At 42.0% G+C, this 144179-nt stretch overlaps 3 protein-coding genes across 22 annotated transcripts in view; 1 reads left to right on the plus strand and 2 right to left on the minus strand.

Annotated features, from left to right (window-relative positions):
• Window positions 1–10851: 10851 nt before the first annotated feature.
• On the minus strand, window positions 10852–13352 carry phlda2 (pleckstrin homology-like domain, family A, member 2). Its single transcript, XM_021564155.3, has 2 exons — window positions 12728–13352; window positions 10852–12163 (listed from the first exon to the last, which is right to left on the minus strand). Exon 1 carries the CDS (start codon window positions 13179–13181, stop codon window positions 12765–12767), a length of 417 nt encoding a protein of 138 aa, XP_021419830.1. The 5' UTR covers window positions 13182–13352; the 3' UTR covers window positions 10852–12163; window positions 12728–12764.
• Window positions 13353–55533: 42181 nt separating this feature from the next.
• On the minus strand, window positions 55534–119758 carry nap1l4a (nucleosome assembly protein 1-like 4a). 16 transcript variants are annotated; one of them, XM_090201370.1, is made up of 15 exons: window positions 119695–119758; window positions 115268–115314; window positions 105160–105232; window positions 101975–102119; window positions 96311–96397; window positions 93198–93329; window positions 92962–93033; window positions 92538–92677; window positions 89807–89952; window positions 68381–68400; window positions 67900–68019; window positions 67674–67709; window positions 67532–67576; window positions 59147–59185; window positions 55534–57330 (listed from the first exon to the last, which is right to left on the minus strand). In XM_090201370.1, exons 2-14 carry the CDS (start codon window positions 115293–115295, stop codon window positions 59180–59182), a joined length of 1050 nt encoding a protein of 349 aa, XP_090057496.1. In that variant the 5' UTR covers window positions 115296–115314; window positions 119695–119758; the 3' UTR covers window positions 55534–57330; window positions 59147–59179. The 16 variants fall into 16 exon arrangements, with proteins under 16 accessions (XP_090057496.1, XP_090057525.1, XP_090057485.1 ...); XM_090201399.1 differs by having other exon boundaries at window positions 55534–57360; window positions 119695–119734; XM_090201359.1 differs by having other exon boundaries at window positions 116377–119704.
• Window positions 119759–130006: 10248 nt separating this feature from the next.
• fcsk (fucose kinase) overlaps window positions 130007–144179 on the plus strand; it is a 53473-nt gene continuing 39300 nt past the window's right edge. For 2 of the 5 annotated variants that reach the window (XM_021564195.3, XM_090201425.1), the window contains exons 1-4: window positions 130016–130384; window positions 141016–141170; window positions 141457–141507; window positions 141686–141811. In XM_021564195.3, coding sequence (XP_021419870.3) covers window positions 130234–130384; window positions 141016–141170; window positions 141457–141507; window positions 141686–141811 — 483 coding nt within the window. In that variant the 5' untranslated portion in view covers window positions 130016–130233. Of the gene's footprint in view, window positions 130385–141015; window positions 141171–141456; window positions 141508–141685; window positions 141812–144179 lie in introns of all 5 variants that reach the window. The other 3 variants (XM_090201426.1, XM_090201438.1, XM_090201430.1) reach the window with 3 other exon arrangements.

Here is a 144179-nt window from a genome sequence, read left to right on the forward strand (position 1 = left end):
CTGTCCTCAGTTGCAACACTCACTACCGAGTTCAAAACTGCCTCTGGAAGCAATGTCAGCACAAGAACTGTTCATCAGGAGCTTAATGAAATGGGTTTCCATGGCTGAGCAGCCGCACACAAGCTTAAGATCACCATGCAAATTGCAGAGTGTCGACTGGAGTGGTGCAAAGCTCACCGCAATTGGACTCTGGAGCAGTGGAAATGAGTTATCTTGAATGACGAATCAAGCTTCAACATCTGGCAGTCTGACAGACGAATCAGGGAACACTACCTGCCAACTGTAAAGTCCACCAACTGTAAAGTTTGGTGGAGGAGGTATAATGGTCTGGTGCTGTTTTTAATGGTTCGGGCTAGGCCCCTTAGTTCCAGTGAAGGGAAAGCTTAATGCTACAGCATGCAAATCAAATCACATCAAACAGTATTTGTCACATGCACATACAACAGGTGTTGTAGACCTTACCGTGAAATGTTTAGTTACAAGCCCTTAACCAACAATGCAGTTCAAGAAATAGAGGTAAGAAAATATTTACTAAATAAACTGAAGTAAAAAAAATATTTAAAAAAAATCTGTAACACAATAAAATAACAATAACTAGGCTATGTACCAGTACCGAGTCAATGTGTACAGTCGAGGTCATTTGTACATGTAGGTAGGGGTAAAATCACAATACATAGATAATAAACAGCGAGTAGCAGGGGTGTTAATGCAAATAGTCTGGGTGGCCATTGGATTAATTGTTCCACAGTCTTATGGCTTGGGGTAGAAGCTGATAAGGAGCCTTTGGGTCCTAGACTTGGCGCTCTGGTACCGCTTACCGTGCGGTAGCAGAGAGAACATTCTATGACTTGGGTGACTGGAGTCTTTGACAATTTTTTGGGCCTTCCTCTGACACCGCCTAGTTTATAGGTCCTGGATGGCAGGAAGTTTATCCTCAGTGATGTACTGGGCCATACGCACTACCCTCTGCAGCACCTTACAGTTGGATGCCGAGCAGTTTCCCTACCAGGCGGTGATGCAACTGGTCAGGATTCTCCCAATGGTGCAGCTGTATAACTTTTTGAGGATCCGGGGACCCATGCCAAATCTTTTCAGTCTAGTGAGACGAAAAAGGTGTTGTCGTGCCCTCTTCACGACTGTCTTGGTGTGTTTGGACCATGATAGTTTGTTGGTGATGTGGACAGCAATGAACTTGAAGCTCTCGACCCACCTTTTCTTGTAGTCCATGTTCAGCTCTTTTGTCTTGCTCATACTGAGGCAGAGGTTGTTGTCCTGGCACCACACTGCCAGGTCTCTGACCTCCTGCCTACAGGCTGTCTCATCATTGTCGGTGATCATAGCCTACCACTGTTGTGTCATCAGCAAACTTAATGATGGTGTTGGAGTACTGTTTGGCTACGTAGCCGTGGTTGAACAGGGAGTACAGGAGGGGACTAAGCACACACCCCTGAGGGGCCCCAGCGTTGAGGATCAGCGTGGCAGATGAGTTGTTGTCTACCCTTACCACCTGTGGGCGGGACGTCAGGAAGACCAGGATCCAGTTGCAGGGGAGGTGTTTAGGCCCAGGGTCCTTAGCTTAGTGAAGAGCTTTGTGGCCACTGTGGTGTTGAACGCTGGGCTGTAGTCAATCAATAGCATTCTCACATAGGTGTTCCTTTTGTCCAGGGCAGTGTGGAGCGCAATTGAGATTGCATCATCTGTGGATCTGTTGGAGCGGTATGCAGATTGGAGTGGGTCAAGGGTTTCTGGGATAATGGTGTTGATGTAAGCCATGACCAGCCTTTCAAAGCACTTCATCGCTACCAACATGAGTGCTATGGGTCGGTAATAAATTAGGCAGGTTACCTTTGCTTTCTTGGGCACAGGCACTATGGTGGTCTGCTTGAAACATGTAGGTATTACAAACTCTGTCAGGGAGAGATTGAAAATGCTTTGAGTTAACGTCCTGGTAGTCTGGCCCCTGCGGCTTTGTGAATGTTGACATGTTTAAAGGTCTTGCTTACATCGGCTGAGGCATGCTTCAGTGTTGCTTGCCTCGAAGTGAGCATAAAACGCATTTAGTTTGTCTGGTCGGCTCGCGTCACTGGGAAGCTTGTGGCTGGGTTTCGCTTTGTAGTCTGTAATAGTTTGCAAGCCCTGCCACATCCGACGAGTGTCAGAGCCGGTGTAGTAGGATTTAATCTTAGTCCTGTTGCCGGATTTCTTATAAGCATCCGGATTAGTGTCCCGCTCCTTGAGTGCGGCAGCTCTAGGCTTTAGCTTGGTGCGGATGTTGCCTGTAATCCATTGCTTCTGGTTGGGATATGTAGGTACGGTCACTGTGGGGACGACGTTGCCGATGCACTTTTTTGATGAAGTGACTGAGGTGGTATACTCCTCAATGCCATTGGATGAATCCCGGAACATATTCCAGTCTGTGCTAGCAAAACAATCCTGTAGCTTAGCATCCGCGTCATCTGACCACTTACGTATTGAGCAAGTCACTGGTACTTCCTGCTTTAGTTTTTGCTTGTAAGCAGGAATCAGAAGGATATAATTATGGTCATATTTGCCAAATGGAGGCCGATGAAGAGCTTTGTATGCGTCTCTGTGTGTGGAGAAAAGGTTGTCATGCTGGTAGAAATTTGGTGAAACCGATTTAAGTTTGCCTGCATTAAAGTCCCCGGCCACTGGGAGCATCACTTGTTTGCTTATGGCCTTATACAGCTCGTTGAATGTTGTTTTAGTAGGATAGTCGGTTGGTAGGTTGGATAGTTGGTAGGATAGTCTTAAACGTAGATCATCCAGGTTTTTTTTCAAATGATTGCACGTTGGCCAATAGATGTTAGTGGAGGTTTACTCATTCGCCTACGATTTCTCACATGGCAGCCCGACCTCCGCCCCCTTTTTCTCTGTTTTTTCTTCATGCGGATGACAGGGATTTGCACCTGGTCTCGAGAAAGCAGAATATCCTTTGTGTCGGATTCGTTAAAGAAAAAATATTTGTGCAGTTCGAGGTGAGAAATCGCTGTTCTGATGTCCAGAAGCTCTTTTCGGTCATAAGAGACTGTAGCAGCAACATTATGTTCAAAATAAGTTACAAACAATGCGGCAAAACAAACAACTTAGCACATTACTACTATTACAACCAGATTTAACGACATTCTAAACTATTCTGTTCTTCCAACTTTGTGGAAAGTTAGGGGAAGGCCCTTTTCTGTTTCACCATGACAATGCCCCTGTGCACAAAGTGAGGTCCATACAGAAATGGTTTGTCAAGATCGGTGTTGAAGAACTTAACTGGCCTGCAAAGAGCCCTGACCTCCACCTCATCGAACACCTTTGGGATGAATTGGAATGCCTACTGTGAGCCAGGCCTAATCGCCCAACATCAGATTCCAACCTCACTAATGCTCTTGTGGCTGAATGGAGGCAAGTCCCCGCAGCAATATTCCAACATCTAGCGGAAAGCCTTCCCAGAAAAGTGCATTTTTAAAAACTAAATATAGCTCTCTCTCCGTCTCGTTCTCTCTCTTAAAAAAAAATGAATTTGTAAAAAAAATGCAACTCTTGTCTTTCTCTCTCTGAGTCTCTCACTTCTCTCCGAGTCAACTACTCACTGTTATAGCAGCAAAGGGGGGACCAACTCCATATCAATGCCCATGATTTTGGAATAAGATGCTTGACCAGCAGATGTCCACATACTTTTGGTCATGTAGCACTTTTCACAAGGTCTCAAAACACTTTTACAACGGGCTAACACAAAGATACAGTATATGAGGAAATCCCCCCCCATCCACTACCCCACCCAAATTTAAAGCAGCCATTCTCTCGTCCCCCTATTTCGCTCAGTTACGGTCAGGCAGGGTTGGTAGTTGGTCCATGATGCACACGATGATCATAACCCCAGTATCCCCCCCCGGCAGTGTGCCTACAGGGCAGAGGTGTGTGTGTGTGAGTTAGTGGAGGCTCCTCAGAGGAGGAAGGGGAGGACCATCCTCCTCATCAGTAGTGGTGCATTGTTTGTGCTTTAACCCATTTGTTCTTACGACACCGTGATATACAATAAGGCTGTGACATCAAAAAGACAACAGCCACACGGACAGTTATTATTTTGGACAGTTTACTAAACAACTATTGATTTAGAACCACAGAGTTACTGAAAAACAGCACTAAGACAACTGGATCACTGCCTCTGCTATTCCAGCATCATTTCAACTTAAACATTTACACATCATCATATTAACTATATATACGCTTAGTTAAATACACTGTAAACAAACGTAAAGATACCTAAAAACGATTTAGTCCAATTAATGTTGCTAAATGTGTGTGTGCGTGTTCAAGTTAAAAAAAAAAAAAATTGGGACTCACCCTACTTGTTGTTGAACGCCAAATACCATCCTCCTCTCTTTCATGCTTGGCAAAACGGTATATGGCTCTGTCATACACTTTTAGTTTTTGTTGTCATAGGCTACCTAGCTAAAACACTTGCTAGCTTAACTCCATCCCATGGGCATCAATGAACCAGCTAAGTTAGCTAGCCAGCTACTTAACTTGAGCATATTTGGCTACATATTGAACCTCAATCCTCTCAGGCCAGTGGCACAACATACTAATTTATGGTTAGATCAGAATCACTGTCACAATCATTGGCGTGTACAGAGAACTAAGTCCAAATCCCCATCTCCATCCATTGCTTAGGAAAGGGCCAATTTAGCAAGCTAGTAACTGCAGGACATCAACACAAGCAGACCAGAAACAGACAAGTTTATCTGAAAATGACATTTTGATTAGGAAGTGATTTGATTGGCTTGAAGCCAAATACAATAAAACTATACTAAATATATTCAGGTCACCAAATAATTGATTAAAACACACTGTTTTGCAATTAAGGTCTACATTAGCCTCAACAGCACTCTTTTGGGTAGCACCATGGTACAGCCGGAGGACAGCTAGTTTCAGTCCTCCTCTGGGTACATCAACTTCAATATGGCAGGTACCCTAGTGGGGCAGCAGGTAGCCTAGTGGTTAGAGCATTGGGCTGGTAACCAAAAGGTTACTAGATCGAATCCCAGAGCTGACAAGTTGAAAATCTGTTGTTCTGCCCTTGAACAATGCTGTTAACCCACTGTTCCCTGGTAGGGTGTCATTGTAAATAAGATTTTGTTCTTAACTGACTTGCCTAGTTATTTAAAGGTAAAAAAAATACAAAACCTAGGAGGCGTATGGTTCTCACCCCCTTTTATAGATTTACACAGTTATTATAATTATAACAACTTCTGGAGGACACCCTCCAACCTACTAGCTTGCTCTTGAAGCATGAACTGAATAGTTGTCCACCCAATCAAAGGATCAGAGAATTAATCTAGTACTGAAAGCATAAGCTACAGATAGCTAGCATTGAAGAGCATGAAACGAAGTGAGTAGTTGACTCAGAGAAAGACAATAGTTGCATTTTTTTACAAATTAATTTTTAAATTAAGGAGAAGCGGGAGAGAGAGAGAGAATGAGACAGAGAGAGAGCTATATTTCATTTTTTTTTAATTACTTTCACTTAGCTAGCGAACGCAGCTAGTTAAGCCTACTCAAACAGAGAGAGGGGTGCTATGTTAGCTAGCTGGCTATGGCTATCCAACACTGTAACTCTTCCACGTCATGGTAAGCTTTTGGTTTTATTCATTTGCCACCGGGGCCTGCCGGTGTAACTGCTAAACTGCTTGAGGACTGTACACTGTACTGCAGGATTGTAGCAGGTTTACTAACATGTTAGTTCTAGTAGCTATGTTGACTATGGCGTTACTAACATTGTTAGCTAATATTGTGACAACACTGTAGGTGGGTGTAGCGGTTAGCGGTTATGATCAGAGGTGGGACCAAGTCACAAGGTACGAGTCTCAAGTCAAGTCCCAAGTAGAACAGGTCAAGACTCGAGTCAAGTCCAAGTCATGCATTCTAAGAGCAAGTCAAGTCGAGTCAAGTCACAAGTTTCCAAGTCAAGTAAAAAACGAATCTATACATGCAACTACAAATCTTTGTCTATTTATTGAGGCTACCAGATGTCCATTTTCATTATTTTGTCTACAACACATTTTGATTAGCCTTTTTAATTATAAAATAGGGACCTTGTAGCAGCTGTAAGGGCATGAAACCAGCAGAAGGCCAGGCAGGTTGATGTGCTCAGAGTGGAGATTTATTTCATATTGATGATCGAATGGTGAAAGCACCATTTCATACAAAATATACAAATAGATTTACAAAATCCATATGGGCAATTGCCCCAAAGAAATAACCTCTGTATCAAGCTTAGCCTGTACTGATTAAGGTCATGACATTACAGCCTCCTCTATAGAAACCAAATGAAATCTGTTTAACAGGAGCTCAAACAGCTAGGCCTACTAGATAATATAAACACTTGGCCCCCAGGACCATAGAATTACCCAATTGGCAATAACAACCAATGGTCCTAAAATGCAAATGGTAATTTCCACATCCATTGTTACATTGGTTCATTCGTCTTAATCAGACTTAATGACTATTAATGATATTTCAACACTATTCATACATAGAACAATCCTTTTCTCTTATTCAGTGTTCTGACTCCAAAGCGTGGAGCGCTGGCCATGTAGCCCATTTCTATGCAGGTTGGGACACGTGCGCGCTCCTTTTACACACACACAAAAATGATAGAGACATAGGAGACACAGACATTACCCGGGAATTATGAACAAAGGAAACCATACATTGAATGAAATAAACAGAACTTATACCTCATGAGTCTCATCGTGTTGCAATAAACAGTACGGGAAGGAATGATGAAACGCTAGCAAATATTGTAGTATAGGGCCTAGGCATTTAAACGTGTGAAAACAACAGCAAACATTTCAAGGAGAGAAAAAAAAGCACCCTCCACAGGAGAGCGCAAGTAAAGAACTGCGCCTGTGATGCGTCTTCGCCACAGTAATAATTAATTTTAACAACAAATTCCAAATCCTAGCTTGATAAGTAAATGATCAATTTCAAGCAATTGTTACAAACCAAAAGAGCAGTAGGCCTAAGCTAGTAATTGTTGCCCCATTGCTGATTAGCTTGCAAGTAAACTGTTAATATTCTTGATCACCAAACTATATTTTGAGCTGCATATTTATTATGGCAATTTACAATTTTATGTTTGTGCTGCACCTGATCCTATAGCTGTACAGCAAATCAGCAATCTGTTCTCTAGCTCGCTCGACATGTGTTGATTGACAGTTTGCTGGTCCAATCAGAGTGCCGAGTGTGCGTTTCACTGTTGCATGTTTTTTTCTATCAAGTCTCAAATCATTAAATTTGTGACTTGAGTCAGACTTGAGTCCAAGTCATGTGACTCAAGTCCACAACTGGCTATGATAAGAAGGTTTGACTTGGAAAGTTGTTTTTTGCCTGGTCACAGATGTGTGTGCACTGAAGTCCACAAGCGAAGGGGAAATCATGAGAGGAGGAGAGTGCGTAGAAGCGAGAAGTAATTATACGAGCAAAATGTTCATGCTGTTTGTATGTGGCTTATTTCAGTTTTATTTTATCGGTGGGTCATACTGAGATCAAGGTCTCTTTAACAGATGAGCCCTAAATTACAGAAATTACAGAAAATACACACATCAATATAAATACAAAATGCAAACAGAAAGAAAAACACGGTCATAAGAAACAAACACAGTCATCAGTAATAAGGTTTTCAATCAGCTTTCTGAATCCCCCTAGAGGCACCAAAACATCAAATTTGAGAACATTTTGAAGGTTTTTCCACAAATATGGTGCAAGAAAACTAAAAGCTGATTTATCTAACTCCGTAGAGACCGAAGGAATTTCCAGAGTTCACCATCCCTGGGACTGGGTGTGGTAACTAGTACTGTATCTGTAAAGTTTAGTAAAAATGTTAGGTACAGTGGGATTGTATGTAAAAAAAAAACCTACCTCAAAGAAGGCCAACCAACTTTCTGGTAGAGAATGCAGTGATGAGAACTAAAATGGTTTCCCATAATAAAGCGTAGTGTGATATGATAAACTGCATTCTAACGGCTTATATGGCAGCAGCTGCGTTCATATAGATGATGTCGCATAGTCCAGGGCCGATAGGAAAGTCGACTACGAAAGTGAACTGTGTTTGCGTGTGACCAGGGGTGCCACCGATTCTGTTGAAAAACATTTCTTAAACGGAAGCAAACAGAACAAAACGGGGATAAACATACCTGAATTTGTCCTGTAAAAAAATTGGTTTGCAACTGTTGGACTAATGATTACACCCTAAATCAGCTAGATGCAGGCAGTGTGCAAGTGTGCAAGGCAGTATTGAATGTGTCACTGTCTGTCACCTTGATTACTCAAAATGTTTTCTCGACCTGTGCACCGACGTTGTAAACTTTAATTCATAGGCTAGGCTATAGCAACATCATGATGGTTATAAGGAAAATTTGAGCATCATGTAGTAGCCTAAACCTATCGATATTACATTGAACTGGCTAAATGGAATATGAATGACAGTCATCCAATATGCTGTAATAGAAATAAGGCCACACTCATAAAAATAAAATCTTCCTCCCTCATCTTAAACATCACCGACTGCCACTGGTGTGAGTGTGAGTGAGATTAAAGTGGTGCCAATTTGTTGAGAGTGGTATATTTAGGCAGGAAGCGGCTGGTTCCTGGTAGTACTCCTTAGATCATTGTGTCCTTTGATGTGGTCATTGTAGTGTGATCTGGCTTCAAAGCCCCTGGAGAACTGACTCCACTACCAGCCATACTGGGCTGTGGGAGGCAGCGTTGCCTGGGGCTCGGCTTACACTCACCTCTGACCCCCCTCCCATAGACCTATGTGCTGTGGATGTACAGGGCCCGGCACTGTAGAAACAGAAGGGGTAGAATAGGCCTATATACAGTGTATTCGGAAAGTATTCAGACCCTTGACTTTTTCCACATTTTGTTACATTACAGCCTTATTTAAAATGGATTTAATACTAATGTAAATGTGATGTTCCAGTTTTTTTATTTTTTATAAATTAAAACTTTCTAAAACGTGTTTTTGCTTTAACGTTATGGAGTATTGTGTGTAGATTTATGAGGTAAAAAAAAACAATTCAATCTATTTTATAATAAGGCTGTAATGTAACAAAATGTGGAAAAAGTCAAGAGGTCTGAATACTTTCCGAAGGCAATGTAATACACTGAACTTCAGGGTAACACGTTACCACTTCATCCAGGTATAATTCTTTATAAGTTGTTATCAGCATGTATGAGCCTTTGTAATGTAAAATAACAAGGCTCCTGATGTTATGTTTCTCTATGCATACCTTTTTCAACTGTCTCAAATTGGCTGTTATTTAGTCCTGATCATGAACAAAAAGCAGGTGTGGTTCCTGAAATAGGTGTGGTTCCTAATTACACAATTAACATCTCAACACAATTAACATTTGGCTACCATGCTTATGCCCCCATGGGAAGACAATGCGCCTATTCACAAGGCATGAGTGGTCACTGAATGGTTTGATGAGCATGAAAACGATGTAAGCCAAATGCCGTGGCCGTTTCAGTCACCAGATCTCAACCCAATTGAACACTTATGGGAGATTCTGGAGCGACGTCTGAGACAGTGTTTTCCACCACCATCAACAAAACACCAAATTTATGGAATTTCTCATAGAATAATGGTGTCGCATCCCTCCAAGAGAGTTCCAGACACTTGTAGAATCTATGCCATTGTGCGTTGAAGCTGTTCTGGCTCGTGGTGGCCCAACGCCCTATTAAGACACTTTATGTTGGTGTTTCCTTTATTTTGACACAGGCACACCACAAACATTTACACAAGTGTTTCAATTTACACATATAGGGTGTCATGGGAGTTTGGATAAAGATGGAATAACTCCCCTGTTTATGACTTCTTGTGAGTCATTGTGAGTCATTCTATAGCAGGGTGTCTAACTCAACATAATAACCTTGGGCAGGTCACTTTGTGTATAGATAACAGGGCAGTAAAGTGGGCCTTGTAACACAGCCCTGTGTTTGCCCTGTCCTGTGCCCATAGCTTAATGATCTGTGTGTGTGTGTGTGTGTGTGTGTGTGTGTGTGTGTGTGTGTGTGTGTGTGTGTGTGTGTGTGTGTGTGTGTGTGTGTGTGTGTGTGTGAGTGTGTGTGTGTGTGTGTGTGTGTGTGTGTGTGTGTGTGTGTGTGTGTGTGTGTGCGTGCGTAGGCATGTGTTAGGTATGGCTAGAGCAACACGAGCATCTTTGGGGAAGTTCTCTTATTACCTGTACAACATTGTCCACACGTTCAACCATTAAAACTGTAATTATTAATATTCTATATCAATATTTTCTTTGGTTTATTCATAGAAATGGAATCTCATTCTAGTTCTGAGGTTAATCCCCGGGTACGTTTGATTTCCACGCATGTCGTTAGGTGATTCCACCCCCGCAGATTCCTTCAGGCTCTGGGTACAACACACCCTGGCTGTAAAGGTATGTGTTCAAAGGGCCCGTTGATACAGGTGTAGTGAAACCACAACCCTTATCAGTCATAAAGTATGTATAATAAAGCATGACAACCGGAGATGACAAACAGGGTGCAACCTGTGATAAAAGAAGAGAGGGACTTTCCTATCATACACTGCTCATAAGTGTGGTATCTCAGGAAGCCATTGTGCTGTGGGTTATGATTTGGCATAATTTAACAGCATGCTGTTAAGGTATATTTCATTGGTGGATACATAACATAAGATATATTTTATAGATCTTTTCATTTATAGTGCTCTCATCTCAATTTGTACCTCCATACAAATTGAAATCTTACAAAGGACTTCACGGATAAAGGCTCTGATTAATAAAGATAATTAAAAGAGGATTAATATGAAGATCTGTATTTTTGTCAATGTAACATCACTCAAAATTTTATCCATAACATTAACTGACCAATATATGAGAGAAAAACATAGGCTATTGCAGTGGTTCCCAACCTTTTTTAACCTTGGCACACCTTCATGGGATAGAAAATTGCTCCCGAGTGGCCTAAGACACTGCATCTCAGTGCAAAAGGCGTCATTGCAGCACCTGGTTTGGAATCCAGGCTGCATCACATCCGGCCGTGATTGGGAGTCCCATAGGGTGGCACACAATTGGCCCAGTGCCGTCTGGGTTTGGCTGGGGTAGGCCGTCATTGTAAATAAGAATTTTCCCTTAACTGACATGCCTAGTTAAATAAAATAAAATTCAGCTGTGCACCTAAAATGTCCCTATCTCATCTTTTCCAAATTGAAAAATCATACATTTTCTGTGATAAGTGGTTTTATAGATGAATTAGGATTATTTGATAGTTAATCAAATGTTATTGGTCGCATACACATGTTTAACAGATGTTTTTGCGGGTGTAGAAAAATGCTTGTGAAAAGTCTGATTAGGCTTAGCCAGAGCCATGTATTTTTTATGGCTCTGGGCTTAGCCATACCACTCCCTCTCTGCCATAGAAAGATAGCAAGATAGTTCATTTGTGTTTACCCCTTTTCACAGACAAAGTCAAATCAAACAAATGACTTTGCTTGTGATGTGCGCTCCTCAAATGATACAAATGTACCAACAGCCTGAGCACACTGGACTTGAAACAATGATACGGATGTATCCATGTACTATTTAATGTATTATCTGAGCAGTACAAGCGCTCCCAAGTCAAAATGCCATGTGCATTCAACAGGTTACGTTGATAAGTGAGTGTAAAAATAAAAAAAATCAAGATCAGGAAAAGTTTGCGACACACCTGAGAGTTCCTGCTGAACACCGGTTGGGAACCACTGGGCTATAGGACCACATTTTCTTCAAAAATGTATGAATATTTATTCAAATAAATACACACTGAAATAGTAAATAATTTAAACAACATAAGCATGTGTCTAAGAAAAACATTTTCTTGACACAAATAAATTAACACATTTTTGCAATGTCATTCAGGAGGCATCCCTCCTCAGAAAAGCGCACGTTGAAATACTTGAAAGTTCAAGGATTCAGTCTTGAGTTTTGAGCATTTTAAATTCTCTTTTAGAAGCTTATCAGGACAGAGGTCCCTAAGGGAATGCGCTGATCTGTCCCGAACAATCCTTCATCCACGGACCGGGTGACGTCTTTCTTTGGTCCAAGTTCCTGTTCTTCATGGTCCATAACTGACTCTGAAGGAGACGAAAGCAGATAGGATTAAAAACAATGTTTTACCGCCTGGATTTTGTTAGTCACTCTCAGTCAGATATCATTAACATAGCATAAGTTGTGGCAAAATGTGTAAAATTGCAGGAAATTCACTTTAAAACTGCATAGAATGTATCCCACTACGTGGCAGAATGTGTAGACTTGTAGGAAATGTTCTGTAGAACTGCAAAAACAATTCTCTGCCCCATCAACATTTGTAGAATTGAAGGAAATTAACTGAACAACTAAAAATGTTCTCTTTGATGTCAAGAGGGGGGACTAAAATGTTTAGCCAGTGCTAAGGCCGGGCCCTGATTGTAGGCATCTGTAAAAGTAGGCAAGTCTAACGTGGTTAGGCCTGTGTATATAAGGGAAAGATCACATGTGTTTTTTTCTTTCATGAGAGTACTTTAATAATATATCTCCACTCAGGTGTATTTCAATAATTATATAAAATAGGCTATGCTGAATAATTTTTAAACATTTATCCCCTCACCATTGTTTAAAACCGCTCTATTGTGCGTAATGGTCCATGCTCTGTGTCTTACCATATTCGGAGTGTGGTAGCTAATCTCCCAAAGCCATTCAGGGAGCTCTGGCCATGCGGCTCTCGTGCAGTCCCGGGGACCCGCTCTCGTCGTCCTGTCGCGTTTTAAAGTCCTGAATAGCCTTTCTGTTCTGGAAGTCAATCAGTGCCATGGTGATCACTGCATTCCAGCAGTTATCTTCACCGGAGCACCGGAAATCTATCTCCTTATTGTCCGTGGTAACAATAGTGAAGTAGACAAACTTGCCGGTGCGCTCAACACAGTCCACTTTCTTGATAGACTGGAGTTTGAGCTCCTTGCTCTTGGTACGCTTCTGCGTGTCGGCGTAGATGTTGAGGCTATCCGTGGTCAGGACACATGTCTTCCTTTTCCAGAACTGAAGGAGGTTGTCACTCCTCTTCTCCAGCTCTCCCTCTTTCAGGACCTCGGAAATCTGCTCTGCTGACATTTTCATGGTTTTAGTATCAGTGATACAATTCTGGTTGTGTTTATAATTGTTTGAGAGAAGCAGACGCTGGCAGAGGTGGTAGATTCCTCAGTTGTTTCTTCCGAAGTCCTCGGAGAAGGAGCTTCTCAGCGGAGGCTTGATAATCCAGAGTTGCGTTATGAATGAACAGAGAGTGACGGAGTTAGTTATATATAGCAGAGCGTATGGGCCCTTCCCACTTGACGTCAGTCGGTTTAGGAATGCATCAACAGTTGCCTGAGTAAATCATGGTGGGCGTGGGGGTCGGAAGTCCTGGCTCTGGGTTTAGCTAACTTGGAACTAATTACATCTCCAACATGTTAATTAGTAACCACGCATCCTACTTGAGGGCTGAATCCAAACATTGACCCCACACAGTAATGACTTTGACTCATGCTTTGAGGAAAACTGTCTTATTACCAGATACCAATAGGACTAGGCAATTCAGTCCATAGCAAAATCAGTTCTGATCATAAACATTCCTTGTGGGATAAATGTAATTAGAAATGCAGTATTATAGCCTATCTGTATTTATGAGGTAATGGTCAGTTATTAAACATATATTAATCATTTATTTGATATGTTTCCATTTTAATTCCTCCCTTGCTGACGCTGCAACATGTGTGTCTGGGTGATGGGAAAATGGCAGACAACGGATTTCCATTCTAAACAAACTGAAAGTATATTGTATTATTTTCTATCAGTATTCTACCAGTTACAGTTGAAGTAGGAAGTTTACATACACCTTAGCCAAATACATTTAAACTCAGTTTTTCACAATTCCTGACATTTTATCCTAGTAAAAATTCCCTGTTTTAGGTCAGTTAGGATCACCACTTTATTTTAAGAATGTGAAACGTCAGAATAACAGTAGAGAAAATTACTTATTTCAGCTTTTATTTCTTTCATCACATTCCCAGTGGGTCAGAAGTTTACATACACTCAATTAGTATTTGGTAGCATTGCCTTAAAAATGTTTAACTTGGGTCAAACGTCGTTTTGGGTAGCCTTCCACAAGCTTCCCACAATAAACTGGGTGCATTTTGGCCCATTCCTCCTGACAGAGCTGGAGTAACTGAGTCAGGTTTGTAGGCCTCCTTGGTCGCAGACGCTTTTTCAGTTCTGCCCACACATTTTCTATAGGATTGGAGGTCAGGGCTTTGTGATGGCCACTCCAATACCTTGACTTTGTTGTCCTTAAGCCATTTTGCCACAATTTTGGAAGTATGCTTGGGGTCATTGTCCATTTGGAAGACCCATTTGCTACCAAGCTTTAAATTCCTGATTGATGTCTTGAGATGTTGCTTCAATATATTCACGTAATTTTCCTGCCTCATGATGCCATCTATTTTGTGAAGTGAACAAGTCCCCCCTGCAGCAAAGCATCCCCACAACATGATGCTGCCACCCCCATGCTTCACGGTTGGGATTGTGTTCTACGGCTCGTAAGCCTCCCATTTTTCCTCCAAACATAACGATGGTCATTATGGCCAAACAGTTCTATTTTTGTTTCATCAGAACAGAGGACATTTCTCCAAAAAGTACGATCTTTGTCCCCATGTGCAGTTGCAAACCGTAGTCTGGCTTTTTTTATGGTGGTTTTGGAGCAGTGGCTTCTTCCTTGCTGAGCGGCCTTTCAGGTTTGTACCGGTTTCCTCCAGCATCTTCACAAGGTCCTTTGCTGTTGTTCTGGGATTGATTTGCACTTTTTGCACCGAAGTACGTTCCTCTTTAGGAGACAGAAGGCGTCTCCTTCCTGAGCGGTATGATGGCTGCGTGGTCCGATGGTGTTTAAACTTGCATATTATTGTTTGTACAGATGAACATGGTACCTTCAGGCGTTTGGAAATTGCTCCCAAGGATGAACCAGATTTGTGGCGGTCTATAATTTTTATCTGAGGTCTTGGCTGATTTATTTTGATTTTCCCATGATGTCAATCAAACAGGCACTGAGTTTGAAGGTAGGCCTTGAAATACATCCACAGGTACACCTCCAATTGACTCAAATGGTGTCAATAGGCCTATCAGAAGCTTCTAAAGCCATGACATAATTTTCTGGAATTTTCCAAGCTGTTTAAAGGCACAGTCAACTTAGTGTATGTAAACTTCTGACCCACTGGAATTGTGATACAGTGAATTATAAGTTAAATAATCTGTCTGTAAACAATTGATGGAAAAATGACTTGTGTCATGCACAAAGTAGATGTCCTAACCGACTTGCCATAACTATAGTTTGTTAACAAGAAATTTGTGGAGTGGTTGAAAAACGAGTTTTAGTGACTCCAACCTAAGTGTATGTAAACCTCCGACTTCAACTGTATCTATTCTATGAGTATTCTACCGCAATTCTATTCTATTCTCTGTTTCTCAAAATAAACAAACAAAACACTGATTGGACCAGCTTGTCAGACATGAGTCCTGCTATTTCAGTGGATGTCACATTTGACCAAAACACCCCCAAACATCCTCAGGGCAATATTCAACTGTACAGGAGGACATTTCATCAGGCCATACGTCAGCAGCTCCCCAAGCAGAATGGGTTTCAAGGGTCAGCTAAAGTACCAGCAGAGACAGCAGATACTCAAAGTGTATCTCTGGTAGACACAGTTGTGTGCTGTAAGGGGAGAGTTGATGGCCCCTCTCTATCTGTGCTATGGTTATGCTAAGATATGGTTGTGATCTAAGATAGGAGTGGTTGGTTCTGAATAGGGTTGTAAAATTCTGGTAACTTTCCCAAAGTTACCCAGGTTTCTGGAATCAGGAGGGATAAGTAGGAAATCTGTGAGTCCTACAACCAGGATTTCTGGAAACCCAGGCAATTTGGGGAAAGATAAGATGTGTTTCATAGACCTTATCTTTGTTTGTAGCAGGCTTCAGCCCAATTTATGGTCGAAAACAACAACAAGTGTCTTCCGGGTGGGTCGCAGACAAAAGCAGAAAAAAGACGCGCATTGGCCACATGGATGTTTCTGCGCCATTCCCAATTATTTAAATGCTGCATAAAAGTATCTTCAACCTACCAGTATGACACTTGTCTGTTGGGTTTTAGATGGATGAAGGCTTAGATTGCGGCAAATGTCCCAAGTGTCTGAAGCCTCTGAAGTGTGTGTGTGTGTGTGAGTGTGTATGGAGGGGCAGAGGAGGAAGGATGGAGGAGGCAGAGATGGGAGGATGAAGTGAGGATGTCAGCAGCTAATAACTCTCCAGGTTAGCCCTGAGGCCAATGTTACCCAAATGCTAACCCCAGTGAACGAAATGTCCAAAATCTTTGTGTGTGTGTTTGTATTTGTCTACTCAAGTGAGTATGGTGATCTTCAACCAAATGTAATTTAATTGATGGATGTGTTCCCAGCACCCACTTCAAAGAGGTTTCTGAAGAGGTTTCTCTATCAGTCTCTTTTCAAACTCCTCATGGAAACAGAGGCACTACTTCACCACACATAGAAAACTGCACCCCTACCTTCTAACACATAAAACACACACCAATCTTCTCAAAAGCACAACTCTCCCTCTTTGAAACACAGAGAAAACTGTCCCACATACAACCTGGCGCGAACCCAGGGACTCTGATGGCACAGCTGGCGCTGCAGTACAGCGCCCTTAACCACTGCGCCACCCGGGAGGCCTCTATTCCATTTATTTTTATCCTAAAAAAACTCCCTATTCCTTGCCGATGACAAGCATACATATAACATGATGCAGCCACCACCGTGCTTGAAAATATAAAGAGTGGTACTCAATGATGTGTTGTTTCGTATTTGCCCCAAACATAACACTTTGTATTCAGGACATAAAGTTATTTTCTTTGCCAAATGTTTTGCCGTTTTAATTTATTGCCATATTACAAACAGTATGCATATTTTGGAATATTTTTATTCTGTACAGGCTTCCCTCTTTTCATTCTATTGAGTAGGTTAGTATTGTGGAGTAACTACAATGTTGTTGATCCGTCCTCAGTTTTCTCATATCACAGTCATTAAACTCTGTAACTGTTTTAAAGTCACAATTGGCATCATCGTGAAATCCCTGAGGGGTGTTCTTCCTCTCCAGCAACTGAGTTAAGAAGGAAGCCTGTATATTATGGTGACTGGGTGTATTGATACACCATCCAAAGTGTAAGTAATAACTTCAACATGCTCAAAGGGGTATTCAATGACTGCTTTTTTATTTTTACTCATCTACCAATATGTGCCCTTAGTTTGCGAAGCAGTGGAAAAGCTCACTGGTCTTTGTGGTTGAATATGTGTTTTAAATTCACTGTTCAACTGTGTATGTTTGGGCTGCAGAGATGAGGTAGTCATTCAAAAATCATGTTAAAGCACCTAGAGTCAATATCCATGCCCTCAGGAAAACCCAAATTGGAAAATCCAATTAGCATAATTTAAGTTTAAGCTAGAGATATCTTTTTTTGTTGTTGCATTGGCTGCATCTCAACCACATCCGCCAATGTTGCACTTCTGCATCTGCGATGAAAGGTGACACAGAGTGGTGTTTGTCAGACCGTAAGACATGCCGAAAAATGGTCTTCTCACAAAATCGTCTGTAGTGTCCGAACGGTTGGGAAAGATGAGACTCCCACAAACACGATGTTGTTCTCCATTTTGCTCTACAACCCCCACATCCGTCTTGAGACTCGTCTCTAGTCAGTATAGCCGATCTGCCGACTTCTGTCTGTAGCATCCGAACAGTTTGGGCTACACACTATGACCCCTCTGTGAGAACGTGAGACTCTCACGAACACGTACAGTACTAGTCAAAAGATTGAATACACCTGCTCATTCAAGGGTTTTTCTTTATTTATACTATTTTCTAAATTGTAGAATAATAGTGAAGACATCAAAGCTATGAAATAACACATATGAAATCATGTAGTACTCAAAAAAGTGTTAAACATATCAAAATATATTTTATATTTGAGATTCTTCAAAGTTGCCACTCTTTTCCTTGATGACATTGTTGCACACTCTTGGCATTCTCTCAACCAGCTTCATTAGGAATGCTTTTCCAATAGTCTTGAAGGAGTTCCTATCACGACTTCCGCCGAAGTCGGTCCCTGTCCTTGTTCGGGCGGCCTTCGGCGGTCGACGTCATCGGTCTTCTAGCCATCGCTGATCCACCTTTCCTTTTCCATTTGTTTTGTCTTGTTTTCCCACACACCTGGTATTCATTCCCTCATTACATGTCATATATTTAACCCTCTGTTCCCCCTATGTCTGTGTGTGTAATTGTTTTTTGTTGAGGTTGACACGCTTCCGGCTGGTTTGCGCCGGGTTTATTTGATTACCCGTGCTTTGTGGCAGCCTACTTGTGTTTTTGTACTTTGTGCTGCCTCATTGGTTCGTTGGGCATTGTTTTTGTGACGCAGTTGCGTTCTGTGTAATGATTGCCTTAATAAAGTGCTTTGTCCACTCATCTCCGCTCTCTTGACAGTTCCCACATATGATGAGCACTTGTTGGCTGCTTTTCTTTCACTCTGTGGTCCAACTCATCCCCAACCATCTCAATTGGGTTGAGGTCGGGTGATTGTGAAGGCCAGGTCATCTGATACAAATCTACATCACTCTCCTTCTTGGTCAAATAGCTCTTACACAGCCTGGAGGTATGTTTTGGATCATTGTTCTGTTGAAAAACAGGACAAGTTTCGGCACCAGTTCCGGCACCAACCCACACACCACTACCTGCCTCTGTCCCATCTGAGCCGGTCCACGGAATACCCCTGTCCCTCCCGAAGCGCTTTGACGGCGCGCCAGGGAAATTTAAGGGATTCCTTCTGCAATGCGACCTGTACCTAGGCCGAGGCTGTCTCCGGGAAAGACAGGTTTGCCACTGTCATCTTGACACTGACCGGACAGACCCTGGACTGGGGTGCCGCGGTCTTGGAAACGGGCGGACCCAAGGTCGAGTCCTATTCCGACTACGCCAGGGATCTAGGACCGCCTCGAAGTTCGCCCTGGAGTTCCGGACCATCGCGGCCTGCACCGGATGGAATGAGTCGACTCTGGTCACCGTGTTCTGCAGCTGACTGCAGGGGAGGTACAGATGGAGTTAGCCTGCCATGATGACAACCTGTGACTCATCCAGCTAATCAGCATGACGATTTGTTTGGACAACCTCTTGCGGTCCCGACGGAGACCTGCGTGGAATCCGGAGCCCATTGCTATACCTGCTCCATGGCCAGAGCCGATGGAGGTGGGATCTACATGTTTGCCTGGGGCATTTGCCCTATTGTGGAGAATGGGGTCATTGCTCCCTGACCTGAAGAGGGAATTCTCCTGCCTCAACCCAGGTAGGATGCAAGATCTCCCCTCCTTTTCTGTCGACTCAACCAGGGAGTTTTCCCATTAAATTCCCTGAATAACCTAGCCCCTCACTCCGGTTAGCTCCGATTGATTCCGAAGCTGCCAGGAATCTTTTGGCCACTGCACTGGCCACTGCATTACGCATTCCTTTGGTCACCCATTCCGGTTCGAGCCCTGTTCCTCTGGGACAGGGCTCGTATATCACATCACTGTTCCCGTTTCTCTGCTGACCTATAATACTAATTTAGAACAGATCACCTTTTTGATTATAGACACCCCCACGCACCCGTTGTTTTAGGTCTGCCCTGGTTGAGTTGACATTTCCTGATGCGAGAGGAGACTGCTGGGTTGGTCACCGGAGTGTAAGGGGAGGTATGTTGCGGTGTGAACACCACTACAGTGGAGAGTCCAGACCACGAGGAGTTACCGGAGGAATACCAAGATCTGCACCATGTTTTATCTAAGACCCAGGCTACACGCATGCGTCCTCATCGCCCCTGGGACTGTGCATTGACCTGCTGTCTGACGCAGCACTCCCAAGGGGACAGACTATCCCCTCTCCTATGCGGAGACCGAGGCCATGGAGACCTACGTACAGGAGAGCCTACAACAGGGTTGTATCTGCCCCTCTACGTCACCAGCCTCCTCAAGCTTCTTGTTTGTTGAAAAGAAAGATGGGGGGACTGTGCCCCTGCATTGATTATCGAATTCTGAATAAAGCCACCATTAAGTTTAACTATCCTTTACCCCTCATCCCAACCATTATCAAACAAATGCACGGGGTGCAGTACCTCACAAAACTGGACTTGAGGAGAGCTTGCAATCTGGTGCGCATTCGTGCAGGTGACAAATGGAAAATGGCCTTTTCCACGACCACGGGCCATTACAAGTATCTCATAATGCCTTTTGGCCTGTCTAATGCTCCTTCAGTCTTCCAGGCCTTTATTAACAAAGTGTTTCGGGACATGCTGGGACGGGGCGTAGGGGTTTATATAGACGACATTTTGGTCTATTCTGCTGACCTCACCCAGCATGTCTCGTTAGTCAGGTCTGTGCTGGGAAGACTGTTGGAGCATGAGCTATATTTTAAATAAGAGAAGTGTTTTTTTTCCCAGCCGTCTGTGTCCTTTTTGGGCTACCTCCTATCCACGGAGGGAGTGGAGATGGAGGAGCAACGCAATCAGCGCAGTCAGGTCATGGCCCATCTTCAACTCTGTGAAAGCAATCCAGCGATTCCTGGGGTTCCCCAACTATTTCCGGAGGTTCAACCGGGCCTTCAGCACGGTGGTCGCACCTCTTACCTACGCTTCGTTGGATGGCGGAGACAGAGAGGGCAGAGAGGGTGCTCAAGACACTGAAGGCATGCTTCACCACTGCTCCCGTGCTGGCACATCCCGACCCCTCACTTCCTTTCATTGTCGAGGTGGATGCCCCCAAAGTAGGACTCAGGGCAGTGATGACCCAGTGCACCGGAACCCCTCCAAAGCTGCGGCCCTGCGCCTTCTACTCCAAGCAGCTGAGCCCCGCCCAGAGGAACTATGACGTAGGAGACCGGGAACTCTTGGCGGTCAAGAAGGCTCTGAAGGCGTGGAGGCACTGACTGGAGGCGTCCAAACACCCGTTCCTGGTGTGGATGGATCACCGAGACCTGGAGTACATCAGGGCAGGCAAGAGGCTAAAGCCGAGACAGGCCAGTTGAGCTCTATTCTTCGCCAGGTTCCAATTCACGCTTTCTTATAGGCCAGGCTCGAAGAACGTGTCTTGCCTCAATGATAAAAAAAAATGTTTTTACCTTTATTTAAATAGGCAAGTCAGTTAAGAACAAATTCTTATTTTCAATGCCTAGGAACAGTGGGTTAACTGCCTGTTCAGGGGCAGAACGACAGATTTGTACCTTGTCAGCTTGGGGATTTGAACTTGCAACCTTCCGGTTACTAGTCCAACGCTCTAACCATAAGGCTATCCTGCCGCCCCAAATGATGATGCAAAGGAGAGGGAGGGAGAGGAGACCCCATCATCTCTCCGCCCCGTATCTTCACGACAGTGGTGTGGGACGTGGACGCCGACATACAGCAGGCACTGCGCACAGAACCTTCACCTGCACTGTGCCCTCCCAGGGGAACACCACCGTTCTTGTAGTTGTGGATCGGTTTTCCAAAGCTTGTCGCCTCCTTCCTCTGCCTTTATGCACGTCTTCTGGCACTACGGGATCCCAGAGGACATTGTGTCAGACTGTGGCCCTCAGTTCACCTCACACATATGGAAAGCATTCATGGAACGCCTGAGGGTCACGGTCAGTCTCACCTCCAGGTAGCGTCCTCAAGCTATTTGGCAGGTGGAGAGGGTCAATCAGGAAGTGGACAGGTTCCTGAGGTGTGACTGTCAGGACCGGCCAGGGGAGTGGTCAGATTTCTACCTTGGGCTGAGTACGTTCAGAATTCCCTCCGCCACCCCTCCACTAACCTCACTCCTTTCCAGTGCATGTTGGGGTATCAGCCGGGCCTCGCACCTTGGCATCCGAGCCAAACCGAGGTCACTGCGGTGGACGAGTGGTTTCGGGGGGCTGAGGAGACCTGAAATGCTGTGCACACTCATCTCCAGTGGGCCGTGCATCGGCACAAGGAACAGGCCAACTGCCACCGCAGTGAGACGCCTGTCTTCTCTCCATGCGACCAGGTCTGGCTCTCCACCCGGAACCTGCCCCTCCGCCTACCCTGCCGGAAGCTGAGCCCGCTGCCCGCAGTTTGTGGGGCCGTTTAAAGTCCTGAGGAGGGTTAATAGGGTAATGTACCGTTTGCAACTCCCTGCTGATTACTGCATTAACCTGACTTTTCATGTGTTTCTCCTCAGGCTGGTCCCCTCGCTGATGCTGGACCCAGTGATGCTCCGCCTCCTCCTCTGGACATCAAAGGAGGTTCAGCGTACTCAATCTGTGAAGTCCTGGATTTGAGGCGTCGACTGGGAGGGGTACGGCCCAGAGGAGCGGTGCTGGGTTCCTGCGGTGGACATCCTGGACTCTTCCCTGACCAGGGATTTTCACCGTCTGCACCCTGACCGACCCGCACTGCGTCTCTGTGGTCGTCCCTGAGGCCGGTGTCATCCCGCTGTCAGGGGGGTACTGTTACGGATCCCCCCAGTACTGCTGCTCATTCCGGTCACAAGCTCTGGAGGTCTACGTTACCGTCCTTCTAGGCGTCACTGAACTGGATTCATTACCACCAACCCCGTACTGTCTTGTCTCATTACGCATACCTGGATCCCATTCCCCCTGAGTAGTATGTGTATATACAATGGGGCAAAAAGGTATTTAGTCGGCCAGCAATTGTGCAAGTTCTCCCACTTAAAAAGATGAGAGAGGCCTGTAATTTTCATCATCGGTACACTTCAACTATGACAGACGAAATGAAAAAAAACATCCAGAAAATCACATTGTAGGATTTTGATGAATTTATTTGCAAATTATGCTGGAAAATAAGTATTTGGTCAATAACAAAAGTTATTCTCAATACTTTGTTATTTACCATTTGTTGGCAATGACAGAGGTCAAACGTTTTCTGTAAGGCTTCACAAGGTTTTCACACACTGTTGCTGGTATTTTGGCCCATTCCTCCATGCAGATCTCCTCTAAAGCAGTGATGTTTTGGGGCTGTTGCTGGGCAACACAGACTTTCAACTCCCTCCAAAGATTTTCTATGGGGTTGAGATCTGGAGACTGGCTAGGCCACTCCAGGACCTTGAAATGCTTCTTACGCAGCCACTCCTTTGTTGCCCGGGCGGTGTGTTTGGGATCATTGTCATGCTGAAAGACCCAGCCACGTTTCATCTTCAATGCCCTTGCTGATGAAAGGAGGTTTTCACTCAAACTCTCACGATACATGGCCCCATTCATTCTTTCCTTTACACGGATCAGTCGTCCTGGTCCCTTTGCAGAAAAACAGCCCCAAAGCATGATGTTTCCACCCCCATACTTCACAGTAGGTATGGTGTTCTTTGGATGCAACTCAGCATTCTTTGTCTTCCAAACACGACGAGTTGAGTTTTTACCAAAAAGTTCTATTTTGGTTTCATCTGACCATATGATATTCTCCCAATCTTCTTCTGGATCATCCAAATGCTCTCTAGCAAACTTCAGATGGGACTGGACATGTACTGGCTTATGCAGGGGGACACGTCTGGCACTGCAGGATTTGAGTCCCTGGCGGCGTAGTGTGTTACTTATGGTAGGCTTTGTTACTTTGGTCCCAGCTCTCTGCAGATCATCCACTAGGTCCCCCCGTGTGGTTCTGGGACTTCTGCTCACCATTCTTGTGATCATTTTGACCCCACGGGGTGAGATCTTGCGTGGGGCCCCAGATCGAGGGAGATTATCAGTGGTCTTGTATGTCTTCCATTTCCTAATAATTGCTCCCACAGTTGATTTCTTCAAACCAAGCTGCTTACCTATTGCAGATTCAGTCTTCCCAGCCTGGTTCAGGTCTACAATTTTGTTTCTGGTGTCCTTTGACAGCTCTTTGGTCTTGGCCATAGTGGAGTTTGGAGTGTGACTGTTTGAGGTTGTGGACAGGTGTCTTTTATACTGATAACAAGTTCAAACAGGTGCCATTAATACAGGTAACGAGTGGAGGACAGAGGAGCCTCTTAAAGAAGAAGTTACAGGTCTATGAGAGCCAGAAATCTTGCTTGTTTGTAGGTGACCAAATACTTATTTTCCACCATAATTTGCTTATAAATTCATTAAAAATCCTACAATGTGATTTTCTGGATTTTTTTTTCTCATTTTGTCTGTCATAGTAGAAGTGTACCTATGATGAAAATGACAGGCCTCTCTCATTTTTTTAAGTGGGAGAACTTGCACAATTGGTGGCTGACTAAATATTTGTTTGCCCCACTGTATTTGCCCTCTGTTCTCCATTGTCCTTGTCAGTTATTGTCAGTTATTTTTTACCATGTTCGTTGGTCTTGTGAGCACCTGTGCTGTTGTATCGGCTTCCATGCAACGTTTTATTGTGCACTTTTTTTTATGGGTTTTGTCTCGTGTATTATTTAGAGGTTTTACACCTTGCTCTTTTGTTTGGGTGGATAAAATAAACCCCCCTATTACGTATTCCTGCGCTTGTCTTCTATCATTATACAGCGTGACAATATAGCTTAGAAAGAACTCCCCCTTATTGCAGCAGTTCCCAAACTAGAGGTCCTGATATGAAAATGGTGACGCACAAGAATAATATCATCTTTGTATGTCAAAATCATTGTAATGTGGTTAACCTTTAAAAACATTTTTTTAAATCAACCAGAGAAAAAAATGATACCAGAGAGAGCCTTTAGATCATGGAAAAAGGCCGCACTTGATCGTTGCACTTGAATCATTCCTATGGTGAATGACTAGGCTTGCTACACTATGAAACCACACACTATTGCAGAGACTTTGACATTACCGGCCACAATTGATACTGTGAAAACAATGTGTGGGGAGACAGAGGCTAAGAAACTCACATCAATACCTTTGTCAGATAACACTGTTAAACAAATCATTTATGCTATTGCTAGCAATCAAGAGGATACTTTGACTGAACAACTCAAACTCCCAAGCTTATCCTCTCCAAATGGACATTCGCTGTGAGAGGCCTGATTTTTGTTCGCTATACATGTTGGGGGATACTATTCACGATTCCCAAGCATCTCATGGAATCTGTTTTTTTGTCAATATAGTCACACAGCACACTGAACATCCCCTGTGCCATTGCATGCTTGGGAATCGTGAATAGTATCCCCCAACCATGGTGGGCTTTTGCACAGATGGGGCTCCATCTATGGAGGGACTCTAGTAGTGTCTCCCTCTGCCATATGGACGCATTGTATGATACACCGAAAGCAACTGGCGCAAAAAGAGCAGAACTCTGAGATATACTGCAGCAAGTAACTTTGATTGTAAACTACATCAAACCACATCCACTGCGCGTACGCCAGTTCACAAAACTATGTGGAGATTTGGGATCAGAGCATGACAATGTTTAATTTCACATCGAGGCTTGGTGGTTATCGAGAGGGAGTGTTGGAAATATTTTTCACATTAAGAATGGATGTAAAAAGAAATTGACTTGGTTGACTTTCTGTGTAGTGAAAATAAAATGTGTCTCCTTTCCTATGTAAAAAACAACTGAATGAACTGAAACTGAATGAACTGAACGCAAGCATGCAGGCAAAACATTCTACAGATGAGTGACCGAATCAGTGGATTCAGAGGAAAGAATTCTTATTGGAGAGAGTCTTTCAAAAGCGAACCATGCGCCCTTCCCACGGCTGTGCAAGTTTCTTACAGAAAACAGCATCCGTAAGTGTCCCACACGAGTGCTTGGAAGAGCACTTTGGGACCTAGTTCCCAATCTGTTGGACTGTGATCCCGGCTCAGTTGACATGCCAGGAAGTGAAATTTAACAGCTGATCGAGCTGTCATGTGACCGAATGCATTCACGGGTCACTACTGGAGGAGTTTTGGTTCCTGACTCAAAGGGAATACCTTGCCGTCTCCATCTGAGCATTAATGCCGTGTTCAAAACAATTGGGAATTCGGAACGTGGAACCGGGAAATCTCTGACTTCTGACATCAGTGCATTCAAGACAAATGGGAACTAGGAAAACATTCAGTTAAGACTGGGAAAAATGGTTTTGAACTCGGAATTACAATTGGGAACTCAGTTGTCTTTCTAGAGACTTTCCAACCTGAAGATCACTTTTCAGAGTTCCATGTTGTCTTGAAAGCACCATCAGTGCTCTTGACCGCATTATAGTTTTTTTTTTACCATTGCTAGGACCCATTTCTCAATACTTAGGTCACTTTTTCAAAACTCTTCACACAGTTCTCCTAACTAACTTTCAGCTTGGCACAGCAGTTCATTTCACGTTCAAAATGCCCTAAAACTACCAATACACTTCATACATGTCTCAAACTCGTTCTTCCATAACACTAGCAAAGGTTGTCACCCAACAAGCACACGTTGTCACTCATAAAACAATGACCTAAACAACACTAACAACAGTTAGCATTACACAATATCTTCTTTACAAAACAAGAATGACGCCTATCTACTGTTTAGAATTCACTGCAGTATATGTTACAGGAATGAGTTGAGTGATTCCAAAATACAATCATTTGTATAAACACCATCTACTGATACAGATAGCAATACTAGTCAACCCTGTCTTATGCATTGGGCCACAGGTTCTCATCCACGTCACATCTTATGTCATCTTGGGCAATACACCTAGGAAAGAATCATTTGGCATGCCTGGTCCATCCCTGGCAATCTTCTGCAGATATATCCAGGCATCCAGCATTCATTGAGTCCAGGAGGGACATTTGATCATGTGGATGGTGGTCATAAACCTTCCACCTCCATGTGGAAAATAATTCCTCTATGGGGTTGAGGAATGGAGAGTAAGGAAGGAGGAAAAGTGACATCATACTGGGATGGGCTGCAAACCACTCTGTGACTGTACGGGAGTGGTGAAATGCCACATTGTCCCATACAATTACAAACGTTGGCCGATTTCGCCTCACTGTACCCCTTTCCTCACCTGGCACAACCCTTCCATAGAGGTCACCCAGGAATGAAATGAGAAGCTCGGTGTTGTATGGCCCAATTAACAGTTTGTGTAAGAGCAATCCATCAGAGGATATTGCTGCACACATTGTGATATTGGCACCCCTCTGGCCCAGGACATCCACTGAGGCTCTTTTTCCAATCACATTCCTTCCTCGCTGCTCTGTTTTGGCCAAGTTGAAACCAGCTTCATCCACAAAGATGAATATGTGGGCCCACGTGTTTGCCTGGCTTCAATCTCCATGACTCTCTAAAATAAATCCACAATGCAACATAAGAGTTGCAAACTATTACAGTAGTTTACATTATACCTAAAAACATGCCATTGTGTGCCTCTGCCCTGTTTGGTTTTGTTCCAAACCAGTTCTGTATTATATAGTCATCTTACCTGGACTTAATGGTTTCTGAGTTGCTTGACTTGTTCAGAGTTCCTCTCAAAGGGGACAGTGTACAACTGCTTCATCCTGACTTGATGTTGTTTCAGGACTCTGGAAATATTTGTTATGCTTACATTGTCTGCCAACACTCATCCCGAATCTCTGTGAGTTTTATGCCATCGTTTCTGATGACCATATCAACAATTGCAGTTTCCTGCACAGCAATGAAAATCCTACCCCTCCCGTCTGTAGGAGGTGACCGTTGGGTCCTAAGCAGAAATACAAAAACAATCACACAGGTGTGGGTTTGGAGGCTTTGCTCAATTTACTTCTGTAATGTGCAGTTCAGTCAGATGCTCTTGCAGAATGCACATCTTCATTTCTCACAATAGATGCCACAATAGATGCCACTGTTGAGTGTGGCAGATTTGGCTGCACTCTCAGACCAGCCTCTCTCATTGATAGATCATGATTTATTACATGATCAATTATAGTAGCCCTAGTCTCATCTGAGACTACAGCTCTTGATCTTCCTCTCAGTCTTCTTCCACCACACATACGTAGTCCTCTCCCTCTCCCTCTCCCAGCCACTCTTCTTCCTCTGTCAGCCACTTCTCTATCTCTGGCTGGGTCCATGTTTACATTACAGTACAGAATTATTCCTAAGACGTCCCCTTTTGTATAGATGGTAATGAAATTGAAAGACTAACACCTGTGTAGGTGTTCAGCTACAATGGGAATCAGCTGTGGTTGGTCTAATTGTCTTGACAGTATTTCATTTTTTTGATGTGGAATATATTTCAATACGGTATTACTGTAGAAATGTAGCAAATTTATGTCTTATTCAATTTTGTGTTATTTTAGGTTTTGAACTTAGGTTTAACAGTTTTGAAAAGAGTTTGTAAACATCTGCAAATTGGCCTGTAGGTACATAGAGTTTTGGTGGTGGTCGTGTCTGAGTGAGAAAAGAGTTCATGAAAATTGAAAGATGTAGTCATTGAATGCATTTTGTGCCAAAGCAATGAAAAATTATCCATAGTTTAGCCCACATAGACTGCTGTTATGCTCACTGTGTGAAGAGTTTTGAAAAAGTGACCTAAGTATTGAGAAATGGGTCCTAGCGATTGTAAAAAACTGTAAAACAAAATATCGATCCAGTTTGACAGCAGAGATGAGGTGTGTGCACTGTCGACCACGCCCCCTGACTTTGAGAAGCTTGATGCGTGGATCCAGCACACCCATCTTATTAGTGGTGGTGAGATAAGATACATTAAACATAAGCTGTTGATTACATCATTTTGTTCACATGGAAGGGGGCGCAAGAATTTTCAGATATTTAAATGGAGTCGTGGGCCAAAAAAGTTTGGGAACCCCTGACTTATTGACTCAAGATATAACAGCTTTTCATTGTAAAAAATGTGTCAAATTTCTACAAATACAATTCCACTTTGACATGATGGGGTATTGTGTGTAGGCCAGTGACACAAAAACCCTTTCATGTACACCACATCTATTAACACCAAGACTGATTCAACCCACCTGCCTCGTGGCGCCAGGCTCTGCTGCGGAGTAAAGAGGTGTGCCATTGCCTTCCTTACCACCCAGCCTTTTTCCCTCCCTTTGTTTTAGCGTCCTGTCTCCCTGTTGCCTTTCAGTGTGCGAGGCCAGCCCTAGCCTTTTGGAGACCATAAGTCACATTTTGGTGACACATTTTTAGCTTTGTCATTTGTTTATTGATGATGGAGAAATACGTTTTAGGGTTAATTTCCTGCAATTTTACACATTTTTGCCATAGGGTGGAGAGAAATATTGCAGTTTTAGAGTAAGTTGACTGTAATTCTACACATTTTGCCATAACTTATGCCACGTTAATATGATATCTGCATGAGAGTGACTAACCAAATCAATGGGGGCCCCGTGGAGTTCAGGGCCCCTGGGCACGTGCCCTTCATGCCTGGTCAATAATATACCATGACAAGTTAGATAGCTGGCAAGACAAATTTACCAATCTAAAAAATGTTAGCTGTCGTGGACTGTAAGTGAATGACATAACCAGAGAAAATCTGCTAATACACAACCAAATGTTGAAATTGCACCTTGTGTATTTTACTATTATAACCCTGTGTGTGTGTGTGTGTGTGTGTGTGTGTGTGTGTGTGTGTGTGTGTGTGTGTGTGTGTGTGTGTGTGTGTGTGTGTGTGTGTGTGTGTGTGTGTGTGTGTAGGGAAGAGACATGACTGGGCAGTGAGTCAGCAGTGTGGATTAGTGCTTTCCTGGGAGGAGGGTGTTTACAGAGGGAGGGCCAGGTGTGTGTGTGTGTGTGTGTGTGTGTGTGTGTCAGTGTGTGTGTGTGTGTGTGTTAGTGTGTGTGTGTGTGTGTGTGTGTGTGTGTGTGTGTGTGTGTGTGTGTGTGTGTGTGTGTGTGTGTGTGTGTGTGTGTGTGTGTGTGTTCTTTGGCATATAGAACAATATCAAAAGGTTGATTTACTCATTCCCAGTGTTTGACCTTTCTGTTTTTTCCAAATCGAAGAAATGCTAATGTTGTTGCTACGTATGCTAACCAAGGCCCATGAACGCTGGATCAACTGAAGATTACACCATTTCCAGCAACAATGATAGGATGGAAGTTTGCTTAAAAAATGTATCTTTGTTATTAAAACCTCCCCCCTGTTGTTAACATCTTACAACAAAATAGCTGCCTAGCGTCACCCATGTAAGAGTTACAATACTACCTAGGTGGTGGATGAGCTGATCTAGTCCCACACACACGTCTAATTACTATAGCTGTGTAAATCCGATTTGTCATTGTTATTCCACATCCCCAGCCTTGTGGATCAGAACAGCTCATCCTCTAGGAAGCTCAAGATCTGTGGGTGTGTTTTGACAACCTTGGCTCCACCACAACCACCATTCTCATCCACTCCAAGTAGACAAAATACATTTTAAAAACTCTGAGAGAGAGAGAGAACGCACACTATCATGTGTCATCGACTGCTGTGTTTCAGAGAGCTCTGTTCAGTGTTTCCCACATCAGAGTTACAGGGCAACAGCTAGCCACATGAAATACAATTGAAAGCATTCCCTCCTTTCAAATATTATTCTAATCTAAACATTACTTTTCAAATCATTTCATATTAAATGACATCAAGCTAAAATGCCTTTGAAAGAGTAATTACCACTGAGGTTATCAATGTGGTCGCCATGGACACGGTCAAAAATGTCAAGTTCCTCGGGCGTACACATCTGAGCTGAAGTGGTCAAACCACATGGACACCGTGGTGAAGAAGACATGGCAGCAACCTCAGGAGGTTGAAGAAATGTGCCTTGTCCCTGAGGGCCATCACAGTGTTCTACAGGAGCCCATCGAGAGCATACTGTTGGGCTGCATCACGGCCAGGTACTGCAACTCTACCACCACTGACCGCAAGGCTCTACAGAGGGTGGTATGCTCAGCCAAGCACACCATTGGGTAGCCAATGCCTGCCCTCCAGAACACCTACAACACTAGGTGTCGCAGGAAGGCCAAGAAGATCAACAAAGACCTCAGCCACCCGAGCCATGGCCTGTTCTTCCCACTTCCATCACTCAGACGCAGGCAGTACAGGAGTATCTTAAACTGTACGACTGGCCAACAGCTTCTACCCCCAGACCATCAGGCTGCTGAATAACCACTAGGCAGCTACACTCTTTGAAAAAAGTGTTCCAAAAGGGTTCTTCAGCTGTCCCCATAGGAGAACCCTTTTATTGTTCTAGGTAGAACCCTTTTTGGTTCCATGTAGAACGCTCTGTGAAAAGGGTTCTACAGGGAACCAAAAAGGGTTCTCCAAAGGGTTCTCCTATGGGGACAGCCGAATAAACCCTTTAGGTTCTAGATAGCACCTTTTTTTCTCAGTGTACCCCGTTACACACACACACACACACACACACACACACACACACACACACACACACACACACACACACACACACACACACACACACACACACACACACACACACACACACACACACACACACACACACACACACACACACACACACAATCATGTAAGAAGTTGGTGGAAAGGAAAAACAGAAAGGTACATGTCAGAACATGAACCCCTTCAGTGTCTAGTCTGTCTACCGCCCTCTGTCTACCTCTATACTGGCACGCGATTCTCTGTTAATGACAGGTCAGGGAAAGAAAGGTTATTTCTCTGACTCAGTTCACTCTACCCAGGGGCCAAATAAAATAACCTCTTGTTTTTTTATTGTGGTGTGACAACCTTTAAAGACATGTTGTTATTTTCTGTTAAGGTAGGAGTAGGAGTGATTTACAGCACATTTGGGAGTATTAAGACCCCTTCCCCTTTTCCACATTTTGGTACGTTAAAGCCTTATCATAAATTGGATTAAATAAAACATTTTCTTCATTAATCTACACACAATACCCCATAATGACAAAGCGAAAACAGGTTTTGAAAGTATTCACGTAAGTATTCAGACTTTTATATGAGCCTCGAAATTAATCTCAGGTGCATCCTGTTTCCATTGATCATCCTTGATGTTTATACAACTTGATTGGAGTCCACCTGTGGTAAATTCAATTGATTGGACATGATTTGGAAAGGTACACACCTGTCTATATAAGATCCCACAGTTGACAGTGCATGTCAGAGCAAAAACCAAGCCATGAGGTCAAAGGAATTGTTCGTAGAGCTCCGAGACAGGATTGTGTTGAAGGTCCCCAAGAACACAGTGGCCTCCACCATTCTTAAATGGAACAATTTTGGAACCACCAAGACTCTTCCTAGAGCTGGCCAAACTGAGCAATCGGGGGAGAAGGGCCTTGGTCAGGGAGGTGACTAAGAACCCAATGGCTCTGACAGAGCACCAGAGTTCATCTGTGGAGATGGGAGAACCTTCTAAAAGGACAGCCATCTCTGCAGCACTCCACCAAACAGGCCTTTATGGTAGATTGGCCAGGCGAAAGCTACTCCTCAGCAAAAGGCACAAGACAGCACGCTTGGAGTTTGCCTAAATGCACCTAAAGGACTGTCAGACCATGAGAAATAAGATTCTCTGGTCTGATGAAACCAAGATTTAACTCTTTGGCCTGAATGCCAAGTTTCACGTCTGGAGGAAACTTTCCCCATCCCTACAGTGAAGCATGGTGGTGGGAGCATCATGCTCTGAGGATGTTTTTTAGCGGCAGGGATTGGGAGACTAGTCAGGATTGCGGGAAAGATGAATAGAGTAAAGTACAGAGAGATTCTTGATGAAAACCTGCTCCAGAGCGTTCAGAACGTCAGACTGGGGCAAAGGTTTACCCTCCAACAGGACAACGACCCTAAGCACACAGACAATGCAGGAGTGGCTTCGGGACAAGTCTCTGAATGTCCTTGAGTGGTCCAGCCAGAGCCCGGACGCTCACCATCCAACCTGACAGAGCTGGAGAGGTTCTGCAGAGAAGAATGCGATTAACGCCCCAAGTACAGGTGTGCCAAGCTTGTAGCGTCATAACCAAGAAGACTCAAAGCTGTAATCTCTGCCAAAGGTGCTTCAACAAAGTACTGAGTAAAGGGTCTAATTACTTATGTAAATGTCATATTTATGTTTTTTAATTTTAATAAATACATTTTAGCTTTGTCATAACGGGGTACTGTGTGTAGATTGATGAGAAGAAAAACAAAGAATGTAATCCATTTTAGAACAAGGCTAACATAACAAAATGTGGAAAAAGTCAAGGGGTCTGAATACTTTCCAAATGCGTTGTACATATCAAGGTAACATCTTTTTGCAGGTGCTTATTTATTAATTAGATAGATGTGTTTGTGTGTATGGTTGTGATGTATGTTTGTGTGTGTTAGTTGGAGAGGCATTAGGGGTCTATCTATAGACAACCTAAACAATAAGGGAGAGTATGGATGGGCTGGTGACAATGGGTTGTTGACATGTACAGCAGCCTGGGAGCCACACAGTATGTAACAGCTGCACAGTGTGACACGTTTATGACTGGGGCATGTCACACACACACACACACACACACACACACACACACACACACACACACACACACACACACACACACACACACACACACACACACACACACACACACACACACACACACACACACACACACACACACACACACACACACACACACACCTTCAGTGACATGCCCTTGTGTTGAGATGTGAAAGCTATTTGAGGCATTGTTCAGATAAGCTGTGTGTGTGTGTGTGTGTGTGTGTGTGGGTGTGTGTGTGTGTGTGTGTGTGTGTGTGTGTGTGTGTGTGTGTGTGTGTGTGTGTGTGTGTGGCCCCTCTGGCATTTACAAACGTGGGAAAAATCACAAATGGCAGGGTAGAGTAAGGGATAGAGAGATGCTCCACTGTTTTGAGCAACCATTGGGAAGAACAATGTAAAATTACATATATAGATATATACAAAAGTATGTGAACACCCCTTCGGATTCGGCTATTTCAGCCACACCCGTTGCTGATAGATCTATAAAATCAAGTACACAGCCATGCAATCTCCATAGACACATATTGGCAGTAGAATGGCCTTACTGAACAGCTCAGTGACTTTCAACGTGGCACCGTCATAGGATGTCACCTTTCCAACAAGTCAGTTCGTAAAATTTCTACCCTGCTAGAGCTGCTGTTAATGTGAAGTGGAAACGTCTAGGAGCAACAACGGCTCAACCGCGAAGTGATAGGCCACACAAGCTCACAGAACGGGACCACCAAGTGCTGAAGACTTTTCTTGATTTTAACACTCACTACCGAGTTCCAAACTTTCTCTGGAAGCAACATCAACTGTTCGTCGGGAGCATTATGAAATGGGTTTCCATGGCCGAGCAGCAGCACACTAGCCTAAGATCACCATGTGCAATGTTAAGAATCGGCTGGAGTTATGTAAAGCTTGGTGGAGGAAGAATAATGGTCTGGGGCTGTTTTCATGGTTCAGGCTAGGCCCCTTAGTTCCAGTGAAGGGAAATCTTAAAGCTACAGCATATGACATTCTAGATGATTCCCTGCAGCAATGTTTCAACATCTAGTGGAAAGTCTTCCCAGAAGAGAGGAGGCTGTTATAGCAGCAAAAATGGGGCCAACTCCATTATAATGTCCATGATTTTGGAATGAGATGTTCGATGAGCAGGTGTCCGCATACTTTTTGGTCGTGCAGTGTAGCTAAGATGTTGAGTTGACAGTTGCTGGATCCAGATGCGAGTCCTGGTCGACACAAACCCATAAGTTTGATGCAGTATGTTTTGGAAAGATATTTCAGAATAATGACATTCAATTTCATATACCTTTACTGATTCAGTGACCATGTTAGACAATCTTGATAGAGATAATCACATCATTGTTTTGGCCACCTACATTAAAATGAAAGTCAATGTCAAAATTGGCCAGGCAATAAAATCAGGTGACATATTCCGCATTTGTGTCGTTCCACGAATGGCCTTTTATGTCCTTGTGACATTATGTGTTCAAATGTTGATAAAACACTACATTTAACAGTTGGATCACAGTTAGATAAAAGGGTCTGCAACTTACCATGAGGTACTCTATATCAGGTGAGCAAAAGCTAGAGATTTCTTTCACACAGGAAGCACTGCGCCAGCTGTTGTTTAGGAAGAGGCACACGTTCTAATTTAACTAAACCATGTTAAACATTCCAAAAGTAGTGTGTTTTCATTTAAATCCATTTTAACCAACTTAACCCCAAAGTTTTCATCATCACCCAAAAGCCCTATTTATTTTGTTGCTTTGACAAAGTCATTTTCTGAAGATTATTATTTAATTATTGTTATCAATGATTAATTTACATTTGGCTCTCAGGTTTAAAGCTGGAATCCTTAAAGCGTGAAACTTCCATGTCTGTTTGGGATATTACCACAACAAACATTGCAAACATCGAACAATGTTTTTTTTCCCTCAGATATCATTCCACACGTGATAGAACAGAATAATATATACTGCAGTTTATTTCACTACGCTGCTGGATGCCCTTCACCTTGGTTTAATGAACAATGAACAAACAACAACAAAGGCACCGGGGTCGAACAATGGCACCTTTTCTCCTAATGTGAATTTGATCTTTAAGGTTAAGTGAACTTAACCCTCATTTTAATATGGTAAAGGTAAGAAACAACAGAGGGACCTGGGACTTCGTCAGTGGGCAAGGGGTCCTCCGAATCAGGGTTCTTAATGTCCACAAGGTTGGGGGACAGCTCCTCACTGACACTGTGTCAGAATCTGATTCCTTACTGTCTTACAAAAATCTCCTGAATTCCCACATTTGTGAGTTGACTCTTTTTCTAAGACATTGGTAATGCCCACTAACTACATACATTAACAACAACACTCAATGGTTCCAAGTGTCAGGGGTGATGTGATTGGCTGGCCGGTGTGGTGACACTGATGATTTGCTCCACAGATGGTTTGTTTACATAGCAGATTAGGATCATTAACGTGGCAGGTTAGGGGAACAAACTAAGCAGGTTAGGTGAATTAAAATAGGTTGAATAGGTTAAGAGAACGAGGTTAAGGTTAGGAAAAGGGTTAGGATTAGGCTTAGCTACAATGATACCATTTCAACTGTTGTCCCCAACGCGACCTCTAGTAGCTAGATCTGTTGTAGATATAGCTACACCATCTAGCCAAAACAGCAGAAACGTAAACAAACCATTTGTGGAGACAAAATAATCAGGGTGTCCCAGTAAGCAAAATGACGATGAAAATATGTATTTTCCAGATGTTGAAGTTAGGTTCAATTTAGGCTCTGAATTAAAGGTGAAAAGAGGTATTTCCGGTATGTTTAAAATACATATTTTCCAGAATGTTAAAAAGCGATATTTTCCAGAAGTTTTAATAATTTTCCAGATGTTTTAATAATATGTATTTTCTGGATGTTGAAATCAGGCTAATTTCCGGTTCTGAATGAACGTTGAAAAGACATCATTTATAGACGCCTATGTTTGGGCAACATCAAGGATGGTCCAGACTAGACAAAATCGGAACCAAACATTGATGTCTATGATTGGTTCAGATTTGGTCCGGAATGGACCAAAAATCTATGTCCGTGGATGTTGAAATCAAGGCCAGTCTAGACCACACCAAATCTGAACCAAACATAGACGTCTATGATTGGTTCAGATTTGATCTGGACCGGACCAAAAACCAACGCACGTGGATGTGGAAATAAAGGCCAGTCTGAACTAAAAAAAAGACGTTCAAAAGGCCTCGCGTTTACTAAGGTGTAGCCTATAGTGTTGCCTGAGATATCATTTTATAAATGCCCATATAAATCAAATTAAATCAAATGTTATTTGTCACATACACATGGTTAGCAGATGTTAATGCGAGTGTAGCAAAATGCTTGTGCTTCTAGTTCCGATAATGCAGTAATAACCAACGAGTAATCTAACCTAATCTAACAATTCCACAACTACTACCTTATACACACAAGTTTAAGGGGATGAAGAATATGTGCATAAAGATGTATGAATGAGTGGTGGTACAGAACGGCATAGACAAGATGCAGTAGATGATATCGAGTACAGTATATACATATGAGATGAGTAATGTAGGGTATGTAAACAAAGTGGCATAGTTTAAAGTGGCTAGTGATACATGTATTACATAAAGATGCAGTAGATGATATAGAGTACAGTATATACAGTGCCTTGCGAAAGTATTCGGCCCCCTTGAACTTTGCGACCTTTTGCCACATTTCAGGCTTCAAACATAAAGATATAAAACTGTATTTTTTTGTGAAGAATCAACAACAAGTGGGACACAATCATGAAGTGGAACGACATTTATTGGATATTTCAAACTTTTTTAACAAATCAAAAACTGAAAAATTGGCAGTGCAAAATTATTCAGCCCCCTTAATTAAGTTAATACTTCGTAGCGCCACCTTTTGCTGCGATTACAGCTGTAAGTCGCTTGGGGTATGTCTCTATCAGTTTTTGCACATCGAGAGACTGAAATTTTTTCCCATTCCTCCTTGCAAAACAGCTCGAGCTCAGTGAGGCTGGATGGAGAGCATTTGTGAACAGCAGTTTTCAGTTCTTTCCACAGATTCTCGATTGGATTCAGGTCTGGACTTTGACTTGGCCATTCTAACACCTGGATATGTTTATTTTTGAACCATTCCATTGTAGATTTTGCTTTATGTTTTGGATCATTGTCTTGTTGGAAGACAAATCTCCGTCCCAGTCTCAGGTCTTTTGCAGACTCCATCAGGTTTTCTTCCAGAATGGTCCTGTATTTGGCTCCATCCATCTTCCCATCAATTTTAACCATCTTCCCTGTCCCTGCTGAAGAAAAGCAGGCCCAAACCATGATGCTGCCACCACCATGTTTGACAGTGGGGATGGTGTGTTCAGCTGTGTTGCTTTTACGCCAAACATAACGTTTTGCATTGTTGCCAAAAAGTTCAATTTTGGTTTCATCTGACCAGAGCACCTTCTTCCACATGTTTGGTGTGTCTCCCAGGTGGCTTGTGGCAAACTTTAAACGACACTTTTTATGGATATCTTTAAGAAATGGCTTTCTTCTTGCCACTCTTCCATAAAGGCCAGATTTGTGCAATATACGACTGATTGTTGTCCTATGGACAGAGTCTCCCACCTCAGCTGTAGATCTCTGCAGTTCATCCAGAGTGATCATGGGCCTCTTGGCTGCATCTCTGATCAGTCTTCTCCTTGTATGAGCTGAAAGTTTAGAGGGACGGCCAGGTCTTGGTAGATTTGCAGTGGTCTGATACTCCTTCCATTTCAATATTATCGCTTGCACAGTGCTCCTTGGGACGTTTAAAGCTTGGGAAATCTTTTTGTATCCAAATCCGGCTTTAAACTTCTTCACAACAGTATCTCGGACCTGCCTGGTGTGTTCCTTGTTCTTCATGATGCTCTCTGCGCTTTTAACGGACCTCTGAGACTATCACAGTGCAGGTGCATTTATACGGAGACTTGATTACACACAGGTGGATTGTATTTATCATCATTAGTCATTTAGGTCAACATTGGATCATTCAGAGATCCTCACTGAACTTCTGGAGAGAGTTTGCTGCACTGAAAGTAAAGGGGCTGAATAATTTTGCACGCCCAATTTTTCAGTTTTTGATTTGTTAAAAAAGTTTGAAATATCCAATAAATGTCGTTCCACTTCATGATTGTGTCCCACTTGTTGTTGATTCTTCACAAAAAAATAGTTTTATATCTTTATGTTTGAAGCCTGAAACGTGGCAAAAGGTCGCAAAGTTCAAGGGGGCCGAATACTTTCGCTAGGCACTGTACATATATGAGATGAGTAATGTAGGGTATGTTAACATTATATTATATTAAGTGGCATTGTTTAAAGTGGCTAGTGATACTAATGGTCTTGAGATAGAAGCTTTTTTTCAGTCTCTCAGTCCCTGCTTTGATGCACCTGTACTGACCTCGCCTTCTGGATTATAGCGGGGTGAACAGGCAGTGGCTCGGGTGGTTGTTGTCCTTGATGATCTTTATGGCCTTCCTGTGACATCGGGTGGTGTAGGTGTCCTGGAGGGCAAATCAAATCAAATCAAATTTTATTTGTCACAACTCAAGGTTGTTTACCCCCGGTGATGCGTTGTGCAGACCACACTACCCTCTGGAGAGCAGTTGCCGTACCAGGCGGTGATACAGCCCGACAGGATGCTCTCGATTGTGCATCTGTAGAAGTTTGTGAGTGCTTTAGGTGACAAGCCAAATTTCTTCAGCCTCCTGAGGTTGAAGAGGCGCTGCTGCGCCTTCTTCACGACGCTGTCTGTGTGGGTGGACCAATTCAGTTTGTCAGTGATGTGTACACCGAGGAACTTAAAACTTACTACCCTCTCCACTACTGTCCCGTTGATGTGGATAGGGGGGTGCTCCCTTTGCTGTTTCCTGAAGTCCACAATCATCTCTTTTGTTTTGTTGACATTGTGTGTGAAGTTATTTTCCTGACACCACACTCCGAGGGCCCTCACCTCCTCCCTGTAGGCTGTCTCGTCGTTGTTGGTAATCAAGCCTACCACTGTAGTGTCATCCGCAAACTTGATGATTGAGTTGGAGGCGTGCATGGCCACGCAGTCGTGGGTGAACAGGAAGTACAGGAGAGGGCTCAGAACGCACCCTTGTGGGGCCCCAGTGTTGAGGATCAGCGGGGTGGAGATGTTGTTACCTACCCTCACCACCTGGGGGCGGCCCATCAAGAAGTCCAGTACCCAGGGTCTCGAGCTTGATGACGAGTTTGGAGGGTACTAGGGTGTTAAATGCTGAGCTGTGTGGTAAGCCTACCTTTTGTAAAACACCAAAAAACGATGTACAGGACCAAAAAACGACGTCCAAAAGACATCAGCTCATGCTTACTGTGGTGTAGCCTACCGTAGAGACGCACGCTGGAAATGGACAAGCAAAATATTTTGCGCCCCTGCATTTGATAATGTGGGCACTGCTTATCACAGGGCAGCATCAACGCTCACCTAAAATGCCCTTATGCCACTTGCAATCTGGTTTCCACTCAGGTTATGGATGTGTCACTGCAACCTTAAAGGTCCTCAATGATGTCACCATTGCCCTTGATTCTAAGCAATATTGTGCTGCTATTTTTATTGACTTGGCCAAAGCTTTTGATACGGTAGACCATTCCATTCTTGTGGGCCGGCTAATGAGTATTGGTTCTCTCAAAGAGAGCAGTGTATAAAGTCAGAAAATATGCTGTCTCAGTCACTGCCTGTCACCAAGGGAGTACCCCAAGGCTCGATCCTAGGCCCCACACTCTTCTCAATTTACATTAACAACATAGCTCAGGCAGTAGGAATCGCTCTCATCCATTTATATGCAGATGATACAGTCTTATTCTCAGCTTGCCCCGCCCCGGATTTTGTGTTAAATGCTCTACAACAAAGCTTTCTTAGTGTTTAACAGGCTTTCTCTACTCTTAACCTTGTTCTGAACACCTCCAAAACAAAGGTCATGTGGTTTGGTAAGAAGAATGCCCTTCTCCCCACAGGTGTGATTACTACCTCTGAGGGTTTTGAGCTTGAGGTAGTCACCACATACAAGTACTTGGGAGTATGGCTAGATGGTGCACTGTCCTTCTCTCAACACATATCGAAGTTGCAGGCTAAAGTTAAATCAATACTTGGTTTCCTCTTTCCTCTTCCACTCCAGCTGCCAAACTAACCCTGATTCAGATGATCATCCTACCCATGCTAGATTACGGAGACATAATTTATTGATCGGCAGGTAAGGGTGCCTTCGAGCGGCTACATGTTCTTTACCATTCTGCCTTCAGATTTGCCACTAATGCTCCTTACATGACCCAACACTGCACTCTATACTCCTCTATAAACTGGTCATCTCTGTATACCCGTCGCAAGACCCACTGGTTGATGCTTATTTATAAAACCCTCTTAGGCCTCACTCCCCCCTATCTGAGATATCTACTGCAGCCCTCATCCTCCACATACAACACCCATTCTGACAGTCACATTCTGTTAAAGGTCCCCAAAGCACACACATCCCTGGGTCGCTCCTCTTTTCAGTTCGTTGCAGCCAGCGACTGGAACGAGCTGCAACAAACACTCAAACTCGACAGTTTTATCTCAATCTCCTCCTTCAAAGACTCAATCATGGACACTCTTACTGACAGTTGTGGCTGCTTTGTGCTTTGTGCTGTTGTCTGTGCCCAATAATGTTTGCACCATGTTTTGTGCTGCTACCATGTTGTTTTCATGTCGTGTTGCTACCATGCTGTGTTATCATGTGTTGCTGCCTTGCTATATTGTTGTCTTTAGGTCTCTCTTTATGTAGTATTGTTTTGTCTCTCTTGTTGTGATGTGTGTTTTGTCCTATATTTATTTTTAATTTTTAATCCCAGGCCCCCGTCCCCACAGGAGGCCTTTTGCAGGCCGTCATTGTAAATAAGAATTTGTTCTTAACTGACTTGTCTAGTTAAATAAAGGTTAAATAATATAAAAAATGAAAAAACATGGCTCATTTTCAGAACACGTTTACAGAGCACCTCCTGATGAATAATGCAATGCTGGAAAATAATTTTCTGAGCTGGGTTTAGCTCAGCTACTTGATCTTGTACTGAGTTTTGAAAAGTTATCCAGTGTGACCACTGATGGGTGCCCAAATTTGACAGGAAAAAACGTTGGCCTTTTAATAAAGGATAGTCCCAGCTTTGCCACACAGTTATTAACCTCCTGCAATAAATATTTCCCTGTGGTTGTGCTCTTCATTGACTGCACTGAAGCAAGCTCCTCTGTAATTTCAAAGTGTGGGGTTATCCCTCGTAAGAATATCAACAACTGTGCTGTGTCACATGCATCACTGATTTCATCCAGGGCCAAGTAGAAATAAGGTGAAATCCTTTACCTTGTCTTTCAACTGTTGTTACATATTCTCTGCGATGTCCTCAACAGGCCATGTCACTGTTCGTCTTGACAGAGAAACATTTTCAAACAACTCTTTCTTGTAGGGGGATAGTATTCCTGCAGAGTCAATTAAACATTATTTAATGAATTCGCCCTCAGCGAATGGCTTGCTATGTTTAGCAATTTTGTGGGACAGTACTTGGCTAGCTCTCGCAATTTCGTCGTTTGCTGAATGCAGTTTTGTGAAAAGTCCTTGCTGCTTTTGCAACTGAGAAGGCAACTCTTTCGATGCACTTGCCCTCTGCTCAGAAGACATATTCCTATATTTCTCTGCATGCTTCGTCTGGAAGTGTCGGGACAAGTTGTAGTCTTTTAAGACAGCGATGCTCTCTTCGCACACTAAGCACACAGCTTTCCCTGATACCTCAATAAAGAAATATTTTGATGTCCACTCTTGCTGGAACAGCCTACATTCATTGTCTACTTTCCTTTTCTTTGAAAAACTAATTTTTGCGCAATTTCTAGCTTGTTACAATCTGGACCTGTGACGTGTGTGTCAGCCTGTCAGTCACTATCTGTCCTCGTGCAGTTGTTATTTATACGTGCCTTCAAAATAAATGTCCCACAAGCGGTGGGAGTTAAATCATTACACAAAGGCGATTATTCATTGGGCTTTTAATCTGAATAACAAATACGTTTTTCAAAACTTTACTATCGCAAATTCTTTATGTGATCTGAGCAGGATTCCGCGGGCAGTTTGAATCAGGTCGCGGGCTGCATATGGCCCCCGGGCCGGCCTTTGTCCAGGCCTGCAATACAGACATGCCTGGTACCCAAATTGATGATGTACAGTGGTATGAAAAAGTATGTGAACCCTTTGGAATTACCTGGATTTCTGCATAAATTGGTCATAAAATTTGATCTGATCTTCATCTAAGTCACAACAATAGACAAACATAGTGTGCTTTAAACTAATAACACACAAATTGTACAGTATTTTTCTTGTCTATATTGAATACATCATTTGAACATTCACAGTGTAGGTTGGAAAAAGTACAGCATATATTGTTTGCATTTCTCTGCTCAGACGTTGCATGCATTAACCAATGGTTGCCTATCACGGCACCGACCGTGCAATCGGGCACCAGATTGCTGTAACATGTCGGTCATGTTCCTCTGCTCAGACGTTGCTGACCGCTGCCAGATCTTACAACACCTGGATAAGTCGTGACCCACCAGATTCAGAAGCTTGAAAACCCTATTAAGAAACAAAAATAAAACCGAACATTATTCATGATGGTTTTATTTGATTTTAGTTTGTTTTGGAGTCAAAGATAATATTGTCAAATGGGTTTGTTGATTATTTTATCTCAGTTTACTAAATCGTTTTTTCATGACTAGTTTTGGTTTTAGTTTGTTTTAATTTACTATAATAACCTTGGTTTAGATGCTTCTGCACCCTGTCTGTGTATAGAGGGACATATGTTGTATCCTATTGTCCTGGAAGAGGTGGTCTTCACTGATCTCTTAAACAATGTAAACTACGCTTTGGTCCTATTATTGCTCACACAAAATGTAACAACTGTCACACCCTGATCTGTTTCACCTGTCCTTGTGATTGTCTCCACCCCCTCCTCCAGGTGTCGCTGATCTTCCCCAGTGTATTTATCCCTGTGTTTCCTGTCTCTCTGTGCCAGTTCGTCTTGTATGCTTTTCATGTCAACCAGCGTTTTTCCCGTTTTCCTGCCTTTGCTATTCTCCTTTTTCTAGTCCTCCCGGTTTTGACTGTTGCCTGTTTCTGCCTGCTTTGACCTCAAGCTTGTCTGCCACTCTGTACCTCCTGGACGCTGAACTGGTTTTGACCTTTTGCCTGTGCACGACCACTCTCTTGCCTACTCCTTTTTGGATTACTAAACATCTTAAACTCCAACCACCAGGAGGCACTGTGTTTGCATCTGGGTCTTGCCTTGTGTCACGATAAACAACAATGTGACTGGAAACCTAAATGGCATGCCCATACTCCAATATTTCACAATAATGCCTTGCGATCTGGAGGCTGTCTACTTTTTGCAACCCCCCCCCCCCCCCCCCCCCCAAATTGTCTAAGTGTGGCATCCGGTTGGATGTAGACATGCTGGCTGGGTGGGGTTGGGGGAACGGAATGGTATTGGAAGTTGGGGGGCCTTTTTCCACATTTTGTTACATTACAGCTTTATTCTAAAATGGATTAAACAAATAAAAAATCCTCAGCAATCTCCAACTAAATACCCCTTAATGACATAGGAAAAACAGATTTGCAAATGCAAATTTATTTAAAAAAAAGAACTGTAATATTGCATTTGGGGAACTGCACAGCTATTATAGTATCCCTCCAGAAATGTTCTATTGGGTTCAAATCCGGGCTCTGGCTGGGCCACTCAAGGACAGTCATAGACTTGTTATGAAGTCACTGGCTGTGTTGTCACTGGCTTGTCTTGGTTGTGTGCTTAGGGTTATTGTCCTGTTGGAAGGTGAACTTTTTTCCAAGTCTGAGGTCCTGAGAGCTCTGGAGCAGGTATTCATCAAGGATCTCTCTGCACTTTGCTCCATTCATCTTTCCCTCGATCCTGACTAGTCTCCCAGTCCATGCAGCTGAAAAACATCCCCACAGCATGATGCTGCCACCACCTTGCTTCACGGTAAGGATAGAGCCAGGTTTCGTCCAGACAAGTTCAATTTTGGTTTCATCAGACCAGAGAATCTTGTTTCTCATGGTCTGAGAGTCCTTTAGGTGCCTTTTGGCAAACTCCAAGCGTGCTGTCGTGACTTTTACTGAGGAATGGCATCTATCTGGCCACTCTACCATAAAGCCCTGTTTGTTGGAGTGCTGCAGAGATGGGAGAACCTTCCAGAAGGACAAGCATCTCCACAGAAGAACTCTGGAGCTCTGTCAGAGTGACCATTGGGTTCTTGGTTACCTTCCTGACCATGGCCCTTCTCCTCCGATTGCTCAGTTTGGCCCTGTGGCCAGCTCTAGGAAGAGTCTTGGTGGTTCCAAACGAAGGCCACTGTTTTTGGGAACCTTCAAAGCTGCAGAAATATTTTGGTACCCTTCCCCAGATCTGTGCCACGACACAACCCTGTCTCGGAGCTCTACGGACAATTCCTTCGACTTCATGGCTTGGTTTTTTCTCTGACATGCACTGTCAACTGTGGGACCTTATATAGACAGGTGTGTGCCTTTCCAAATCATGTCCTGTCAATTCAATTGACCACAGGTGGACTCTCAAGGATGATCAATGGAAACAGGGTGCACCTGAGCTCAATTTCGAGTCATAGCAAAGAATCTGAATACTTATGTAAATAAGGTATATGTTTTTTATTGCTAATAAATTACCAAAAGTTTCTAAAAACCTGTTTTTTCTTTGTCATTATGGGGTATTGTGTGTAGATTGAATAAGGCTGTAACGTAACAAAATGTGGAATATGTCAAGGGGCCTGAATAGTTTCCGAATGCACTGTATATTATGGCAGCCCGCAAGTGCAATGTAGAAAATAATGAATAGAAAATATGGAATGTTAAATTATATTAATTGAAATATTGTGCCTGTAACCCCCCCCCCCCCCCCCCCCCAATTAAAAAATGACTACATATATGGTCAAAAAAAAGATAGCCGAGTGTGTTAAGCATAACACGTAAACCTTGTTAACCGAAATTACACTTCCCGTACCTATTCGTGGAAAAACACAATGCCTATTGGTGCTGGATTTTCGAGCTATCAGGCCATCAGGTGAGCTGCATTCAGTGAAAGTCATGTTGTCCAGAAATCTTGATTTAATGAGTAAGAGTGCTAACACTTCATTCACATCAATCTAAACTGAGGAATGGCCGGTATGCTGTTCTGCAAGGCTTATGCCATCCAGGAATGTCCCATGAATTCTGCCCTCTGCATAGCTCAGTGAAGCTTTATGATAAACCAGTCTTTCCATAGACCAGGGTCAAGTAAGCAGGAATAAAGCTGAAAATAATTTGAGTAATCACTGGACACATTGATTAAGTACTAGTGTGTACCCCTTCCTTTCCAGAAGGTTATTCTCCTGCAATTATCTGGGTGAAATCTGGAATGAATGAGTGCTATAAAAATTCCCGGAAGCCAAGACATTATTACACTGTATGGGCTAAATTACGGTTTGGGTTTGAATTAAAACTATGGGGTTTGGTGGGCACCCCCGTAAGAAATCAAGGCAGCTGCATTTAGCAGTCCAGAATATTATTACAGCCACCCTCGTAGCCACTCATATTTTTATGGCTAGAAGTGTTTTATTAACACTCAATTTATACTTTGACATGAAGAAACATGCACAATGTGCTTATAAAACCTGCATCTCAGCATGTGCAAGTGTTGTGTTGACTTTTGTGTGATTATCCTGATTCATGTCTTATGCAACCGTATACGAGTACAGGTAGGTCAGGTCTGAAAGCTTTCTCCTTTTTCGGAAGCAGACTGGGGCATGATTCAATGTTAAACCTAGCCACACCTATTTCCCCATTCATAAATCCAGATTGAGCCGGCCAGAGGAGCACCCTGATTGGGTGTGCTGCATTCTTTCCCACGCATGCCACAGGGCCACGCAATGATAATGATGTATTAAGACTGGAGGAGCTTAACGATAGTAACTATAGAGTCTGTACACATAGACACACACACAAACAGGGCACGCACACAGACACGAAGACAAGCATATCCTTACACACACAGACAAGAGCACACACACCACTTTCTTATATACATTTTCCCAACTAGCCCGGTGTCCAAACTTTAGATATCTTCCTACACATCCAAATTAATGCATGTATTTCCTTTCTCCCCAAAAGACTGCACAAGCTGTCTCATTTCCTCTCCATTCCCCCTCAGAATGTGTTCGGAAAGAGACTCAAGCAGCACAAACCAATCACCAGTGAAAGCACCCGGGAGGGGAAACGCTGCCTAATAGTTCCAGAACATCGAACAGACAATGAACAAACAATAAACAAGTCTGTCCCATGATTGGCAAGACTTCCACCCTTGATACTCTTCGTACATACAAACAGACCTGCTGGGTACTCACGGGAAACGCTGTCCACTTGGGTACCCGGGTAGGAGCTGGGAGAGAGGTACACAAACTACTTAATTAAGGAGAGGGCGGGTGAGATCCAAACAAAACTCAGACTAAAACATAGGCATGGGATTTTGAGACAAATACATTTGGAAAAGCGAAATAAACTGGGATGGAGAAATGACTGACATGGGGCCTCCCGAGAGGCACAGTGGTCTAAGGCACTGCATTGCAGTGACTGACATAAATAACCGGCTAACTGAAGGCCATTTTTAAATCTGGGTTCATGGGAAAAACCCTATACCCTAGAAGAGTGTCTTTCTTCTCTATTGTTTCTTCAATATGCTACTAATATGTGAATGCTGTGAATTACTAACCCAGCGTGTTTGTACTAGTGCCTAGTGAAAGTCCACACCACTTTGCACAGTTTTCACATTTTTGATGCCTTAAAAAAAGGATCTGACTCTTTGAACTGCCTGTAGCTCAGGACCTGAAGCAAGGATATACATCTTCCTGATACCATTTTAAAATAAACACTGAAGTTTGTGGAAATGTTAAATTAATGTGGGAGAATAAAACACATTAGATCTGGTAAAAGATAATACAACGGAAAAAAACAAGCTTTTTCCTCAATCTTTGAAATGCAAGAGAAAGACCATAATGTACTATTCCAGGTTAGTCACAATTTATATTTTGCCCACTAGAAGGCAGCAGTGTATGTGCAAAGTTTTAGACTGATGCAATGAACCATTGTATTTATGTTCAAAATGTTGTCAAGACTGCCCAAATGTGCCTAACTGGTTTATTAATACATTTAAGTTCATTACTGTGCTCTCTCCTTAAACAATACCATGGTATTATTTCACTGTAATAGCTACTGTAAATTGGACAGAGCAGTTAGATTAACAAGAATTTAAGCTTTCTGTCCATATCAGATATGTCTATGTCCTGGGAAATGTTCCTGTTACTTACAACTCATGCTAATCACATTAGCCTATGCTAGCTCAACTGTCCTGTGGGGGTTAAATGTCAATCTAAAATGGAAATAAATTGGGATTTTTTTCCACCACTGATCTACACAACCTACTCCAAAATGTATAAGTGAGAGAATTTAAAAACAAATCTGAAATGTATAAAAGGTCTTCTGCTGTGTCACATCTAAAGTTGATTAGCAAATATTTTCATGAAAATCACACAATTTGTTGAATGAGGCCCATCTGTTTGCAAAAATAGTGGTTGTCGTGATTTAATAACTACTTCCCCTGTCATTGTAAGGTCACTCAATTGGATAGGGAATGTCAAACAATGATTCAAACTCAGAGACACCAATGAAAAGCATGTCTGCGATACATTTTTAGACAATGGTAACTAATCAGATTCTACAAAGATCTGGCTAACCTTCCTAACTGAGCTGCAAGAGAGAATGGAAACTGCTAAGGGACATCACTATGAGGCTAAAGAGTTAGTTGGCGATTTTGGCAATTAACTCATGGATACCATATTTATGTCTCTGCGTGCAATTTGAAGGAAGTTGAAGGTAGTTTCTGGAGCCATTTCTAACTAGCGTAAACGCAATGACTGGAAGTCTATGGCATCAGCTAGCTAATTGCACTAACATTGGCTGATCCCATAGACTTCAAGTCATTGGCTTACGCTAGTTAGCAATTGCTCCAGAAGCTATCTTCAACTTCCTTCAAACTGCATGCAGACATAAAAATGGTATCCATGAGTTCACCTGACTCTGGGTAAGTAGAAAAAGGAATTGTCGTGTTCCATAGGAAAACAGTGGTGTTTCCAGTAGTAATAGGGTTTTTATTACTTGATGTTAGTAGAAAATAAGTAGTCAAAACACTACAGCTTTACTACCTTCATTTAAAAGAGTTTCAATTGAGATTGTGTGTCACTGATCTACACTCAATACCCCATAATGTCAAAGTGGAATTTTGTTTGTAAAAAAGGAAAATTGAAATGTCTTGAGTCAGTAAGTATTCAACCATAAATAAGTACAGGAGTAAAAATGTGCTTAACAAATCGCATAAATTGCATGGACTAATTCCATGTTCAATAGTAGTGGTTAACATGATTTTGGAATAACTACCCCATCTCTGTACCCCACACATAAAATTATATGTAAGGTCCCTTAAACGAGTAGCATATTTCAACCACAGATTCAACCACAAAGACATGGGAAGATTTTCAATGCATCGCAAAAAAAGGGCACCGATTGATGTAAAAATAAAAAAAGCTGAATATCCCTTTGAGCATAGTGAAGTTATAAATTAGACTTTGGATGGTGTATCAATACACTCAGTCACTACAAATTTGTACTTCCTAACTCAATTGCTGGAGAGGAAGAAAACTGCTCAGGGATTTCACCATGAGGCCAATGGGGATTTTAAAACAGCTACAGAGTTCAATGGTTGTGATATGAGAAAACTGAGGATGGATCAATAACATTGCACAAGAAGCATTGCCTGATGTGAACCATGCCTCGAACAAAAGAGATCTCAGAAGACCTAATATTAAGAAAGGTTGACTTGCATAAAGCTGGAAAGGGTTTCAAAAGTATCTCTAAAAGCCTTGATGTTCATCAGTCCATGGTAAGACAAATTGTCTATAAATGGAGAGAGTTCCGCACTGTTGCTACTCTCCCTAGGAGTGGCCGTCCTGCAAAGATGACTGCAAGAGCACAGTCAGAATGCTCAATGAGGTTAAGAAGATTCCTGGAGTATCAGCTAAAGACTTACAGAAATCTCTGGAACATGCTAACATCTCTGTTGACAAGTCTACGATACGTAAAACACTGAACAAGAATGGTGCTCATTGGAGGACACCACGGAAGAAGCCACTGCTGTCCAAAAAAACATTGCTGCACGTCTGACGTTCGCAAAAGAGCACCTGGATGTTCCACAGCGCTTCTGGCAAAATATTCTATGGACAGATTAAACTAAAGTTGAGTTGTTTGGAAGGAACACACAACAATATGTGTAGAGAAGAAAAGGCAAAGCACACCAACATCAAAACCTCATCCCAACTGTAAAGTATGGTGGAGGGAGCATCATGGTTTGGGGCTGCTTTGCTGCCTCAGGGCCTGGACACCTTGCTACCATTGACGGAAAAAAAATATTCCCAAGTTTATCAAGACATTTTGCAAGAGAAGGCTATCTGTCCACCAATTGAAGCTCAACAGAAGTTGGGTGATGCAACAAGACGACCCAAAACACAGAAGTAATTTTGACAAAAACAATGGATATACATACAGTATGTTGTCCTAAAGAGCCATGCAAAGTTGGTAGAATTATATTCAAAATTATTTACAGATGTTATTGCTGCCAAAGGTGCTTCCACCAAGTATTTACTCTGAGGTGCAAAGACAAATGCAATCCAGACATCTTTGTTTATTTGTAATTCATTTAAGAAATGGTATGTCAGTTTTCTTTCACTTTGAAGGTAGGTTGTATAGATCAGTAGGAGAAAGTAATAAAATGTAATTTTTTGATGTAATTTTAAGGCAGCAAAATGTAAAAACTCTGCAAGGGGTGTGTAGACTTTCACTAGGCACTGTATGTGTGTATGCCTTCCTGTGTGTTTGTGTGTGTACTCATCCCTCTGTGAGTGTATATTCATCCCTGTTTGTGTGTCAGTGCTGCTAGTGGCGATATCTGGTCTCAGAGGTAATGGGCTCTTTAATACACTGTCTGTTGAGGTCATTCAGATGTGAACAGAGCTGGCTTCAGTAGCATAAAGCACCTTTATACTCTATTCCCTGTCTCTCTCTTTGCTCCCCAGTTACCGACCCCAAATACAATCACGAGCACACACACCGCCAAAGCTCAAGTGAAGCATTGCCAGATGAACCTTGCTGCCAAAAGCTGAGACTATACTGTGATGATGGTTGCAGCTGCAGCTGGGAGGAACACAGGAAGAATACACCCTTACACTCTCCTGGCTGATGATGAGAGGAGGGGAAATACAGGAGAGTAAAAGAGCTAGGGTGTATCTCAATACTCTAAGAGGGCTTCCCCTCCATCTTCACTGAATTGGATGAGAAAGAACTGGAATGGTGGAAGGAATGAAATACCTGGTATAGGCCTTCATCATATTTCCACATTGTGACAGTTAACCTGGATTGAGAAAATAGACAAGATCCCTTCAGTGTCTCTAGAGGATAAAGTGTTGAGTTAACCCCAGGATTGGCAGTCTGCCTGACTGCCCAGACCAATCCCAACACAATGGCCTGGGTGACCTAATAACCCTGCAATTTCTGACTGGGCCACTCCTTAAGGCTTGGCTGCGCGCGCACGCATGCGCGCGGTGGCAAACACAGACACGAAAATTCACACATTTTTCAGTCATCTCTCTTCAGACTAACTCAAACACATTTCCATTGTAAACCAAAACACACACACACACACACACACACAAACACCTGATGTGAAACCACATCAAACTAGTGCATGTAAGAAGCATGAGATGACTGATCTCCAGGAAGACAAGAACCTCTGTCCTCTTTTCTCCTTTATTGGGACTGAATGAGCTCTGGTCTGATTGGAGGCCAGCTAGACCAACGGAGCCCTGACCGGTCTCACTCCCAAATCACACCTGGCTCGTGTTCCTTAATTTCCCTCTGTTTGGTGCCTAACTGAAACAGGCAGGGACGACCTGGACCAAAAATATAGAATGTTTTCCTTGCGTGCCCTAATAAACACAACGGTCTAATTCATGCGATGTGAGTTCATACCATAGTTCCGGAAGCGTAGTAATGACATATTTTTTACCTGAAAAAGTCCTAAACTGGCAAATGTCTACCGACTAGACTAGTGCAGCCTCACGTCTATAACAAAAGCAATCACTCACACTGCAATAAGAGAAGGCAAAGATGTCTGTTTTGTCTCTAGAAGCTCCAATCAAAATCCTCAGGCAGATTCTTCATTTCCATCTCCTCGCCTGGTTAGTGACTGGACGTTATTAGTCCCGTAGCTCAGACACAATCAAGCTTCTTGTTCCTGGCCTATCTACCACCAGTCCCCCACACCATGAATAGGGCCTTGTTTACAACCTCAGATGTCAACCCAGAGTAAGAGAATGGGGGTTTCAGCTTGTGCTTGGTTGGCCTTGGAGGATTGAGGGGACGGAATGTAGAAATCCCCACTCATTCTGTCCAGGACAACAACCCTCTTACTCCCCTCCTCCCAACTACCTCTCTTCTGGTTAGCTTAGCCAATTTTAATACTGTACAGCAATGCAGAAGTCTATTGCTCATGGAACTTTTGACGGTAAGAATCAGACAACGATCCAAAATAGAGTGAAACTGGGCGGTATCGGAACTTTACAATAACAAATGCTTGCCCGGATGATATTTTTTCTCCAAACACTTATTGTAAACGGTTACTATTCCATAGCCTACCTCAGCTTTTGTAAAGATAGTGTGTAGCACCAAACACACACACTTATGCAAAATACACAATCTCCACAAACTTTCAGGTGTTTATTGGCAAGGCAATTATCACTTCAAGAATCAGTCCTCACTCTGCAGAAAATACAGGTTTGGCACTTCACCCATCCATCTTCAGATATTTCTGAGCACTCAAGCCATTATCTCCCAGAATGCATTGGGGGAAGTCTCACAGAGGACCTTTCATGCCTATTATATCAGCCAATCAGAATTAAGAGATTCCTGGCATTCTAGATGCCTAGCTGTTTGCCAGACGCATGGCTAATTCATCTACACTGGATACCAGTCTCTTTCTGCTTTAGTCAACTCCTTTGTCCTCAGCTCTTAGGCCACATCTTGATAGTCTAAAGTGGCTTCCTCTGCTAGTCTTCTTGGGGGTAGCTGAAATCAATATGGAGATTAGCAAGCATGTTCCTTCATATTAATTCAGGTGGAAACACATGGCTGTACTGGCAACCATCCACCATAGACTTCAGCTAGATCTTCTGCTTTCTCCGATCAGTAAAGATGAACAGGCGACTAGGAGGAAACCATTTCATACTATTGAGATGCAACCATAGTTTGGGGGGGTTCAATACTTCCACTACCTTGACAGTCAAGACCGAGACCAGATGTGAGTGCAATTCAAGTCCATGATTGTAATTTTGTCAGTTTGATTTCAAAATGTCCAGTATTTCAGTGTTCATATTTCAGAACAATATGTGGATTCTTTAGACATTCAGAATAGTGAAAACATATTATTTTCAATTATGTTCAGATTAATCTCTTCAAGTTTTGTTGGAAAGGGTTAACACCAAATGTGGGGGAAAAAATATCTAATCAGGAATTTTCTTCGCTGGTCATCTAGCCAGCCATTGGCTGGGCCATCAGAAGCTAGACAAAGACATGGTCACTGCGCAAGTTTTCCCACTGTCTATTTTTTATATTTTTTAAATTTAACTAGGTAAGTTAGTTAAGAACAAATTCTTATTTACAATGATGGCCTACCGGGGCACAGTGGGTTACCAGCCTTGTTCATTGTCAGAACAGCAGATTCTTACCTCCTCAGTCTCAGGGATTAGATCCAGCAACCTTTCGGTTACTGGCCCAATGTTCTAACCACTAAGCTACCTACCGCCCAAAAGACAGTTAATGTAAACTCACCCCATTCTGTACAAATGTGCACAACCGCAACATTCATACAAGCGAGCCTACAAAGAAAACTAACGGGACTGTAGAGACTGTGTTGACTTCAAAATCGGGGGTGTGAACTACGTTTCTATTCAAGCGTTGATTGATATGGTATTGGCTCTATAGTATTAGAGAAAAGTTGAAAAAACAGACCCTCCGTTACATCGTGACGTGTCATGGCATAACGTACAGCTTGCATAAAGCCTGTCTTACAATCTCGCTCCACCCAGGTGTAGCACTTCTCTCATCATTTAAAAACAAGAAACGGACAGTGACGGGGGTAAGGTTGTTTGCATCGTCACTGTAAGCGATCACCATTCTCATAGCCGCTGTTGACTTCTGAAGATCACTTTAGCACCGCCCTAAAAACACGATTCAAATTTGACACAAACCTTCGAAATATGTATGTAATGACACATTATATAAACTCTTTATAGGGTTTTATTTACATTTTAGAGGCGATAAGGTGATACGTTGGTCAGATCGAGTGGAAAAAAAGCAATTTTCCCACACAACATCTCTCCTCACTATCACGCATTAGTTTCAAGACCCAACGGAGCTCATTGCCTTGTTGAATTATGCATAAACGGGCAGCGTGGGGGTCATGTAATTGATTCTGCTGGAAAAGGTAGAAATTGTGCTTTACAATGGTATTGACATTACAGTTGATCTGGATGGAAGTATTACGTTTTTGGGGCGCTAAAATAGGGTCAATTGTACAGACCAAGGCAATGTACAAAAGTGAGTGAGTTTACGTTAGCTTTTCTTGTCCCTTTTCAAGAATAACTTTCAACAAGTTAAGTTTCAAATAATAATCAGGTGAGTGGAACGGTTTTTATTTTTTTGCAGGGTGCTTGCTGTTAGCCATCTCTTTGAAAAGAACACGTGTGGAAACACTGTTGCATTTAAAGCGGAACTAAAAACATTTTAGCAACATGAAATCTTAATCAAATCTGTTCATATACACCACCAGAAAGATTGACACTTAAAAAAAACATGACAAGCGACCAATTAGATATGGTCATTTTCACAAATTCTTATGTTTGGGAATTACGTATACTAAGGCATTTACAAAAATTCTATAGCAATAGAGTGTGAACAATTAATAGACACTGTAGTAAATAAAACATTGTGATGGTCTAAGTCTACAATGCTTAAAACTCATCAATTTGACTGGGTGGGCCTCTTTCCACCCATATGCACCTGATGCAATCAGAGCATGATGACCATTGCACATCACAAATAGCCTACTAACCAAGACTTCGGACTACTTTTTCCAATACCTGGTTCGGATACCCATTGCTGCCCCAGTTAGCATTTACTTCTTTCCTACCCTACCGGCTACCCATGTCATTCTTCTGTGAGCTGCTCCATGCCAAAATCAGTTGAGAGCTGAACACTCTTGCTGCCTGCAGATGATATTCAGTAGAAACTAGGCTGTGTGTGCAGCACGCATGTGAATATGATTCACATTGAGATTGTGTAGGCTACTTTGTGCATGATTACTCTATTGTACTGCATAATTGATAAGTCCTATACCTCAACCACATTACTTTGGTAAGCATCAATAGGGATTGACAGGTTGCCGTCACAAACCGAAGGCCTACTACAGGTTCGCCACTGCATAAACAGGTATATAATCTTAGCCTTTATATCTGTTTAAACAAAGGATTATGTGTGTGTGTATATATACACACACAGCCTGGCAGAGCGGTTTTATTTATTTAATTTTCTAGTACAAATATATCCGACACCGAGACACTTTATATGTGGTCTCGAGACCGGTACTACCAGTAGATTGCTACTTTATTCATCACAGAAGGGACATTTCATAACACCTGCATTTGTAACTCAGAGCTTAATGTAACACTATTCAGTGGTACAATTACTTTAAATGAATGTATATCAGATATTACCCACCCACTGCAATAAACATGGCTGGACACACAAAAACAATTAACAGAAACAGTCTGTCACACAACTTTAATAGAATATTAACTAATTCTGTACAAATTGAAAATAATATTGCGCAAGTAACAAATTGTGAGGAACCAGATAAGGCCATTTCTAGCACAAGGTCCAATTAGGTGGGGAGGATGAAGACATCACCGTGGCTTCAAGAGATCGGTCCTTTCAAAAATGAGGGCTCTACAATCTTTATTAAAAAAGAGGGGATATGTGTGGTAAAGCACTGTAACGATGACCATTGCTACCATGCTGACCACCATACCAACCAGCATCAATGTGCTGATAAGATCAAGTACATGGGCAACCGGTTGTCCCACGTTTGGGGAGACATTCTATAGACAAATAAGCATTCTTAGGAGAGTAATACATGTTTAAATGTCATTGTATGTTAGCAGGAATATGGACAGAACATGTTTGGTGGTGGAGGGGTTGGATTGGGAGCCTTCTGTAACGATGGGCACTGTTTATGATGGCTTCATGAACTGCCACAACACCTCAACCTTCTCTGGCCCAATTCCAAACTTATACACAAACACCCTTATTTCCTTCCCCTAACATATAGCCGAGGACTGGATAGGTATGTTTTATATTCTACTAACGTTAAGCTTTACATTTTACCATCTTGTACTGCTATCCCTTTTCTTGTTTAGTGTGCTGTGACGATTTGTAAATTGCACTTTCAAACCAAATAACCCTGTACACGTACGTATCCGCAGTATGGTAATAACTCCACCTAAAACCTCTAAAAGGCAGGATTGTTAAAACATCAACTATATAATATCTGTTATATTGCTTAAACCTACAAGGTCCTTTCAGATCAGCTAAAAGGGACAAATAAGGAATTAGGAACGATAGGTTTAGGATCATGCCATCGTTTCCAAATGTATTCGAATGGCTGACCATGAGAAGTGTAGCCATATTTAGTTAAGCCCTACGAGTCCGGGCACAGTCAAAGCAGTAGTATGGCAAGAAATTTTCAAAACGCTTAAAACCATTTCACATATTAAAAAATACAATTTGGCAGTATAAACATTTTGTTAGTCTTGCAAAGCCTAGGAAAGAAGGGACAAATGTTTGTTGGGCATTTGCATGGTGAATGAGAATGGGCCTTATCTATTGTGGGTGGGACCTAAAATACTTTCCCATAACGCACCACTTCATACAGCTCCATGAAACCAGAATAAATAGTCCAAGGACATGAACATTAGTAAAGAAAATCAAATTGAGAGTAATACACCGTGTATTAAAAACACCATAAAGAAGAAAAAAAACAAACAAACAAACAAAAAAAAAATTGTCAGCAACCCCAGTGATGTATTAAGTCAAACCTGTTCAGCAGTTTCCTGGTCAATTAACACTTATCTTATTAGCCTTATAAAACCCTGAGTAACTGATTTGTGAAAACTAAAGTTTGGGATCTAAAAAAAAAAAAACAACGTTTTAAATTGGAATATTATGAGGTTCTCGGCAGTAGTCACCTACTTGTGAAGTAGACTAACTCTACGTTGCCGTGGTGAATTGTTTAAAGTCCAGGTCACTTCTTAATTGGTTATGAATGAAGCTAAAACAGAGGGCGGGGGACAGGACAGCAGAAAAATGGGCATGCATGTATTAAAAACACTGTTTGGTTGTGTTCTATTGCGTTTGTATGAGAGTTCATAAGGGGCGGAGCCAACAGGGGCAGGAAGACCTGCTGATTGGATGAGGACTGATTTGATGGACAGCAGCACCTCGGCCAATCTCCCCTGGTCACCACGGTTACTGCTGTTTGCACTCGGCAGGCTGGGGCTCTTCTTTCTGAGGGGAGGAAGGAGAGAGAGATGAGAGCTGAGGGGAAGGGTTGAGGGACGAAGACGGCAGAGGGGCGGGTGAGGTTGAAGGAAACAGGCAGAGATAGTCAGCTAATTGAACTAGTGTCAAAAGAACGGATCAAGCCAAGAGGAGAAAAAGTTACGAAAGAGAGTGAGGAGACGAGTGAGAAGGGTGACTAGGGGAGAATCTCAATTGGACTGGAATAAGTTTTTGACCAAGTAATGAGAAGAGAGTTAGCCTTTAGTGAGACACCGGGTACTACTTAAGAATAAAGGATAGAGCGGTACAACTAAGAAAAATAAACATATTGGAAAGATTGAGTGAAAGAAACAGGGTTCTGACTGGGTTGTGAAGAGACGGGAGTTAACCCTCTAGAGTATACCCCCTTATTTTAGGCACTAAACTATTATATATTTTACACACGTACACATTGAACAAAAATATAAATGCAACATTTTACAGAGTTACGGTTCATAAGGAAATCAGGCAATTTAAATAAATAAAATAAGCTCTAATCTATGGATTTCACATGACTGGGCAGGGGAGGAGCCACTGGTGGGCCTGGGAGGTCGTAGGGCCACCCACTGATAGCCAGGCCCAGCCAATTAGAATGAGTTTATCCCCACAAAAAGTATTTATTACAGACAAACACTCAGTTTAGTCAGCTGTCCGAGTGGCTGGTCTCAGACGATCCCGCAGGTGAAGAAGCCCGGATGTGGAGGTCCTGCGCTGGCGTGGTTACATGTGGTCTGCGGTTGTGAGGCCAGTTGGCTGTACTGCCAAATTTTCTAAAACGACATTGGAAGCGGCTTATGGTAGAGTAATGAACATTCATTTCTCTGGCAACAGCGCTGGTGGACATTCCTGCAGTCAGCATGCTAGGTGCACGCTCCCACAATTTGAGACGTCTGTGGCATTGTGTCGTGTGACAAAACTGCACATTTTTAGAGTGGCCTGTTACTATCCCAGGCACAAGGGGCACCCGTGTAATGATCATGCTGTCTTAATCAGATAGTTGATATGCCACACGTCAGGTAGATGGATTATCTTGGCAAAGGAGACACGCTCACTAACAGGGATGTAAACACATTTGTGCACAAAATATTTGAGAAATAAGCTTTTGTGTGTATGAAAAATGTCAGATCTTTAAATTCAGCTTATGAAACATGGGACCAACACTTCACATGTTGCATTTATATTTTTGTTCAGTATACTTCCGATAAATGTTTTCAAACTGGTGCCAGGCTCTCTTCAGACTAGTCTTGAGGCTCACATCTTCGCAGAGGGGTCACAGTGTGTAGCCCAAAAGGTTCAGATGCTACAGACAGAAGTTGGCAGATCGGATGTGCCGTAAGACCTGCAACGCTTGTGGGGATCGTAGAGCAAAATGGGGAAGACCATTGTGTTCACCATCTTTCCATAGAGCGGTCATAATAGTTTGTGGGGTAAACCTTTTGGACGCTACAGATGTTTTCATGGGAAGAAGGATTTTCGGGATGTCTCATGGCTCGACAAACAGATGCAGAAGGGTGACGTGGATTGAGATGCAACAACAAAAAACATCTCCATCTTAAACAGATTTTTGATTGGGATTGTTTTATTACGCTAATTACATTTCCACGGGGCAGCGGGCATCGACTCTAGGGGGTTAAGCTTGACAACAGAATGAAGGATGGAGTGATGGATAAAGAAATGTCTGGATAGAGAAAAGGAGAAAGGTGTAGATGGAGAGAATGAGAGAAGTGAGCAAAGACAAAAATACAAAGTACAGAATGCAGTGTCATTTTAATTTCTCCCTTACCTAGAAATGCATGGGGTGAGAATGAATGATTGCTTATGCCTGTAATGGGAAGTACATGGGGAGGGGAGAGACAATAACAATAGTCAGGAACAAAACCATAGGGTTATTCAGATAGAAACGCAATATACTGACAGGGAGTGATGATGTCGGATCTACATTATGCTGTATTATATTCTGTAAGGCCATACACGTTTAATTTACTGTATAACAGAGACCCCGCTTCACATAAAAGTAAAAAAGCCAAATCAAATGTTTCACTTCGTCAATGTAGTATTTGGGGTTTGGTTTAATCGCAGTGAATCGTATCATACATTTAAAAAATAATTTGTAACTCATGAACAGTAAAACATTTTGTTTTGCTGTAACCTTTCTGTGTTGCTGCAAAAATGTATTTTGTAATATGATTTAAACATTCAATTGATTGTACATTGCAACTCAATAGATGCTAATAGTCAGCCTGAAATAAACTCTCCTAGATATATACTGCCGTTCAAAAGTTGAGTCCCTTAGAAATGTCCTTGTTTTTGAAAGAAAAGCACATTTGTCCATTAAGATCACATCAACTTGATCAGAAATAGTGTTAACTTGTTAATGTTGTAAATTACCATTGTAGCTGGAAACAGCTGATTTTATATGGAATATCTTTATAGGCATACAAAGGCCCATTATCAGCAACTATCACTCTTGTGTTCCAATGGCACGTTGCGTTCGCTAATCCTTTTAAAAGGCTAATTGATCATTAGAAAACACTTTTGCAATTATGTGGTTTCTCATGGTCTGAGTCATTTAAGTGTCTTTTGGCAAACTTCAAGCAGGCTGTCATTTGCCTTTTACTGAGGAGTGGGTTATGTCAGGCCACTTTACCATAAAGGCCTGGTTGGTGGAGTGCTGCAAAGATGGTTGTCCTTCTGGAAGGTTCTCTCATCTCCACAGAGAAACTCTGTCTGAGCGACCATGTTCTTGGTCACCTCCCTGACCAAGGCCCTTCTCCCCTGATTGCTCAGTTTGGCCGGGCAGCCAGCTCTACGAAGACTCTTGGTGGTTCCAAACCTCTTCCATTTAAGCATGGAGACCACTGGGTTCTTGGGGACTTTCAATGCTGCAGACCCTGGTACCCTTCCCCAGATCTGCCTCGACACAAACCTGTCTCGGCGCGCTACAGACAATTCCTTTAACCTCCTGGCTAATTTTTTTGCTGTGACATGCACTGTCAACTGTGGGACATTTTATAGACAGGTGTTTGCCCTTCCAAATCATGTCCAATCAATTGAATTTGTGCATAGGCAATACGGTAAGCTATCAGACAGACAAAGGTGTGTGTAACGTCATCGCTCTGAAAATAGACGCTTAGTTTGTTACATTTGATTTTATTTGCCAAGATGTTCCTAATTGGACAAGCTAAACGTGCACAATTTGCCAAATGGATAGCCTAGGCCAGGGGTTGAAACCTTTTCATGTGAAGGATCCCCAAATATGATGAACTCCTGGTCGAGGACTCCCTACAAAAAAAAGTGAGAAAGCGGCACAACTCATCCTGGGCTTAAGGCACAACACTGCACATCACAAGAACAGTTTCAAAATAATAAATAAGTAATATTTGGCCTCATTTGTTGTGAGACGATAGGCTTGCCATTTTTGCATGTTTCAATTAAGTGCTTAATGAAAAATATTCGTTCCTTGTTGGCTACAGATGCATTTTGTTGGTCCGACATTTTACCATTTGGAACGAATTTAACTTGTTAACCGGTTAATGGTGGTCGGTTAAATTGGACGAAATGTGAAACTATTATTATTTTGCCTGACTCATCCTGAATTTACACTGAACAAAAACGCAACATGTAAAGTGTTGGTCCCATGTTTCATGAACTGAAATAAAATGCCAGAAATGTTGAATATGCACAAATAATATTTCTCAACACAGAAATGCACACTTCCCTATTAGTGAGCATTTCTCCTTTGCCAAGATAATTCAGCCACCTGACAGGTGTGGCATATAAAGAAATGATTAAACAGCATGATCATTACAGTCTGTAATAAAGCCATTCTGTGGGGAAAGACTCATTCTGATTGGGTTGGCCTGGCTCCCTATAACCTCCCATGCATACCCACCCCCTGCCGAGTCATGCGAAATCCATAGATTAGGGCCTAATGAATTTATTTAAATTGACTGACTTCCTTATAGGAACTAATCAGTAAATCTTAGAAATTGTTGGATGTCACATTTATATTTTTGTTCAGTATACGTCCATTAATTTCTTCAACTTGTACACAAACATTAAAAAAAATACAAGTAAAAAATATTTGCTTAAAGTTACACATTTTGACAGAGTTAATGAACTGTCCATTGAACAGCACAGCAATTGATAAAACAGGACCATGTTTGAAACAAGTGTTTCTAAGCTAGGGCTGGGTGGTGTTCCGTATTTTATGATATACCGGTATTGATGCACGGACCGGTTTGGGTTTTTACTTTACCTTCTATAACGGTATTTGAATGTTTGGTTTGTTTAATGCGATACGACGTGTGTAATGTGGACTTTTATAGTTTACTTCGCTACTTAAGTCATCTCTCTCCTTGCCACTTTCCACAGACCTAGCCCCGCCCCGTCACTCAAGGAATACCCTCACTTTGCTTCTTAATATAAATCCACTAGCGTTCTATAATTACACCATTAGCTGGTGTTCCTTACATCTTCAAACAGCTAGTTTGTCTTTTCTTAGCAAGTTGGGCCTAAATCTTGTTAGCCGCTAATGCTAATCGCCAGCTAGCAAATAAATGTACTGAGTCAGAGCAAAAGTAATTAGCAAAACAGCCTGATAATACCAGTGATGGTGTAGACCTAAACCGGTATGTTTGTGCAACAGTATCTTCTAATTCAAAGAGGAATACGCAAAGCATGAATATGTAAGCTACAAGAAGTAGCTAAGAGAAAACATGCAATGTAGCCAAAGATTATTGGGTCCCCTAGGAAACACTTAACAATCTTGGTTTCTACCAACTGTATTCAAAGTGCCCACTATTATTATACTCTAACTATAGAATAATCATATTTCCATGATGCCAACAGTTCATCCAAATGTTCACCCAAAAGTCAAATCGCAATTGCAACACTTGGTTAAAATATGGCCTAAAAGTGTAGAAATTATCTCAAATGAGTGCAGGAAATGCAGAAATGTATGAAAGTGCTGAAAATGATTTTGGGTTGAATTTAACAGTTTAAAACAATCAGAATGGATGCGTTGCCACCCTAGGGTCACGCACTACTCATAAAGCAAATGTAGCACGTTTACTATTCTGAGCTTGTCAATATTACACCAGGTAAGCAGTTACAGAAATCAGGAATGCAAACAGGCTCCATCTGAGCTATTGGGTCCAACACACCTGTTATATTAGGCACCTAAAACAGATATTATGATAATTTTTTTCAATGACATGTTTTGCTAAAATAAGGTTTATCTCCATTAGCATACTGGTTATTGTCAGGAATTTCAGATGACTAACATGCCAAAAGAAAACGGCCTGTTACTCAGGCCCAGAAGCTAGGATATGCATATACTTGGTTTTCTAGCATTGGCTAGAAAACACTGACGTTTCTAAAACTGTTAAAATAATGTTTGTGAGTATAACAGAACTGATATGGCAGGCGAAAACCGAGGAAAATCCATTCGTAAATATTTATTTGAGGTCACAGGCCATTTCAATGCTTGCCTATGGGATATACAAATAGGTAAGACCCGGATTGCAGTTCCTATGGCTTCCACTACATGTCAACAGTCTTAGAAAGGGTTTCAGGCTTGTTTTTTGAAAAATGAGCAAGTAGTGGGGAAAACTCCAAGGTGTATTTCATTACAAATGTAGTCTTGTTGGCACGTGAATGAGGTGCACGCTCTTCGTTATTTATCTTCCCTATATATTTAGATATTAGAATACCTGAGGATTAATTAGAAACATTGTTTAACTTGTTTGGATGAACTTTACTGGTAACTTTTTGGATTCGTTTGTATGCATGTTGAACGAGTGGATTACTGAAACAACCGAGCCACCTAAATGAACATTTTTGGGATATAAAGAAGGACTTTATAGAACAAACCAACCATTCATTGTGTAGCTGGGACCATTGGGATTGCAAACAGAGGAAGATCTTCAAAAGATAAGTGATTAATTTAAATCACTATTTGTGATGCCTGTGCTGGTTGAAAAAGTATTTGTGTGGGGCGCTGTCCTCAGATTATCGCTTGGTATGCTTTTGCCGTAAAGATTTTGAAATCTGACAAGGCGGTTGGAATAACAAAAGGTTAAGCTATTAAACGATATAAGACACTTGTAATTTCATGAATGTTTAATATTATGATTTTTGAATTTTGCGCTCTGCAATTTCACCGGATGTTGTCGTAAGTGTCCCACTAGCGTTTCATGCACCAAAAGAGGTTAAGTAAATACAGGCATGCACCACATTACTACAAAACAAAACAGCTCAATCAAGCCTGATGGTCTTGTAAGTATAAAACCAAAGCTTGCAATTCATTAAATAAAAACATGAAAAGGTAGCGCAATGGAATGTCACTGTGGTGTGAAGAATACAATACTTTACCCTGTATGTGGTACAAATCACATTATCGTGGAAGCACCTCTAAGAGTATGAATTAGGCTGTTTGAGAAGGTTTGAATCCTAAACAACCTGCCTACACATAGTTTGAAGTACAATACCAACATAGCTACTGTAGTAGGTCAAAGCTGTGTGCTGGAAAACCTTGGTAGATCATGGGTGGAAAAGGCATTGTTGTTCCTTTTTCGGCTTCAAAGACTGTCACTTCAAATGTCGTTTTTGGTTTTTAATCCATGTTTTTTACACCGGAAGGTGATGCACAACATAATTAATCAATAAGGCCTGAGTGGGTGTGGTATATGACCAATTTACCACAGCTACAGGCTGTTCAATGTAAGGCAAAGTGCCTGGATACAGCCCGTAACCGTTTACCGGTATATTGGCCATATACCACAAAACCGAGGTGCCTTATTGCTATTATTAACTGATTACCAACGTAATTAGAACAGTAAAAAGTAAAATGTTGTCAAACCCATACCACGGCATCCAGCATTCAGGGCTTGAACCGCAGTTTATACAGCATAACACATGCTCTCCTTGTGAACCCTCACAATATTATGTGTTTTATTGAATTTATTGATAAGATCTCAGCTCATAATCCTAATGATCAAAAGCAAATTGCCAAAACGAGGTGTGACCGTGACTATATCATAGTCATCCACCTCGGTAGAAATGACTTGGGGGAAACAAAGGGGACAGCCGTCATGACTCAGATGCGAGCTGATTTGTAGATAGTCATCTGAATGTTGGATGTTTCAGTGGGAGGAGGACATTAACAAGTGCATAAAGACGGCCCGGGGCCCTGTCAACTAGCTGGTGTTGGCATTTCTCAGTGACAGGCGCATGCCCACAATCCGCCACTACTAGGGCTGTGGCAGTCACAAAATTGTGTCAGCTGGTGATTGTCACGCAATAATTGTCGGTCTCACGGTAATTGATCGTTAATTAACAAACACATTTAGCATCTCCTGCCTTCCACATTTAGCCTACAAGCCACTGATGCAGACTTTTGGAACATCTACATTTTAAAAAGTCTAATAAATCCATGTAATACACCATCACAATAAATCCATTATGTATTTTAGACAGGACTAAAGAAACATGATATGAAGAAAATGTATATTTCAGAAGAACAGAATAGCATACTCTGAGTTGTCCTTATGTTAGGTCCTGATCTGGCCATGCCAAATGGCTGTGGGCTACACTACTTCATTTAGCAGACAGGATTTCTTTAGAATTCCATGGCATTATTTTATAGTATGAAGAATACAATTGAACAAAGCTGAATAAAATAGGATATTTTCACCAAACGATTTGAGGGAGTGCACATGCAGCTATTCTGTGTTGAGCAGTTAAAGAAATAGGTACATGTGCTTAGAGTGATTCACATAACTTTAGTTGTTTTACAAACATTGGGCTACATGTTGTGATTTTTAATACATTGTAAGGCTGTATGATGCGACTAATAATTTTAAAAAAAGTCACTTGAAAAGGTATGAGTTCTGCTTTGTTTTTTGCACAGGTGGTCACTCATTCAATTTGACAAGCACTTAATAATGCCTAGAATTTCACAGTGGCATCCCCTTTGTGTGGCTGTAATACATCCTAAAAAAAAATCCATGCATTTTGCGGCTAGTGCACCCTTCTTGAGTGCTGCGTGATCCATCGCGTGATCGGCTCTCCCACAGAACTACAAATGAAGACAGACATCGGGGACACAACTGCGCGCGTCCTTATCCAATTCCGAGGTGCATATTGAAGATGATGGAAGAACTGTCCACATTTACTTTGTCAGCCAACAATACGAGTAGGCCTAACGAACAGCAAAAGCACTAGCCTATGTCAACCTACTATCCCCCATAGTTCAAAAGTTGACCTATTTTATTCTGATTTATTCCAATAGATCCCAAATGAATACAACCACTAGCATCAAAAAACCTGCTTTAAGCAATGAGCCTGACGCAACAATGAGGACATTGAGTTTAAAATGTTGATAAACTATTAGGCTATTTCTTCACATAGGAGCAGCAATGCGCACATGGCAGTAGGATAAGCGCTAATGTCCACTTCCAATTATGGATGTAATGCTTTTACTATAAAATTAAAAAAAATACCTTCCCTAAACTTGAAACTCACGCATAGCATGAGTGGAGTTAAGATTAATGTGCTTCATTTTAAAAGAAGTCCTTTGGCCACTTTAGTTGTGATACAAACCTTATTGAAACATATAGGCCTATGGGCTAGGCTACATGAGGTGTGACGATATGATTCGGCATTGTTTCTTATGCTGGGCATCACTCACAAGTGATAGGTTAATATTGTCACCCATCACACTATTCTTGATGTAATCTTGTCTTTACATATACTAAATAATAAAGGGGCAAGGGGGATACCTAGTCAGTTATACAACTGAATGCTTTCAACTGAAATGTGTCTTCCGCATTTAACCCAACCCCTCTGATTCAGAAAGGTGTGGGGGGCTGCCATAATCGACATCCTTGTCTTCGGCGCCTGGGGAACAGCGTGTTAACTGCCTTGCTCAAGGGCAGAACGACAGATTTTTTACTTTGTCAGCTCGGGATTCGATCCAGCAATTTTGTATAAGCACGCTAACATTAGCTAGTTTGCTACATCGCCAATCAACATATGTTTGCATTTATAGATTAACCTCAGCTTGAATACCACCATATAGCTAGCTATATACAGTAGCTAGGTTTGTTTGCATACATTTATGACTGGCAGCATAGTGCAAGTAGCTGTGTGGTTGCTGAACAAGCGATCCCAAACTTAATTGCTAATTAAAAATTCTGATGTGTTCTGTCGCAGCCGGCCACGACCGGGAGGTCCATGGAGAGAAGCACAATTGGCCCAGCGTCGTCCGGGTTAGGGAGGGTTTGGCCGGCAGGGATATCCTTGTCTCATCGCGCACTAGCGACTTCTGTGGCGGACCGGGCACAGTGCACGCTGACCAGGTCGCCAGGTGTACAGCGTTTCCTCCGACACATTGGTGCGGCTGGCTTCCGGGTTGGATGTGTGTTGTGTCAAGAAGCAGTGCGGCTAGGTTGGGTTGGCTCTCGACCTTCGCCTCTCCCGAGTCTGTACGGGAGTTGCAGCGATGAGACAAGACTAACTACTCCAATTGGATACCACGAAATTGAAAAAAAAAAAAAAAAAAAAAAAGTACATTTTTTCCTTCAAATTCTGATATGTGGTACTCAGTAACAGACAGACGGCTCATGACCAGAGTGTGTGGTGCACCTACAATCAATTGATGAGCGAATATTCGAGATTGGTGTCATATTGGCTTATATTTGGTAGGGATTTTTGAATTTAACACCGAGTTTCAACTAAGGCCTATAACAGAAGTGACAATAATATACTTTGATTATAGCATAGTAAAATTATAAAAATAAATGTTAGATCTAGCCTACTTGTAAATGTTCAAAATACTCATAAGCTGCCGATGAACTACAATTGGGATAATTTTCTTAAAATCAATTGAACTGAAAATTACAACATTTAAAAAAAAAATATTAAAATAAACTGAGACATGATTAAATGCAATAAAAACAATGAATGGTGCTATAAAAATTTAAGTGACCTGTAATTAACACATTAAGTTTTACAGTCCTCGTTATAACAATGTTTTGTGAAGGGAAATATGATAAGCAGTTGGGGCTAGGAGGCTACTTCCTTTGACACACATGCACCTGGGTGAGGAGAACCAGAACACACTCAAAAGAAGCATGTCCACTAGCAGCACTGCCTAAATACTGACCTTAGGATCAAAGTCTCCCTCGTCATCATCATCACCATCCTGCTCCTAAATCACAAGAGTAAATAATGACAATTATGCTTAGTATGTTCCAGTTCACAAACATTTAACAAATAAAGATATTCATATCCAATCCTCTCCTTACCTCTTCATCTCCCTCCTCCAACTCTTCCTCCTCAAACTGCACAGACAAGAGGACAACAGCGTTACACATTCTGTTACAGCTCCCGATTGCAAATACAGACCAAATACAAAGTTGTGGAAATGGAAAACTCTTAATCAAATGTACTTATGACAGACTCAATAGTTTTGCTCATGTTATAACATGCAGTTGCTGTATGCCTATATGTATGTGTGTGTTTGACACGTACACTTTCGTCGTCCTCCAGTGCCTCTCCAGTGAAGTAGAGCACAGCTCGGGGGACTATCCTCTCACGGAAAAAATGGCCAATCTCAAAGTCTGTGGCTAAGGTGAACTCGGCGTCCTCGTCCTGCGGAGACAGTTGTTTTTTTTAGGCCACTTTCCTAGACACAGCCCAGACCAGGGCCAGAATTCAGAAAACTACTCAGAGTAGAAGTGCTGATCTAGGATCCATTTCCGCTTTTACATGAATTAATGGAAAGGGGAACCTGATTCTAGATCAGCAATCCTACTCCGAGATGTTTTGTAAATACAGGCCCTGCACAAAGTGCCTTGTGAATGGGAAATCATTGAAATCACTTTTTTAGTCCAGGATTAGGCTTCTGTCCAAGTAACTGACCATCTAACAATATTTCCATTAACGGTAGAAACTGATAAAAGTAATATAAATTGTGAATTTGGGTCTGAAATGCAGATCATATTTTACTCACCGGCTCTCCATCAGGTGACACTGTAAGAGAAAGGAAATTATTACCTTTGATTATTGCACTTTGATTTAGAAAGTTCACATTTCGCAAACAATCGTTTCGTTTCACAAAGCCAATCCTGAAAAGGGCAGCCCGACATAGATCAATCACTCAACAACGATCAAATTACATTCACACTGCTGATAACTTCTATACTACACCTCCATGAAATGAGTGACATCACCCAGGTGCTCTTTGATCTCGATTTTTCTCAGTCACTCCCTGGTAAGCGACAGAGCACCACCCTCACTGACAAAACATTGATGAGTTTTCAAAGGAAGGCGGAAATGTCAATGCTTTCTTTATCTTGAGTTGAGAAATCACTCCATCGCCAACAATGGCAATGAGTGACTCAACATCAATGTCATACGTTTTAAAAGAAATACTTAGGAGTATTCGGGTGGTTGCACCAACATGGATTAATGCTTAAACTAGGTTAAATCAAGGTTTATATAGATGTTTAACTAATCCTAGTTAAATTAAATCCTTCCTGTAATCTAAGTTTAGTTTTCACTTTAAGCCTGTTGCTCAATTAATAAAAATAAATGGTGATTAATTCTAAAAACTGCCACTTCAGACGGTTTAACTGATCAAATGGCAGCATATCCTACTGTGGAGAGACCAAAACGAGTTCCTCAGAATAATTTGCGACAGGTTGAATCCTGTTGAGTTTTATGATAATTAACTCATGATTAGTAGGCTATTTACATGCCCATTTTGTACAACAATTGAATTGGGGCTTATGATATGATTTGAATAATGATGTTACGCAACTTGCTGTAACGGGCCTGATAACAGTAACATTGTAGTGAAGTAGCATTAACTTCTTATGGCTGGGGGGGTGGTAATTGAGTAGCTTGGGTGAATAAGGTGCCCAGAGTAAACTGCATGCTACTCAGGCCCAGAAACTAAGATATGCATATTATTAGTAGATTTGGATAGAAAACACTCTGAAGTTTCTAAAACTGTTTGAATGATGTCTGAGTATAACAGAACAAAATCCAAACAGGAAGTGGGAAATCTGAGGTTTGTAGTTTTTCAACTCTTTGCATATCCAAGATACAATGTAAATTCGGTCTGATTGCACTTCCTAAGGCTTCCACTAGATGTCAGTCTTTAGAACTTTGTTTGAGGCTTCTACTGTGAAGGAGAGAATGAGAGCTGTTTCAACCAGAGGTCTGGCAGAGTGCCATGAGCTCAGTCTCGCGTGTGCCTGTGAGAGTTAGCTGCGTCCAGTTGAAACATTATTAAAGATTTATGTTAAAAACATCCTAAAGATTGATTCTATACATCGTTTGACATGTTTCTTCGAACTGTAACGGAACTTCTTGACTTTGTCTGGACCTAGTGCTCGCACCTCATGAATTTGGATTTGTGATCTAAACGAGCGAACAAAAAGGAGGTATTTGGACATAAATTGACTTTATCGAACAAAACAAACTGGGACTGGGATTCCTGGGAGTGCATTCTGATGAAGATAAGGTAAGTGAATATTTATAATGCTATTTCTGACTTCTGTATTGCTTGTTTTTGTGTCTGAGCGCTGCACTCAGATTATTGCATGGTGTGCTTTTTCCGTAAAGCTTTTTTGAAATCTGACACAGCGGTTGCATTAAGGAGAAGTGGATCTATAATTCCATGCATAACACTTATCTTTTATCAATGTTCATTATGAGAATTTCTGTAAATTGACGTGGCTCTCTGCAAAATCACCGGATGTTTTGGAAGCAAAACATTACTGAACATAACACGCCAATGTAAACTGAGATTTTTGGATATAAATATGAACTTAATCGAACAAAAAACATACATGTATTGTGTATCATGAAGTCCTATGAGTGTCATCTGATGGAGAGCAAAGGTTAGTGATTCATTTTCTCTCTATTTCTGCTTTTTGTGACTCCTCTCGGCTGTGTTTTTCTGTAACTATGCCGACCTAACAAACGTTTGGTGTGCTTTCGTCGTAAGGCCTTTTTGAAATCGGACACTGTGGTGGGCTTAACAAGTTTCTTTACCATGGTGTAAAATACTTGTTTGAGGAATTTTAATTATGAGATTTCTTTAAATTTGGCGCCCTGCACTTTCACTGGCTGTTGTCATATCGATCCCGTTAGCAGGATTTCAGCCATAAGAAGTTATCGTTAGTTTTAAAGTGCATTATAGGCATGGATATTTACCCGTTATTTATGCTTACTAAATATTGGTGGGTCAAGTTTTCCATTGTCATCATAGGGGGTTATGGAGAGGGGCAAACTGCTGGTGAATTATCTCGCACATCTTCTGGGTGATAGGATCAATTCCCTTGGATGGAGGCCCCCCCCCCTCCGACTCCGGTCTGAAATAGCCCGTGCCTCTCCTCTACCGCATCCTTTTTGTCTTAAGTTTTTTCCAGCACGCTTTCATCCGAGTCGGGTCCCTCTTCTCTTTAAGCCGTGTTGATCCATTACATTTGTTGCATAAAATGGCCCAGGTGTCTTCCTTTTTGACAGCCATGTTGTCTGTCTTTTTATCCTCTAGTACATTACTAAATTCCTCCATCAGCTACGACAAGTTTTTTCCCCATAAGCCAACCAATGAGAATCTTTCACAATGGAGTTAGTAGTTCTAACGTTACATTGTTATTATTTTATCAAGGAACAGCAACTTTGTGGCCTGATTTGTCAAGTAGGCTAGCTACTTTTCAACTCATGAAATACCTCATATTGGTGTAACATGTCACTAATCAGTTTAAAACCATTAATCAGAGATTTACTGGTCCAGATTTAAAATTAAGTGGTGCAACACATCTGATTAATTAAACCTAGATTTCAAAACCTAGATTAGCTCTAACCCTAGATGAATTTAAACCATGTTGGTGCGACCCACCCTTCATCCAATAATCTTGATCTCAATCTACACTGAACAAAATATAAATGCAACGTGTTGGCCCCACGTTTCATAAAAGATCCCAGAAATATTGCGTAGGCACAGAAAGCTTTTTTCTCTAAAATGTTGTGCACAAATGTTTACATCCCTGTTAATGAGAATTTCTCCTTCAAAATAATCCATCCACCAGACAGGTGTGGCATATCAAGAAGCTGATTAAACGGCATGATCATTACAGGTGCACCTTGTGCTGGGGACAAAAAGCCCAGTCTAAAATGTCCAGTTGTCAACACACAATGTCAGAGATGTCTCAAGTTGAGGGAGCTTGCAATTGGATGTTCACTAAGATTGTCCACCAAAGCCAACATAATTTAAGAGAATTTGGCCTAACAACTGCAGACGTATGGTGTCATGTGGGCGATGATTTGCTGATGTCAATGTTGAGAACAGAGTGCCCCATGGTGGCGATGGGGTTATGGTACGGCAGGCATAAGCTATGGACAATGAACACAATTACAAAATTGACGGCAATTTGAATGCACAGAAATACTGTGACGTTATCCTGAGGCCTATTTCTTATAATGTATCTGTGACTAACAGATGCATATCTGTATTCCCAGTCATGTGAAATCCATAGATTAGGGCCTACTGAATTTTTTTCTTCACATTGACCCGATTTCCTGATATGGATTGTAACAAAGTAAATTCTTTGAAATGGTTACATGTTGCTTTTATATTTTAGTTTAGTATAATTAATTATTCTAAGAATACTGTACGTTGCAAAATCACAATTGGTCACCAACGTTCATGTGGGCAATGCCATACATCCACAGGCCACACCCATGGAAAACAACCCAAGAATGTCACAACACCAGTATTCATAAACTGAAAAAAATATCAAATGAATAATGCAACAATTTTACTAAGTTACAGCTAATAAGGAAAATCGGTCAATTGAAATAAATTAGGCCATAATCTATGGATTTCACATGACTGGCAATACAGATCTGCAGAGATACCTTTAAAAAATAAAAAGTGGGAGTATGGATCAGAAAACCAGTCAGTATCTGGTGTGACCATGCACCTCATGCAGCGCAACATCTCCTTCAACTCTATGCGATCAGGCTGTTGACTGTGTCCTGTTGTCCCAATCCTCTTCAATGGCTGTGAGAAGTTGATGGATATGAGTGAACTGGAACACGCTGTCGTACACGTCGATCCAGAGCATCCCAAACATACTCAATGGGTGACATGTCTGTTGAGTATGCAGGCCATGGAAGAACTGGGACATTTTCAGCCTCCACGAATTGTGTACAGATCCTTGCGACATGGGGCCGTGCATTATCACGCTGAAACATGAGGTGATGGCCGCTGATGAATAGCACAACAATGAGCCTCAGGATCTCCTTACGGTAGCTCTGTGCATTCAAATTGACATGGTCCGCTTCCAAAACCTGCGGGCTCTCCTTCACTGCAGCCGACATGAGCAAAACATTTAAATGTGTCAACCCTCGCAAGGCTGCAGGCCCAGACCTCATTTCCAGCCGCGTCCTCAGAGCATGCTCAGACCAGAAGGCTGGTGTGTTTACGGACATATTCAATCAATCCTTAACCCAGTCTGCTGTCCCCACATGCTTCAAGAGGGCCACCATTGTTCCTGTTCCCAAGAAAGCTAAGGTAACTGAGCTAAATGACTACCGCCCCGTAGCACTCACTTCCGTCATCATGAAGTGCATTAAGAGACTAGTCAAGGACCATATCACCTCCACCCTACCTGACACCCTAGACCCAGTCCAATTTGCTTAACACCCCAATAGGTTCACAGAAGACGCAATCGCATCACACTGCCCTAACCCATCTGGACAAGAGGAATACCTATGTGAGAATGCTGTTCATCAACTACAGCTCAGCATTTAACACCATAGTACCCTCCAAACTCGTCATCAAGCTCGAGACCCTGGGTCTCGACCTCGCCCTGTGCAACTGGGTCCTGGACTTCCTGATGGGCAGCCCCCAGGTGGTGAGGGTAGGTAACATCTCCACCCCGCTGATCCTCAACACTGGGGACACACAAGGGTGCGTTCCACTTTAAATCACCCACGACTGCATGGCCATGCACGCCTCCAACTCAATGATCAAGTTTGCAGATGACACTACATTGGTAGGCTTGATTACCAACAACGACGAGACGGCCTAGAGGGAGGAGTTGAGGGCCCTCGGAGTGTGTGTCAGAAAAATAACCTCACACTCAAAACAAAGGAGATGATTGTGGACTTCAGGAAACAGCAGAGGGAGCACCCTCCTATCCACATCGACGGGACAGTAGTGGAGAGGGTAGTAAGTTAAGTTCCTCGGCGTACACATCACAGACAAACTGAAATGGTCCAACCACACAGACAGCGTGGTGAAGGCGGCGCAGAAACTCAGCTTGTCACCAAAAGCACTCAAACTTTTGCAGATGCACAATCGAGAGTATCCTGTCGGGCTGTATCACCACCTGGTACGGCAACTGCTCCGCCCATAACCATAAGGCTCTCCAGAGGGTAGTGAGGTCTGCACAACGCATCACCGGGGGCTAACTACCTGCCCTCTAGGACACCTACAGCACCCTATGTCACAGGAAGGCCATAAAGATCATCAAGGACATCAACCACCCGAGCCACTGCCTGTTCACCCCGCTATCACCCAGAAGGCGAGGTCAGTACAGGTGCATCAAAGCAGGGACCGAGAGACTGAAAAACAGCTTCTCAAGTAGAGGTCGGCCGATTAATCGGAAAGGCCGATTAATTAGGGCCGATTTCAAGTTTTCATAACAATTGGAAATCTGTATTTTTGGACACAGATTTTTTTTTTTTTTACACCTTTATTTAATCTTTATTTAACTAGGCAAGTCAGTTAAGAACACATTCTTATTTTCAATGACGGCCTAGGAACGGTGGGTTAACTGCCTCGTTCAGGGGCAGAACGACAGATTTTCACCGTGTCAGCTCGGGGGACCCATTATTGCAACCTTACAGTTAACAAGTCCAAGACAATAACGACCTGCCTCTCGTTGCAGGAGACTGCCTGTAATGTGAATGCAGTAAGCCAAGGTAAGTTGCTAGCTAGCATTAAACTTATCTTATAAAAAACAATCATAATCACTAGTTAACTACACATGGTTGATGATATTACTAGATCTTATCTAGCGTGTCCTGCGTTGCATATCATCTGACTGACCATACAAGCAAACAAGTATCTAAGTATCTGACTGAGCGATGGTAGGCAGAAGCAGGCGTGTAAACATTCATTCAAACAGCACTTTCATGCGTTTTGCCCGCAGCTCTTTGGTGTGCGTCAAGCATTGCGCTGTTTATGACTTCAAGCATATCAACTCCCGAGAGTTGAGGCTGGTGTAACCGAAGTGAAATGGCTAGCTAGTTAGCGCGCGCTAATAGCGTTTCAAATGTCTCTCGCTCTGAGACTTGGAGTGGTTGTTCCCCTTGCTCTGCATGGGTAACGATGCTTCGAGGGTGGCTGTTGTCGTTGTGTTCCTGGTTCGAGCCCAGGGAGGAGCGAGGACAGGGACGGAAGCTATACTGTTACACTGGCAATACTAAAGTGCCTATAAGAACATCCAATAGTCGAAGGTTAATGAAATACAAATGTTAGAGGGAAATAGTCCTATAATAACTACAACCTAAAACTTCTTACCTGGGAATATTGAAGAGTCATGTTAAAAAGGAACCACCAGCTTTCATATGTTCTCATGTTCTGAGCAAGGAACTTAAACGTTAGCTTTCTTACATGGCACATATTGCACTTTTACTTTCTTCTCCAACCCTTTGTTTTTGCATTATTTAAACCAAATTGAATGTGTTTCATTATTTATTTGATGCTAAATTGATTTTATTGATGTATTATATTAAGTTAAAACAAGTGTTTATTCTGTATTGTTGTAATTGTTATCATTACAAATAAATAAAAATAGGCCGATTAATCAGCATCTTTTTTGGTCCTCCAATAATCTGTATCGGTGTTGAAAAATCATAAAATCGGTCGACCTCTAATCTCAAGGCCATCAGACTGTTAGAGGGCCATCATTAACATTGAGTGGCTGCTGACAACATACTGACTCAACTCCAGCCACTTTAATAATGTAAAAATTGATGATGTATCACTAACCACTTTAAACAATGCCATATATTTACATACCCAACATTACTCATCTCATATGTATATACTGTACTCTATACCATCCACTGCATCTTGCCTATGCCGTTCTATACCATCACTCATTCATATATATTTTTTTAATGTACATATTTTTATTCATTCCTTTACACTCGTGTGTATAAGGTAATTGTGAAATTGTTAGGTTAGATTACTCGTTGGATATTACTGCATTGTCGGAACTAGAAGCACAAGCATTTCGCTCGATTTCTGGGGTCTTTAATTTAAGCTCATGTGACAAACTTTACATGTTGCCTTTATATTTTTGTAACCAAAAATAAATTGTTATCAAAATATATTGTATATTTGAGATTCTTCAAATTAGTCACCCTTCTCTCAACCAGCTTCATGAGGTAGTCACCTGGAATGCATTTCAATTAACATGTGTGCCTTCTTAATAGTTCATTTGTGGAATTTCTTTCCTAATGCGTTTGAGCCAATCAGTTGTGTTGTGACAAGGTAGAGGTGGTATAAAGAAGATGGTATTTTACCAAATAGGGCTAAGGTCATATTATGGCAAGAACAGCTCAAATAAGTAAATAGAAAATGACAGTCAATCATTACTTTAGGACATGAAGGTCGGTCAATAGTTAACATTTCAAGAACTTTGAAAGTTTCTTAAAATGCAATCACTAAAACCATCAAGCGCTATGATTCAATTTTACCAAGACGGAGAGGGATGGAGTGCTGCATCAGAAGACCTGGCCTCCACAATCCCCCGACCTCAACCAAATTGAGATGGTTTGGGATGAGTTGGACCAGAGTGAAGGAAAAGCAGCCAACAAGTGCTCAGTATACAACAAGTGCTCCTTCAAGACTGTTGGAAAAGCACTCCAGATGAAGCTGGATGAGAGAATGCCAAGAGTGTACAAAGCTGTCATCAAGGCAAGGGAAAGGGGGATACCTAGTCAGTTGAACAACAATGCATTCAACTGAAATGTGTCTTCCGCATTTAACCCAACCCCTATGAATCAGAGAGGTGGGGAAGGCTGCCTTAAACCACGTCATCTGCGCCCGGGGAACAGTGGGTTCACTGCCTTGCTCAGGGGCAGACAGATTTTTACCTCATCAGCTCAGGGATTCGATCCAGCAACCTTCCGGTTACTGGCCCAACACTCTAACCACTATTCTACCTGATGCCCAAAGGGTGACTACTTTGAAGGATCTTAAATATAAAATATATTTTGATTTGTTTTTGTTTACATGATTTCATGTGTTTTATTTCATAGTTTTGATGTCGTCGCTATTATTCTACAATGTAGAAAATAGTAAAAATAAAGAAAAACCCTTGAATGAGTAGGTGTTCTAAAACTTCTGACCGGTAGTGTACATACGATTCACTTCTCACACACTTGTTCCACAAACAATCAGTCAAACAGACAACACTCACACATAAGTGTAAATCTTCTTTAACAGTAACACATGGGTGGGTGTGCGCATGCACACACATTCCCACAGTGGTACCAGGCAGGCAGGGCTGCATTCCAGAGAGTCTGCTATGGAGGGAAAGTCAGATGAGTCAAGGTTAGCCCTTAGCCAGCATTCTCCCCATTTCCCACTCACATAGCCTGAGAGACAACACTGATTGCAGGGTGATAGGAGATGGAATGGATTTAACTTCATTCAAGGGAAGATAAAAATAGGAAAGGAGATTAGGTAGAGACTTACAAATGAAGTAAAAATAAAAGATGGAACAGAGGAAAGAGTTGAATGTCATTTTGGCTACACTGAATTGAACTGAATGTTGGCTTACATTGAAGGGCGGGAAGTGAGTCTGAGAGGGTGAGGTGTACAATTTATGTATTTTTCCTTTACAAAGAACTATTGTCTGAGAGATAGCGGATTCAGAGACTTGACTACGCAGGCCCCACCCTGAGGGCACACACCTGAGCTACAGTATTAATATCTACCAATCACACACCTAGGATACACCAAAGAGGTATTCAGAGTTTGAAGGTGAGGGTTCAGGATTGGTGCATGCATGTTTGAAAAGGGCTGACTAATAGATAGAAAAATGTGAGTCAAGAGCTCAAATAAAAAGGTGCTTTTTTACTCATTCAGATTACCTCAAATATGCAAATCACCTTGTGACAGTGATATAGACCCACTAGTTGGGTCACCCTTACATGGTCCTACCACCTTTGGTTTTACACACAATTGTGTGTGTGTGTGTGTGTGTGTGTGTGTGTGTGTGTGTTCCATTCTTCACCAAGACAATAAGAACTCCAAACTGGAGGTGTGTGATGTGTAAATGAGCTGTAGCTAAGTAAACAAATCAAAATCTTGGGTCGCACAAGCACACAGTTTAGTTCCGGTCTTGGCGAAAAATGGAAAGCTCACGTCTTTGACGTAAGCTAAGCTTTGAAGTCCAACGTATGTAGGACAGAAGTCTGATTCTAGTCCACAACAGAGATTGTGCCTACACAGACCAGGCTGTGAATAACATCTAACCATCAATAGAGACAGTCATTGTGTAAGAGGCAATGTGAGCAGCTCCTGTCCTGGTATATCTCTAAGTATGGACGCATTCCAGATGTATAAATATAATAACACATTTAGGCCTACTTTATAAAGCACTTTTCATTATTACAAAGAGCATCTTAAACTCACTAATCAAATTCACATCGAGATATTTAAAATGCCTAAAGAAGTGCTTGCCGTCTTAGTAAGCAGATCAATATGATACATTGAAGTCTGTGCAGAATGAGTATTTGGGGGAAACCTGTTCCACTGCCAAGATCAGGGTGCAGCGGGCAGAAGTGAGAGTCTACTGTCACCTGCTGGTTGTGTTGAACAACTGCAGAGAAACTACTGTATGCTACACATGGCCTGAAGTATAATCTTGCTTTCTGCATGCTGAGTTACCTTTAATGGGTACCCATGCATCTTACCTTCGATGCATGGATACCTTTGTGTTATTTGTGTGGGTCTCATTTTTAGGAGTGGCCATCAAATCTTCTTTCAAAAGTGTGTTTTTCCCATGCTTGCATTAAGAATGTTGTACAATGACTGGGTTTATCAGAATGCATGTTTCTATCCCTACGGCAGTCAACTTGAAAGTGCCTCGAGAGGAATATTATGTTCTTGGCATTGAACGCAACACAAGCTGATCAATTGAATAGTAAACTGATTTTACAGTCAGCCATCTTGTTGGCTGAGGAAAGCTCTAGTATCTTTAAAGAGCTCCGGTAGAAATATTTAGTTGGCATGGTGGCAACAACTTAGCAGCAGCACAGTCTCACTTCCAAATGAATATAGCAGAAACACAGAAGGACCGCTAGATTAGCATGAAATGGGGACCATTCTTTGACAGAGGCCAGACAGTTCAATTTGTGAAGAACAGAATATTTGGCAATGTAGAAAGCACATTTCATATTTTTTTCCCCCGCATAACCACAGACCGACCGCGTGTACCCACAGAAGAAAAAAAGCTGTAAGTGAAGACCACATAGAAATAAACATTTTGGCATAAATTAAACATTTTAGGTTTGGGGCAAATCCAACATCACAGAGTTGACCCTACATATTTTAAGTAATGTGGTGGCATGTTACGGGTACGCTTGCTGTCAAAGGGCCTTCCACAAACTGTTGCCACAAAGTTGCAAGCTCTGAATCATCTAGAATGTAGTTGTATGCTGTAGCGTTGAGATTTCCCTTCACTGGAAGTAAGGGGCCTAGCCCGAACCACGGAAAATAGCCACAGACCAGTATTCCTCCTCCACCAAACTTTACAGTCAGCACTATGGTAGCATTTTCCTGGCATCTGCCAAACAGTGAAGCGTGAATCCTCACTACAGAGAGTAGTTTCCACTGCTCCAGAGTCCAATGGCAGTGAGCTTTACACCGATCCAGCCAACATTTGGCATTGCTCATGGTGATCTTAGGCTTGTGTGCAGGTGCTTGGCCATGGAAACACAATTCATGAAGCTCTTGACGAACAATTATTGTGCCGAGGATGCTTCCAGAGGCAGTTTGGAACGCGGTAGTGAGTGTTGCAACCTAAGAAATTGCAGACCAAATTAATGCTTCAGAGCTCAAGTAATAGACATCTATAAATCAACAGTTCAGAGATTGCATGAATCAGGCCATCATGGTCGAATTGCTGCAAAGAAACCACTAAAGGACACCAATAAGAAGAAGACTTGCTTGGGCCAAGAAATACGAGCAACGGAGATCAGACTGGTGGAAATCTGTCCTTTGGTCTGAAGAGTCCAAATTAAAGAAATTGTTTCCAACCGCCATGTCTTTGTGAGATACAGAGTAGGTGAATGGATGATCTGCATGTGTGGTTCCCACAGTGAAGCATGGAGGTGGTGGTGTGATTGTACTTTGCTGGTGACACTTATTTAGAATTCAAGGCACAGTTAACCAGTATGGCTACCACAGCATTCTGCAGCGATACGCCATCCCATCTGGTTTGCGCTTAGTGGGAGTATCATTTGTTTTTCAACAGGACAATGACCCAACACACCTCCAGGCTGTGTAAGGGTTATTTGACCAAGAAGGAGAGTGATGGAGTGCTGCATCAGATGACCTGGCCTCCACAATCACCAGACCTTAACCAAATTGAGATGGTTTGGGATGAGTTGGACCGCAGCGTGAAGGAAAAGTAGCCAACAAGTGCTCAGCATGTGGGAACTCCTTCAAGACTGTTGGAAAAGCATTCCAGGTGAAGCTGGTTGAGAGAATGCCAAAGCTGTCATCAAGGAAAATGATGGCTACTTTGAAGAATATCAAATATATTTTGATTTGATGGACACTACATGATTCCATGTGTAATTTCATAGTTGATGTCTTCACTATTCTACAATGTAGAAAAAAGCAAAAAATAAAAACCCTTGAATGAGTATGTGTCCAAACTTGAATGGTACTGTACATACAGTGCATTTGGAAAGTATTCAGACCTGGACATTTTCCACATTTTGTTACATTACAGCCTTATTCTAAAATGGATTAAATAGTTTCCCCCCCTCAATCTACACACAATAACAGGTTTAGAAATTGTAGCAACTGTATAGAAAAATGATATATAACATTTACATACATACTCAGACTCTTTACTCAGCACTTTGTTGATGCAACTTTGTCAGCGTTTAAAAGCCTCGAGTCTTCTTGGGCATGACGCTACAAGTTTGGGGAGTTTCAGATTGCATGTATAGCGAGCGTCCTGAGGGCGAGCGGTTTGCTGACGTCAACAATGTGAACAGAGTGCCCCATGGTGGCGGGGGGATTTTGGTATGGGCGGGAATAAGCTACAGACAACGAACACAATTGCATTTTATCGATGGCAATTTGAATGCACAGAGCTACCGTAAAGAGATACTGAGGCCAATTGTTGTGCTATTCATCTCCCGCCATCACCTCATGTTTCAGCATGATAATGCATGGCCCCATGTCACAATGTGTCGGAGGACACCAATGTGTCGGGTAGGGGGCAGCATTTGGAATTCTGGATGAAAAGCACGCTCAAATTAAACAGCCTGCTACTCGGGCCCAGAAGATATGATATGCATATATATAACTGGTAGATTTGGATAGACAACACTAAAGTTTCCAAAACTGTTAAAGTAGTGTCTGAGTATAACAGAACTGATTTGGCAGGCAAAACCTGAGAAAAATCCATTCAGGAAGTATTTCTTTTTTGTGGTTTTGTAGTTTTCTATTCAATGCCATTACAGTATCCATTGACTTAGGACTCAAATTGTAGTTCCTATGCCTTCCACGAGATGTCAATAGTCTTTAGAAATTGTTTCAGGCTTGTATTCTGATAAATGAGGGAGTAAGAGCAGTCTGAATGAGTGGACCCTGACGTGTCAAGAGCTTTTTCATGCGCAATCCCGAGAGAGTGCATTTCTTGTTTACCTTTTATATTGACGACGTTATTGTCCGGTTGAAATATTATAGATCATTTAGGCTAAAAACAACCTGAGGATTGAATGTAAACATCGTTTGACATCTTTAAACCTATGTAAAATAGGTTTTGTTTTCTGAATTTTTAAATTTACTATTTCTGTATTTGAATTTGGCGCTCTGCAGCTTAAATCAGGTAATATTAATTACAGAGAAATTATTTTATAGAATAGCATGTCATATCACCTAATCTGGCATAGCCAAAGAAACGACATACAATTCCAAAATATCTCCACTCCAAAACAAAAGGTGTAGAATGGCAGCAAACTTGCTTTAAAACAAACATTTACTCTACACCGCATGGCAAAATATGTATTATTGGTGGTGGCGGTGCAACTGCAGCCCCTCGACTATTTGAGATTTGTTTGTTGCCCCCACCCCCATCAAAGTTGCCAATCCCTGCCTTAAAAGAAAACCTACCTCTGTCTTTTCAAGACTTTACAATTGGATTGAGTTTTATTTTTCAGGGTGACATTTACCCGAATTATAAGGCCAAAGACACACCAGAAAGAGTTTCCACAAAGTGTTGTGTTTATTGGTCCAAGCTCAGCTAGGGCTGTTACGGCGACCACATTTCTGCCACGTCGGCAGTCACGGGTCACGACCGCCAAGTTCCACGTGACCTTTGAGTCACAGTAACTAGGCTTCTCCAAATCTGTGCTCTGATGCCACTGATGGTCATTAGTAGCCTTCCAAACTTGCTAACAGCCAGTCACTAATGGCCTGGTACTCAGTGCTCTATTGTCCCTCCATCAGGTCCTAATGGTCTGGTACTCGGTGCTCTATTGTCCCTCTAATCACTGACATCAATGCAAATGCAATGGATAATCACAAGCCCTAACATTCAGAGTTAGATGTGCAGCTGGTTGATGCATGGAATGAAATAAGTGTTGTGCAACATGTATTATAGGCTATGGAATTGTGTGAGAAAACAGATTTTTGATAGCCCATCAGCTGTCTATTCTGCTCTACAAAGCCTAAAACACTAACTACGTAATCATTTTTACTGCTAAATCTGACTTCAAAGTTTGTCTAGACAGACAGCAATTTCTGATATTCCATGATACAGTTGAAGTCGGAAATATACTTGATGCTAGGCGGGGTGGGATGTTTCTGGTTGGGGAGGGAAGATGCGGGCAAGTGGATGGGGACTGAGGGGTGGAATGGCTCGGGTTACCTTTGTATGCATTTCTTTGACGTTTTTTTTTACCTCAAAGTGCAATCAGTAGGGCTGGGTCTCCATCTTTTTTTAAATGTAACTTATTTAACCAGGTAGGCTAGTTGAGAACAAGTTCTCAATTACAGCTGCGACCTGGCCAAGATAAAGCATAGCAGTGTGAACAGACAGCAACACAGAGTTACACATGGAGTAAACAATAAACAAGTCAATAACAGTAGAAAAAAAAAAGGCCATATACATGGTGTGCAAAAGGCATGAAGAGGTAGGCGAATAATTACAATTTAGCAGATTAACAATGGAGTGATAAATGATCAGATGGTCATGTGCAGGTAGAGATACTGGTGTGCAAAAGAGCAGAAAAGTAAATAAATAAAAACAGTATGGGGATGAGGTATGTAAAATGGGTGGGCTATTTACCAATGGACTATGTACAGCTGCAGCGATCGGTTAGCTGCTCAGATAGCAGATGTTTAAAGTTGGTGAGGGAGATAAGTCTCCAACTTCAGCGATTTTTGCAATTCGTTCCAGTCACAGGCAGCAGAGAACTGGAAGGAAAGGCGGCCAAATGAGGTGTTGGCTTTAGGGATGATCATTGAGATACACCTGCTGGAGTGCGTGCTACGGGTGGGTGTTGCCATCATGACCAGTGAACTGAGATAAGGTGGAGCTTTACCTAGCATGGACTTGTAGATGACCTGGAGCCAGTGGGTCTGGCGACGAATATGTAGTGAGGACCAGCCGACTAGAGCATACAGGTCGCAGTGGTGGGTGGTATAAGGTGCTTTAGTAACAAAACAGATGGCACTGTGATAAACTGCATCCAGTTTGCTGAGTAGAGTATTGGAAGCTATTTTGTAGATGACATCGCCGAAGTCGAGGATCGGTAGGATAGTCAGTTTTACTAGGGTAAGTTTGGCGGCGTGAGTGGAGGAGGCTTTGTGGGCTATACTCAGCCTTGTCTCGGGATGGTAAGTTGGTGGTTGAAGATATCCCTCTAGTGGTGTGGGGGCTGTGCTTTGGCAAAGAGGGTGGGGTTATATCCGTCCTGTTTGGCCCTGTCCGGGGGTGTCCTCGGATGGGGCCACAGTGTCTCCTGACCCCTCTTGTCTCAGCGTCCAGTATTTATGCTGCAGTAGTTTGTGTCGAGGGGCTAGGGTCAGTTTGTTATATCTGGAGTACTTCTCCTGTCCTATTCGGTGTCCTGTTCGGTGTCCAATTCTCTCTTTCTTTCTCTCTCTCGGAGGACCTGAGCCCTAGAACCATGCCTCAGGACTACCTGACATGATGATTCCTTGCTGTCCCCAGTCCACCTGGCTGTGCTGCTGCTCCAGTTTCAACTGTTCTGCCTTACTATTATTGGACCATGCTGGTCATTTATGAACATTTGAACATCTTGGCCATGTTCTGTTATAATCTCCACCTGGCACAGCCAGAAGAGGACCGGTCACCCCACATATCCTGGTTCCTCTCTAGGTTTCTTCCTAGGTTTTGGCCTTTCTAGGGAGTTTTTCCTACTGCCAGAGGACCGGACAACATGCCCTCCGATTTGACACACTGAACTCTGTCTGCAAAGTAGTTGGTGAACCAGACAAGGCAGTCATTAGAAAAACCGAGGCTACTGAGTCTGCCGATAAGAATATGGTGATTGACAGAGTCGAAAGCCTTGGCCAGGTCGATGAAGACGGCTGCACAGTACTGTCTTTTATCGATGGCGGTTGTGATATTGTTTAGTACCTTGAGCGTGGCTGAGGTGCACCCGTGACCGGCTCGGAAACCAGATTGCACAGCGGAGAAGGTACGGTGGGATAGTCAGTGATCTGTTTATTGAGTAGGCTTTCGAAGACCTTAGATAGGCAGGGCAGGATGGATATAGGTCTGTAACAGTTTGGGTCCAGGGTGTCTCCCCCTTTGAAGAGGGGGATGACTGCGGCAGCTTTCCAATCCTTGGGGATCTCAGACGATATGAAAGAGAGGTTGAACAGGCTGGTAATAGGGGTTGCGACAATGGCGGCATATAGTTTCAGAAATAGAGGGTCCAGATTGTCAAGACCAGCTGATTTGTACGAGTCCAGGTTTTACAGCTCTTTCAGAACATCTGCCATCTGGATTTGGGTAAAGGAGAAGCTGGGACGGAGCTGTTGGCCGAGGTTGGAGTAGGCAGGAGGAAGGCATGGCCAGCCGTTGAGAAATGCTTGTTGAATTTTCAATTATCATGGATTTATCAGTGGTGACCGTGTTACCTAGCCTCAGTGCAGTGGGCAGCTGGGAGGAGGTGCTCTTGTTCTCCATAGACTTTACAGTGTCCCAGAACTTTTTGGAGTTAGAGCTACAGGATGCAAATTTCTGCTTGAAAAAGCTGGCCTTTGCTTTCCTGACTTCCCTGAACAGTTCCATTCCTGACTTCCCTGAACAGTTCCATATCGCGGGGACTATTCGATGCTATTGCAGTCCGCCACAGGATGTTTTTGTGCTGGTCGAGGGCAGTAAGGTCTGGAGTGAACCAAGGGCTATATCTGTTCTTAGTTCTGCATTTTTTGAACGGAGCATGCTTATCTAAGATGGTGAGGAGGTTACTTTTAAAGAATGACCAGGCATCCTCAACTGACGGGATGAGGTCAATATCCTTCCAGGATCCCCGGGCCAGGTCGATTAGAAAGGCCTGCTCGCAGAAGTGTTTTAGGGAGCGTTTGACAGTGATGAGGGGTGGTCGTTTGACTATGGGCCCGTAGCGAATACAGGCAATGAGGCAGTGATCGCTGAGATCCTGATTGAAGACAGCGGAGGCGTATTTGGATGGCCAGTTGGTCAGGATAACGTGTATGAGGGTGCCCTTGTTTACAGACTTAGGGTTGTACCTGGTGGGATCCTTGATGATTTGTGTGAGATTGAGGGCATCTAGCTTAGATTGAAGGACTGCCGGGGTGTTAAGCATATCTGATGTGTATGTGTGTGCAGATGGGATCATGTAGCAGTTCATGTGTTCTTGGTTGAAATATTACTCAATTCCTGTATATTGTGATCAAGTTCCTGTACAGTGTGTGTGTGTTATATATATATAAAAAATGTTCCTGTAAAGTGTATCTAGAGCATCTACAGTTGAAGTCGGAAGTTTACATACTCTTATGTTGGAGTCATTAAAACTCGTTTTTCAACCACTCCACAAATTTCTTGTTAACAAACTATAGTTATGGCAAGTCGGTTAGGACATCTACTTTGTGCATGACACAAGTAATGTTTCCAACAATTGTTTACAGACAGATTATTTCACTTATAATTCACTGTATTACAATTCCAGTGGGTCAGAAGCTTATATACACCAAGTTGACTGTGCCTTTAAATATCTTGGAAAATTCCAGAAAAATGTCATGGCTTTAGAAGCTTCTGATAGGCTAATTGACACCATTTGAGTCAATTGCAGGTGTACCCGTTGATGTATTTCAAGGCCTACCTTCAAACTCAGTGCCTCTTTGCTTGACATCATGGGAAAATCAATCAGCCAAGACCTCAGAAAAATAATTGTAGACCTCCACAAGTCTGGTTCATCCTTGGGAGCAATTTCCAAACGCCTGAAGGTACCACGTTCATCTGTACAAACAATATTTCGCAAGTATAAACACCATGGGACCACACAGCTGTCATACCGCTCAGGAAGGAGATGTGTCCTGTCTCCTAGAGATGAAAGTACTTTGTTGCGAAAAAGTGCAAAACAATCCTACGGTTCAAGACAACGGTTTTAAACTGCACATGGGTAGTTTTTGCAGAAATGTCTGCTGGTTTGATGAAACAAAAATAGAACTGTTTGACCATAATGACGACCATGTTTGGAGGAAAAAGGGGGAGGCTTGCAAGCCGAAGAACACCATTCCAACTGTGAAGCACGGGGGTTGCAGCATCATGTTCTGGGGGGGCTTTGCTGCAGGAGAACAGGGTTGGAGCCCCCATAGCTGACCGAAACATGTTCTTATAAGCCCAGTCAGTCATTGCGCAATCTCGTGTATAAACAGAGTTTTGAATCGCCACTATTTAAGAAGAGGATCCCAGCATTCTCATGTTGCTATATTTATTGCTAAATGTTTCAAATTTAGCACATTCATCTGCTTTACAAACAGTGTAGCCTACTTGGCATATTAAAAGTGCTTCCTCCATTTGCTGTGCGTGCAGGCTACAGATGTTTTTTTTGTAGGACATTCGGGGAAAAAAAATGACATTAGTAGGCTATATGTATAGACCCGATTAAATTGAGAATAGTCAGATGTGAGAATATTATCAAGTGCTTGTCAAATTGTGACATTTTTCAAATCATTAGTCGCATCACGCTACCTTAGAATGTATTAGAGATCAAAACGTGTAGACTAGTTGTTATACAAACTGTAAAGTTGTATAACTTCTTGATGCACTTATCTTCGTTAGCTGGATCATTTGTCAACATCCTCTGAATTGCAGAGCGCCAAATTCAAATTAAATTACTAAAGATATTTAATTTTCATGAAATCACAAGTGCAATGTAGCAAAAACAGCTTAGCTTGTTGTTAATCCACCTGGTGTCAGATTTCAATAAAGCTTTTCGGCAAAGGCATACCAAGCGGTGATGTAAGGACATCAACAGACAAAACATTAAACAGCTAGCAGCCAAGTAGATTGGTCAAGAAAGTCAGAAAAGCAATAAACTAAATTGCTTACCTTTGATGATCTTCGGATGTTTGCACTCACGAGACTCCCAGTTACACAATAAAATGTTCCTTTTGTTCCATAAAGATTTTATATCCAAAATACCTCCGTTTGGATGGCGCGTTATGTTCAGAAATCCACAGGCTCGAGCAGTCACGACCGGGCAGACAAAAATTCCAAATAGTATCCGTAAAGTTCGTAGAAACATGTGAAACGTTTTTTTTATAATCAAGCCTCAGGTTGTTTTTACAATATATAATCGATAATATTTAAACCGGACTGTAGCTTCTTCAATAGGAGAGAGAGAGAGAAAATGTCTGCACCAAGCTGTAGCGCATGCAAAACGCTGCTGGCACCCAGCCATCCAATGACGATGTGATCTTTCTCGCTCATTTTTCAAAATAAAAGCCTGAAACTATGTCTAAAGACTGTTCACAACATGTGGAAGCCATAGGAAAAGGAATCTGGTTGATATCCTTTAAATGGCGCGAAGGCAGGCAATGGAACAGAGAGCTTTCAGGAATAACAGCACTTACGGGTTGGATTTTCCTCAGGTTTTCACCTGCAATATCAGTTCTGTTATAATCACAGACAATATTTTGACAGTTTCGGAAAATTTTGAGTGTTTTCTATCCTAATCTGTCAATTATATGCATATTCTAGATTCTGGGCCTGAGAAATAGGCCGTTTCATTTGGGTACGTTTTTCATCCAAACATCAAAATACTGCCCCCTACACTCAACAGGTTAACGTCACTGCCCTGGTCTCAGCCCTGACTTAAATCTACGTGAAAACCAGAGACAATACTCAAACATTGCGGTTCATCGATCGGAGCTGTGGACTCGAGTCACGTGACTTGGACTTGAGTACTACTCGACTTGGCAAAAACAAACCTGCCAAGAGAGGGCCGCCCACCAAAACTCACAGACCAGGCAAGGAGGTGATTAATCAGAAGCAACAAAGAGACCAAAGAAAACCCTGAAAGAGCTGCAAAGCTCCACAGCGGAGATTGGATTATCTGTCCATAGGACCACTTTAAGTCTACATTCCACAGAGCTGGGCTTTACAGAAGAGTGGCCAGAAAAGAGCCGTTGCTTATAGAAAAAAATAAGCAAACACGTTTGGTGTTTGCCAAAAGGCACGTGGGAGACTCCAAACATATGAAAGAAGGCACTCTGGTCAGATGAGACTAAAATTGAGTTTTGGCCATCAAGGAAAAACACCATGTCTGGCGCAAACACAACACACCACCAATGGTGGCAGCATCATGCTGTGGGGATGTTTTTCATCAGCAGGGAATGGGAAACTGGTCAGAATTGAAGCAATGATGGATGGCGCTAAATACAGGGAAATTAATGAGGGAAACCGGTTTCAGTCTTCTAGAGATTTGAGACTGGCACGGAAGTTCACCTTCCAGCAGGACAATGATCCTAAGCATACTGCTAAAGCAACACGAGTGGTTTAAGGGGAAACATTTAAATGTCTTGGAATGGCCTAATCAAAGCCCAGACCTCAATCCAATTGAGAATCTGTGGTGTGACTTAAAGATTGCTGTGCAGAACCCATTCAACTTGAAAGAGCTGGAGCAGTTTTGCAGTTTTGCATTCAAGAATGGGCAACAATCCCAGTGGCTAGATGTGCCAGGCTTATAGAAACATACCCCAAGAGACTTGCAGCTGTAATTGCTGCAAATGGTGGCTCTACAAAGTATAGGCTTTGGGGGGTGAATAGTTATGCACGCTCAAGTTCTGTTTGTCTTATTTCTTGTTTGTTTCACCCCAAAAATATTTTGCATCTTCAAAGTGGTAGGTATGTTGTGTAAATCAAATGATACAACCCCCCCCCCAAAAAAAAAAAAAATCTATTTTAATTCCAGGTTGTAAGGCAACAAAATAGGAAAATGCCAAGGGGGGTGAATACCTTTGCAAGCCACTGTAATATCAACACTAGCTGTAAATAATTTGGATGGGCTTTCTATTAGTAATGATGATTCAAGGAAACATTTTCATGATCTGTGGAGTTTATTACATTAGCCTATGTACTAGTGGGCTAAAATACAGAAGAGAGAAAATGACTTACTTTTCTTAAAAATGGCATTGAAATTGGTATAAAACCCCAAATTAGGGACTTGAGACTTGACCTGAGCTCTGGAACTTGAGACTTGCCTATTATTACTTGGGATTTAATGCGAGACTTGAATGGTAAGACTAGCAAAATTGTGACTTGTTCCCATCAGTGATCTACAACCAACTTGAATGAGCTTGAGCAATTTTGCCAAGAACAATAGATAGATGGGGCCCCAAGAGTTTTGCAAAGTTGGAGGAAATGTATTCAAAATTATTTGTAATTGCTGTCAAAGGTTTTTCTTCCAAGGGGTGTGAAGACCTATGCATCTTAATTTTCAAAAACATCTATACATTTTTTTCACTTTGAAAGTAGGTCATGTAGATCAGTGGGGGGGGATCCCATATTAATCCATTGTTAGATTTAAATTGAAGGGAGCCAAATGTGACAACTGTGCAAAGGGTATAAAGACTAGATTGTGGTGTTCTCACCTTTAATGGGGTTGAAGAAGTTGAAGAAGGAGTCGTTGGGCACCTGCTTGGTGACTGTGCGGACAGTGCCACGGCCTTTGTGCTTCTGCTTCTTCTTAATGGTCTTCACCGTCACATCCTTCCCCTTATGCCAGTCTATCTGACAACTAGAGGGGAGGGCAGGGAGAGAAAGGAGAAATTATCAAATTGAATGGACTTTGTTTTATGTGCTGACTGACATGACGAGTAAAACTTTGAGGGCCGATTGGAGAATCTCCATTGAAATATCTTTTCAGTCCAGGACTGACCGTAAACCCCTAGTCGATGTCCGCACCCCATAAAAACCTGTCAGTTTAAGCTTGAGATAGCCCAACAAAAATAGGTTTCCCGTAGTGAATATTTTTTTAATGCATTTGTATGGGCTAAAACAAGGCCCGAAAATTATTTTATTAAATGTTTTTATATACACTGCTCAAAAAAATAAAGGGAACACTTAAACACAACGTAACTCCAAGTCAATCACACTTCTGTGAAATCAAACTGGCCACTTAGAAAGCAACACTGATTGACAATAAATTTCACATGCTGTTGTGCAAATAGAAGAGACAATAGGTGGAAATTATAGGCAATTAGCAAGACACTCCCAATAAAGGAGTGGTTCTGCAGGTGGTGACAACAGACCACTTCTCAGTTTCTATGCTTCCTGGCTGATGTTTTGGTCACTTTTGAATGCTGGCGGGGCTTTCACTCTAGTGGTAGCATGAGACGGAATCTACAACCCACACAAGTGGCTCAGGTAGTGCAGCTCATCCAGGATGGGACATCAATGCGAGCTGTGGCAAGAAGGTTTGCTGTGTCTGTCACCGTAGTGTCCAGAGCATGGAGGCGCTACCAGGAGACAGGCCAGTACATCAGGAGACGTGGAGGAGGCTGTAGGAGGGCAACAACCCAGCAGCAGGACCGCTACCTCCACCTTTGTGCAAGGAGGAGCACTGCCAGAGCCCTGCAAAATGACCTCCAGCAGGCCACAAATGTGCATGTGTCTGCTCAAACGGTCAGAAACAGACTCCATGAGGGTGGTATGAGCGCCCGACGTCCACAGGTGGGGTTGTGCTTACAGCCCAACACTGTACAGGACGTTTGGCATTTGCCAGAGAACACCAATATTGGCAAATTTGCCACTGGCGCCCTGTGCTCTTCACAGATGAAAGCAGGTTCACACTGAGCACATGTGACAGACGTGACAGAGTCTGGAGCCGCCGTGGAGAACGTTCTGCTGCCTGCAACATCCTCCAGCATGACCGGTTTGGCGGTGGGTCAGTCATGGTGTGGCATTTCTTTGGGGGGCCGCACAGCCCTCCATGTGCTCGCCAGAGGTAGCCTGACTGCCATTAGGCACCGAGATGAGATCCTCAGACCCCTTGTGAGACCATATGCTGGTGCGGTTGGCCCTGGGTTCCTCCTAATGCAAGACAATGCTAGACCTCATGTGGCTGGAGTGTGTCAGCAGTTCCTGCAAGAGGAAGGCATTGATGCTATGGACTGGCCCGCCCGTTCCCCAGACCTGAATCCAATTGAGCACATCTGGGACATCATGTCTTGCTCCATCCACCAACGCCACGTTGCACCACAGACTGTCCAGGAGTTGGCGGATGCTTTCGTCCAGGTCTGGGAGGAGATCCCTCAGGAGACCATCCGCCACCTCATCATGAGCATGCCCAGGCGTTATAGGGAGGTCATACAGGCACGTGGAGGCCACACACACTACTGAGCCTCATTTTGACTTGTTTTAAGGACATTACATCAAAGTTGGATCAGCCTGTAGTGTGGTTTTCCACTTTAATTTTGAGTGTGACTCCAAATCCAAATGATTTCCATTGATCATTTTTGTGTGAGTTTGTTGTCAGCACATTCAACTATGTAAAGAAAAAAGTATTTAATAAGAATATTTCATTCAGATCTAGGATGTGTTATTTTAGTGTTCCCTTTATTTTTTTGAGCAGTATGTGTGTGTGTATAATATACATATACATACATACATACATACATACATATATATATATATATATATATATACATACATACATACATACATACATACATACATACATACATACATACATATACATATATACACACACACATTTATTTGACACTTCATTCCAAATCAAATAGCTAAATGATCCTTGGTTTGACCTTAAAACAATTACATATAGCTTAGTAGAACTCCCCCCCCCCCCCCCACAGGCTTAGACAGTTATGGGTTAATCTATGTGCGGGAAAACGTCCCTTGAGGTTTTGGTTTATTATTGTCACAATACCATGATACACAATTGTCCATGGCAAAAAAGAAAAACAGTGAACTCTATGGTCTTTTAAACAGAGACTCAGCGATATGACATGTAACAGATGAGCGATGCGTTACAATGCACTCACAGGGTAGATGCGCATTAAACAGCTACAACTTGATAGCTGCGGGTCTGGAAACAGCTGGGAAGTTAAGCCTAGCATTTCAATTAGTTGTTGCAGAAATTGACCCGGTATTGCCATTCACTTCGTGCATTGATGACTACCTTTAAGAACTTGTCATGTAAAATATGTGCAATAGCTTAGAAAATAAAGACATTTGACTCTTGGTTGAAGCATTATTTGTTTACAACATTAGGACCGCTTTACTGAGGAAATTGTGTTTCCTTGCTATGAGTATTGAGACAGAGAATCGTGATAACCTCCTAATGCCGTTGACCCTCACCCTTCACAGTCGAAAATTTCCGGGCCCTCAAATGAGAAGGGTTCATCGTCATCAGGCTCCGACTTCATCTTGTAGACTTTAGAGAGCACAGCGTTGTTGAAGAAACCGTTTGGCTCAAAGTGGAACTCTAGTGTGAAACTCTGCCAAAGGGAAACAGAGGGACAAATGATCAAATTACACAGAAAATACCTTCACAAAAACCACTGTCTCGCACATACAGACAGGTTATTTGATCAGCTATGTGATTAGTTTATTGTACAAAATGTATTCATTCTATGAATAAAGGGATGTGATCTGAAAAAAAACAAGTCAGAAGACGAACTCAATTATCGATGTCAACTTTCTATGTTCAGACACAGATAAAGGACTCAATGATCCTGGAAAAAAAGATGGATCCCAGACTCAGTTGGATTGTAATACCTACCATAGGTTGTCCAGGCTCAGAGAACTTGACTTGGATATCCTGAAGGTGCTTCAGGATAGGCTCATCGTGTTCCTGATGGAACAGAAACCGCTTCAATGCAGTACTCATCTCCAATGTGTTTACATTGTAGCATATCACTCAGATGTAGCATATCACTCACCACTCCGCTGTGTGTGCACTAGTTAGGAGAGAAATCACACACTGACTAGGCCCCACATGAAAGTAAGACAGTCTACCTGCAGCATGTCACTAAGCATGTCCACGCTCTTGAAGATGGTGAGCCAGAACTCGGGTATGCCTTTGGGGTCTTCCTCTGGGGCGGCATCCTCTTTCTTCTCCTCAACAGCAGCCTTCTTCTTCAGCTCCTCCTACAGGCAGACAATTGTTACTATACTTTGATTTCGCATGTATTCCCATCTGTGCATGTACTATGCAGTTGTCAATTACCAACAGTTGTCCTGGAGAGCTATCCTTTTGTTCAAGTACAGCACATTTTAAGGGTGGATGGTAATTGTCCTGGATGGTTTGAGCTGTCTGGCTGGTGCCGGTGAGCAGCAGAGGCAGGAAGCAGAAGATCCAGAGCAAGGCTTTTAATTTTAAGGCTCTTGGAGCAGGTATATACAAATCAAACAAAATGCTGGACCAGGCTCAAAGTAAAGAATAAATATAAAGATTGAAGATCAGTCTGACTAGCCCCAACTAACCCCTGCAGAGACAGGTAGCCATCTTACCCTCCCATAAGGCACCAGGAGACAGGAAACACTTGCACTTTGTCAAACTAAACCAATAAAAACCTCTACAGTTTAGTTACTATAACCTGTACGATACAGAAATATATAGAATACTTTGAAAGAGCTGGACTAGAGCAGAAGCTTCCCCCCCAATTAGCAATGGTGTGTCCCTTCTTAAAACCTGTTATGGCTGCATCCCTTTGTTCTCAATTTCTGCCTGAAGACATACCCTAATCTAACTGCCTGTAGCTCAGCCCCAGAGTCAAGGATATGCATATTCTTGGTATCATTTGAATGGAAGATTGTGGAAATGTTAGTTGAATGTAGGAGAATATAACATAGTAGATCTGGTGGAAGAAAAGAGAAAGAGCATACGTTTTCTGTTTTTTATTTTTGTAGTATCATCTTTCACATGTACTAGAATAGCCACACAGTCAGATAGGATGCTGGAGATAATTTTGATGGATAACAAAAGAGGGCAACTGTAGGTGTGCAACGTTTCAGACTGATAACTTCAGGAATGGGTGAGCTACATGACATTTAGCATGAAGTCACCCAGGTGTCCCACTCAAGTTGCCCAAATGTGGCAAAATTGGTGAAATGACCAATAACTATATACAGCAGTGCAAATAACTATATACAACATATCAAAAAGCAATTCTAACACACAAAAAAAATGCTTCCGTTTTTTTTAGAAAATAAATATAAAAAAACAGTACACCCCTTGGAAGTCCTCGTCACAATATTTTGCTGCCTGTGCCATGTCCCATAGCAGTCTCTTTCTGATGTAAAGCAGAGGCAAACTGAACAAGTGGTGCATTTCATGCGACACAGAACACAACGACGCCTCCATGCTGTGCCCTTTTGGCCCTGAGGCACAGTCATGCCTGCAGTAATGAACTGTGGCATATGAACACCACTGGGGGCACAGGTAGAGCGGGCAGCTTGGCACCGGGGGCTCCCAGTCGGAGTCACTATCACTGTGAAAGAAACAATACAAATATTTTTTTAATGTTATGAGCCTTTTATCATCACATAAAATAAACAGATATGTATTGGATAGAGCAGAGGGAACAGTCACTAAGGTGAAGTGCTGTTCCATTCAACTCTGGCCATTATTATTATTGTTGTGTGTGTGTGTAATATACACACACACACACACACCCAAACAAACACATTTCATTGCATTTTTTAAAATATATTTCATAAAACGGCATTAGCACTTACCCGTCCAGAAGTACGTCCTGTCCTTGCAGAAACAGCTCCTCAGTTCGTTTGAATCATAACACTTCAAGATTCCTCAAACCAAAAAATCGTCTCACTTTCACTTTTTCACTTTAGACTTTGCTTTACCTGATTTATTCGCCATGATATCTTCAATGAAATCATTGAAACTACAACTTACCGAAAAACAGCTGCGTGTAAAAAGCCTTACAGCAACTCCTCTGACCGTCAAGGGGAGAATGGAGTTCCCTGCGCGTGCAATTACAAACAAGGAATTGTGGTCCAACCCCAAACCATTACATACTGGAGTTTACCTCAGCTCATTGGCTATCTACCCAGCTAGATTTCAAGAAGATCAGTGGTCATTGGGCAGAAATATAGTCAATCAATGAAGCGTCGCTAAAATTATTGGTGTGTAAGGCAGTCATTGCTCTTTCTCCTCAAATCAGTTCACTTCGGTCAATACTCCCCGCAAAAAAAATGACGTTTGGCTGTGTTGCAAACATCCAGAGGAATGCATTGAAACCAACCATGACTAGATAAACGATTGTTTACGGGGGGTAATCACGTCGAATGCTCCGTAAAAAATTGATAGAGATGGAATTCACGGCACAAACGGTTTACAAAATGTTTCGATTTAGGCTAGAAAAAATGGATTTTTATCAAAGAAAATGGCACTTAATTTGATCACTGGGACCCTCAGGAAGAGAAATAAGAGCAAGATATCAGAATGTAAGTCATAATTTTACCTTCAGATGTGAATGTGTAAAAACTGTCATGGCGGAAAATGTTTCTGTTGATTGCTCTTCTCAAACAAAAGCATGGGATTTCTTCTCTGTAATAGCTATTTTAAAATTGGAAAACGCAGTTTGATTACCAAGATTCTAATCTTTTGAAGGGTGTAAGACACTTGCATTTTCAAGAATGTTTAATGTTACGAAGTTGTATTTTTAGTTGTCACTCTGAAATTTCCCCTGATGTTGATCCCTGTACGGGGATTGCAGCCATAACAGGTTTTAATAAGCAAACTATGGTCACCTGTGTGCTTGGTGGCCATGCCCCTCCATATTCTACAAAACAGATCACACACACAAACGTGTAAGTATTGCTTTAGACTGGCCAATAGTACTGTCTTCTGTAATTTATATTCAATGTTAAGTAATGATTCAAACTAGATCTAACACAGGTAACGCAATACACCAAAATTGGTATTTGGTGAGGTGACCAAGCACCATGTATAATTTGAAAATGGGACTAATGAGGAAGCGTTCTCATTTGCAACAACAAATATGAATACTCTGGTTCCTAGTTTGAAGGTTCCATCTAAACAGAGCTGTGACTGGCTACAAGATGTTTGAGGGGCATGATGCATTTGAGCCAATCAGTTCACTAACCGCTAGCTCTTCCTCCTCCTCTCTGTCGTTGTGCCACTCACAGTCTTCGTCTGTGGGTTCCACTGTGGCTGTCACCACGTCTCGTCTCTGTGGGTAAAACACACCAAAAAAAAAGAACACAAAAAGTGACTGGCAAGAAACAGCACGCACTAACTTTTTAAAAGAGCATTGGACTAGTAACCGGAAGGTTGCAAGTTCAAACCCCCGAGCTGACAAGGTACAAATCTGTCGTTCTGCCCCTGAACAGGCAGTTATCCCACTGTTCCTAGGCAGTCATTGAAAATAAGAACTTGTTCTTAACTGACTTGCCTAGTTAAATAAAGGTCAAATAAAATATTAACTACGAGGGATGTGACAACGTGACAATTTATCGGTTTTCCATTCAAATCAAAGTGAATTCACAACGTAGCGGCACTGGTGCCAGTAATTGTTTAGGTTTCACGGTGCATCCCTTTCAGATGGTTAAACATTGCACCTGTACTACTGTTACTGTAACTCCATTTCTTTCTCATTTAACTTCTCAAAAGTATTGCCTTACAGATATTTCTCTGCCATTTTCCCAATTGGTAAAGAAAATGACCTCCAAAATAATTTATTCCTCAACTCCATGCACGCCAACTCCTGGTGTTGACTCCCTTTTCTGTGTGTCAAGATTAGATTGCGCTAGGAATCGACTCGAGATGAAGTATTTTTGGAACAGAGGAGACTGATTAGTTGCTGCACTTCCGAGAACAAACACTTGCATATTTCATAGCGAGCTAGTGAGGGACAGAGAGGGGAGGGGCACAGTATAGGCAGGTCGGCCACCAGGCATACAGTCAGAACCGTGCACTAGGCCCATTATCAGTATAGGCAGGTCGGCCACCAGACATACAGTCAGAACCGCGCACTGGGCCCATCTATTAGTATAGGCAGGTCGGCCACCAGGCATACAGTCAAAACTGTGCACTAGGCCTATCTATCGGAAATCAAAAGGCGTATGTCGCAATGGAAAGCTGTATCTTGCAATGTCTCGCAACTTCAGCAACGCGGGGACCAATGAATGAATAGGCTAGGACATTCTACACGCAGTAGATCAAAGACTGAGAAAGAGCAGGGGTGTGTAATCATTAGGCCAAACATTTGCAAAACAGAAACTAAAACAAGTTTCTATAGGACAAAAATCAGGTAGGTCCCTCCCCATTACAAAATGTTTCTTAAAACGGAAGCAAACAATGAAACAGAATACGCCCCCAGGCAGTGTTTCCGCTAGCCACAAAATTGAAAAGCCGATAAATAAAAATGGTGGCGGTCAATTGTCCGGGAGAATAAAAAAAATGGAGAAATAATGAATATTTGCCTTTTCATTGATGGAAATACCAGTCAATGTAAATACATTTGACTGGTCATGCTTAGTCTACAGGTTATTTTGCTTTAAATTGGCACGTGCGTAAGCTACAGTATATTCAACTTATTTATCACACCCGTACCAGCATACAGATTCAGAGCCTTTGAGTGGAAAATCTGATTGAGATGCAGCAGCAGCTCAAACAGAAAGCAGAATTCATCAGCGCTTCACACAACACTTTGCAATGAGCTGGAGGCAGTATGCATTTTCAAACCTGAACTTTTAATACGAGGCATGTCTTACCTTGTTTCAAAGTAGACCATTAGATTTTTCTACATTTCAAGCTGATACTAACATCACATTGGCTCGCACGTTTATGTTCTTTCAAATCATAGTCGTTGCTCTACTCCGCCTGTCTGCAATGAACTTGAAACATTGCATCAACTATTCTAGGCCCTCAGTTTCCATAATAGTGAGCTCCGGACAGACATCTGTATCTGCGCAAGGGATAAGAAGTACCCAGGTATATTAAGACATTTCTACTGGATCAGAGAATAAAATGTTTCAAACAAAAGACAATGAATAAATGAAGAACTCAAATGGGATGAAATAAACCAAAACTTGCTTCTCACAAGTGTAGCATGGCTTTGTGAACTCTGCAAACAAAATGTCCAATCTGACAATGAGAAGAGTAAACGAATAACAATAAATTGAATGCATTAACAGAAAATAGCATTAACAAACATTGTAGATTATAAACAATGCAGATTAAGGGTAAATGTACTACTGGTGATATTACAGTGCCTTCGAAAATAATTCAGTTCTTGACTTTTCCACATTTTGTTACGTTAAAGCCTTATTCTAAAATTGATTCAATTGTTTCCCGCCCCTCATTAACCCACACACAATACCCCATAATCACAAAGCAAAAACAGGTTATACATTTTTGCTAATTTATTAAAAATTAAACTTAAATCGCTTTTACATTTTTTCAGCATTTACTCAGGACTTTGTTGAAGCACCTTTGGCAGTGATTACAGCATCGAGACTTCTTCGGTATGATGCTACAAGCTTGGCACACCTGTGCTCTGCAGAGCCTCTCAAGCTCTGTCAGGTTGGATGGGGAGCGTCGCTGCACAGCTATTTTCATGTCTCTCCAGATATGTTAGATCGGGTTCAAGATCATGCTCTGGCTGGGGACTCAAGGACATTCAGATACTTGTCCCCAAGCCATTCCTGCGTTGTCTTGGCTGTGTGCTTAGGGTTGTTGTCCTGTTGGAAGGTGAACCGTCGCCACAGTCTGAGGTCCTGAGCAGGTTTTCATCAAGGGTCTCTAATTGGCACAGTTCATATTTTCTTAGATCTTGACTAGTCTTCCAGTCCCTGCCGCTGTAAAACATCCCCACAGCATGATGCTGCCACCACCATGCTTCACCGTAGGGATGGTGCCAGGTTTCCTCCAGATGTGACGCTTGGCATTCAGGCCCAAGAGTTCAATCATGCCATCATCAGATCAGAGAAACTTGTTTCTCATGGTCAGAGTCCTTTGGTGCCTTTTGTAAACTCCAAGCGGGATGTCATGTGCCTTTCACTGAGGAATGGCTTCCATCTGGCCACTCCACCATAAAGGCTTGATTGGTGGAGTGCTGCAGAGATTAATGTGTTTCTGGAAGGTTCTCCCATCTCCACAGAGGAACTCTAGAGCTCTGTCAGACTGACCATATGGTTCTTGGTCACCTCCCTGACCAAGGCCCTTCTCCCCCGATTGCTCAGTTTGGCGGGGCAGCCAGCTCTAGGAAGAGTCTTGGTGGTTCCAAACTTCTTCCATTTGAGAATGATTGAGGCCACTGTGTTCTTGAGGACCTTCAATGCTGCAGAAATATGTTGGTATCCTTCCCCAGATCTGTCTCTCGACCCAATCAAGTCTTGGAGCTCTACAGACAATTCCTTCGACCTCATGGCTTGGTTTAGCTCTGACATGCACTGTCAATAGTGGGACCTTATATAGACAGGTGTGTGCCTTTCCAAATTATGTCCAATGAATTGAATTCACCACAGGTGGACTCCAATCAAGTTTTAGAAACATCAAGGATGATCAATGGAAACAGGATGCACCGGAGCTCAATTTTTAGTCTCATAGCAAAGGGTCAGAATATTTATGTAAATAAAAAGGTCTTTTTTTTATTAGTAATACATTTGCTAGTGTAAAAAAAATTACAAATGTTTTTGCTTTGTATTTATGGGGTATCGTGTAAATTACTGAGATATATATATATATATACACATACAGTGCCTTGCGAAAGTATTCGGCCCCCTTGAACTTTGCGACCTTTTGCCACATTTCAGGCTTCAAACATAAAGATATAAAACTGTATTTTTTTGTGAAGAATCAACAACAAGTGGGACACAATCATGAAGTGGAACGACATTTATTGGATATTTCAAACTTTTTTAACAAATCAAAAACTGAAAAATTGGGCGTGCAAAATTATTCAGCCCCCTTTACTTTCAATGCAACAAACTCTCTCCAGAAGTTCAGTGAGGATCTCTGAATGATCCAATGTTGACCTAAATGACTAATGATGATAAATACAATCCACCTGTGTGTAATCAAGTCTCCGTATAAATGTACCTGCACTGTGATAGTCTCAGAAGTCCGTTAAAAGCGCAGAGAGCATCATGAAGAACAAGGAACACACCAGGCAGGTCCGAGATACTGTTGTGAAGAAGTTTAAAGCCGGATTTGGATACCAAAATATTTCCCAAGCTTTAAACATCCCAAGGAGCACTGTGCAAGCGTTAATATTGAAATGGAAGGAGTATCAGACCACTGCAAATCTACCAAGACCTGGCCGTCCCTCTAAACTTTCAGCTCATACAAGGAGAAGACTGATCAGAGATGCAGCCAAGAGGCCCATGATCACTCTGGATGAACTGCAGAGATCTACAGCTGAGGTGGGAGACTCTGTCCATAGGACAACAATCAGTCGTATATTGCACAAATCTGGCCTTTATGGAAGAGTGGCAAGAAGAAAGCCATTTCTTAAAGATATCCATAAAAAGTGTTGTTTAAAGTTTGCCACAAGCCACCTGGGAGACACACCAAACATGTGGAAGAAGGTGCTCTGGTCAGATGAAACCAAAATTGAACTTTTTGGCAACAATGCAAAACGTTATGTTTGGCGTAAAAGCAACACAGCTGAACACACCATCCCCACTGTCAAACATGGTGGTGGTAGCATCATGGTTTGGGCCTGCTTTTCTTCAGCAGGGACAGGGAAGATGGTTAAAATTGATGGGAAGATGGATGGAGCCAAATACAGGACCATTCTGGAAGAAAACCTGATGGAGTCTGCAAAAGACCTGAGACTGGGACGGAGATTTGTCTTCCAACAAGACAATGATCCAAAACATAAAGCAAAATCTACAATGGAATGGTTCAAAAATAAACATATCCAGGTGTTAGAATGGCCAAGTCAAAGTCCAGACCTGAATCCAATCGAGAATCTGTGGAAAGAACTGAAAACTGCTGTTCACAAATGCTCTCCATCCAACCTCACTGAGCTCGAGCTGTTTTGCAAGGAGGAATGGGAAAAAATGTCAGTCTCTCGATGTGCAAAACTGATAGAGACATACCCCAAGCAACTTACAGCTGTAATCGCAGCATAAGGTGGCGCTACAAAGTATTAACTTAAGGGGGCTGAATCATTTTGCACGCCCAATTTTTCAGTTTTTGATTTGTTAAAAAAGTTTGAAATATCCAATAAATGTCGTTCCACTTCATGATTGTGTCCCACTTGTTTTTGATTCTTCACAAAAAAATACAGTTTTATATCTTTATGTTTGAAGCCTGAAATGTGGCAAAAGGTCGCAAAGTTCAAGGGGGCCGAATACTTTCGCAAGGCACTGTATATATACACACATATATTTGTTTAAATCAATTTTAGTGTAAGGATGTAAAGTAACAAAATGTGGACAAAGTCAAGGGCTCTGAATACTCTCAGAAGGCATACGTAAATGGTAGCTGCAACTTCATTTGTTTGCTATAAATTATAACCTGTTGTCCGATGAGCACCGGTCTTCATACTTGATGCCAAAGCAGCGCTCCCTCTTTTTTTGCATTGAGTAGTGAGTCACTGTTGGAAGTAGTCCACCTCTTGCCCTTCCTGTGGGGCGTCATTATCTAAAAGTGGTTTCCTGCCCTTAGTCTGTACAAATTGTTAAGAAATTCCCAGTATATGTCCGTCATTTGCTTTCACTAATCCTGTGCTCAGTGCACAGGAGATGAAAGGACACAAGAAGAAGCCACAGAGATAACACCTGTAGTGTGACTGTACCTTGTCGAAGAGGGGCTGGTAGAGGCCAGCGTACTTCCTCTCCAGCTCATGGACTTCCTCATAGAACTTTGCTTCTATGCTGGCACATTGCACCTGTAGCTTCTTCAGGGCGTAGACTCGCCTCTTCACAGCCTTGGGGAGCAGGCTGGGGAAGAGCGGGAGAGGCATAATCATGCACACTCATCACAAAATGGTAAATCCATGTAGCAAAGTGCACACATAAGGAGAAAGGACAGATTAAGTGAATATATAACATCCCAGAACCCAGAGCCATGCATGTCTAAAATAAAGTATAGTAGCATGTTTCTATGAGGGCAATTCTGTGGGAAAGTCAATTGGAGCATGGAAAATAAAGTTTGTCATTTGCAAATGGGGCTGTGTCAACAAAGGCTCTCAGAAAAGAAAATTGGATGTAAGTGCCCAGAATATACATTTGACTTGGGGTTAGAAATCAAAAGCTATGCATGAAGCCTCTTTAGTCATAAGATTCCTACCTAGACCTCATGAGCTGTCCTAACCAGTTAAACATTACATTTATTTAACTAGGCAAGTCAGTTAAGAACAAATTCTTATTTACAATGACGGCCTCCCCGGCCAAACCCGGACGACGCTGGGCCAATTGTGCGCCGCCCTATGGGACTCCCAATCACGGCCTGTTGTGATACAGCCTCGATTCGAACCAGGGACACGCCTCTTGCATTGAGATGCAATGCCTTAGGCCCGCTGCACCACTCGGAAGCCCATTAGCCGGTAATAGCCAGCATTTGTCTGATATTTGCAGTTAAATTTGGAGTGCACAGGATATTTGTTAAACATCTTCTCACATCCGAACAGCATACAGATATAGAGCCTTTGAGTGGAAAATCTGTCACACAGCGAGCTGTTGCAAGACAACTAGGAACTCTGAAAAATACGGAGGTAAAATCATTACATATTCAGGTTGATAAGTCGGAGCTCTAGAAAGAGGCCCGAGGTCCCGAGTTGGACTACCATTCAAAACTATTTTTCCCCAGTCTGAGCTATTTCTCCCCCCCCCCCCCCAGTTCCCAGTTGTCTTGAACTCTGTGAAAATTTTATTTATTTAACCTTTATTTAACCAGTTCAGTTGTTTTCAACACGGCGGCAAACGGCAACGGAAGGCAGGCTTCATCAGCCCGTCACACAACACTTTACAATGAGATGGAGGTAGTATGCATTTACCAAAACATATACTTCATTATTTGAAACCTGAACGTTTTAATACGAGGCATGTCTTACCTTGCTTCCAAGCAGCCTCTTAGATCACTCTTCTAAACTGCTAATGGACATTTCATTCTATCACATGAAACTGTTCACATGTGCAGTGATATTTTGACAATGGTGGTATCCCGCTAATAGCATTATGGAGCGAAGAGTCGCAAGAAGCCTACTGCCTTGTGCACATTGCTGCGCTTATAATGTATAGAAATAATGGTTTGTCAACGTTAAGCTAAACGCTCTCCTCGGCTGCATCAGACTCATTGCTTTTTAATGTATTTTTTTTTAGTTTATGTAGCCTAGGTGTGGTTGAATACTTTTGGGATCTATCATCCCGCAACTGTCCCAGAGTGTTTGGAATAGGCAATTTCTTTCTAGACAAGCTGACAAATAGAACTTTTAAACTTTTCTACTATTCGTCTTGTTGGCTGAGGAAAAGTAAAATGTGGACAATTCAAAGAGCACATTAGAATTCAGTAAGGACTGCACATCATTGCAATCTCGACTTGCATGTTCTGTTAATATGAATGACCATATTCAAAATGTGATTTGTCATTCTGAGCAATGTGGGTGGACGCCCTAAATAAGTTATTACTAAAACGTCTGGTCAATTAAATGTTACATTAGCTGGCTAGCCAGTTCAAATAATGACCATATACTATTCAAAAAAGTACGTGGACACCCTTTGAAATTTGTGGATTTGGCTATTTCAGCCACACCGGTTGCTGACCAGAGTAAACAATCGAGCACACAGCCATGTAATCTCCAGGCAAACATTGGCAGTAGAATGGCCTCACTGAAGAGCTCAGTGACTTTCAACATGGAACCACCATAGGATGCCACCTTTCCAACAAATCAGTTAGTCAAATTGTTGCCCTGCTGTTATTATGAAGTGGAAACATCTAGCAGCAACAACGGCTCAGCTGCAAAGTGGTAAGCCACACAAGTTCACCGAACGGGACCGCAATTCACAAGAGTTCCAAACTGCCTCTGGAAGCAACGTCGGCACAATAAGTTTGTCAGGAGCTTCATGAAATGTGTTCCGATGGCCGAGCAGCCACACACAAGCCCAAGATCACCATGCACAATTAAAAGTGTTGGCTGTAAAGCCCGTCGCCATTGGACTAAGGAGCAGTGGAAACGCTTTCTCTGGAGTGATGAATCCCGCTTCACCATCTAGCAGTCCAACGGATAAATCTGGATTTGGAGGAGACCAGGAGAGCGCAACCTGCCAATGCAAACTGTAAAGTTTGGTGGAGTGTAAAGTTAGTGAAAGGAAATCTTAACACTACAGCATATATTCTAAACGATTCTATGCTTCCAACTTTGTGACAACAGTGTGAGGAATTTATGCAGCCCTAGTTGTAGCCTCTTTCAGTTCACTTTTAATTATGTCATTTTAATTCCATCTTCCATCGATTAGATCTCTGAACTTGCTTTCCGTCCAGCAGAGCACCAATTACAACTGCCTCTCCACAGCGAGCACATTGAAAGGATCAGAAAGCATGCTTTTTCCCCCAAACTTTTCCAGAACAACAATATGTTATTTATGTTTTGATTTCTAAGACATTCTCAGGTTTGTAGGCCTATCACAAAATAAATCATGGATTTTATTGTGATGGTGTAGGCTATATTAAATGGATTTACTCAACTTTCTAAAATGTAGGTGTTCCAAAGCCACGCAGCAGCAGCTTGTACGCGTAGAAACGCAGTGATGCTAAACACCTTTATGTTAGTTAACGGTCAATTACAGTGACAGCGGCAGACTTCGCATGACAATTACTGGCTGACAAAATTTCACGACCGCCACAGCCCTAGGCACACACATCAAAAGTTAGGTTTATATTTGGTTAGTCCATCATGCAAGACATGAAAACATTTATTTTGCGTGAAAACGTAACATCCATAGTGCTGGAATCGCCCATAAAATATCTGTGACTAGTGCTCACCTCTCCATGTTGTGGAGGCTGTCCTGTCTGTCCAACGGTCCTCCTGGGATCTGCATGCCATGGTCTCCCTTACCTGTCAATCAAACCAGAGCACACACACTGACTCACACTTGAGCACTACTACTCCTCACCAATTCACTGTGTGAATCATGCTGGCCACGTTCCAAATCTGCAAATTTAGACTGAATCTAAAATGTATTTCCATCATTCCTCATGTCCCATCTCCTCCAATGTGCTTTGAGGAGGAGGCAAGGAGGTCAGGGGTGCTGTAACTATATGAATAAATGTCATCATAACCTGTGAGCCAGAGAATATTTTAAGGACCAAGCGCAAGAGAAACCACTCACTTTAGCAACATGGCAGTGGAGAGCTCTTAATGAGCAGATTCTACAGATAATTGTTTATTCTCCTACCTTGGCAAACACTACATTGATCTGTATTATTATTATTCCCCCAAAGTTTAGATTTGTAAAACAATAGGAAATAAAAACCCGATTTATTTTCAACTGCAAGTACTGTGTTGGGACTCCTGATTATACGCCACAAATTACTACCGAAACCCAGAAGGGAGGGATTCCTTAATTGGAAAATGACAAGGGATATGAAGGATTACATTGGAAACGTGGAGTTCAGAAACCATGGCCGAGCAACTTGCACGATGAAATACGGAGTCAGGGAAAGACAAGGACGGCAACTCCAAGGCTGTTATTCAGAATTGATCAGGTACTAGGAGAAGAAATTCCTCCAAGACATTAACATGAGGGTTATGGAACTGATTGTAAAGAAACAAACATTGAATGAGTATGAACGGGACATTGAAAATGAAACTCGCATGGACTTAAAACAAGAAGTGAACAGTGCAATGAGTTATATGGACTTAAAAAGGTCAGTAAAACACTTAAAACGGTTTATGAAAAATGCAAATGGAGGACAATGCACGCTCTCCTTCCGATCGTTTGAACAATGTGTGAAATCAGTGAAACTACCCAAACTGGTTATTGAAAAGATCTCTGGGGACATTAGCCAATGGCAAACGTTTCAGTCAAACACAACAATTGAAAATAACCCAAATCTCAGTAAGTCAGAACACTGTAAATTCAACTAACCGGTACAGCTGCAAATGTAGTTGAAGGTCTAGCATTAAATAATGACAGGAAAATGCAATCCAAAACGATTTGGAAGTAAAGATCTAGGTCATTAATGTGCACACAAACAAGCTCAAGTGACTTCAGACGTACAGTTGAAGGCCTGATCACAGACAACGATGAGACCGATAGGGAAGGGTTCAGAGACCTGGCAGTGTGGTGCCAGGACAACATCTCCCTCAACATAACCAAGACTAAGGAGATGATCGTGGACGACAGGATATGGAGGACCGAACACACCCCCATACGGGACTGAAGTGGAACAGGTTGACAGCGTCAAGTTCCTTGGTGACCACATCACCAACAAACTATCACAGTCTAAACACACCAAGAAAGTTGTAGAGGGCACGATAACGCCTTTTCTGCCTCAGATTTCGCATGGGTCCCCAGATTCTAAAAATGTTCTACAGCTGCACCATCGAGAGCATGGTTGCATGGCACTGGTTGCATCAGCGTCGGGTATGGCAACTGCATGGCAAGTCATACACTGTTCCCTCTGCTACAGCACGGCAAGCAGTACCGGCACGCCAAGTCTAGGTCCAAAAGGCTCCTTAACAGCTTCTACACCCAAGCCACAAGACTGCTTAACATTTAATGAAATGGCCACCTGGACTATTTGCATTGACACCCCCCCCACCCATGTTTTTACACTGTTACTACTCGCTGTTTATCTATGCAAGGTCACTTTACCCCTACCTACATGTACAAATTACCTCGACTAACCTGTATCCCTACACATTGACGAAGCACCGGGACCTCCTTTATATAGCCTCATTATTATTTTATTGTGTTACTTTATTTTCGACTTCGGTAAATGTCCTACCTCTATGTTCTTAAACTTCTTTAAGGGCTTGTAAGTAAGAATTTCAAGGTAAAATCTAAACCGGTTGTATTTGGCACGTGTCAATTTTTTAAAATTTAATTTGAAATCCAAATCCACAGTCTAGACTCAATGGGAGTTGACGAGACCAATTAAAGTAACTTACAATGCCAAATACTAAGAAAAATTATCACAGAAGAGCTCTGGTTAATCAAAAAGGGTATGACAATGTTCTCAGTGTGAAAGATCATGAGGTTCCTGCAGAAAGAGGCTGAGAGAGAAAGGCTAATCTGACAGACAAAAGTAGATGGTTCCAAGACAGAGAGAAGCAACGTGGGACAGTACACAGGAGAACATTAGAGAGAAGTAAGCCCAACAAATTGGCAGCAATGTTTCACAGAAGTGCGAGGGATAGTCACAATTAGAGGTTGCCAGATTAATCGGAATGGCCGATTAATTAGTGCCGATTTCAAGTTTTCATAACAATTGGTAATCTGCATTTTTGGACACCGATTACATTGCACTACACGCGGAGACTACGTGGCAGGCTGACTACCTGTTATGCGAGTGCAGCAAGGAGCCTAGTTAAGATGCTAGCTAGCATTAAACTTCTCATAAAAAAAATTAAAAACTCTTAACATAATCACTAGTTAACTACAAACGGTTTATGATATTACTAGTTCATCTAGCTTGTCCTGCATTGCATATAATCTATGCAGTGCCTGTTTAATATCATTGAATCACAGCCTATTTCGCCAAACAGGTGATTTAACAAGCGCATTCATGAAAAAAAAGCACTGTCGTTGCACCAATGTTGTACCTAACCATAAACATCAATGCCTTTCTTAAAATCAATACACAAGTATATATTTTTTAAACCTGCATATTTTGTTAATATTGCCTGCTAACATGAATATATTTTAACTAGGGAAATTGTGTCACTTCTCTTGTGTTCTGTGCAGAGTCAGGGTATATGCAGCAGTTTGGGCTGCCTGGCTCACTGCGAACTATGTGAAGACCATTTTTTCCTAACAAAGACAGCCAACTACGCCAAACAGGGGATGATTTAACAAAAGCACATTTGTGGAAAAAAAGCACAATCGTTGCACGAATGTACCTAACCATAAACATCAATGCCTTTCTTAAAATCAATCCACAGAAGTATATATTTCTAAACCTGCATATTCATTTAAAACAAATTCATGTTAGCAGGCAATATTAACTACGCAAATTGTGTCACTTCTCTTGCGTTCATTGCACGCAGAGTCAGGGTATATGCAACAGTTTGGGCCACCTGGCTCGTTGCGAACTAATTTGCCAGAATTGTACATAATTATGACGTAACATTTGAAGGTTGTGCAATGTAACAGCAATATTTAAACTTAAGGATGCCACAGTTAGATAAAACACGGAACGGTTCCGTATTTCACTGAAATAATAAACGTTTTGTTTTCTAAATGATAAGTTTCCAGATTTGACCATATTAAATGACCTAAGGCTCGTATTTGTGTGTTATAATTAAATCTATGATTTGATAGAGCAGTCTGACTGAGCAGTGGTAGGCAGCAGAAGGCTCATGAGCATTCATTCAAACAGCACTTTACTGCGTTTGCCAGCAGCTCTTCGCAATGCTTCAAGCATTGTGCTGTTTATGACTTAAAGTCTATCAACTCCCGAGATTGGGCTGGAAATACTAAAGTACCTATTAGAAGGTCCAATAGTCAAAGGTATATGAAATACAAATGGTAGAGAGAAAAATTCCGATAACTACAACCTAAAACTTCTTATCTGGGAATATTTTTTACATGGCACATATTGCACTTTTCCTTTATTCTCAAACACTTTGTTTTTGCAATTTTTAAACCAAATTGAACATTTTTCATTATTTATTTGAGACTAAATGTAATTTTTTTGATGTCTTATATTAAGTTAAAATAAGTGTTCATTCAGTATTGTTGTAATTGTCATATATACACACACACAGTGTGGCAAAAAAGTATTTAGTCAGCCACCAATTGTGCAAGTTCTCCCACTTAAAAATATGAGAGGCCTGCAATTTTCATCATAGGTACACTTAAACTATGACAGACAAAATGGAGAAAAAAAATCCAGAAAATCACATTGTAGGATTTTTTATGAATTTATTTGCAAATTATGGTGGAAAATAAGTATTTGGTCACCTACGAACAAGCAAGAGTTCTGGCTCTCACAGACCTGTAACAACTTCTTTAAGAGGCTCCTCTGTCCTCCACTCGTTACCTGTATTAATGGCACCTGTTTGAACTTGTTATCGGTATAAAAGACACCTGTCCACAACCTCAAAAGAGTCACATTCCAAACTCCACTATGGCCAAGACCAAAGAGCTGTCAAAAGGACACCAGAAACAAAATTGTAGACCTGCACCAGGCTGGGATGACTGAATCTGCAATAGGTAAGCAGCTTGGCTTGAAGAAATCAACTGTGGGAGCAATTATTAGGAAATGGAAGACATACAAGACCACTGAAAATCTCCACGCAAGATCTCACCCCGTGGGGTCAAAATGATCACAAGAACAGTGAGCAAAAATCCCAGAACCACACAGGGGGGACCTAGTGAATGACCTGCAGAGAGCTGGGACCAAAGTAACAAAGCATACCATCAGTAACACACTACGCCGCCAGGGACTCAAATCCTGCAGTGCCAGACGTGTCCCCCTGCTTAAGCCAGTACATGTCCAGGCCCGACTGAAGTTTGCTAGAGAGCATTTGGATGATCCAGAAGAAGATTGGGAGAATGTCATATGGTCAGATGAAACCAAAATATAACTTTTTGGTAAAAACTCAACTCGTCGTGTTTGGAAGACAAAAAATGCTGAGTTGCATCCAAAGAACACCATACCTACTGTGAAGCATGGGGGTGGAAACATCATGCTTTGGGGCTGTTTTTCTGCAAAGGGACCAGGACGACTGATCCGTGTAAAGGAAAGAATGAATGGGGCCATGTATCGTGAGATTGAGTGAAAATCTCCTTCCAACAGCAAGGGCATTGAAGATGAAACGTGGCTGGGTCTTTCAGCATGACAATGATCCCAAACACACCGCCCGGGCAACGAAGGAGTGGCTTCGTAAGAAGCATTTCAAGGTCCTGGAGTGGCCTAGACAGTCTTCAGATCTCAACCCCATAGAAAATCTTTGGAGGGAGTTGAAAGTCCATGTTGCCCAGCAACAGCCACAAAACATCACTGCTCTAGAGGAGATCTGCATGGAGGAATGGAGCAAAATACCAGCAAAAGTGTGTGAAAACCTTGTGAAGACTTAAAGAAAACATTTGACCTCTGTTATATACCCTTTGTTGGCAATGACAAAGTATTGAGATAAACTTTTGTTATTGACCAAATACTTATTATCCACCATAATTTGCAAATAAATTAAAAATCCTACAATGAGATTTTCTGGACTTTTTTTTCTCATTTTGTCTGTCATAGTTTAAGTGCACAATTGGTGGCTGAATAAATACTTTTTTGCCCCACTGTGTGTGTGTGTGTGTGTGTGTGTGTGTGTGTGTGTACACACACACACTGCTCAAAAAAATAAAGGGAACACAAACACAATGTAACTCCAAGTCAATAACACTTTTGTGAAATCAAACTGTCCACTTAGGAAGCAACACTGATTGACAATACATTTCACATGCTGTTGTGCAAATGGAATAGAAAACAGGTGGAAATTATAGGCAATTAGCAAGACACCCCCAATAAAGTAGTGGTTCTGCAGGTGGGGACCACAGACCACTTCTCAGTTCCTATGCTTCCTGGCTGATGTTTTGTTCACTTTTGAATGCTGGCGGTGCTTTCACTCTAGTGGTAGAATGAGACGGAGTCTACAACCCACACAAGTGGCTCAAGTAGTGCAGCTCATCAGGATGGCACATCAATGCGAGCTGTGGCAAGAAGGTTTGCTGTGTCTGTCAGCGTAGTGTCCAGAGCATGAAGGTGCTACCAGGAGACAGGCCAGTACATCAGGAGACGTGGAGGAGGCCAACAACCCAGCAGCAGGACCGCTACCTCCGCCTTTGTGCAAGGAGGAGCACTGCCAGAGCCCTGCAAAATGACCTCCAGCAGGCCACAAATGTGCATGTGTCTGCTCAAATGGTCAGAAACAGACTCCATGAGGGTGGTATGAGGGCCCGATGTCCACAGGTGGGGGTTGTGCTTACAGCCCAACACCGTGCAGGACGTTTGGCATTTGCCAGAGAACACCAAGATTGGCAAATTCGCCACTGACGCCCTGTGCTCTTCACAGATGAAAGCAGGTTCACACTTAGCACGTGACAGACGTGACAGTCTGGAGACGCCGTGGAGAACGTTCTGCTGCCTGCAACATCCTCCAGCATGACCGGTTTGGTGGTGGGTCAGTCATGGTGTGGGCTGGCATTTCTTTGGGGGGGGCGCACAGCCCTCCATGTGCTCGCCAGAGGTAGCCTGACTGCCATTAGGTACCGAGATGAGATCCTCAGACCCCTTGGGAGACCATATGCTGGTGCGGTTGGCCCTGGGTTCCTCCTAATGCAAGACATATATATATACACACATACATATATATATATACACACATATATATATATATATAGACATACATACATATATACACACATACATACATATATATATATATATATATATGTATGTGTGTATATATGTATGTATGTCTATATATATATATGTATGTGTGTATATATATATATGTATGTGTGTATATATATATATATATATATACACACATACATACATATATATATATATATATATATATACACATATATATACATATATACATATACAGTGCCTTGCGAAAGTATTCGGCCCCCTTGAAATTTGCGACCTTTTGCCACATTTCAGGCTTCAAACATAAAGATATAAAACTGTATTTTTTTGTGAAGAATCAACAACAAGTGGGACACAATCATGAAGTGGAACGACATTTATTGGATATTTCAAACTTTAACAAATCAAAAACTGAAAAATTGGGCGTGCAAAATTATTCAGCCCCTTTACTTTCAGTGCAGCAAACTCTCCAGAAGTTCAGTGAGGATCTCTGAATGATCCAATGTTGACCTAAATGACTAATGATGATAAATACAATCCACCTGTGTGTAATCAAGTCTCCGTATAAATGCACCTGCACTGTGATAGTCTCAGAGGTCCGTTAAAAGCGCAGAGAGCATCATGAAGAACAAGGAACACACCAGGCAGGTCCGAGATACTGTCGTGAAGAAGTTTAAAGCCGGATTTGGATACAAAAAGATTTCCCAAGCTTTAAACATCCCAAGGAGCACTGTGCAAGCGATAATATTGAAATTGAAGGAGTATCAGACCACTGCAAATCTACCAAGACCTGGCCGTCCCTCTAAACTTTCAGCTCATACAAGGAGAAGACTGATCAGAGATGCAGCCAAGAGGCCCATGATCACTCTGGATGAACTGCAGAGATCTACAGCTGAGGTGGGAGACTCTGTCCATAGGACAACAATCAGTCGTATATTGCACAAATCTGGCCTTTATGGAAGAGTGGCAAGAAGAAAGCCATTTCTTAAAGATATCCATAAAAAGTGTTGTTTAAAGTTTGCCACAAGCCACCTGGGAGACACACCAAACATGTGGAAGAAGGTGCTCTGGTCAGATGAAACCAAAATTGAACTTTTTGGCAACAATGCAAAACGTTATGTTTGGTGTAAAAGCAACACAGCTGAACACACCATCCCCACTGTCAAACACGGTGGTGGCATGGTTTATCGTCAAAGGAATGAGTGTTACACCGAGGCCTGTACTCTGGAGCGGGATCGATTTGGAGGTGGAGGGTCCGTCATGGTCTGGGGCGGTGCGTCACAGCATCATCGCTGAGCTTGTTGTCATTGCAGGCAATCTCAACACTGTGCGTTACAGGGAAGACATCCTCCTCCCTCATGCAGGCTCATCCTGACATAACCCTCCAGCATGACAATGCCACCAGCCATTCTGCTTGTTCTGTGCGTGATATCCTGCAAGACAGCAATGTCAGTGTTCTGCCAAGGCTAGTGAAGAGCCCGGATCTCAATCCTATTGAGCACGTCTGGGACCTGTTGGATCGGAGGGTGAGGGCTAGGGCCATTCCCCCCCCCAGAAATGTCCGGGAACTTGCAGGTGCCTTGGTGGAAGAGTGGGGTAACATCTCACAGCAAGAACTGGCAAATCTGGTGCAGTCCATGAGGAGGAGATGCACTGCAGTACTTAATACAGCTGGTGGCCACACCAGATACTGACTGTTACTTTTGATTTTTACCCCCCTTTGTTCAGGGACACATTATTCCATTTGTTAGTCATATGTCTGTAGAACTTGTTCAGTTTATGTCTCAGTTGTTTAATCTTGTTATGTTCAACCACATTTTTAAGTTAAGTTTGCTGATAATAAACAGTTGACAGTGAGAGGACGTTTCTTTTTTTGCCGAGATATATATTACGTATGTTTTCACACTGAGGTTGGAATAATACTGTGAAAATGACCTTTTTTTTTTTTTTAAATGTCATTTGTCAAGTCAGTTCAGAACATGGTCTTATTTACAATGACAGCCTAGGAACAGTGGGTTAACTGCCTTGTTCAGGGGTAGAACAAAATATTTTTACCTTGTCAGCTCAGAGATTCACTCTAACCGCTCTTCCCAACGCTCTAACCACTTGATTACCTGCCGCCCTAGGTAACCCTTTTAGTGTAAGAACTGTTTGAAAAGACCGCCTTGAATTTCAGCCTGTTTAGGTGGGATGGTTAATAGAGCCATAAGAAAGAGTTCCAAACCTCTGCCAATAACAGCTAGTTCTCAGTTTTCCCCTCCCAGACAGTACTAGCAAATTCTTACTTGATAAATAGCTATTTTCTAAGATACTATATTTCTTTTTGGCCATTTGAATTGAAAACAATCACAATACGGTACTAAATTGTTACACAGAAATTTGATGTTGGGATAAAAACGGCTGTATTGGACGTTTACAAATGTTCCATTATTCATATCTCTAGATGCTAGCTATCAATATAAGAACATGTCAGCAGCTCTGTGACCAGGGTCATGTTCATCATGTCCCACAATGGAAAACATTTGTAAATATTTGGCGATGGAAAAAGAAAATGGGCGATTCAAATCCGACAGGTCTAGGCAGTCCCTCCCTGTTTCATTCCGTTTTCTTCTGTTCGTTGCCTAAGACGAGTGACAGGCAGTTTGTGCTGATCCAAAAGGCTTTTGCTTCCCTTTATATTAATAAATGCCCTCTTTATGATAGCAAAGATGCAGCGAATGATTGTTCATACCTCTTTCGATCTTATCATAGCCCTGCTCGTGACTAAATATTACATGGCCCATGACTTCTGTTTAAGGCAGTGAGATGCTACATGCAAAATAGTCTGCTGTGAAATAATGAGCTGAGGCTTAGAAGGAGTGATCTAATGGTGGGGCAAGGAGGCACTTGGGTTAAACCAATAGCTCAGTTTGTGTTGTGAACTTACTTGCAAAGCACACACACATACATACAAATAAACACAGGGCACCAAGTTCCTGTTAACTCTAACAAAGAGGGTGCCATGTTCCTGAAAAAGGGTTGTGTGTACAAAGAAATGTGCACATCCTAGGGGATCTGAAAAGCTATTATCAAAAGGAAGAAAATACAAAGTATTTCCACAGCATCCAACTAAGAGGAATGTTATGCAGATATAGAATGATGCTTTTAAAATGTATTTGTCTTCCGGAGGTGACAGAATTGGCACGATGCCGAGGTTAGGTACAGTGCAGGAAAATCCATGACCGTATGACAGCCTAGATAGGAGGCTGTCAGATAAAACAGATGGCAAATTGAGACATGATTGTTCCATAACCGGTCATCAGAGTAGAGAGGTTCATCTAACTCAGCCGGATGGCTGAAATAAGTTTAATTCCTACATCTTCATTTCATATTTTAAAATCAGATTTTGTATCCTCAAATCCTCACTAGGAAATAGCTGTCTTTCATAGAATTGAAAATACAAGTGTCGTCTGATTTGAGACACTTGAGTAAACTGATTATGAGTAATATAATTGGTCTTACACGGGCAGAGCAGATACTTGCCACATTCCTTCACCACATTAGATCACACAGAACATACCTCTGCCTTCAGCTTTGTTGGCCTCCATCGTAACAGCTCCTTCTGCTCTGTAGCAAAATAGATACAGGGGTCAATCTGGGAATTAAGTGACTTATGCTCTTAATAAACGAGGCATGCTTGTGTGAAACATAACTGGAATGATAGGTTATTAAAACTATGTTCATAGGCAGTGCAACAGTAGTGGTTAGGTAACTTTGCTAGCATTGTTAAATTAACGTAGCTATTACCAAGAGTTCCTGACAAACCTATTGTCAGTAACCAAACAAGCCTGTCAGTTGACTAGCTAACTTAGCTAAGATCTGCTGTTTGGCTGGATATCGAATATTTAAAGTTAAAGTGACGGCCTTAATAGGTATTGTGAAATCAAAATGAACTAGCTTGCTCCAGTAACTGGAACACAACAAGCCTCAAGAGCGCAGTTAGATCACGCATTATGCTTGCCTTTGGCAATAATGACACATTGACATGCTACGTTGCTAGCGTACCTACAATAGCTAGCTAAGATTGTTTTACGTCGGTCCGTGTCGCGAATAGAGAAATGTCGTATTACCAGATCCTCAAAACAACGAAATTGACATGTTATGTCTGTACGCATTAGTTGCCTATCTGCTAGACAATTCTAGCATCCACAAATAACTCTGGGCGGTGCCACAATTATTTGACAGTAAACGTTAGCTAGCAGTAACGTTAGCGTGCTAGCTGATAGCATGTTCGCATGCTGCCCCTCAGAAACAGATTTTATGGCCAACAAAAACCCGGTAACACGACAGCAAGTAGTTAGTCAGCTAACGTCACATACAGAAAACACTACCAAACGACGAATTTTAATGGTCGACCACGACGGAAAAACCTGCTCATATAAGCTTGTTTCTCCTTAAGTCAAATGCCCCCACTCAACGAGCCACATGACATGTGGGAATCTCGCTAGCTAGCCAGGCATTTGTTGCTAACAATCAAATGTCACAAACAGTAACTTCTCTGACACTAGCAACACGCCTCTGACAGCTTCTACCATTTCACTGTTCAATACCTCCTGTTGAAACACAAACAATGTAACAAAATCCAATGAGAATAGCTACGTAGATATCTGGCGAATTCTGCTCTCTTACCTCAGGGTCTTCTTCTTCTTGAGAGTTGTATTATACAGATTACACCTATTGACGTGTTGCCGCCACCTACTGTACAGGGTTTTGAAACAAAACAAAAAATAATATATTCCATTGCGGGAAGGGGGACCAGATATTTTTATTTTTTTACCCTTATTTTACCAGGTAAATTGACTGAGAACGCATTCTCATTTACAGCAACGACCTGGGGAATAGTTACAGGGGACAGGAGGGGGGATGAATGAGCCAATTGTAAACTGGGGATGATTAGGTGACCGTGATGGTATGGGGGCCAGATTAGGAATTTAGCCAGGACATCAGGGTTAACACCCCTACTCTTACGATAAGTTCCATGGGATCTTTAGTGATCACAGAGAGTTAGGACATCAATTTAACATCCCATCCAAAAGACAGCACCCTACACAAGGCAATGTCCCCAATCATTGCCCTGGGGTATTGGGATATATATTTTTTTAGACCAGAGGAAAGGGTGCCTCCTACTGGCCCTTCAACACCACTTTCAGCAGCATCTGGTCTCCCATCCAGGGACCAACACTGCTTAGCTTCAGAAGCAAGCCAGCAGTGGGATATGCTGCTGGCGAGATAATACAAAATTAAATCAAAACAACCAACTCCTACACAGGCTCAGGTGCCTGTGAGGGTGGAGCATTCATCAACAAGATTCCTTGCAATGCCGCTGCATTGACAAGGAACATCAACTTCTTTCTCTACTCCTACTACCATTACTTATTCAACGTAACACCTTTTTTACACTCTTCTCTTTGCCTCCGGATAGGAGACATTCTGGACAGCACTTATTCTTGCCACATCAGTCTCCTTCACCCTAACGGGACACTTCAGAAATCCGGGTGCATGTTCACCACCACAATTGAACCTTTTAGGCTCAGCTGGCATATAATACTCATCTCATCTACATACACTTGACACATTACAGAATAAGTGACACTTATCTCACTGCATTGGTTTGGGCATGAAGGCTCTCACAGGGAATCTCATTTAACCCAAATACATGTGAGAAGGGAGAGACTCTTCTTCAGGAAACAATAGAATGGATGGAGTGGGCTTCCGCACGCCATCTACTATTCGGGTCAGTCGTTTTGAAGAACGTAATGTATTCAGCACAAAAGCTTGAACAGTATAAGTTATATACCCTAACATAACTGTCAGGAAAAGACTCAACATCAAAACTCAAAAGAACAGACAACGACTCTTCTGTTTCACCAATCACGTCACCTTGTCGCGTGATTGGTGCGTTGCACCCAACAACAAGCATCACAAACACTGAATCCTCCCCCTTCAGTTGGTCAACTTTCACATCTACAGTTACCCCAGTAATCACTCCTTTCAATGGCGCCCTTTTCTTGGGAGCAAAACAATTTACACCTCGTGTCCCCATTTATTTAACGCTGAGCGCCTGCTCCCTCTGACCAGCAAAATCACAAACAGTTATCATAAGACCACTTCTGGATACCTTCACCGATTCCACAGTACTCAATTCTGTTTTCACCAACCCTGAAACTACAAATGGATCAGCCAAAAGGCAAGGGTTCACTTTTTCCAAAAAAATGCACTCCTACCGTCACAGACTCATCTTTATTCTGACTTTCGGTGCAAACCTCGGGCTTCGAGACCTTCACCACATCTACCACCTCCGATACTTCCCACTTCCATTTCTCCTCCTGTCCTCAAATCAGCATCCAGCTCACTCGGCTTACACTTTCTACCATTCTTCTTTAACAAAACATATCCTTTTTTCCCTCCATATTTAACCGATTTAAGCTCACTATCTTTCTTCAACCTCCTCTGCCTCTCATTTTCCCTCCATTCCTCCTCCATATTCCAAGTATACGTCTCACTATGATAATACTGCACTTCTCCTGACATACTGTACATCTTGTTCTTTCCCTCTTAAGGGCAGTCATTTTCCCCTGGCTAATCCTTTCTCCTCAATCACTCTGGACGTGCATTGGAATTCTGAGAACTTCAACGTTGCCTTCAGCTGAACTTGCAAAGAGAGATGGTTGACCTTCAGCCCAGCTAGGTCTTCTTCTTCGGTAAATTGCTGATCTCACAATTTAATGTGCATCCTGTCACCTACTGTGCAGGATGGAAACAAGATTCACAAAAAAAACTAAACTACCAAACTACAAAAAAAACTACCAAACTATCAAAAAATAAATGAACTAAATCAGATCTGATCCCTACATAGGTTCAAGGGGAACCTGGGAGGGAGGGTCTTCTGCCACCAGTACTCCTCGCAAGTCTTCAAATGTAAAATCCTTAAGTCCCAAAAGATTTTCTGCCACAGCCACAATAATGTCCAGTTTCTTAGACTTCTTTGAGACTTGTGTTATAAAGTTTATAACTGTGGCAATGAACACCACAAAATCCACATTTTTAACACACAGGGTATCTTTTGACTGGCAGCAAACCTTTATTACAGGCTGTGGTGTATCCACAACCATATCGTCACTGGCTTCACTTGTTTTCTCAATTATTTTAGTCGCCTCCCCATAGGAGATTCAATTTACCGCTCTAACTTTTGTCACTTCAATCTCCTTCACCCTTACAGGGCACTCCAGGAACTCGGGATCATGAGCCCCACCACAATTACAACACTGTCGTCCTTCTACCCACAGTTCTTCAATATACTCTGTCCGTCTGCACACACTTGAAACATGGACAAATTCTTTACAATTCTTGCACTGCAATGGTTTTGGGACGAAAGCTCTTACAGCGTATCTTACATAACCAAGCTTCGCATGCGTTGGTAATTGTTCTTTATCAAAAAACAACAGGACATACAGACTTTCTTCTTTTTCTCCATTCACCCAAAGGGTCAGACGCCAGGCACCACTACTCTGGGAATTCTATTCAGGTATTGAACCTGAACATCTGTCGTCACCCCTGAGATGACTCTGATGGGTGCTCTACTCCGAAGTTAGAAACACAAAACCTCTGTTGCTCGTATTCTTTTGAGGCTCACTGAAATCTTCCTCTGTTCTTCAGAAATACAATTCATCTAAATAAGACCGCTCCTGGTCACTGACAGACTTTTCCCAGTGCATACCTCACCATTTTCAACACCTGAAACGGGTCTCCCACATATGCATCCTTACTCAACAAACACATCCCAACAAGAAGCGATTCATTATCCTCCAATTTTAGACAATTTCCTTTTTGTTCCAGTTTTTGATACTCCTGTTGTCCATTCAGAACATTTGTCTTCACCAACTTTGCTCAATGTGCTGTTTGATTCGAACCCAAAATCCACTTTCACTATCTTTCTTGCCATTTTACCTCAGGGTCTGTGCTGCTCTTGCTCCTTCTTCTTCTTTGGGATTGGGATGGTGGATCGCATCCAACTTTTAAAGCGCATACACCGCCACCTACTGTACTGGAGTGTGAGGCCAGTAATGGCCTACCTACATTAAATAAGCTTCATTATTCCTGTTCCTCTTAGAAGTTGAAATAGAGCCATGGACACCACTTCCCTTCCCCCACCAATGTTCCCTCTAAACTGCAGGCACAGTTCCCCGGGACTGCCACACAGAAGAAACCACGCAGAGAACCACAAGATAGAACATCACTCAACTTTCTAGAGTTTCTAGAGTTTTCCCTCTTAACACTAAAATGTGTTAAAAACCTTTCCCTTTCCTGTGAGAATTGTGATGAATCAACACAATATTAGCAACTTTCAATGTAACATACCTAAACAAACTATCCAAGACTTAGTATGCAAAACTAACTATGCAAGATATTTTGTAGTAGGCATAACGCATTGGAGGATGATTCTAATGCATTGACAAGCACCATTCAGCCAATGTGGCGTATCCAATCAGAGCTTCGGTAGGCCTATAAGCAAATAGACAATTGCCATATATGGATCTGTGCCATTCACTTTGAACTGGACTGTTTCCTTCATGAGTGGTCGCGAGTAAACAAGCTGGGTATAGCCACATGTGCACATTTGTTCATATTTGCTAGTTAATGAGTTATTAGCCCATCTAAAAATAATAATTTATAGTCAGCAATGGGGGAGTGATTGCTTCCTACAACAGCACAAAACGTTAGCATTGCTAGACATTTTTTTAATATCAGTCAGGTAAACTACTGTTTTTGTTTTAAAGGGGCAGTGTTGTACACTTTAAACAATGCTACCTAATATAATGTTTACATACACTACATTATTCATCTCATATGTATACGTATATACTGTACTCTATATCATCTACTGCATCTTTATGTAATACATGTATCACTAGCCACTTTAACTATGCCACTTTGTTTACATACTCATCTCATATGTATATACTGTACTCAATACCATCTACTGTATTTTGCCTATGCCGCTCTTTACCATCACTCATTCATATATCTTTATGTACATATTCTTTATCCCCTTACACTTGTGTCTATAAGGTAGTAGTTTTGGAATTGTTAGCTAGATTACTTGTTGGTTATTACTGCATTGTCGGAACTAGAAGCACAAGCATTTCGCTACACTCGCATTAACATCTGCTAACCATGTGTATGTGACAAATAAAATTAGATTAGATTGGATTTGTATTTTGAGAAAGGATTGAATATGCTAAATAGCCAATAGGCAGAGGGTAGCATAATTTGTCTGATTCTCTGTACTAATGGTATGGGAATAATAATGCCTTTTATTTTGTAAAGTGGTTTCTTGCATCAAACACAACAACATTTTCAGTCACATCCTTGTCTGAAGGACAAGTGGATAAACAGGTTCATGTGAAGCCCTGCATGTTTTTCTTCAAAGGGCTCATGGAATGTAGGCCTAAATTGAACATCATACTTTGGCTGCTACTGTAGGCTGAATGACAGAACAGCTATTTCCATGTAAAAATGTTATGGGATGTATTTTCTCCATTGTTTGTGATGGTAGGCCGCTCTGGTAGGACTAAATTATGATCAAGTAGCCTACTTAACCATGGTCTGAAACTGTAACATAAAGTGGGTAAACCTCAGTGTTCATAGTAAACAGATGTTGGAAGTTGCACAGAATTTTTACAACCTGGAAGTTTGCACACAGGCCTGAAATTTGTTCAGTGCCCCCAAAAAAATTGTGGAAACATTTCTCATGAGGAGCTGAATGGCAGTCTGATGATGACAACACGCCTCCCACACCTTTACAAGTATTCCCTGAACTTACTGTATGTTTCTTTGGGATGGTAATTTCAGCATGACCACCTCTCCCATCATCTGCTGTGATCACCAGTTCTCTTAGCTACAGATTGTTACACCAGATAATGTGATTTAGCCAAAGATTTCTGGTATCCATTACTGGGAGTTATAGGATAGGTACTGTTTGGTGTAGAACTGTGAATTTTCAACCAACCTTGGATATCTGAATGTCTAGCATCTCTTTGATGCTACAGAGCCCCGTACAGCTTAAATAAATAGGGAATACACATTTCAAAGATTGATAGAAAAGTTGCATATGTATTTTATGGTGGTTCTATGTCATGGCTCTCCAACCCTGATCCTGGAGAGCAACAGTCCTGTAGGTTTTCACTCAAACCCTAATCTAGCACACGTGATTTTAATTATCTGGTTGATAAGCTGAACCAGGTTAGTTACAATTGGAGTTGGAACAAAACCCAAGAGGGAAAATATCCAGGAACAGGTTTGGAGACCCCTGTTCTACCACAGAAAGTTGGTGGCAGCTAATTGGGGAGGACGGGCTCGTGGTAACGACTGGAGCGAAATTAGTCTAACGGTATTAAATACATCAAACACATGGTTTCCATGTGTTTGATGCCATTCCATTCGCTCCGTTCCGGCCATTATTATGTGCCGCCCTCCTCTCAGCAGCCTCCTGTGTCTTTTACATGGGCTTATGCTGAGCCACACTGGCTGCGTTAACACAGGCAGCCCAATTCTGATATTAGACTAGCTAATTGATAAGTAAACATGTACTGGTTTCAGGAGAAATTGTTATTTCACTTACACCTCCCTAATTCTCCCGATTTTCAGGAAAAAGTGGACATTTTACCTAGATATCCCTAATATGATAACTGCGGTGTACAACATAGAAGCTTATCAGGTTCTGATCGACTTACTGTGCTTTTTCATTCGAGATCGCCCCCCGATTGCTAATCAATCAGGTCTTTATTCTCCAGGCTCCGCTTTGTCGTCAAAATGGACAACCTTGCAATGAATGACATGTATCCATCGTGATTTGCCCTGGACTTTCACTGCTGACCTCGTTACAGTATGAGCAAAATTTGATAAGGACCTTCCCATTTTGGACCTGTGTAACCTTTATTTAACTAGACAAGTCAGTTAAGAACAAATTCTAATTTACAATGACAGCCTTCCCCGGCCAAACCTGGATGATGCTGTGCCAATTGTGCGCCGCCCTATGGGACACCCAATCACGGCCAGATGTGATACAGCCTGGATTCTAACCAGGGACTGTAATGACGCCTCTTGCACTGAAATGTAGTGCCTTAGGGCCAACCCCAATGCCTCATCATCTAGTTTCTTCTAATAGTAGCCTACAGGTTTCTGACAATCACCATGGTGTTGTGTCAGCACAGAGGTCATGTGCCATATTTTTCAGCCACAAAGAGGGTGAACGGTTGGCCTGAGTCCGGAATGGCTAAAGCCGGAACTGATGACAGAGCTAGTTTAAGCTTGCCAAAAACCTCTTTCTGTTCTTCCGTGAAGACTACAAAGTCTTTTGAATCGGGGTCTCCCTTGAGGAGGTCGTTAAGGGATTGTGCAATTTCGGAAAAGGAGTCCATGCAGCATTTGTTGTAGTTGCACAAGCCCATGAAGGAGCTGAGTTCTTTAATAGTAGTGGGTTCCTTGGCGGCTTGTATGGCGGCAGTACGACTTTGTGTCAGCTATCTTTTTCCCTGCGAGACCAGTTGACCGAGGTAGATAACCTGTGATTGCATGAGTTGGGCTTTATCAGGGCTAGCTTTAGGCCTTTGGCATGCATGTGGTCAAACAGTGATTTTAGGTCCTTGGCATGTGTTGCCTCATCTTGTGCAGTCGACAATATATCATCAACCTATCTTATGAAAACAGATGACATCGGAGGGAGATCTTGGAGATGTCGTTGCAATGCTTGATGGTAAATTTGAAGAACAATTATGAAGGCCCATAGGAGTCATAGTACATTGATACTGTTGACTATCCACAGAAAAAGAAAGCCATATCAATGACCTAGAACACAGAGTGACCAGGTGACAAAGAGGAAAAAATGGTTCAGGGGTTAGCCACCATTGCAGTGAACTTGGAGATTAATTTGCATTCCTGTAGTCCACCGTCACCCGCCAGTCACCATTTGATTTCCTCACTGGCCATACCGGACAATTAGTTAGAGGCAGTGTGTCTTTTCAACAATACCCATGTCACATAGATCTCTAATCACTTCTTTAGTAGCGGCCATAGCTTCCCTGATGATGGGATATTGTTTTGTGCACGGTGGGGCAACACCTGTCAAGCGCCCTGGAGTAAAGTTGCATAATAACATCAAGGCCTAAAATAGGTTGTTCAAAGGAGCCTATTCACACCCCTGCATCAATCTTAATTGGATCAATAGAAACTGATAATGGTTTGGTCTGTTTCATATCTGTCTCCCCCAGCCCCCCACCCCTTGTTGCTCTCATCTTCTTGCCAGTGTACTCAGTAAATATATGTTTTGCATAAGAAGTGGGCAATGCAGTGACTTCAGCACCCGTATCTACTGAAAAATCTACTGCAAAGTTGTTAACAAGCATGTTCACATACAGTACATTAATAAAGTATTCAGACCCCTTGCCTTTTCCACATTTGTTACGTTACAGCCTTTTTCTAAAATTGATTAAATTGTTTTTTTTTCTCCCTTCATCACTCTAAACACAATAGCCCATGACGACAAAGCAAAAACATTTATTTGATTTTTTTTGCAAATGTAAAAAAATAAAACAGTTACATACATTAAGTATTCAGACCCTTTACTCTGTACTTTCTTGAAGCACCTTTGGCAGAGATTACAGCCTTGAGTTTTCTTGGGTATGACGCTACAAGCTTGGAACACCTGTATTTGGGGAGTTTCTCCCATTCTTCTCTGCAAATCCTCTCAAAGTCTGCCAGGATAGATGGAGAGCGTCGCTGCACAGCCATTTTCATGTCTCTCCAGAGGTGTTAGATCGGGTTCAAGTCCGGGCTCAAGGACATTCAGAGACTTGTCCCGAAGCCACTCCTTCATTGTCTTGGCTTTTGTGTTTATGGTCTTTGTCCTATTAGAAGGTCCTGAGTGCTCTGGAGCAGGTTTTTCTTCAAGGATATCTCTGTACTTTGCACAGTTCATCTTTGCCTTGATCCTGACTAGTCTCCCAGTCCCTCCTGCTAAAAAACATCCCCACAGTATGATGCTGCCACCACCTTGCTTCCCCGTAGGGATGGGCCAGGTTTCTTCCAGACGTGACGCTTGCAATTCAGGCCGAAGAGTTCAATCTTGGTTTCATCAGACCAGAGAATCTTGTTTCTCATGGTGTGAGAGTCTTTTAGGTGCCTTTTGGCAAACTCAAATTGAGCTGTCATGTGCCTTTTACTGAGGAGTGGTTTCTGTCTGGCCACTCTACCATAAAGGCCTGATTGTTGGAGTGCTGCAGAGATGGTTGTCCTTATGGAAGGTTCTCCCATCTCCACAGAAGAACTCTAGAGCTCTGTCAGAGTGACCATCGGGTTCTTGGTCACCTCACTGACCCTTATCCCCCCGATTGCTCAGTTTGGCCAGGAGGCCAGCTCTAGGAAGAGTCTTTCCAAATCATGTCCAATCAATGGAATTTACCACAGTTGGACTCCAATCAAGTTGCAGAAACATCTCCAGGATGATGGAAACAGGATGCACCTGAGCTCAATTTCGAGTCTCATAGCAAAGGGTCTGAATAGTTATGTAAATAAGGTATTTCTGTTTTTTATTTTTAATACATTTGTCATTATGGAGTATTGTGTGTAAATTGATGAGGGAATTGTTTTATTTAATCAATTTTAGAATAAGGCTGTAACAAAACAAAATGTGGACAAAGTTAAGGGGTCTGAATACTTGCCGAATGCACTGTATAAAGTGTAATATTGAGAGGCAAACTCTAAATTGAATACATTTCCACTCTATATCTGACATGGTACCGGCACAGATAGAACAATAAGAAAGATCTTTCCCCTGATGTATAAATGTAAAGCATCCAGTTGGCGTTACCACTCACATTCAAATATGATGGTGAGAGGTAGCCCATTGGCCGGCAGTGGGAGAAGATGGAGCGAGATGGACGTTCTGCAAATTGAATACAGTTTTCTGTTTTCAAATCTTAGTTTTGTAGACTTTACTTTTTGCCTAAGTAGAAAAAAATGCGTTGTTTAGAATGAGTACAAGGACGAACTGAGTTATTGCAAACACGCACTTCACAAAGTAGGTGTTCCCTAAAGGAAATATGCAAATACATCCTAGAACGCACCAATAGACTCCCATGCTTTGCTCTGCCCACCTCCTTGCTTGTTCTGCCCACTATGATGAATTTGCTCCAGTGGTCTGTCTTGGGTTAGTTATGAAAAATCTTTGGTATAGGTGTTCTTTTTTTAAGCCCATAACCATTAAACCACTCAGTATGGAAAATAATTATCAGTTGCAATTATTTTTGTCACAATTCATGCTGTCACTAGGAAATAACATGGCAAACGTGAGAAATTATTTGTCATTTAAGCATTTAAATGTAGTTTTTAAATGTGTCAGTGTTGTACTGGTTAGTACTATGTAAATGAAATATTAAACACACTTTTTGCTATTTCTTTTTCCAATTGGCCTTCATTATGCACACTCAATCATGAAAATTATAATGTAATATATTTTTTTGCATTTCAATTAGAATTTTGTCACAAAATGTGCATACCCATTTAGGAAAAGAAATTGCAAAAATGAAATTGATTTATAATTTTTCCATTTGCGTTTCGAGTTTCGGCAGCTAAAAGCTTCCATAGACGAGTATGTTTATATAATGGTACTATAATACTTGTATTTTTTATTTATTTTTTACATCCATCAGAATTGGTTAAAGTTGGCAAATTGATTGTGGCAGGTGAAAATTCTATTAAACGTTTTACCATTGCAACATTTGACAGTCACATTCACCTTGGTTGACTGAAGCGTGCACAGCCGGCGATGCCTCATCTCGATTGATTATTCCCCATCATTTGCAACAATGTCAATGGTCGTCATTACTATTTTTCCCTTGCGGTACCTCAAACTGTCGTCATTACCAGCTGAGATACATTTTTATGAGTTGATTTTACTCCTGGCTCAGAGTTTGTCTGAGCAGTGTCTTAACATCACCCCAAAACCTACTCTGAGCTGGGAGTTTTTAGTCTTAAAAAATGTTTAGGATCTTTTCTGAGACGATTTGGGGATACGGGCCCTGGGTGTAAAACCAACCCATAAAGCAGTACTTTTAGGAGTAAAATCAACTCTGGGTGTAAAATCAACTCCTAAAGGAGTACCTTTAGGAGTAAAATCAACTCATAAAAGTTAATCTCAGCTGGTAATATTGAAAGTTTGAGGTACCACAAAGGAAATACCAAATGATGGGAATAAGCAATAGTGATCGCCAATTATGTACTGCATCAAATGTTGCAATGGTAAAACGTTTGATGTAATTTTCACCTGACAAGATCACTTTCCCACTCTTAATTCTAAGAGCCTAACCGAGCCCCACAGTGGAGGTGTCATAATACCCATAAAACCTAGCTGTCAAACAGGGAAATGGTTACAATCATTTTTTCCCCCTTTCATTTTTCCCATAGGGGTTTAAAAAAAAAAAAAGGGCTATGTTTTGTGTAAGCTTACCCTGATGTGATGTTTCGATAACCATGTATATCTCTCTTGGACAAGGTGACTTTTAGCGATAGATCCAGTCTTAACTTTGCCTCGATTCGGCAGTCTCGTCCAGATCATTTGTTGTTTTATATGATAGCAAACATTTTTGGGGGTAAATACAGGTGAATGTAGTGATAAAAGTCACCTTGTCCTAGAGAGATTTACACGATTATCAAAACCTCACTACATGGTAAGCCTACACAAAACACAGCCCTTGTTTAAAGTGGAACTAACCGCGTTTGAACTACTTTGCAGATATGAAACAAACAGACAAACACAATATCCGTAAAAAAATATCAAATTCTCAGTTTATGCTACAAAACCAACTTTATAAGAGGTTTTAAAAATAGGTTATATTTGACTCAACATTCCATGATGTACAGTAAGGCATTGTTGGCAAAATGGATGGATGCAGTTCAATGCATGATTAATATAATTCACCAAAACATCAGGTTGTAAATCACAGCTGGCCTGGCACCTTGTTTGCTGCCTCCATCCGGGATGCACTGTTTTAGTTTCAATGACTCAATATTTTGGACAAAAACGGATGAATGTCACTAAGGCTGGGAATGTCAATACAATACAATGTCAATCAAACAAGCAAGGGCAATGATTACAAGTCAGTCATAACGTGGGTAATAGGCTAGCCTATCTATTTATGTAGCAAGCATGTAGCAATTTGGTAAGCTAGCAAGAAATGTAAATCGCTTTGCTAGCTAGCTAGCTATGCTGAACGACTGTTATCCAGTTAGCATATCTCTTGCGTTCACAAATTCACTCTGGCTAGCTATAAAAATGTATCACTAGCCACTTTAAACAATGCCACTTAATATAATGTTTACATATCCTACATTACTCATCTTATATGTATATACTGTACTCTATACCATCTACTGCATCTTGCCATCTTTATGTAATACATGTATCACTAGCCACTTTAAACAATGCCACTTTTATATGTTTACATACCCTACATTACTCATCTCATATGTATATACTGTACTCTATGCCATCTACTGCATCTTGCAATCTTTATGTAATACAAGTATCACTAGCCACTTTATATGTTTACATACCCTACATTACTCATCTCCTATGTATATACTATACCATCCACTGCATCTTGCCTATGCTGTTCTGTACCATCACTCATTCATATATTTTTATGTACATATTCTTCATCCCACTTGTGTCTAAGGTAGTTGTTGTGAAATTGTTAGATTACTCGTTGGTTATTACTGCATTGTCGGAACTAGAAGCACAAGCATTTCGCTCGCTACACTCGCATTAACATCTGCTAACCATGTGTATGTGACAAAACAAATTTGATTTGATTTGATTTATATACTCCGATTTCAGAGCACTCATCTGACTGTGTTGACCTTGTTGTTGATGTGCATATAGGGAAAGATAGCACACCTAGTTATTGTTGTTTGATCAATAGGACTGTAAAGTTCCCAAATGTAAAAGGGCTCCCGTGGTATTTAGCTGCATATTTGCAGAAATCCATTCAAGTGTATTTTGTTTTTATTAGGTTTTATTTAATTCAGTGCCTATTAATTGTCAAAGCTCACGGCCGCGTTCCCACTCTATATTGCTCTAGAAATTTCACAAATGCTATATAGTATATGTCATTCCCAAACACTCTAAGAATTTATGAAAACACGAGCAATGAGCAATGATGAGTCCAAATTTGAGATTTTTGGTTCCAACTGCCATGTCTTTGTGAGACGCAGAGTAGGTGAACGGATGATCTCCACAAGTGTGGTTCCCACCGTGAAACATGGAGAAGGATGTGTGATGGGATGGGGGTGCTCTGCTGGTGACACTCTCTGTGATTTATTTAGAATTCAAGGCTTACTTAACCAGCATGGCTACCACAGAATTCTGCAGTGATACGCCATCCCATCTGGTTTGCACTTAGTGGGATTATCATTTGTTTTTGAACAGGACAATGACTCAACACACCTCCGGGCTGTGTAAGGGCTATTTGACCTAGAATGAGAGTGATGGAGTGCTGCATCAGATGACCTGGCCTCCACAATCACCCGACCTCAACCCAATTGAGGTGATTTGGGATGAGTTGGACCACAGAGTGAAGGAAAAGCAGCCAATTGCTCATCATGTGAGAAATCCATTCCAGGTGAAGCTGGAATATGTTATTATTTGGTTAACACTTTAAAACAAAACTTTTTTGGATAATACATGATTCCATATGTGCAATTTCATAGTTTTGAAATGTCTTCACTATTATTCTACAATGTATTAAATAGTAAAAATACAGAAACACCCTTGAATGAGTAGGTGTGTCCAAACTTTTGACTGGTGGTGTATGTTTCAGTAAGATTTGATTTAGGGCATTTATGGTAATGTTCATCAACTGTACTGCAGGGATGGAATGTAAGTTCCAGAAAATAGAGGTTGTGGTGGCAACTGCAGAGAGGTGTTTGGGTGTGCGAGACTTGACATCAGAAGAGTTAGTGTGTGTTGAGTGGTGGTGTCCCATCCTCTCAGGCTGTTGGCCTTAATTTGGACTAAATAGATTTAAATAGTGGAGTATGGTATTTATTATTATTAATTGTGAGTGTAGTGTTAGATGGTAGGGTATTTGTTTTATTATTATTTATTTTTATTATTGGGGGGGAGGGGGAATATGCAAAGAATAAGGGAGTTATACTCCAGTCTAGTAGGTGGCGATAATCAGCATTTAATTGGATGCCAACCGCCGTTAAACCTCATCAAAGAAGAATAACTGGTCGCGCAAACGATTGATTTTGCGGTCTCCACTCATTCGGGAGCTACATTGTTGCAAGAATAGCACAGTGTAGTCTCTTTAGCTATTGCCTTGGTTGAACGGTTTTAGCATTGTTTGCATGGACGTAATGTTTGCTTCCTGTTACTTTCCGCCAATGGCGTTTTAGTTTAGATTGGTAAATTAGGCTAAATGTTCCATGTATGAAGACAGCAGACTACTTTCGTGGCTCAATTGGAAGATATATTGTTTTCATAAATACGTCAACATGTCAAGCGAGCAGGTGTTCAGCTGGACTGTAGTAGTCCTGACCTGTCAACATAAAGATAGCGTTTACGCCTTTCAAAGAGGTGAGTCTCTTATTCCTCTTCTTGTTTACAGTAATGCACAGTTGCCCACTGTAGTCTAATAATGCAAAATATGAGGAATAGACCAGATGCATGCGTAGCCTTCTGTAGGCCTAAATCTACTAAATGTACTGAATAATAAGTTACTAAACTTCATTTTACTCTCGTGTTTACCAATCTGAAACTATTGAAGCAGGATTGTGAATGAGCTGTCAAAATAAAAGTCCCCTATTTGAAACAGATCCAAACAAATACAAATAGTGGAATAATACCATATTTCGACAAGATGATGCTAAACAATTTTGCCATGTTATATAACTTAAAAATACATTCTTTATTAATTTGATAAAACAGAACAGTTAAGAAACATTTAAAATCCCACTGTGGATCTATTAGTCTGCATAATTACATTGGTATAATAATTAATTTGTAAAGCGCATTTCCCACGCTAAATGCACAAGTGAAGGTTGTTGGTGCTTGCTCCTGTGTGCAAGTCATTTGACTGATCCAGTTTCAGATGAGTTATTCCTTATTATTTCTGAAAAGAAGCTGATAAACCCCTCCCCCATGTTAAAGGGATAATTCACCCAAATGACATGTTAACCATTTTGTTTGGTTGTCCACTGTTTCAAATTCTAACTATTTAGTATTTGTGGCTCAAATCAATGGTACCTACAGTTAATTAGCATTTTCATGTCCAAATCATCCGGAAGTATCTTACAATTGATTGTGTAACTCAATGATGTTAGTTATAGATTTGGGTATGAAGCCCAGACACACTAATATAGGTACCATTGTCTTGAAAAGTTATCATTTTTAAACAGTTTCCAGGTAAACTAAATGGGTTGTTGTCATACCTTCTCCATATACTGCTTACATAGTAAGGAAAACAATATGTCATTTGGGTGAACTATCCCTTTAATATGGGGTGATTCTTTAAAAACAAATAATCACATCATAGTAGCAACAACACCACCTAGTGGTCAGAACTTGGTGATATCAGGATGTAGGATGGGACATGAAGCTAACAAACTCAATTACTAATTTCTCTGAAGTGGGGAGAAAAAAACATCCCCAAATGTGACTGACTGCCTCAAAACTACAAAATAACACACATGGAATCATGTAATAACCAAAAAAGTGTTAAACAAATGTAAATATTTTATATTCTTCAAAGTAGCCACCTTTTGCCTTGACAGCTTTGCACACTCTTGGCATTCTCTCAACCAGCTTCATCTGGAATGCTTTTCCAACAGTCTTGAAGGAGTTCCCACATATGCTGAGCACTTGTTGGCTACTTTTCCTTCACGCTGCGGTCCAACTCATCCCAAACCATCTCAATTTGGTTGAGGTCTGGTGATTGTGGAGGCCAGGTCATCTGATGCAGCACTCCATCACTCTCCTTCTTGGTCAAATAACCCTTACACAGCCTGGAGGTGTGTTGGGTCATTGTCCTGTTGAAAAACAAATGATAGTCCCACTAAGCACAAACCAGATGGGATGGCGTATCGCTGCAGAATGCTGTGGTAGCCCTGCTGGTTAAGTGTGCCTTGAATTCTAAATAAATCACAGTGTCACCAGCAAAGCACCATCAGACCTCCTCCATGCTTCACGGTGGGAACCACACATTGAGAGATCATCCGTTCACCTACCCTGCATCTCACAAAGACTTAACAGTTGGAACCAAAAATCTCAAATTTGGACTCATCTGACCAAAGGACAGATTTCCACCAGTCTAATGTTCATTGCTCGTGTTTCTTGGCCCAAGCAAGTTACTTCTTCTTATTGGCGTCCTTTTAGTAGTGGTTTCTTTGCAGCAATTTGATCGTGAAGGCTTGATTCAGAGCAGTTTCCTCTGAACAGTTGATGTTGAGATGTCTGTTACTTGAACTCTGAAGCATTTATTTGGGCTGCAATTTCTGAGGCTGCTAACTCTAATGAACTTATCCTCTGCAGCAGAGGTAACACTGGGTCTTCCTTTCCTGTGGCAGTCCTCATGAGAGCCAGTTTCATCATAGCGCTTGATGGTTTTTGTGACTACACTTGAAGAAACTTTCAAAGTTCTTGAAATGTTCCGTATTGACTGACCTTCATGTCTTAAAGTAATGATGGACTGTCATTTTCTCTTTGCTTATTTGAGATGTTCTTGCCATAATATGGACTTGGTCTTTTACCAAATACCAAATCTTCTGTATACCACTCCTACCTTGTCACAACACAACTGATTGGCTCAAACGCATTAAGAAGGAAATAAATTCAGCAATATCACTTTTAACAAGGCACACCTGTTAATTGAAATGCATTCCAGGTGACTACCACATTAAGCTGGTTGAGAGAAGCCAAGATTGTGCAAAGCTGTCATTAAGCCAAAGGGTGGTTACTTTGAAGAATCTCATACAAATATATTTGGATTTGTCTAACACTTTTTTTTTGCTGGTTACTACATGATTCCATATGCTTTTTTGTAGTTTTGATGTCTTAATTATTGTTCTACAATGTAGAAAATAGTAAAAAATAAAGAAAAACCATTGAATGTGAAGGTGTGTCCAAACTTTTGACTGATACTGTATTCTGGTCAAGGCTCATCCTATGTACACCTTTTCTATTCATATACTGTTTGTACTGACATTATGGACAATCATAAATTTATATTCCAGACTCTGACATTGCTCGTTCTAATATTTCTACTTTTGTTAAGTACTTTTTTTTTTTGGGGGGGGGGGGGGGGGGGGATTTGTGTGTAATGGTATTTTGTTGCTGTTAGATATTACTGCACAGTTGGAGCTAGGAACATAGCATTTTGCTACACCTGCAATAGCAAATGCAAAATATGTGTACTCGACTAATACATTTCGATTTTGAACCGCAAATTTCAGTATTGTGGCTAACTTCACACAGGTTTACACAGTCTACTATGGACACATTGAATGAGCTGTCAGAATTTATTTTTATTTTTTATGTTAACCCTGTACTCGTGACTTTGTCAAATGACTTTACATTTAGTTATTTTTCATTAGAAAACATATACACTTCACTACCTATTTACTTGGACAATAAAGCTAAAAGTTTTAATTTGTCTCATGAGGTGACAGTACAGAATGTCACCTTTTTATTTGATGTTATTCTTCAATTACGCAGACCCCAATGCAAATCAGGGAGAGAAAATACATTTTTTCCAAGAGAACAGATCATAGTTATGCTGTAAAGTGGATGGTAGATGTTCATTCTTCCTTGTTCTTGTTGTTTTCTCCACTGAAGAAAGAGACCGGATGTGGTTTATACCAAAACATCGTCTGTGTTTGACCAATTAGAATTCCTTGCAATAGAATTTGGCCGATAGCCAGCTACCAAGTATCCCGTTTCAGGCTTAATGTATAGACAATTTGAACCAATGAGAACTTGCCACATGTAGCTATGAGTCCCGGACTGGAACCCCTACACAGATGTTGAACTGAAAAACAACCCGTTCCATTGACCAATTATTCTTCAGTTCCCCATTACAGAAGAACGACTTGTTCCATTGATCTTTAGTTCTCTGCATTGTGTATTTGTCTTTGTATTTTCTTACATACATATCTGTTTTACTGTTTAGAAATGAAAGCACTTTATGTAAATGGTCCCCCCATTTGAAGGTGTCATGAGTATTTGGACAAATTCACGTGTGTGTATTTAAAGCAGTCAAAAATTTTGTTTTTGGTCCAATATTCTTAGAACGCAATGACTACATCAAGCTTGTGACTCGACAAACTTGTTTGACGTATTTCTAGTTTGTTTTGGTTGTGTTTCAGATTGTTGTTCCACATAGAAATGAATGGTAAATAATGAATTGTCTAACTTTTATTGTAAATAAGAATAGAATGTTTCTTCGGAACACATCCACACTAATGTGGATGCTACCATGCCAGTCAACTTTGTGAACGTGTGCAGAATGTGGATGATCTGGTGTGTCTTGGGACTTTGTTTGAGAAGGACTGGAACCACCTCCAAACTTAACCCTGTTCCCTCATTCTGGTATCCCAACAACTCTCCTGGGGCTAAACTGGCTTAGCCGTTTGTGCCCAAGAACCAAGACAAAAGTCCAGTGACGTGCTGGAGGTGTAAGATCCAACATCCTTCAGGTTCTTGCCCTGTCTATGGCCAGCATCACGATTCAGAAAAAGGTTAGAAAGAACAGAAGACCAACAGGCGTGGTGGCTTGGGTACAATTAGAACGGCCTCAATGCCCACCATGAAGACTTCAGACAGCTCACCTAGCTGTCTTATTCCTATTCTGCAACAAATGTTGGTTCCTCTGACTGGTAGGAACAGGAGAGGGGAGGTCATAATGGACAAAGGAGCAACTTATACCATGATGCAGGAGCCCCTGTGACAAAAGATGGAATTACTGCATGATGTGCTTCGAACCTGGGAGGAAGGACCATTGAACTTGGCCAATGGTGAACCGATCAATCCCTTGGGCTGGACTGATGAAAATTAAGCTGTATGATGACATTATTCATTTTCCTGTGGCTATTATTGCCAATCCGAGCCTTGCATTTGCTGTAGACCTTGGCCTGGACTGCATGTTCTTCAGCGGACTAACCATCTCAATGTCCGAACCATCATGTCAGCTGCGCTCTGACCATTCCGGCCTCATCCATTTCAACCTGGAAATACACTGATTTCAGTGTTCCACCAGGGAAGCCAGAAACCCAACTATCACACTGATTACAGTCATACCACCCCCCCCCCCCCCCCTTATATTCCAGGGCAAAAGCAAAACTGATGCTGATTTCTACATCAAACAAGCAATGGAACAGTCATGTCTGTCAGATGGGAGGTGGCAGCTCTCCCAGATGTTGGAAATGAACAGTGAGATCTGTGCTCTTACACCCAGCCATGCAGCAGTCTTCCAACACAAAATCTATACCCGGCATGAAGGCCACATTAAGCAGCGTCCCTACAGGCTGTCCCCCGCCAAACTGCTGATTTCTCAATGAACAGCTTGAGAGTATGTTGGCGACTGGAGTTGTGGAACCTTCCTTTTCCAGATGGGCTTCTCCAGTTGTCCTTATTCCTTCTTCAGTAATCTGGATCTTAACATCGGATATTGGCAGGTGGCAATGAATCCCGCCGTTCAGAACAAGATTGTGTTCATCTCCCCAGCTGGTTTGTACTCATTCAAATTCATGCCTTTTGGTTTGGAGAACACTCCAGCAACCTTCCAAAGGCTGATGGAGACTGCCCTGAGAGATCTGAGGGGGGAAAATTGTGTATCTGGATGACATAATCTATTCCTCTGTCACTGATCATCTGCAAGACATACATTCCATCTTTGACAGACAGGCTGCAGCTTTGACCCTGAACTTGAAGTGTCATTTCTGCTTATCTGAACTCAAGTTCCTTTGTCATGTATTTATTGCAGAAGGTATCCATGCAGATCCAGCCAAAGTTGCAGCAGTGCAGGGGCTCCCAATTCCCACATCCCTGAAGGCTGTGCAGAGCTTCCTGGGTATGGCTTGATGGTACCACAGGTTTGTGCTTGACTTTTCAAAGTTAGCTGAACCACTCAACCACCTTAAGAAGAAGGGGGTGAAGTTTCAATGGACTCCTGCATTTGAAGCACTCAAAAACAGTCATTGTTTTCCAGTGCTTGGACATCCTAAGCTGAATGCTCATTTCCCAGTGTACACAGATGCAAGTCAAACAGGACTCGGAGCAGTCTTTGCTCAACCAACAGGACCTGGAACAGAAGAAGTTCTTGCCTATGCAAGTCTAACCCTGAATTGCTCCAAGAGGAATTTGTCAACAAATGAACGGGAGTGCCTCGCTGTGGTCTGGGCTCTGGAGAAATGGAGCTACTATTTGGAGGCGAAGGCCTTCAACGTTGTCACAGACCGCTGCGGTGGGTTCTGACATCAGGCAAGACCAACAGCTGTCTCATTCGCTGGTCTATCATACTAGGACTTCATCGTAGAGTATCGCAAAGGAAAACTGAATGTTGTACCAGATGCCCTCTCAGATTACAGAGACTGCCAACGTCTGTCATCCATTGTGCAGCACTATCACTACCGCTAAGTGTATGCATTATTATTTTCCTCTGGATTATGTGTGTGGAGAGCACAGCCACATCAGTGAGAAGTTCAGGATAATATGTATCAAACTCCAAGAGGAGATGGAACACACTGCACCCCTTACCGTGTCTTAGTCCCCTCTACGTTGACTGACCAAATGATCCAAGCTAATCATGTCAACCCCATGAGTGGCCATCTTGGAGTCTTCAAAACCTACCGAAGATTACAGGAGGTGGTGTACTGGCCAGGCATGTGGGTCGATACCAAGATGTTTGTGCAGCCGTGTCTGCTAGAAATACAAACCAGACGTTGGCAGACCTGCCGGGAAACTGCAGCAGACCGTTGTGAACCATCCCAATGAAATGCTGGGAATTTTCCTCCCAGGCGGGGTACCAGAAATTAATTCTTATTGGTGGTAGTGGACTACTACGTTGTTTCCACTCCGCAAAGCCACTGCATCCGCCATTGCTCTAATTCTGCGAATGGAGGTCTTTACCAGATTTGTGATTCCAGACCACATTCTCTCTGACCCGACCCGAGTAATTTCATTTCTAAATGGTAAAACATATACTTTGTGTATGTGGACAACACTTGAAATTAGTGGATTTGGCTATTTCAGCCACACCCGTTGCTGACCGGTGTATAAAATTGAGCACACAGCCATGCAATCTCTATACTTCCAATGTTTGTCTATAATGGCCTTACTGAAGAGCGCAGTGACTTTCAACGTGGCACCGTCATAGGATGCTACCTTTCCAACAAGTCAAGTTAGTCAAATTTCTGCCCTGCTAGAGCTGTCCCAGTCAACTGTAAGTGCTGTTATTGTGAAGTGGAAGCGTCTAGGAGCAACAATGGCTCAGCCGCAAAGTGGTAGGCCACATAAGCTCACAGAATGGGGCCGCAGACTGCTGTAGAGCGTTGCTTGTAAAAAATTTATTTTCTCAGTTTCAACACTCACTACCGAGTTCCAAACTGCCTCTGGAAGTAACGTCGGCACAATAACTGTTCGTCGGGAGCTTCATGAAATGGTTGTCCATGGACAAACAGCTGCACACACGCCTAAAATCACAATGCGCAATGCCAAGCGTCGGCTGGAGTGGTGTAAAGCTTGTCAATATTGGACTCTGGAGCAGTGGAAACACCTTCTCTGGAGTGATGAATCTAAGGTTGCACATTTTGGGGAATATTCAGAGGTGGAAACTTAATGTGGGAATATATGCGAATTAATGGAAATATGCAAATTAATATGAATACCATTTTAAATGTGATGGTTTTTGCATTGGATATATTTACCATATCTTATGGAGACAAACATAACATTTTACCTTATCATAAGTAGACATTGCAAATTATTTAAATCCTTCAAATAGAAATAAAAACAATTTAGTTACGAGTTGAACTTTTTAAATGAGTTCACTTCACATGATTTCACTGAACAACAAAAAATGGGAATATTAAATGATCCCCAATGATCCATCGCATCTGTAAAATGATAGTCTAGAAACGAAAGCTTTGGTTGTCTTCCTCTCAGGCTTCCATGTCTTCTCCCTGGACCTCCTCAATGTCCACCCCTTGAACATCACTCTGGGGCCTCATCTTCACTGTCACTTTCCAACCTTGTTGAGGATGGCTCATTGTCAGGCTCAAAAAGCCTCAAATTAGCCCGGATGGCCACCAATTTTTCAACCCTTGAATTGGTCAGCCTATTGTGTTATTTGGTGTGTGTGTGTGTGTTCATAAACAAGGACCAGTTGCGCTCTGAGGCGGCTGATGTTGGTGGGATTTAGAGGATGATGGAGGCAACAGGAGAAAGATCCACAAATTCCCTTCCACCAGGTGGCTATTGAGATATGTTGGCATGACTGCCATATTGCATCTCCATCCCAAAGCCCTTGCTTGGAAGTGTACTTTACCAGACTGCCAAGAACCTTGCCCTCATCCAGGCCAAGGTGGTGAGACACAGTAGTGATGACACCATAGGCCTTATTGATCTCTGCACCCGCCAGCATACTTGGAGTCCAACATGTACGCTGCAGCGTGTATGGGCTTCAGGCAGAAGTCTTCATGCTTTTTGATGTATTTCAGAACTGCAGTTTCCTCTGCTTGGAGCAAAAGTGGGCAGGGCAGTACGGATTTATTTTCTTACATCTGCAAGCAAAGTCTGAACATCAGACAGGATGGCATTGTCCCCCTCAATCCGTGCAATGGCTACTGCAATAGGTTTCAGGAGTTTCAGGCTGCTTACCACTCTCCCAAATACATCATCCAGGAGGATCCTCTTGATGGGGCTGTCCATATCGGCAGACAGGATATGGCCATTTCTTGGAGAGACTCCTTCCCCTCCAGGAGACTGTCAAACATGGGGCGGCAGGGTAGCCTATTGGTTAGAGTGTTGGACTAGTAACCGGAAGGTTCTTAACTGACTTGCCTAGTTAAATAAAGGTAAAATAAAAATAAATAAAAACATGATGATAACACTACTCCAACGGGTGTTGCTGGGCAGCTTCAATGTCGTGGTCTTGTTCTTCTCACTTTGCTTGGTGAGGTAGATTGCTGCTATAACTTGATGACCCATAACCATTTATGCACTTGGTCAGATGATTCTGCATCATTATTGCAATCTTCACATATGATTTGGCACAGTATTTGCAAATGTACACAGCTTTTCCTTCTACATTAGCTGCAGTGAAATGTCTCCACACATCAGATAGTGCCTGTGGCATTTTCCTGTAAAGATTATAATTTTTCTTTTGTGAAAATGTAATTGTAATTCCATGTACAGATAAATAATTAAGCAGTTAGATTAAACACCTCCTTTGTAAGGTACATGTTAGAAATGATTTAAACACACTTTTCTGTAGGCTACTGTTTACAAGTTAACAAAAAATAATGTATGTCATATAAAATATATTCACCTCACCCAGTATTGTAATCAAAACTTACCAGAAAGCGTGTAGTCCTTGGTTCAGGCAGTGTAGTAGTCAATAGCATCTCATTAGTGTGCAAGATCTTGAGAATCAGCTGTACATGTGATGGAAGAATGCACTGTGCATGCAGAGGCTTGCAATTCCATTGAATTGGGGGTAGTTTAACCAAAATATGCCACAAGACCTAGAATTACCTTGTATCCCACAAAAATGGTTCACTGTTATAAGCTAATAAAATTTTTAAAAAAAATGAATTTAAACATAATTACCTAAATTCCCGGCCTTAACTTCTCATGGAAAATTTCCGACCCTTTTGCAACCCTAGATGAATCACACTTCACCATCTGACAGTCCGACGGACAAAACTGGGTTTGGTGTATGCAAGGAGAACGCTACCTGCCCCAATGCATAGTGGAAACTGTACAGTTTGGTGCAGTAGGAATATTGCTCTGGGGCTGTTTTTAATGGTTCCGACCCCTTAGTTCAGTGAAGGGAAATCTTATCTCTACAGCATACAATGACATGTTCTTACATTTACATAAGTATTCAGACCCTTTACTCAGTACTTTGTTGAAGCGCCTTTGGCAGCGATTACAGCCTCGAGTCTTCTTGGGTATGATGCTACAAGCTTGGCACACCTGTATTTGTTGGCACACCTGTATTTGGAGTTTCTACCATTCTTCGCTGCAGATCATCTCAAGCTCTGTCAGGTTGGATGGGGAGCGTCCCTGCACATCTATTTGCAGGTCTCTCCAGAGGTGTTCGATCAGGTTCAAGTCTGGGCTCTGGCTGGGCCACTCAAGGACATTGAGGCTAGTCCTGAAGCCACTCTTGCATTGTCTTAGTGTCGTTGTCCTGTTGGAAGGTGAACCTTTGCCCCAGTCTGAGGTCCTGAGTGCTATGGAGCTGGTTTTCATCAAGGATCTCTCTCTACTTTGCTCCGTTCATCTTTCCCTCTATCCTGACTAGTCTCCCTGTCCCTGCCGCTGAAAAACATCCCACAGCATGATGCTGCCATCACCATGCTTCACCGTAGGGATGGTGCCAGGTTTCGTCCAGACGTGACGCTTGGCATTCCGGCCAAAGAGTTCAATCTTGGTTTCCTCAGACCAAAGAACCTTGTTTCTCATGGTCTGAGAGTCCTTTAGGTGCCTTTTGGCAAACTCCAAGCGGGCTGTCATATGCCTTTTTACCGAAGAGTGGCTTCTGTCTGGCCACTCTACCATAAAGTCCTGATTGGTGGTTCAAAACGTCTTCCTTTTAAGAATGATGGAGGCCTCTGTGTTCTTGGGGAGCTCTATGGACAATTCCTTCGACCTCATGGCTTGGTTTTTGCTCTGACATGCACTGTCAACTGTGGTACCTTATGTAGACAGGTGTGTGTGCCTTTCCAAATCATGTCCAATCAATTTAGTTTTTAGAAATATCTAAAAAATGATCAATGGAAACAAGATGCACCTGAAATGTAACTGTGGAAAAAGTAAAGGGGTCTGAATACTTTCCGAAGGCACTGTTTATATGAAAAGATCCTCAAATAAAAGGTTACATTCAGTACGGTCTCCTCATTTGATCTCAAATCCAAAATGCTGAACTATAGAGCCAAATTAAAAGTTTTAGCTTCACTGTCTAAAGAAAGGGTGTGTTTGTGTCTCAGAGCTGGAGGTCCGGCAGCAGCGTGGAGGTCTCTTACAGGGGACGTTACTGCTCACTGTGTCAGACCCCCAGGAGCCTGGACTGGGCAGTGGGGGAGCCACTCTCAATGCACTGCTGGTGGCAGCCGAGCACCTGAGTGCTAGAGCTGGATACACTGTAAGTGACTCCACACAATATGTCCATAAAATATCATAAAGATAGAAGTTAAAGACAAAGGACAAATTCCACTGCAAGTATTGTGAGTCAGTTTGTGCATTTTAGTTTCAGACCATAGTATTTGTAGATTGATTACATTTTTGTATACTTTACAGGTGGAATATATTCTTGTAACTGAAATATACAATATTATTGTCTTGACTGTTACTGTATTATGGTGTAAACCTCTTGTTGGGGTATATTAATTGTGGAGGTGAACAATGCACTTATCCAATGTTGTTTTCAGGTTGTTACCGCGGATGTCCTTGACGATGCCCATATCCTGATCTTGCACACGGTAAGACTGGAGGGGTAGCAGAGGACGGGGAGAAGGAGAGAGTGGGGCAGAGAGACTGAATGGATCAGGATTCGAGCTTTCAATTGTGAGATTTCATTTATTATTATTCACACGGACATGGGAGTAATCTCTCTCTTCTGTATTTTTTTCTCTCCCCAACTCTCCTGTCTTTCTGCAGGGACGTGACTTTCCCTGGGATAGCTGTGGCAGGGCCTTCTGCTGGCTACCTGTGGAAAAGCCAGCTCAGACTGTGCAGGGACCTGTCTGCTGCCTGGATATGCTGCTTGACTGCCTTTCCAATCAGGTTAGCCATAATCCTGTTTGTCGGAGACACCATCTAGACTAAGGGTCTCCTACTCTGGTCCTGGAGTGGGATTACTTCTCCGTTAATGGGGCAGTTGGTACAAGTGGCTTGGTGTCATCCATTAATACAGGCTGCTCTGTAATATTTTTTCAGGTTTTCAAGCTACCTTCCGTCATTGAGTGTGACGATAACAGTGGCGATTTTAGCATGTGTAAATCCATTTGTGTAACTGGATAAGAACTGCGTTCTCCTTCAATAACAATGAATATCGGAATGAGTTTTGACTTTTGAACCATGCACAAGACATTAATACATTTATGTTCAATAAATTCACAATGTTTGTTCTTATAATTAACACTTAGCTCTGAAGTATAAGCAAGTGCAAGCAAACGAGCTGGGATGAGGCAGGCCTATTCTTGCAGCAATTTTGAAATGGACAATGAGAGGAGTTCAGATAAATTCAGCAAAATGTTGAGGCCTTAACTTGACTCTTCTTTAAGTCACTCAGCGGTTAGCCTTCCATTTTGAAGTATTTTATTTGGTCTGTGCGGTCTGTACCCGGACTTTGAACTACTCCCAACTGGGCGCAGATATAGGGCACCCCTCACCAGGAAAAACAGAGCTAGACAATCATTTGTGCCAGGTGTGATATCCCTCCTAAATACAGTGCCTTGCGAAAGTATTCGGCCCCCTTGAACTTTGCGACCTTTTGCCACATTTCAGGCTTCAAACATAAAGATATAAAACTGTATTTTTTTGTGAAGAATCAACAACAAGTGGGACACAATCATGAAGTGGAACGACTTTTTATTGGATATTTCAAACTTTTTTAACAAATCAAAAACTGAAAAATTGGGCGTGCAAAATTATTCAGCCCCCTTAAGTTAATACTTTGTAGCGCCACCTTTTGCTGCGATTACAGCTGTAAGTCGCTTGGGATATGTCTCTATCAGTTTTGCACATCGAGAGACTGAAATTTTTTCCCATTCCTCCTTGCAAAACAGCTCGAGCTCAGTGAGGTTGGATGGAGAGCATTTGTGAACAGCAGTTTTCAGTTCTTTCCACAGATTCTCGATTGGATTCAGGTCTGGACTTTGACTTGGCCATTCTAACACCTGGATATGTTCATTTTTGATCCATTCCATTGTAGATTTTGCTTTATGTTTTGGATCATTGTCTTGTTGGAAGACAAATCTCCGTCCCAGTCTCAGGTCTTTTGCAGACTCCATCAGGTTTTCTTCCAGAATGGTCCTGTATTTGGCTCCATCCATCTTCCCATCAATTTTAACCATCTTCCCTGTCCCTGCTGAAGAAAAACAGGCCCAAACCATGATGCTGCCACCACCATGTTTGACAGTGGGGATGGTGTGTTCAGGGTGATGAGCTGTGTTGCTTTTACGCCAAACATAACGTTTTGCATTGTTGCCAAAAAGTTCAATTTTGGTTTCATCTGACCAGAGCACCTTCTTCCACATGTTTGGTGTGTCTCCCAGGTGGCTTGTGGCAAACTTTAAACAACACTTTTTATGGATATCTTTAAGAAATGGCTTTCTTCTTGCCACTCTTCCATAAAGGCCAGATTTGTGTAATATACGACTGATTGTTGTCCTATGGACAGAGTCTCCCACCTCAGCTGTAGATATCTGCAGTTCATCCAGAGTGATCATGGGCCTCTTGGCTGCATCTCTGATCAGTCTTCTCCTTGTATGAGCTGAAAGTTTAGAGGGACGGCCAGGTCTTGGTAGATTTGCAGTGGTCTGATACTCCTTCCATTTCAATATTATCGCTTGCACAGTGCTCCTTGGGATGTTTAAAGCTTGGGAAATCTTTTTGTATCCAAATCCAGCTTTAAACTTCTTCACAACAGTATCTCGGACCTGCCTGATGTGTTCCTTGTTCTTCATGATGCTCTCTGCGCTTTTAACGGACCTCTGAGACTATCACAGTGCAGGTGCATTTATACGGAGACTTGATTACACACAGGTGGATTGTATTTATCATCATTAGTCATTTAGGTCAACATTGGATCATTCAGCGATCCTCACTGAACTTCTGGAGAGAGTTTGCTGCACTGAAAGTAAAGGGGCTGAATAATTTTGCATGCCCAATTTTTCAGTTTTTGATTTGTTAAAAAAGTTTGAAATATCCAATAAATGTCGTTCCACTTCATGATTGTGTCCCACTTGTTGTTGATTCTTCACAAAAAATACAGTTTTATATCTTTATGTTTGAAGCCTGAAATGTGGCAAAAGGTCGCAAAGTTCAAGGGGGCCGAATACTTTTGCAAGGCACTGTAGCTCGGGCTAATGTTCCTTTCGACTCAGTAAGTCTTAAAACATTTATTTTTATTTTTTATTGGTATGTCACT

Source organism: Oncorhynchus mykiss, chromosome 2, assembly GCF_057628025.1.
Source record: "Oncorhynchus mykiss isolate SJ-2025 chromosome 2, ASM5762802v1, whole genome shotgun sequence".
NCBI classification, from domain to species: Eukaryota; Metazoa; Chordata; class Actinopteri; order Salmoniformes; family Salmonidae; genus Oncorhynchus; species Oncorhynchus mykiss.

What these genes read in the sequence shown, in the direction of transcription:
- phlda2 (XM_021564155.3), bottom strand. Translation starts at nt 13,181, where the DNA reads ATGAAAATGTCAGCAGAGCAGATTTCCGAGGTCCTGAAAGAGGGAGAG.
- nap1l4a (XM_036949818.2), bottom strand. Translation starts at nt 115,862, where the DNA reads ATGCGTACAGACATAACATGTCAATTTCGTTGTTTTGAGGATCTGGTA. An exon ending in CAACAAAGCTGAAGGCAGAG is followed by an intron (nt 105,233 to 115,267) that starts GTATGTTCTGTG and finishes TTTGATTGACAG; the next exon opens with GTAAGGGAGACCATGGCATG. An exon ending in CTTCTTCAACCCCATTAAAG is followed by an intron (nt 68,401 to 89,806) that starts GTGAGAACACCA and finishes TTTCTCTTACAG; the next exon opens with TGTCACCTGATGGAGAGCCG.